At 44.6% G+C, this 141,108-nt stretch overlaps 4 protein-coding genes and 2 non-coding genes across 6 annotated transcripts; 1 reads left to right on the top strand and 5 right to left on the bottom strand.

Moving 5' to 3' along the window:
• Positions 1-3,586: 3,586 nt before the first annotated feature.
• Positions 3,587-3,658, bottom strand: TRNAP-AGG (transfer RNA proline (anticodon AGG)). The gene has a single exon. It is a non-coding gene; the product is annotated as a tRNA-Pro (tRNA).
• Positions 3,659-6,321: 2,663 nt separating this feature from the next.
• LOC125995822 (U6 spliceosomal RNA) lies at positions 6,322-6,428 on the bottom strand. Its single transcript, XR_007491172.1, has one exon. It is a non-coding gene; the product is annotated as a U6 spliceosomal RNA (small nuclear RNA).
• A 13,087-nt stretch (positions 6,429-19,515) lies between these two features.
• Positions 19,516-22,609, top strand: OPN1SW (opsin 1, short wave sensitive). Its single transcript, XM_049775184.1, has 5 exons — positions 19,516-19,861; positions 20,112-20,280; positions 20,744-20,909; positions 21,269-21,508; positions 22,490-22,609. Exons 1-5 carry the CDS (start codon positions 19,516-19,518, stop codon positions 22,607-22,609), a joined length of 1,041 nt encoding a protein of 346 aa, XP_049631141.1.
• Positions 22,610-26,045: 3,436 nt separating this feature from the next.
• CALU (calumenin) lies at positions 26,046-62,862 on the bottom strand. The gene is made up of 7 exons (XM_049775249.1): positions 62,829-62,862; positions 45,220-45,451; positions 37,838-38,031; positions 29,928-30,094; positions 28,859-28,919; positions 28,211-28,410; positions 26,046-26,932 (listed from the first exon to the last, which is right to left on the bottom strand). Exons 2-7 carry the CDS (start codon positions 45,438-45,440, stop codon positions 26,828-26,830), a joined length of 948 nt encoding a protein of 315 aa, XP_049631206.1. The 5' UTR covers positions 45,441-45,451; positions 62,829-62,862; the 3' UTR covers positions 26,046-26,827.
• A 9,859-nt stretch (positions 62,863-72,721) lies between these two features.
• On the bottom strand, positions 72,722-92,994 carry GARIN1B (golgi associated RAB2 interactor 1B). The gene is made up of 7 exons (XM_049781228.1): positions 92,746-92,994; positions 91,683-91,867; positions 88,911-89,163; positions 83,016-83,137; positions 78,325-78,368; positions 73,092-73,265; positions 72,722-72,750 (listed from the first exon to the last, which is right to left on the bottom strand). The coding sequence occupies exons 1-7, from the start codon at positions 92,992-92,994 to the stop codon at positions 72,722-72,724; spliced, it is 1,056 nt and encodes a 351-aa protein (XP_049637185.1).
• Positions 92,995-111,576: 18,582 nt separating this feature from the next.
• GARIN1A (golgi associated RAB2 interactor 1A) lies at positions 111,577-128,841 on the bottom strand. The gene is made up of 5 exons (XM_049775470.1): positions 128,689-128,841; positions 122,946-123,130; positions 120,719-120,965; positions 113,542-113,660; positions 111,577-111,775 (listed from the first exon to the last, which is right to left on the bottom strand). Exons 1-5 carry the CDS (start codon positions 128,839-128,841, stop codon positions 111,577-111,579), a joined length of 903 nt encoding a protein of 300 aa, XP_049631427.1.
• Positions 128,842-141,108: the final 12,267 nt, after the last annotated feature.

Here is a 141,108-nt window from a genome sequence, read left to right as displayed (position 1 = left end):
AATCCCAGGGTTAGCACACCAATCCCTTCTCTTGCTTGGTAGCTTGCAAGGTCATAGGCATACATTGCCCTCCTCCACACCCCTCCCAACCAACACACACAGACTCCCGGGTTCAAGCCTCCTTCATCCCCAATATTCTTCAGCAAAGGAGCCTGTGTTTGCCTGGATATCTACTTATCCTTTCAGTTGGAAACCACTTCCAGGCAACCTTCTGAAAAGTCCCGTGCCCACTCCATTATGGGGTCCTGCTCTGCTCCATCCTTTCCTGCTTCCCTCCCTGAGCTATTAAACTCAGGGTTCCACTTTCCCCTCTGCCAAATCTCTAGAAGGTTGGGGGAGATTTCGGTCGCATATCTAGCCCCAGTAGCCCACAAGCTGCCTGGCGCACACAGAAGAAATGTCTCCAATAATTTTTCCAAACCCTCAGTGTTGTCTGTGTATTTGACATGGGATCTGCAGGCTGTAGGGTGGGAGGCAGGGCTATTGCCTGGGCTAGCAGACAGAGTTGGTGGAAGTTCACTTAATCAAGCGTACAGAGACAGATTTCTCAGGAAAACAAAGAGGTTTTATTTATAGTTGTTGGCCAGGCTGGGGAGCTCAGCTAGACAAAGCACCTGAAGGTGCTAGGGATCAGGGGTTCTAAGATCACTTTTTTTTTTTTTGCCACACCCGGTGACGCTCAGGGGTTACTCTTGGTTCTGAGCCCAGAAATAGAGGACCATATGGGACTCAGGGTGGTCGAACCGCTGCACCATGGTTCCAGCCCCATCTAAGAGCACTTCTACAAAGTATCTGCAGGCATATAACTTCTTCTCTAGCTGAGATAGCACAGTCACTGGAATTACAATAGGACATTGAGTAGGATTCAACTTGTGCAATATCATAAGATGATAATGGTTACATCAAGGGACTTTGGGTAAGGTCATTAATGGAAAGAAAAAAAGAAAAAAAGAAGTTTCCAGGCTCCACAGTAGTAGGGCAGACCGAGGACTGACCCATGATGAACCTTGGTTTGATCCCCAGCATCCCATATAGTCCCCGAGCCTGCCAGGAGTGATTTCTGAGCGCAGACCCAGGAGTAACCCCTGAGCACTGCTGAGTATAGTTCCTCCCCAAATGAAACAAAAAAAAAAAAATGGAGTTCCCCTGAAATCAGGGGGTCTTGTGGTTTTGAAGTTAACAAAACCACAAGGCTGGGGTGAGAGTTGGGAGAATGACAGCACCTAATCCCATTGACCTTGGGGCTCTTCATCTTGGGGGTCTTCTGCAGCTCCAGTTGACTTTGGTCAGTCAGCAATGGTCCTGACTGCTGCTTTCTGAGCAGGGAGGGACTGAACACCTCCACTGTGGCACACAGGCTCTCTTCAGAGAGCTCTGATTCAGAGGCTTTGAACTAAAGTCTCTGAGGGCACAGCTCACTCTACAGTCTTGCTTTGCTAAACACTCAAGGGAGACCTAAACCCGTTTAATCTCAGGACCCAAACATGGGCAAAAACTGGTATGACCAGATCTAAATTGAGGATGGAGTGAAGTGAGGGGGCAGGAGGAAAAGGCTTCGCAGATGTGGGGTAGACAAGAAATAGGGGGATCTAGAATGCATTACTAGAGGCCAGGGGGAGGGAGGACAGCCAAGTGCTCATTTTAGGGGGATGATCTGAGCTAATCCCCATCATCTCTAGACTCAGGACTTTACCTCCCCCTTAATCCCATTCCTTCAGCTCATCCTCTCTAAGGACTAATACAGCCAAGCCACCCCCTACTTATCTTAGCTCTAAATGCCCAAATCCTTTCATCAGAAGAAAAACAAATGCAAATTTTTAAATGTGCAGGAAAGCGCAGAAGGGTTGAATCGCATAGCAAATACCCACGTACACCCTCTGAAATCCAACAACTGTTCATTTCTTGCTTCGTTTAATTCAGAGCCTTCTGTTTATGACTGTAGTTTTGACTTTACATGGACATATTTGCAAGCAATAGAGAATATTGGTTTGTGTGCTTTAAGTAGCTCTGGAAGGGGGCCAGAAAGATAGTACAGGAGTTAAAATACTTGCCCTATATCTAATAAGTCCTGGTTCATTTCCCAACATCACATGTTCTCCAGGCCCTACTAGGAGCAACACCAGAGCACTTCTAGGTGTGGCCCTAATAAACCTCCCCAAAGGTAATGAAAAGAATCTGTCAAAGAGTCCCAGGACTATGGGTCAGTGATAGAGTCCTGCCTTGCAGTCAACAGATTAAATTTGATCTCTAGTCCTAGCCCACATGCTGAAGGTGATTCTGGGGCTTGGGATCCCCAACACCACAACTAAAGAGTGCATCTCTGGCAAACACTACAACTGACTGTTTAGACACTGCAACCAGGTGTGTGCGATCTCTCTGCTCCTCACAGCAACAAGAAGGGAAGGGATGGGGCTGGAGCAGTAGTACATCAGGTAGGGCATTTGCTTTGCACATGTCAGACCTGAGTTTGATCTTCAAAATTCTATATGGTCCCCCGAGCCTGCCAGGAGAGATTTCTTTTTTCTTTTCTTTTCTTTTATTTTGGTTTTGGGGTCACACCCAGTAGCGCTCAGGGGTTACTCCTGGCTCTACGCTCAGAAATCGCTCCTGGCAGGCTCGGGGAACCATATGGGTTGCTGGAATTCGAACCACTGAACTTCTGCATGCAAGACAAACGTCTTACCTCTATGCTATCTCTCTGGCCCCCAGGAGAGATTCCTAAGTGCAGAGCCAGGAGTAAGCTCTGAGCACTGCTGTGTATGGCTCCCCCAAAATAAAAAAGAAGGGAAGGGAAAGTATCTAGGAAGGTGTTAAATTCTACAGAATCTTCTGGATTTCTTACCTTAACATTGTTATTGTTTATGTATATAGATATGTGTATATATTTTTATATATACATATATATCTCCATATTGTTTTCTTTGGCTCCAGTTCATTAATTCAATTTTTTAATTTGTTTATTTATTGGGAGGCAGGTTAGATCATATATGTGATTCTCAAGGGTTATTCTTGGCTCTATGCTCAGGAATGTTCTTTGATGGTTTTTAGGGGATCATATATAGTGGCAGGGATTCAAACTAAGGTTACGAAAATACTGCAAGAAACTATCTCTCCAGCTCCTTATGAATTTTTTTTTTTTTTGGTTTTTCGGGCCACACCTGTTTGATGCTCAGGGGTTATTCCTGGCTACATGCTCAGAAATTGCCCCTGGCTTGGGGGGACCATATGGGACGCCGGGGGATTGAACTGTGGTCCTTTCCTTGGCTAGCGCTTGCAAGGCAGACACCTTACCTCTAGAGCCACCTCGCCGGCCCCTAGCTCCTTATGAATTTTAACTGATGAATACCATTTTGTTTCTTGAAAAGCCATCGTTTTATCTGCTCTGTTCATGGGCATTTAGACTAGCAAATTTTCAATGGGTCTTAAGAGGTATATACAGGCCATCCCAAGTTGGAAGGCTGGTAGCTTGTCATTGTGGCTCCTCATACACTTGCCACTGGAACATTTTCACTCTTCTGCTCTAGAAAGGAAAGATGGTGTATATGAGTCTGTGAGAGAGGGAGGAAGAAAAAAGGGGAAAAAAACTGGGCTCGTCCGGGATTTGAACCCGGGACCTCTCGCACCCTAAGCGAGAATCATACCCCTAGACCAACGAGCCACAGATGCTTATTACTGCCCAGATGTGCCCTTCTTGCCACTTCAACAGCAGTAAAGTCTGTGGCTTCACCAGGCAGCCTCTGTTCTCCTTCCAGGCTGGCTCCCTGCCCAGTCTCCAGGCTGCACTCCAGCCGGCCTCGCCTCTGACTGCTCGCTGTGGAATTACAGACACAGGCAGGTTCCCTCTGCCCATTCCCTTCCCATCTATGATTCTCCCTAGAAGAGTTGCCAAGCAGAATTGAAGGTGTGGCTGAGGAACCACAGAGGTTTGCTCTATCAATCTCCTCTTTCTGGGCTTTTCAGGGCTGAGTGGGATTGCTTGGAATCTCCTATAAAATAATATATATTTATATATCATATGTAAAATAATATATATATATATTTTGGTTTTTGGACCACACCTCGTGACTCTCAGGGTACACTCAGAAATCGCTTCTGGCTTGGGGATCATATGGGATTCCAGGGGATCAAACTGTGGTCTGTCCTAGGTCAGACACATCCAAGCAAATGCCCTACACTGCGCCACTGCTCTGGCAAAACAATATATAATCTCTGGTAAAATGCCCCCCTTCTTTCTTTTTGCTCACTGTAAAATTTTACTTATGGGGGCCAGAGAGATATACAGAGGGTAGGGCACATGTCTTGCATGCAGTTGACTCAGATTCAATTCTAAGCACCTCATGTGATCCCTGAACAACTAAGTGCAGAACTAGGAGTAAGCCTTGAGTACCACCTGGTACAAACCTTCCAAAAACAAACAAACAAACAAAATAAAATGTATACATTTAAATGTATGGAACAGGGAAAAAACTCAAAGGGTCAGAATACAAGTTCTACAGGCAGGTGACTCAGGGTCATTTCCTGGCAGTGACCTATAAGCTCTACAGGCAGGTGACTCAGGGTCATTTCCTGGCAGTGACCTATAAGCACCAAGCTAAATGTAGATCGTGGGGCCTGTACAGTGGGTAGGGTATTTCCTTCCATGCAGTCAACCATCACCAGCATCCTATATGGTCCTCTAATCACTGCCAGGAGTGGAAAACCAAGAGTAAGCCCTGAGCATCATTGCATCATTGGGTGTAGTCCAAAGCAATATATACATATATATATATATACATACATATACATACATATACATACATACATACATACATACATACATACATACATACATACATACATACATATTGTCTCAACTCAGCTTGGGAGCAAATGAGTCTCTAGGAGAGGAACAAGGGGCTGTTGCTGAAATTCCCTGGATTGGAGTGTCCCAATGAGGGAAAAGGTGGAGGAAATGGAGACTTGGAAACAGAAGCCTTATAGGAAATGCAGGAGGTCTGCAGGGCTTTCCCCATTTGTGCTTCAACTTACTGCATTCTCCACCCCCACTGAGACTTTGTGATTTCCAGAGGAGCTGCCCTCTTCAAGAGTGAACACACCAGGGGTCAGAGACTCATTTAATTCCTCTTTGAGTGCAGCTCCGACCCCAGATTTGGCAATTTTGCTGACATTGGGGTGACTCCCCAGCATGCACTGTAGCAGCCACATCCTCCTGGCACCAGCTCATGAGGCTATGGAATGTGGTTTGAGGTCTCCAGGCCGCTGGTATAAAAAAGGAAAAGAAAGGTTGGCAACTGCTCTGGGAGATCTCCCAACGTTGGTGATCTAACTGTGAAAGTGTGAAGGAGTAAAAGAAGGCCAGGAGCGTGTGTTAAGAAATTAGTAGCAGTAACAGATTTTGGGGGAATCCTCTTCTGTGGTTCTAGGTAGGAATGAGAATAAGCCTGGGGTCAGAGAGATAGTACAGTGGGTAGGACACTTGCCTTACATGCATCTGGGTTCAATCTCCAGCATCACATGAGCAGGCCAGGAGTGAGTAATCCCTGAGTATAGAGCCAGGAGTAAGATCTGAGCACTAATGGGTGTGGCCTCCCAATTTTTTTTTTTGGGGGGGGGAACACAACCTGCAGTGCTCAGGGGTTACTCTTAGCTCTGTATTCAGAAATCACTCCTGGCAGGCTTGGGGGACCATTTGGGATACCAGGAATCGAACCCAGGTCCATCCTGGGTTGGTTGAGTGCTTATGTCCTACCTCTATGCTATTCTCTCCAGCCCACACCCCCAAATTAATACAAAATAATAATAAACCAATCAAAACCCACCCCTGAAAAATAAAAGCAAAGCAAAAAATGAAACAGAATGTTAGATTTCCTGTTTGTTTCTGGGCTTTAGGGCCCCATCTCAGTGTTCAGGAGATCCACCCAGCTCTGTTCTTGTGGGGCCACTGCTGGAGGTACTTGGGCAGTCCAGATGGAACTTGGGCCTCTCACATGTAAGGCAAACATTCCAGTCCTTCAAGTCATCTCCCCAGCTCGTATAAGCATAATAAACATAATAAATCAAATTATATCTGAATTAACCCTCCCTCCCTGCTTCCTTTGATGCGGGCCACCTAATGAATTCATCTCTCTCAGACAGGCTGGTGGTAGGGTTCCTGCTTCAGAGAATGGCCTTCAGAGTTGTGCCCAGGGAAGAAAGTTCATCACGTCCATCCAAGAGTGTCCAGCCCCGACACCTGACTCGGGTAATTGGTTATGGCCAGAGACCAAGGCTATTATTCATCAATTTAATAGCAAAAGGATTTTCTTTTTTTTTTTTTTTTTTAAAAATATGGAATGCTTCACGAATTTGCGTGTCATCCTTGCGCAGGGGCCATGCTAATCTTCTCTGTATCGTTCCAATTTTAGTATATGTGCTGCCGAAGCGAGCACACAAAAGGATTTTCTTAAGTAGTTGGTCCCCAGCTTTTTTTTAGGTGGAATGAACATGCCCAGCAATGCTAGGAGAATATCCCAGCTCTGTGCTCAGGGGAATTCTCTCAGAAGTGCTCAGAGGACTGTGTAGTGCCAGGAGCTGAACCTAGGCCCCCCCACATGCAAAGCCTGTGCTCAGCAGATGGGGTTCTCTCTCCTGCTCCTATTGCCCAGTTTTATTATTATTTGGATAGGGCACACTTCGCAGTGTTCAGGAGCGATTCCTGGCTCTGTGTTCAGGTGTGACTTCTGGTGGTACTTGAGGAACCAAACTAGCATCAGCTATATGCAAGGCAAGAACCTGCACAATCTTCTGCTCTATAGCCTTAAAGTGATGAATAAATAAGTTCCCTATTCCACCTTTCCCTAAAGTGATTCTTGTGGCAGTATAGCAGGAAGTAAAGTGGCTCTCATGGAGGGTTCCTTGGGTGGCTGTGCTGAAAATGGTTCAGGACTGAGAGAAAATTGGGCCCAGCCTGTGCTTTTTTTGAGTATTCTGTTGGAAATGTGTGGGGTGTGTGGAGGGTGCTCATAGCTGTGTTCAGGGTTTACTCCTGACTCTCTGTTTGGGAGTGACCACTGGAGGTGCTGGGGGACCATATGTGGTGCCCAGGATCAAAGCAGGTACAATCATGTACAAGGCAACACTTTTTATTTGTTTTGGGGTCATACAGTCAGTATTCAGAGTTCAGTGCTGAGCTTACTCTTGACTCTGTACACAGGGATCACTTTTAAAAAAAAAGTGGGCCTGGAGAGATAGCACAGCGGTGTTTGCCTTGCAAGCAGCCGATCCAGGACCAAAGGTGGTTGGTTCAAATCCCGGTGTCCCATATGGTCCCCGGTGCCTGCCAGGAGCAACCCCTGAGCACCACCGGGTGTGACCCAAAAACCAAAAAAAAATAAAAAATAAAATAAAATAAAATAAATAAAGTATCTTTATTTAAACACCATGATTATAAACATGTTATCAGTTGAGTTTCAGTCATAAAAAGAACATCCCCCTTCACCAGTGCAACATTTCCACCACCGATGCCCCCCATCTTTTCCTCCCTAACCCCTTGCCTGTATTTGAGACAGACATTCTACTTCTCTCACTCAGTACCATTGTCATGAAAGTTATTGCTTGTGGTAAGCTTCATATCATGGGCTGGTCCTTTTAGCCCTCATCTCTAGTCTCTTTGGGTATTATTACTGTCTTTTTTTTTTTTTTTTTTAGTTTTTGGGTCACACCCAGCCAGCACTCAGGGGTTTACTCCTGGCTCTATGCTCAAAAATTGCTCCTGGCAGCCTCGAGGACCATATGGGATGCCAGGATTCGAACCACTCACCTTCTGCATGAAAGGCAAATGCCTTACCTCCATGCTATCTCTTCGGCCCCATTATTACTGTCTTTTATTTTTCTTAAATTTCACAGATGAGTGAGACTATTCTGTGTCTATCAGGGATCACTCTTGTGAGCTTAGAGGACTTCATGGGATTTTGAAGATTGAGCTTGGGTCAGCCATATGCAAGGCAACACCTTACCTACTGTATTAGCTCTAGGACTCCCTCTGTGCTGTCTCCCTAGTCTATGCTGTTAAGAGATTGAGTCAGGATCATTTCTCCATGTATCTGTCTGCAGTAATGTCTGGGCCACCTGCAGTTCCTTCTTCTTCACCCTTGTGTCTGCCATTATATCCATGTGCATGCACACACACACACAAGCTCAAACACACATATCCACATATGCCACCTTCACTCTCAGTGCATCCAGATGGTGGCCATCTGGGAGAAGCTCATTCCCGTGTAAGTCCACCCATTTACATCCCTTTCCCTTCCAGCTTCCATGCCTGCTGCTTTTTGCAGCAATCAGCACCTTAGACCATTTGCCTTGCTTTTGTCTCCTTGTTTAAGAGGCAGCCTGTGGAATTCTGTAGGGAGAATTGTGGCCCCAGTCTCCTGGCACTGTCTCCCTTTTTCCAGGATGTTCATTTTTCACCAGCTTGTAGTCCTTGCCTTTATCTCATCCTTTAGGTGGCATTTATCAGACACCACTGTCACAACACTTCCTCTCAAGCTCATTGTCACCTCCAATGTATCAAAAACAACAGCCCAAAGTGCAAACTTATAGCCTCTGGAGAGGGGAACTGGGCGGGGGTGTTGGGTGCCTGGGAAAAAAAAACAGTTTTCAAGGGTGTCCTTGACATTTTTTATTTTGTGTTGTTTTGTTTTGTTTTGGCCACAGTCGGCAGTGCTCAAGAATTACTCCTGACTCTACGCTCAAAAATCACTCCTGCCTGGCTCCGGGAACCATATGGAATACCGGGATTCAAACCACCATCCATCCTGGGTTGGCTGTGTGGAAGGCAAATACCCTACAACTGCGGATATCTCTCCGGCCCATTGACATTTTTTTAAATTTAGTGTCCTGGTCCATTGTATAAGGTACCATACTCAAATCCAGTAGGTGAGTGGTCTTCACCCATAGTCCATGGATGTGCCAGTGCATAGGGTAGAAAGACTCCAAACCACTGGCCAACTGCCTAGTTAGAAGTGGTCCCTTAACCAAAAAAAAAAAAAAAAAAAAGGGCCCGGAGAGATAGCACAGCGGTGTTTGCCTTGCAAGCAGCCAATCCAGGACCTAAGGTGGTTGGTTCGAATCCTGGTGTCCCATATGGTCCCCCGTGCCTGCCAGGAGCTATTTCTGAGCAGACAGCCAGGAGTAACCCCTGAGCACCGCCGGGTGTGGCCCAAAAACCAAAAACCAAAAAAAAAAAAAAAAAAAAAAAAAGTGGTCCCTTGGGGGTGAAGAGCAGAGCAATAGCATAGACGCAGTGGTCGGCAACATGCGGCTCGCGAGCCACATGTGGCTCTTAACACTTTTAATTTGGCTCTTCTGTGTGCCAGGGGGCCGCTCCAGGAGTCAGGACTCTGCTTTTAGCCTCTGTCAGTGCGCACCCTGTGTAGCTCTCAAAATAAATTTCAATCGTGGTTTTGGCGAGACTTGGCTCAGTTGGAAAAAAAAAAAGGTTGCCGACTACTATTTGCTTTGCTTGCAGCCGACTAGGGATGAACCGGGTTCAATTTCCAGCATCCCATATGGTCCCCCAAGACTGCCAGAAGCAATTTCTGAGAGTAGTGCCAGAAGTAACCCCTAAGTGTTTCCAGATGTGGCCCCAAAACCAATGAAGTGGTCCCTAGATGGCACGAAGGACGGGTGCCAAGCACAGGTAAAAGGGGTTGAGAGACGTTGCAGCAGATCATCAAAGACAGAACAGAAAAGAAAGTGCCAGGTTAGGGAGTCCAGCATTTCAAGCTCTGCCATGAACTCTTTCCCTCTGTACATGGGCGCCTCCCGAGTGGGGCCGGCTCCCAGTCTGGTACCTACCTCTACTTTCTATTCTGGGAATTTTTCCAGACAGTTTCAGGGATGGGAGTGGGTGGGTTGTGTGAGTCCCTCACCCAGGAGTCAGCAGGAACAGTTGTGAGGCTGTGAAACTGGCTGCTATGTTGACCTAGGAATGGTGTTGAGGACATCATTTATGACATCACACCATGGAAAGCATTCTTGCCTGTCATAACCTTGGAACAGCTGGTTTTCATTTCTTTCCTTGACCCCACCTCCATACAAAGAACCTGCTGGAACACTCTGATATGTGACCTGGGGAGTATTCAGAGGGTCAGATTTCAGTCTCACCCACTTACTATCCCCTGTCCCTGGTGTTTCTTCTTCTGCTTCTTTTTTTTTTTTTTTTAGTTGGGTCCTACTCAGTTCTTTCAATAGTTTCTAGGGAAAATAGAAGGGCAGAAACAAAGACACTGTCAAGGGGGAAGAAAAAAGCCCTGAAACTATTTTGAAAATATCTTCTTCTCTCTAAAACTTTTCTTTCTCAGCACACTTCTATCAACTGGAGGCATAAATGCCCTAGTGCCTGTTCCTCAGAGGGCTCTGGACATTTTTCTTTTGGGAGGAGGGTTCACACCCAGTGATGCTCAGGGGTTACTCCTGGCTCTGTGCTCAGAAATCATCCCTGGCAGGCTCAGGGGACCATATGAGATGCAGGGAATCGAACCACAATCTGTTCTAGGTTGGCTGTGTGCAAGGCAAAATGTCCTACCGCTGTGCTATCTCTCCAGCCTCGGCTCTGGACACTTTTAAGTCTAAACTGGAATCATTAATTTGCCAATGATGAATAGGGGAACAGGGAGTGGTTTGGCCTCTTGAGAAATATTTTGTGTCAGGGTTATTGGACTAAGGGGGATGGCCATATTATTGGCATCTAGAAAGCAGAAGCTCGGAGTGTGACCAAATAGCCTATAATGGCTAAGGCAGCAAAGGGATGACGTGATCCAAGATATCATAGTGCCAAGGTAGAGAACTTGGGTCTGGCATACTGGGCATATTCTTATGTAAGTCTAAATGGTCTTTGTTCATTTATTGTTTGGGTTGGGGGGGGGGTCATACCTGGTGGTGCTCAGGGGCTTTTCCAGGTTCTGTGCTCAGGAGTGATTCCTCGTGATGCTTGGGGGACACTACGTAATGTCAGGGATTTGACCCAAGGTTGGATGCCTGTAGACCAGGGGTCTCAAACTCAATTTACCTGGGGGCCGCAGGAGGCAAAGTTGGGGTGATCCTTGAGTGCAAAGTCAGTAGTAAGCCTTGAACATTGGGGGTGTGACCCAAACAACTAAAACAAAACAAAACAAAAAAAGATTCCTCTAGGGCAGGGCCACAAAATGTTGTACGGAGGGCCCAAACGGCCCGCGGGCTGTGAGTTTGAGACTCCTGCTGTAGACTTTCTCTCAAACGTGTTTGATAGGGTTCCTATATTCATAAAGTGACTATAAGACTCAAATGGGCACTATACACATCTAATGCTCTTCAATGCTCCAGGGTATTTTGTTTGTTTTTGCATCATATCTAGTGGCACTCAGGGGTTATTCCTGGCTCTGGACTCAGGAATTATTCCTAGGGGGCTCAGGACCACATAGGATGCTGGAGATCTAACTCAGATCTGCCACATGCAAAGTAAGCAAGTGCCCTACCTGTTGTGCTCTCTCTCTCTCTGGCGCCCCCATCCAATTTTTTTTAACCATTTCCCCTGCCACTTTCCTCCCCAACTCGCCTCAGCATCATCTATTACCCTTCTAACTACTTTGTATCTCTGCTTGTCTTTTGTCATTAACTTAGGGACCCAACTTCTGCTCAGATCAAGGTCTGTTTGGCCTCAGTCTCCCATTGTCCCACCCATGGGGGAGTCAGACACAAAAATCAGACATTGCAGCCACCAAGATTCCTTTCTGCTCACAGTCCTCAGCTGCCTTCTTTCTCAGGGATTCTGAGAGCGCCCTTCTGCCTCCATCAGCAGCCAGCCTAGTTTTAGGCTTTCAAGAAATAAGCCTCAGTACTCAGATTCCAGCCTCTTTTTGAGCTGCTGAAGGCTGGGACTTCCTGAGTCCCAGCTGCCACTGGCATGCCATTTAGAAGGGACATGGCTCTCTGAAAGAGTCATCCAAGCTGAGTTCCTTTCCCTTCCTGCTGGTTTCTGTTTTGTTTTTGTTTATGGTGACACCCAGCAGTGCTCAGGGCTTACTCCTGGTTTTGTACTCTTGAATCACTCCTTGATGGCTCTGGGGATCAACCCTGGGTGGGTTGTGTGCTGTACTATCACTCTGGCCCTCCTGCTGGCTTTTGGACACTTAACAGTGCTTCCAAATTATTGTTTGTTTTTGTTTGCAAGTTGTACCTGGTGGTGCTCAAGGGTTACTCTTGGTTTGATATTGGGAGGTGGAGGTTGTTTTTGGTGGGGCTTGGGGACCATGAAGTGCTGGGATCAGACTATGCAAAACATGGACTCCTATCCATTGAGATCAGCTTCTCTTTGGTATTTATTATTATTATTATTATTATTATTATTATTATTATTATTATTATTATTATTATTATTGGTTTTTGAGTCACACCCGGCAGTGCTCAGGGGTTGCTCCTGGCTCTATGCTCAGAAATAAATCCCGGTAGGCACAGAGGACCATATGGGATGCCGGGATTTGAACCAACGACTTTCTGCATGAAAGGCAAATGCCTTACCTTCATGCTATCTCTCCAGTCCCGGTATTTATCATTTTAAAATTTTATTAAAGCACTGTGGTTTACAAAGTTATTCATAGTTGATTTTAAAATTTTTATTTATTGGGACTGGAGAGATAGCACAGCGGTAAGGCGTTTGCCTTGCATGCGGTATGACAGTGGTTCGAATCCCGGCATCTCATATGGTTCCCCGAGCCTGCCGGGGGCGTTGTCTGAGCGTTGAGCCAGGAATAACCCCTGAGCATTGCCGGATGTGACCCAAAGGAAAAAAATTTTTATTTATTTGGGTCCGGAGAGATAGCATGGAGGTAAGGCGTTTGCCTTTCATGTAAAAGGTCATTGGTTCGAATCCCAGCATCCCATATGGTCCCCCGTGCCTGCCAGGAGTGATTTTTGAGCGTGAAGCCAGGAATGACCCCTGAGCGCTGCCAGGTGTGACCCAAAAACCAAAAAAAAAAAAAAAAAGTTTTTTTTATTTATTTGGGGCATACCTGGCAGGGCTCAGGGGTTACTCCTAGTTCTGTTGCTCAGAAATCACTCCTGGCAGGCTTGGAGGATCATATGCTGCTGAGGATCAAACCCTGGTTGGCCGCATGTCCCTTCCTACCTGTTGTGCTATCACTCCAGCACCATAGTTGAATTTTAGACATTGTTCCAGCACCAATCCCATCACCAGTGTGTTTTCCCTCCAATGTTCCCAAGTTCCCTTCCATATACCCCTTCCCTTCAGCCTGCCATCTCTCAATAGGCATCTTATTCTTTTTTTAGCTAATTTTTGTTTTGGGGCTACACACAGCAATGCTCAGAGGTTTATTTCTGGCTCTGTCCTCAGGAATCACTTCTGATGGAGCTTGGGAAACCAAACGGGGTGCAGGGATTGAATGTGGGTTGGCCACAATCAGGGCAAAAACTCTACCCACTGTACTTTGGTCCAGCCTCACAGGCATTTTTTTTCAGTTCAGTTGTTAAAGTTTGATTCTTATGATTTCAATATTGTTGACTCTGGTTGGGTATTTAGCTCTGTCATTCCTTAACACCACTCATGTACCTGAATCTTTGACCTTTGCCTCCTATTGCTTTTCATCTGTCTCTTCTTTCCCTCCCTCACTTGATTTCTCTCTTTTTCCTATACTCAGAATGAAGGGTCATCTCGGCATCTCCCTTTCAAACTATAGCATTATCTCATCCAGTTATTCTAAATACCACAGAAAAGTTATCTCCTGTGTTTATCTTCCTTCTTCTGGCTTATTTCATTTAGCATATTTTCCAGTTCATCCGTGTTGCAACAAATTTCATACTTTCATCACTTCATACAGCAGAATATGTAAGAAACTGTATTGTGTATATATACCTATATATGGATACCAATATATTCCATACCACAACTTGATCCATTCATTGTCATCGTGTCTAGATCGATTCTGAATTTCAACTAAGTGCTGCAATGAATAGTGGTATTCACATGTTCTTTTGAGTGAATATTTTCTGTTGTGGGGATATGTTCCTAAAAGTGGATTTGCTGGTCATTTGGCAGCTCACTTCTGAGTTAACTGGAAACACTCCCACCAGGAGTGAATGAGAGTTGCTTTTTCACCACATTCCCACCAATACAGATTGATATATGCAATTCTTATTAGTCTAAGATAATATCTTATTGTTGTCTTAACTTGGATGAGTTTTTTGTTTTTGTTTCTGTTTTGTTGTTGTTGTTTTTGGGCCATACCCGGCGGTGCTCAGGGGTTACTCCTGGCTATCTGCTCAGAAATAGCTCCTGGCTGGGGCTGGAGAGATAGCATGGAGGTAAAGCGTTTGCCTTTCATGCAAGAGGTCATCGGTTCGAATCCCAGCGTCCCATATGGTCCCCTGTGCCTGCCAGGAGCAATTTCTGAGCATGGAGCCAGGAGTAACCCCTGAGCACTGCCGGGTGTGACCCAAAAACCACAAAAAAAAAAAAAAAAAAAAAAAAGAAATAGCTCCTGGCAGGCACAGGGGACCATATGGGACACCAGGATTCGAACCAACCACCTTAGGTCCTGGATCAGCTGCTTGCAAGGCAAACACTGCTGTGGTATCTCTCTGGCCCCTGGATGAGTTTCTAATGATAAGTGATGAGCATTTTTTCCATGTGCCTTTTGGCCATCCATTGATCTTCCTCAGAGAAGTGTCTATTCATTTCCGTTCACCATTTTTTTTTAAATTTAAACTCCATGGTTACAAGGTTGTTCATACTATAGGTTTTTTCACAGATAAAATTGTTCATGATTGAGTTACAGTCATACAATATATAACAACCTTCACCAGGTGCATTTCCTGCCAACAACAGCAGTTTTCTTCTCATCCTCCCTGATGCTCTCTTCCCTCCCACCCACCCCACCTTCCTCTTGGGCAGGCATTTTTACTTCTCTCTCTCTCTCTCTTAATTGACATTGTGGTTTGCACTACTGCTAATAAAGGGGTGCCACCAATATTCCTTTCACATTAGACACTTCTCTACTCTAACTGCACTCTCTGCTCTTTGTGACAAGCTTCCCACCATGGTTGCTCCTCCTAATCCTCATCTCTATTGTCTCTGTATATCATTCCCACACTGTCTTTTTACTTTCCTTATAACCCACAGATAAATAATTTTTATTTTAATTGTAGTGGCTTACATATCGTTCACAGTAATATTCCAGTTACATATTTAACTTGAATCAGGGGAATTCCCACCACCAAATTGTCCTCGCACAACCGCTCCCATCCTGCCTCCCATATCCTCCACTGTAACCCCCAGAGGCTGCTAGAATGCATGGTCCTCTCTGTGTCTAGTTAATTACTTAGTGGGCTTATAACTGTTTGGTCTTGGTGCCTCCATTATTGCCCCCTCTATTTGGGTCCACAGTAAAACTCCTAGAAATAACTAACCAATACAGCAAAGTGGCTGGCTACAAAGTGAATACACAAAAGACAGTAGCATTTCTCTACACAGATAATGAAGTAGAAGAGAGAGAGATTAAGAATTCAATTCCATGGGCCCGGAGAGATAGCGGTGTTTGCCTTGCAAGCAGCCGATCCAGGACCAAAGGTGGTTGGTTCGAATCCCGGTGTCCCATATGGTCCCCCGTGCCTGCCAGGAGCTATTTCTGAGCAGACAGCCAGGAGTAACCCCTGAGCACTGCCGGGTGTGACCAAAAAACCAAAAAAAAAAAAAAAAAGAATTCAATTCCATTTAAAACAGTAACAAAAAATATTAAATACCTAGGGATCAACCTTACAAGGGAAGTGAAGAACTTATACCAGGGAAACTTCAAAACACTTCAGAAAGAAATTGGAGAGGATCTAAGGAAATGGAAGAACATCCCATGCTCATGGGTAGGTAGAATCAATATAGTCAAAATGACCATCCTACCTAAACTCCTATATAGATTTAATGCAATCCCCATCCAAATTCAGACATCATTCTTTAAAGACTTAGAACAATCAATCATAAAATTCATCTGGAACCACAAAAGACCCAGGATAGCCAAACACATACTAAAAAACAAGAAGCTGGGTGGCATCTCGCTACCTAACCGGAAGCTATACTATAAAGCCATAGTGATCAAAACGGCATGGTACTGGTACAAAGACAGAGCCTCAGACCAGTGGGTTACAACAGATTTCCAGACATAAGCCCCCAGACATATAGTCAACTAATAAATGAGAGTTATTCTATATTTATCCATCTCCTTCTGACTCATTTCACTCAGCATAATACTCTCCATGTCCATCCATGCATAAGCATTTTCCTAATGGCTGCATAACATTCCATTGTATAGATTTTCCACAGTTACTTTATTCACTCATCTGTTGTTGGGCACCTGGGTTACTTCCAGATTCTGGAGTGTTTTATCTATGTTTTCTTCTTTGTACCTTATGGTTTCCAGTCTGATATTAAGGTCTTTAATCCATTTTGATTTGACCTTAGTGCATGGTGTTAAATAGAGGTCTGAGTTCATCTTTTTACATGTAAATAGTGCTGCAATGAACATAGGAGTGCAGAAGGCATCTTTGTAATGTGTTTTTTGTGTGTTCCTAGGGTCTATCCCTAAGAGTGGTATTGCTGGATCATAAGGAAGGTCAATTTCCAGGTTTTTTTTTTTTTTTTTTTTTTTTTTTTTTTGTCTTTCTGGCTTTTGGGTCACACCTGGCAGTGCTCATGTCTCTCCTGGTCCCACCCCCAGGCAACACCTTTATTCTTTTTTTGTTTGTTTTTTTGTTTTTTTTGGTTTTTGGGCCACACCTGTTTGACACTCAGGGGTTACTCCTGGCTATGCGCTCAGAAATTGCCCCTGGTTTGGGGGGGACCATATGGGACGCTGGGGGATCGAACCGCGGTCCGTCCTACACTAGTGCTTGCAAGGCAGACACCTTACCTCTAGCGCCACCTTCCCGGCCCCCACCTTTATTCTTTATTCCCAAGGCAGACCCCTCCTCGCAGTGGGTGGGTCTGACCATACAAGTGATATTAGCACATGGAATTGGGGGCGGGGTAACATTCTCTCTCTTTTTTTTTTTTTTGGTTTTTGGGCCACACCCGGTAACGCTCAGGGGTTACTCCTGGCTATGTGCTCAGAAGTTGCTCCTGGCTTGGGGGACCATATGGGACACCAGGGGATCGAACCACGGTCCGTCCAAGGCTAGCGCAGCCAAGGCAGGCACCTTACCTTTAGCGCCACCGCCCGGCCCCTAACATTCTCATCTCTTCTAGACTAGAGTCTTCTGGGCTGTCCATTCCATTGTTGTTGTTTTTTTAAGTTCTTTTGTAACATTTCCTCTCTAAACTCCTGATAAGAGATATTATGTAGGTGACAGGTTTCGGGTCAGTCTCCAGAACTAGCATCTTCAGTCACAAGGTGTGGTGGGGTTCTGTGTAGATTTTCCAATGTGAACATTAATTTTATTATTATCATTATTATTATTATTATTATTATTATTTTGGTTTTTGGGCCACACCCAGTGACACTCAGGAGTTACTCCTGGCTATGCGCTAAGAAATCACCCCTGGCTTGGGGGAACATATGGGACACTGGGGGATCAAACCACAGTCCGTCTTAGGTTAGCACAGTGGTTCTCAAAGAGTGGGGCGCGCCCCCCAGGGGGGCACGAGGCTCCGTTAAGGGGGGCGCATTTGACCTCGGCAAACACTGTCATAACAAGTTAAGCCCCGTGTTTATGTCTCTGTATGTCTCTGGAGCTGAGAGTTGCTGTGTCCTGCTTCAAACCCCGCTTCGAAAAGCTATAGCATTGCAAAACGTGCTCATTGTAGCCATTAATCCAGACATCACCTCTGATTAAAAAATCAGCTCAAATTATTTTACATATTTTTGTTTTGCAGGTTAAAGTTTTTTTTTTTTATAAAGATACTATTTACAGTCGCGTGGGGGGGCACGAAAAATGTTTTCTTCTTCTTAGGGGGCATGACAGAAAATAATTGAGAAGCACTGGCGTTAGCACATGCAAGGCAAATGCTCTACTGCCTGTGCCACCACTTGGGCCCCTTAATGTGAACATTATTAAGCATTGTTGTGCAGCTCTATTACTGGAAGAAATGTACAGCCATGGAGTGAAGGCAAACACAGCTGTGCTAATCTCTCTGGGCCCCCTATTCTGTTTTCTTTTTTTGGTTTTTGGGCCACACCCGTTTGAAGCTCAGGGGTTACTCCTGGCTATGCGCTCAGAAATCACCCCTGGCTTGGGGGGACCATATGGGACACCGGGGGATCGAACCGCGGTCCATCCGCTTGCAAGGCAGACACCTAACCTGTAGCGCCACCTTCCTGGCCCCCCTATCCTGTTTTCTTACAGAGGGAATTCATCTGATACTGCAACTCTGCTGTCATTAATGCATTGGCTCTCTTGAATAGATCTTCTCCACCCCAGCTGACAAAGAAGAGATAAAATGTCTCACTGTAGGACCTGAGACAGTACAGAGATAAGATGATTGTCTTTCTTGAGGCTGATCTCGATTAAATCCCTGGAACTACATCTGGTTCACACAAACACCACCAGGAGTGACCCCTAAGCACAGAGCTAGGATTAGCTTCTAAACCATGTGCCCCTCACCCCCATCCCCACCCCCTAAAAAAAAAACCAAACAAATTAAAAAAGCAAGGGGACTCAATTTAAATACCTATAAGGGAAAAGGGATAGGAAGACCCAGTGATGCGGAGTGGATGTTTAGGTCTTTGCAAGACAGGTGTGAGAGTTGGCAGCATACACTGGGCAGAAGAAGCAGGATGAGTGGCTTAGATGCAATTGTGCTGTCGACAGGGGCAGGTGTGAATGTGGAGTGAGGCTGAGGAATCAAAGAGACCTTACACTGCCTGAGATGACACAAGAGAAAAGGACACCCTGGGTAGCTTTGGCCTTTAGAAGGCTTCATGTTGGCCTGCCCAGGGGCCTTTGCTCCTATGAGGTGCTTTCCCAGGGTGTTCCCTAGCCATTCCTAAATACCTGTCCTTTCCTATTGTTTTGGCTGGAAGACCAAGATCTTTAGAAAAAAAACCTCAGAAGGTAATTTCCATAGAAGGGTGAATGGAGTGCAGAAACCCATAGGAATGTAGTATGGCCAGGAGGGAGATTGAGAAGGGGAGAAGGGTGCCCCTGATCATTCCACTCAAACAGCCAAAGTTGTAGGAGCATTTTTATCCACAAAGGCCAGCAGGAAGCCCAGAGACTCACTTCACTTATCCCAGTGCCCAGAATGACATGCCCAAGCTTTTATTCCCTGAGGAACACAATCAGCTTGGGAGCCACAGAGGGAGATTTAGCTGGGACTATGGCATCTCTAATCCCCAGCATTGTCCTTAGGAAGCTTAGGGTCAGTACTGATCCTTCAGGGAGACTGAAAGTAGCTTTGAAGGAGGAGTTCTTAAAGGAGGGGGAAAAGTAGGGGGTGTGGGGCTAATCTATAAGAGGAACTAGAAGGGTGGGAGGGGGGAGCATCGCTAGAGCAATATGTCAGGGGAGGAAGAGTTTTATCTGTTCAAGAACATCTCCAGCATAGGGCCATGGGATGGACCTCAGTACCACATTGCACCTGTCTGGGCCTTCCACCTTCAGGCAGCCTTTATGGGTTTTGTCTTCTTTGCAGGGACACCCCTCAATGCCACAGTACTAGTAGCCACACTGCGCTACAGAAAGCTACGGCAGCCCCTCAACTATATTCTGGTCAATGTGTCCCTTGGGGGCTTCCTCTTCTGTGTCTTCTCTGTCTTCACCGTCTTCATTGCCAGCTGTAAGGGATACTTCCTCTTTGGTCGCCATGTTTGTGCTTTGGAGGCCTTCCTGGGCTCGGCAGCAGGTACTGTGGAGTGTGGGGGTTCCTAGGGAGAGGCCAATAATCTGGCTCCATTACTAGAAATAGGGAGCAGGCTGGATCAGAGTAGGCCCCCTAAAAAGGAAGCTGCTTTGTGCTCTTTGGAAACTGAACTAGGAAGCAATCTAGACTAGATTGGGCCAAAACCCAAACTCTCCTCCAAATCTTGGCCAATGCTTGTTTACCATCTGTATTTCTCCCTGTCTGCTACAATGAGCCTCATGTTTCACCACAGGTCTAGTGACTGGCTGGTCTCTCGCCTTCCTGGCCTTTGAACGCTACATTATCATCTGTAAGCCCTTTGGCAACTTCCGCTTCAGTTCCAAACATGCCCTACTGGTGGTCCTGGCCACCTGGATCATTGGCATTGGCGTCTCCATCCCACCCTTCTTTGGCTGGAGCCGGTGAGTGTGAAGGGCTGGGATACTGGCTGAGCCAAGAAGGCACTCAGAGTGGCATAGATGGAGCTGGGCATAGCCTTTGTGTGTTTTGCAGGATTTGGGGGTTTTGGGTCATAACCAATGGCACTTGGATTTTTATTCCTGGCTCTGTGCTCGGGACTCAGCCCTGGTATAGGTGGGAGGCCATATACAGTATACCTCCCAACTCTCTCTCCAGCTCTGACTGCTACTTTTAAATAGCAGGTAGAGTAGGTGAAGGAAAAGGACAATGGGAGACAGATGCTAGATTATGCCTGCTTGAAACTGTTATAGCCTGTTTGTGACAACAGAAAATCCCCCTGGCTTGAAGTCTGGGCATTTAGGTTCTAAGTGAACATGATCCAGGAATCTCAGCTTCTACTGTGTTACGGAGTCTTCTAAGAGTCCAGAATGGTGCTTGTGTAGCGAATGTTTGGTCTGTTTGCAGGTTCATCCCTGAGGGCCTGCAGTGCTCCTGCGGCCCTGACTGGTACACTGTGGGCACCAAGTATCGCAGCGAGTACTATACCTGGTTCCTCTTCATCTTCTGCTTCATCATGCCTCTCTCCCTCATCTGTTTCTCCTATTCTCAGCTGCTGGGGGCTCTCCGAGCAGTGAGTGGCTTTCTCGAGGGCCAGGGAGGAGGGACTGGGAGCTCCAGGTGAAGGAGTACTCTAGAGCAGGGCATCTGGAAATGCCCACAGCCTGGTGGAGGGCCTAGTGGGAAGAGAGGAAAGGGGTGGCAGATAGGATGAATAAGATGGACACAGCACCACACAGACATGTCCAGAAATGCATGTGACCCCAGTGGCCTTTCAGCTTGCTTTCCAGGAAGGAGAGCCAGAGAGATGAGGCTGGGCAGGCGAGACCTCAGGAGCAGTTGGTCCTTTACCCTCCCACCCCACCCAGCAGCAGAGTGAGGCAGGTCTGAGTAGAGGGTCCTGGACATGTGACTTTTCTCTGCTCTGCCCAGGTAGCAGCTCAGCAGCAAGAATCGGCGTCCACACAGAAGGCTGAGCGGGAGGTGAGCCGCATGGTGGTGGTGATGGTGGGGTCCTTTTGCCTCTGTTACGTGCCCTATGCTGCTCTGGCCATGTATATGGTTAACAACCGGGACCATGGACTCGATCTACGACTCGTCACCATTCCTGCCTTCTTCTCCAAGAGTGCTTGTGTGTACAATCCCATTATCTACTGCTTCATGAATAAGCAGGTAAACCTCTCTCCCTTTATTCCCCCTGAGAATCAAGTCCAATTAAGTAACTAGAAACTAGAAATTCATGCATAACTAGTGCATAATTCATGCATAGCTTGAGTTCCTGGGATGAGTCCAGAGAAGGCAACAGGAATCAGGAAGAGTTGTTCCAATGTTCAGAAAGAGTTAGCAAATTTATCAAAGCAAACAAAAACTATCAATACGGTGGAGCTGCCCTAAATCCCAAGGCCATTTCACAAGTTCCCAATCCTTTCCCTTTCAACATCTAGTCTGCCAGAGCATGTGAAACAGAGCACATGAACCCAGCTCAAACAGCTTCTCATCTAAAGGTACCAGCTGGCCTCCTGTCCCAATTCCCAAACCTAGCTAACAGCTTAAACTCAGATAAATTTAGGATTGCGCCTCCTTGTAAGGCCAACATCCCGCTGATTGTTTCTTCGATCCCAGAGATAGAGTGAGGTGGGAAATGTGGAAGCAGAACTGGAAGCCCTTTCCTGGCTGAGAAGACCTCCCAGCAAACACCAGGGCACAGGTGGATGAGATAACAAGGCTCTGCTCTCATGAGACAGGCCATGTGTGAGCTTTGCCAATAGCAAGGCCTCTGTTTGCTGGAGCTGGTAGGAAGGATTTCTTTCGTTATCTAAATTTCCTGTCACACCTGTTGGTGCTCAGGGGAACTGTATATAGTTGAGGTCTTGAACCAAGGTCAGCGGTACGGAAGGCCAGTGCCTTAGTACCCAATACTATCTCTCTGGTCCTGGCAAGGATTATCGTAGCCCCACAAGTATCAAGTAATTGCAGACTGTAAGCCAGCTAGTGCTCAAGTTGTGGCAGATCTACTCAAAATGACCTGAAATCTTGGCTATCATACCAAGGCATCATACAGAGCTTGGGAAACACATGGCATTTCTCTTCCCATGCTTCCTGTTGTTTTCTGATACATGTTAGTCTGCCAATGATTTTGCCCTTTCCCTTCAGTTCCGAGCTTGCATTATGATGATGCTGTGTGGGAAGTCCATGACAGAGGAGACTGACTTGTCCAATTCTCAAAAAACTGAAGTTTCAACTCTCTCTTCCAGCCAAGTTGGACCCAACTAAAGGAGCTATTATCAGGCCATCAGCAGCAACCAAGATTTCACATTTAAAGAAATTTCTGTCAAAAACTATGCAGAAAATAGATGGTTAAGGCAATTTGGGGGAATCAACTGTCACTTCCTCTCTACTTCCATAGCTACTATTCCAGCTGGGTCTACCTTAAACCAGTTCTTAAAGCCATTTCAACTATCATTTTTTTTTTTTAAATCTTTGGCTTTTGGCAACATTCAGCGATGCTCAAGGATTACTCCTGGCTCTGCACTGAAGAATTACTCTTGGTGGTGCTTGGGGGAACATATGGGATACCAGGGATCAAGCCTGGGTTGGCCATGTGCAAAGCAAGCATCCTACTTGCTATACTTTCACTCCAGCAATAAAAAACTATCACCCATGTCTGCGTCTGTGTGTGTTTTTGGCAGCTACACCTGGTGGTACTCCAGGCTGTGCTCAGGGATCACTTCTGACAGGGTTCAGGGGACCATCTGGGTGCCAAGGATTAAATCTGGGTCCGCAGGGTCCAAGAGCCCTACACGCTGTACTATTACTCTGGCCCGTTAGCACCAATTTCTAAGAGGCATCACTCAGCTCTTGGAGAACCAAATCCTACATATTCTACATAGAGGCAGCAATAAAGGAACATGGCAGACTTTCAATTGTATCAATATTTTGTTCTTACTGGGAACCCACGGAGACAATACATTCTGAATTCAAACTTAATACCTTAGATATATGAGACAAAGAAACAAAACATGTAAGGCCCTCTACTTCAATTTGAAGACTTTTTATGTTTTATTTAGTAATTCCTATAGCTTTGGCAGAACCAGCTCCAAAAGCCCTGATGCCAGGGTGGTTTGTTGTAGGCAAATATCCCCCATGTCCACTTTGTGATTAAACCTATTCATTGCATTAAGCAGTTCACTAAAGTTGATAATTTTGTAATTCCCTTCCTATTCTTGATATTCTAAAATATTGGGAAAAAGTTTATACTTCTACCTTCTTCTCACTCCTAAGTTTTTGTTTCTGGGTCACACCTGGGATGTTTGAGGCTTATTCCTGGCTCTGCTCAGGGACCACTCCTGGCACTGCTTGGGGGACTATATGTAGTGCTGAGTTATGGTAAACCTAGGTCAGTTGTATGCAAGGCAAACAAGTGGCCTCCCCACTGTATTGCTCCAGTTGCCTTTTTTGAAATAAAACTAAAGAATGCATGTTGGGGAATGTATTCCATTTGGCACATAATGAGCAGCTGGGTTTCTCTGGGTTCCATGGCCCTCAGGCAAGAAAATACCAGTGCAGTACCAGTGAGGTTAGATTTTAGAAACAGGAAGGGATAACCAAGATAGCAAAAAGCAGTTGAGCTGGAGAAGGATCACTCCTTGCAGGGTTTAGGGGACCATCTGGGGTGCAGTGGACAGTTAGGTAGGAAAGTATATAACACCCATTAAGTTTTTCTTTGAATGTTGGTGATGTTGAGGATTTACTCCTGATTCTGTGCTCAGGGATTACTTCTGGAAGTGCTTAGGATCATGTGGTGATAGTTTCAAACCACCATCCTTCTGCATGCAAGGCAAATGCACTACCTCCATACTCTCTCTCCAACCCCAGGATTTTCACTCGAGTTACACCTGCTGTGCTTAGGGACCACTCCTGGCAGGCTCAAGAACCATATGAGGTGCTGGGATCAAACCCAAACTGGCCATGTGCAAGGAAGCATACTGCCTGGATCTATTTCTCTAGTCTTTTTTTTTTTTTTATTTACATTTTTTACCATATGGGATGCTGGGATTTGAAGCACCATCCTTCTGCATGCAAGGCAAACGTCCTCCCTCCATGCTATCTCTCCGGCCCCCGATTTCATCATCTTGACCATTTTGTACATGTATGTTTGGGTCACTTCTGATTAGGCTTAGGAATTACTTCTGCTTGTGCTCGAGCTTTGTGTCGGGGACATGTAAGGCAAGTACTCTGCCATTTCTCCAGTTCATTTTCATTTAAAAGAATACAAGACAACCGCAGCTCACAATGAATGTAAACAGTTTTATTTAGAAACAGGCACTTGTTTGCATTATAGAATATAAAACTTGGTTTACACTCCATAAAAAATAACCAATACCCAAATTCAAAAGAGCTGGTCTTCACAGGACACATTGTGGGTGTGTGGCTACTGTCAACCATTTCAGGCTTGACTGAACCCAAGCACCACATCTAGGGGCACCAGTAGAGATTAGTTCACATCACTTGCTGCTGTGCACCCCACATCCAGAAGCTGCCATCTCCACAGATGAAGATGAAGGTTTGCTTTCTAAGTGTGTGACTTTAACACAGGGCCTGGCTTCTCTGCATAAACTACCAAATGGAAAAACTCTCCAGCCATACAGCCATGAGCCCTGTCAATGCTGGTGGCATTAGTTCTTAATGGTCTTCTTAACAGTAGAGAGGGCAGAGTCGTTCCATTACCTTCTCTATACTGGAGTTAAACTGGTAAAGAGTATATTCACTCTCAAGAGCTCAGAACAAAGGCTAGGGTGAGTTTCATGATTATCTGGCTTTCACCAGGCTGATACCCCACCCACCTCCACAATTGCAGAAGACCAGAGGGTAGACTTAGGTTTAGATTATAATAACCACCAAGCACCACTAGAATGTGTTAACTAAAAAGATAAATGAAATCATAAAGGTTAGATACACATATAATTATTTTAGTAACCTGATGGCTAAAAACTTAGAATACAATAATTCTTCTCAAAAAATAAGCTAGGGGACCAAAAAAGAGTTTGTGTTCTGTCAAATCCAGGCAATATGAAATTGAGATCAGAGGGAGGAGTTTTCTGTCTACTCCATGGTGCTTCTGCTGTTTGACAAGAACTGAGAAGCTGTTGATCCATGAAAATAATTTTTTTTTTGGCAGTGGGAAGAGTGATGGGTCAAAGGCAGGAAGAATGAGCCATGGTCCTCAAAACCAGCTCTCTCATCTTTGACTTTGAGCTCAAGTGCTCCAGCTGACATAATATATTGTGCCTGGTAGTAAGTGGTTAGCTTTCTGAGGTATGAGGATTCCCAGTAAACTTGTAGGATATCCTACAAGGTAAGAACACTGCAAACAAGGTCCTAATTAATACTGCCATTTTACCACTGCCTGACAGAAGAAAAAAAAAATATCCCCACAACATTGGAAAGAGCTAAGCTCTTATGGAAGGTGATACAAATCATCTTTACTTTATCTTTGTGTTTCTTAAAAGTCCTCACACAGGAATCATTACTTTTGCTAAAGACACTTTCAAAGACATAATTAGAAAGGATATATTTCAACTGCAGTGGAAGAGGACTAAATCCTCTGTACTCCAGGAAATACAGCAGCCAATGGGGTACTTTGTGATTCAAGAAGCGAGACAGACGAGCACATCGAGATGTACACCCCCCACAAATGTGTGCGCCCTGAAGTTTTCCAGCTGTTTCTATGTATAACTCTGTAAAGAGATTACACTCACAACTTGATTGGTTTTCAAGTCACTGATCCTAACTTTTCCCACTGCAGCTGTGCCTGGCAAAATTAGTAAATAGCTAGTCAGTTCTATAAGGGAATGAAAAATGACAACAAAAGAATGAATGACAAGTTGAGCCAGGCTTCCTACTAGAGCTTTGTCATTGCCCAGGTAACTCCAGGACTAGTTACTGGATATGGAGCTACTGAATGAAATACATGACCCTGAATACTCTTGAAAAATACTTTTCAAGAGGCAAGATTAAGCTCATCTCTCTAAATATAAAGTATTGGGTATTTCCCTTTTCTTTCTCCTGAATAGTTTTTATTGATCTCAGGCTTACAAAATTAGTTGTCAGAATTGCAAACGTACTACGGGAAGGGGTGAAAAAGAGTGAAGGTCTAGTGTTGCTTAAAAGTGTTAAATCAAGGATTTTGATCCTTCATGTCATGCTCCCAATCAGAGAACAAATACAAAAATAAACACGCCATGTAATATATGATACAAAGAACAAACCTACAAACACAAGTATACTAATTAGAGTTGTTCTCAGAAGCTCAAGTTTCCCCGACAGTCCCTCAGAAAGAAGGAATGGGGCTGGGATGGTTTTCGTTACGCCTTTCCATGTCTTAAAAAAAAGTTTGTAATAACAGTCTCAGTAGCGCAAACAATTTCATGTGAAACCAGAAGCTGTAAAAATAAATTATTTTTGAAGAAGTGTAGGATCCTCTACTACAGCTCAAAATTCATCGTGTCGTACTAAGGCCTCCCCAAAATCGGTGGCCTGGCTGCCCACAAATAAATCATACTTGTCAACAATCTCCTCCTTGGTGAGCTTGCCATCCTGAAATCAAAGAAAACAGTAACTTGAAGTATAATGTATTTCTCATCTCAAATTAGAAACACTGCCCAAATATAGACTAGGAATTAGTTAAGATTTAAGATTCCAAGAAAGGGGGCCGGAGAGATAGCATGGAGGTAAGGCGTTTGCCTTTCATGCAGGAGGTCATCGGTTCGAATCCCGGCGCCCCATATGGTCCCTCGCGCCTGCCAGGAGCAATTTCTGAGCCTGGAGCCAGGAATAACCCCTGAGCACTGCCGGGTGTGACCCAAAAACCACAAAAAAAAAAAAAAAAAAAAAAAAAAAAAGAGAAGATTTAAGATTCCAGGGGGCTGGAGTGATAGCACAGTGGGTTAAGGTATTCGCCTTGCACGCGCTAACCTAGGATGGACCTCTGTTCGCAGAGTCCCAATTCAGGAGCAATTTCTGAGCGCATAGCCAGGAGTAACCCATGAGCGTCACCGGGTATGGCCCAAATAACAAAAAACAAAAAAAAAATTTTTTTTTAATCATTAGGCTAATTTTCAGCTTACTCCAAATGAAGCATTCAAATGTCAGAAAAGGTAACAAGGGAGCTGGAGAAATAGCATGAGGTAAAATGTTTGCCTTTCATGCAGAAAGTCATTGGTTCAAATCCTGGCATCCCATATGACCCCCCCCCCCCCCCCCCCCGTGCCTGCCAGGAGCAATTTCTGAGAATGGAGCCAGGAGTAACCCCTGAGCACTGCTGGGTGTGACCCAAAAACCAAAAACTGGAAAAAAAAAAAAAAAAAAGAAAGAAAGGAAAGGTAACAAGGCCTGATGATAACACTACTTAAAATGTCTTAGATTAACTGACCAAAGATAATTTTTACAGGTTTCAGAGAATAGTTATTTATAACTTATTTTTAAAGGACTCATAATTTCAACATTGTTGACTCTGTGGTTTGAACGAAGGATTTTTTAAAAAGCATTAAGGAGGGAGCAATCAGCTTTTTAGGCAAAATAGGTCCATGATAAGTAAAAGAATGGGGGGAAAAGCAAAGAAAATTTCTGGAGGATACAAAGGTGATGATACATGCTGGGCCCAGGTGATACAGGAGACTCTGTTCTGAAAGTCTAAATTCCTCCATGCTGTGGACACTGCCCAAAGGGTTTCTAAACTGAGATCAGAAATTTGGCACTGCCCTAAAGATTTCCAGCTGCAACAGACTGACAACAGACCTTAGTGCTCTGTGGACCAGCAATACCTTGGAAACAGACTCCCATCCCTCCTTCTAGGTTGGGCTGGTCCCGACATACCTTATTTTGGTCTGATTCATAGACTAGATGTCTGGCTTCTGCCTCAGCATGATCATAGTCTGAGGGGAGGATCCAGTCTTTGGTTTCTTCCTTGTCCATCTTTCCATCACGATTCTTATCCCGAAATTCAACAAACTGTTCTCGCTCTGTCTTTACCCATTCTGGCTCATCAACGTTTCCATCATGGCTGTACATGTCACCTGTGTGCAAAATAGAAGCACACAAGACACGTTCGGCTTCTTCCAAGGACAATTGTGACCTTATTCCTCTGTTTGAAAACGAATAGCAGGCACAAGAGCTTTTTTTAGGTCAGAGAGACCTGAGATATCAAGGCTTTTCCTGAGGCTTCATGTTTTATCTTGTTACAGAAACTTTCCAATTGATTTAGAATGAAATGAGAGCAAAGAGAAGCTTTATCCCTTAAAAAACTGCAGAAATTGGGCTGGAGAGATAGCATGGAGGTAGGGCATTTGTCTTGCAAGCAGAAGAATGGTGGTTTGAATCCTGGCATCCCATATGGTCCCCCGAGCCTGCCAGGAGCGATTTCTGAGCATAGAGCCAGGAGTAACCCCTGAGCGCTGTCGGGTGTGATCCCCCCCCCCCCCAAAAAAAAAACCCTGCAGAATTAGGTACTAGAAAATGACTTACCAATATACTCCTCAAGATCAATGAAGCCATCAGAATTCTTATCTATATCTTCCATTGTTTCCTACACAAAAGAGATTATTAATTTGTAGACGAATTAAAAGCAATTATTTCTAATTAAGATAAATATAAAAGACTGGAGATATAATACAAAGCTTAAAATGCTAGCCTGGTATATAGCCGTTCCCAGTTTGACACCTATAAGGTCTCCTGAAGACTATTGAGTGAACCCTGAGCAAGGGTCAGGAATAAGTCTTGAGCACAACTGGGTTATGGCCCAACACGCCCACCCCATCAAAAACGCAATGGTGGTTTGAATCCCGGCATCCCATATGACTGTGCCTGGCAGGAGTGATTTCTTAGCACAGAACCAGGAGTAACCCAAGAACTGCTAGGTATGGCCCAAAAACAAAAAATAACAAACAAACAAAAAAGAAAGTATGACTTTAGCATTACCAATGCCAGGGGTCACTCTTGAGCATTAAGATAGGAACAGTTCTTGAGCACTATTGGCTGTAGTCCACCTTACTATCTCCCCACAAAATATAAAGAACATGTGCACATACGTATTTTTAAACCAGAACAACTTTTCTACCTGAAAAGCTACACTTCATCTAAAATAGTGCATGTTTTCTCGGAGAAATATGTACAACTTAGTGATAAAATTATCCCACCAAGCTCTGGATGACCTTGGACTCCAAGTCACACTAAAAGTCCGATTATAGCAACAGTTTGTGTTACAGGCTACACTCTTCCATAAGAATTCTTTTTTTTTTTTTTTTTTTTGGGTTTTGGGGCCACACCCGGCGATGCTCTGGGGCTACTCCTGGCTGTCTGCTCAGAAATAGCTCCTGGCAGGCACGGGGGACCATATGGGACACCGGGATTCGAACCAACCACCTTTGGTCCTGGATCGGCTGCTTGCAAGGCAAACGCCACTGTGCTATCTCTCCGGGCCCTCCATAAGAATTCTTAACCATTCTTGCAACTACTAAAACTACTAAAACTGAAAGACAACTAAGAAGCAAAAAGGGGGATAAAGTCAGCAAGGGGCATCTTTGTTTTCACCCACCTGTACCACTATATCTTTCATGTAATCATACTCCTCAGGGTGCAGGAAAGCCGTGAACTCCTCTTTTGTGGCAATGAGGTCTCCGTCCTTGTCTGCCATTTTAAATCTCCGTTCATCCCTAACCATCATCTGTTTATAATTAAATCCATCATCAGGATCTGGATCATCTAGAAAACAAAAATTTTGATCAAATCTTGACTTTCTAAAAATGTACAGGTTAGGGAATTCCTGAGAAGATAAACCAAGTAATAAAGAAATAACTGTTGATTGAGTACTCAGTTCTTGAATCTTGAATAATTAAAGAGCTCAAAATCATGTCCCACTTGAAAGCAAGTATTTGCCGTTCAGCATGGAATAGAAATCTGGCTTCTAGAACCCTATAACTCATTACACAATATTACCCTGTTGGGATGTAAGGTTACTAAAAAGGATTGCTTTTTTCAGTTATAGCTGTGGGCAGTGGTGGAACTAGTCATACTTTCTGGGTTTAAATCATGAATTTAACATTTGCTAGCTGAATGACCCTAGGTAAAGAACCTAACTTTAATCTCATCAATAAAATGAAGATAATAAAAGCCAGCCACATTAAGAGTGCTAGAGGTTTTGAGGTGCAAAAAAAACTTAAGTGATTAATTAGTGTAGCACCTGGCATAACATGAACTCTAAACTCTTAAGTACTGCTATTTTTAAATTAAACATTAGACTTTCATAAAAAGGTCAGATATCCAAAACAAAACAAAACAAAACAAAAGGGGGGGGCGGAGAGACACCATGGAGGTAAGGCGTTTGCCTTTCATGCAGAAGGTCATTGGCTGGTCCCCCGAACCTGCCAGGAGCGGTTTCTGAGTCTGGAGCCAAGAGTAGTAACCCCTGAGTGCTGCTGGGTGTGACCCAAAAACCAAAAAAAAAGTCAGATATCAAAAGGCTTTTGGGGGCTGGAGAGAGATAGTACAGAGGACAGGGCACTTGCATTCTATGTGGGCAACTTGGGTTCAATCCCCAGCATCCCATATGGTCCCCTGAGCACGTCCAGGAATGACTCCTGAGTGCAGATCCAGGAACAACCCCTGATATCTGCCAGGTGTGTCCTCAAAGGAAATAAAATTATTTAAAAGGAAAAAAAAGGTTTTCCAACCTAGTGTAGACTGGATTTAAAAAATCACCACTATTTTGAAATGCCAGATTTTCTTTTGCTTTTTTGTAGTCAATCTCAGAAGTCTACCATGAGTTATATGCATTTTTTAAAAATATTTAGGTTTTGGTCCACACCCAGTGGCACGCTCAGGGGTTACTCCTGGCTCTGTGCTAAGAAATTGCTCTTGGCAGGCTTGGGAGACTATGTAAGATGCCGGGAATTGAACCCGAATCCATCCCGGGTCAGCCACGTGCAAGGCAACCACCCTACCACTGTGCTATTGCTTCTGTCCCTACCATGTACTACCATATGTACTGTTCATCTATGTAAAATTCTAGAAAATGTTGGTAAGTCTTGAATTACAGAAAACAAATTAGTGGCTGCCTATGATGAGAATGAGAAAGGTAAGAGTTTATAAAGGAATCGGAAGAAACATTGGGATTGATGGATATGTTCATTTATCTGGATTATAGTGATGGGTTCATGGCATATGCACATGCCAAAAATTCATCAATTTTGCATTTTAAATACATTCAGTGTACTTTATGTCAATTGAATCTGACTAAAGCTGTTATCAAGTAAACATTAGGGCAAACATTACAAAGTGAAAATAAATACCAACCTACTCATTTACTAAAATACTACATTGTATAAGCAGTAGTTTCTAGATTTTTATTTCTTTGAACTTAAAAATGCCAAGGTTAATTGCAGAAAATAAAAATAAAAATCGTCCTAGTGCAAAAAAACATTTAAAGATGTTTAAAAAGTAAAAGATATTGAGGCTGGAGCAATAGCACAGCAGTAAGGCGTTTGCCTTGCACAAGGCCAACCCAGGACGACCCTGGTTCAATCTCCGGCATCCCATATGGTCCCCTGAGCCTGCCAGGAGAGATTTCTGAGCGCAGAGCTAGTACTAACCCAAGTGCTGCTGGATGTGACCCAACCCCCCCCCAGAAGTAAAAGCTATTAAGAGATTAAATGAGATAAGTTTCTGCAAACCAAAAAGAACACAGCACTAATTTTATAGAGATCAATAGAGCCCCATTATCAAGACATCATACACCTGACTTTTAATCTGCAGTTCAATTTTTCCATATTAAACATGGCTTAAGGGCTGCAGTGATAGTACAGCATTAAGGTGTGTGCCTTGCACGCGGCCAACACAGGATGGAGGGTGGTTCGAATCCTGGCATCCCATATGGTCCTGAGTCTGTCATGAGTGACTTCTGAGCAGAGTCAGGAGTAATCCCTGAGCGCCACAGGGTGTGACACCCAATCCCCCCCCACCAAAAAAAAAACAAGACAAAAAAAAATGGCCTAAGGAAAAAAAGTAAAGCAAGGAGTCGCAGTGATAGTACAGCAGATAAAGCACTTACCTTACATACAGCTGACCTGGGTTTGATCCCTGAGTGCAGAGCTAGGAGTACCACTGCTGAATGTGGCCCCCAGACCAAAACCAACCAGAAAGAAGGTGCTGCTGGGACAGACACAGCACAGAGACTAAAGCACTACTTGCTCTGGACACAGCTGACCTAGGTTCAATCTCCAGCTCCCCATACAAGTCCTCCTAGCCCTACCTGCAGTAACTGCTGAGTGTAGAGCCAGGAATTAGTCCTAAGCACCACTGGAGTGGCTTTAAAACAAAACAGAAAGAAAAGCTATTGCTCTTTAAGATCTAAGAAACAAGGTTTATGGGGAAGGAAATAGAGTATAGTGGGTAAAGTGTTTGCCTTGCATATGGCAGATCCAGGCTTGATTCTCAGGATCCCATATGCTCCCTGAGCAGTACCAGATGTGTCTTCTGAATGCAAAGCCAGGAGTAAGCCCTGAACTCTGCCAAGGATGACCCCCAAACAAACAAAATGCAGTAAGATAGCTGACTGTACTGTTGCGCTCTGGAGCCTTACAATGGTATACCAAAGCCAAAATATTTTATTTTTTTCCATGGGGGATGGGGTGCTACACTTGACGTTAGTGTCACTGGTGGTTCCTGGGATTGTTGGAAAGTGGGCATTGTTTCGAGGGCTCAAACCCAGGACTTTTTTTTTTTGGGCCACACCCATTTGATGCTCAGGGATTACTCCTGGCTATGTGCTCAGAAATCGCCTCTGACTTGGGGGGACCATATGGGACGCCGGGGATCGAACCACGGTCCGTCCTATGCTAGCGCTTGCAAGGCAGACACCTTACCTCTATCGCCACCTTCCCGGCCCCAAACCCAGGACTTTTGTATGCAAAGTTCATTAAGTCATTTCTGATTCCATAGAGGTTAGAGAAGAATAATTAAGAAAAATACCACTTTTCTCAGACACTAATAAAGTTAAGAGTACCAACTACAGAACTTCTGTTAAAAAGACAGCCACTTATGGGGCCAGAGCGATAGAGAAGTGGTAGAGCATTTGCTGACCCAGGACGGACCTCGGTTTGATCCCTGGCTTCCCATATGGTCCCCTAAGCCAAGAGCGATTTCTGAGTGCATAGCCAGAAATAACCCGAGTGTCACTGGGTGTGCCTCCCCCAAAAAAAAGATAGTCACTTAAACATTCCAACTACTTTGTTTTGGTTTTGGGGTCACATCCAGTGGAACTTAGGGATTTCTCTTTACAGTGCTCAGAAACCATATGTAATATTGGGGTCAAACTAGGGTCAGCTGTAAGGCAAGTGCCTTAACAAATATATGATCTCTCTGGCCCACATAACTAAATTTCTTTTATTTTTGGCAGGGATGGTATATGGCTTGGCCATAACCAGTAGTGCATGGGGGGGGGCGGGGGGAATCATATGAAATGGAAATTGACCTGATTCAGCTACATGCAAGGCAAATGCCTCCTGGGCTCTACAACTAGATTCTCCCATCACTACCCAACTGGGGATCAGGAGGTCCAGGGACCCCATCCACAATTCTCAGCCAGATACTCAAGTCAACTAGGTTGTTGGTTCAGCATAAGAGCCCCAAGTGCCAGGGATACCTGGGCCACCCCAGGCATACTCAGGGGCCTCCAGGGCTGCCCTGGCAGTACTCAGAGGGCCATGTGGTGCTAGAAATTGAATTTAGGTCAGGCAGTCACCAGGCGAGGTTCCAGGCCCACAACTAGATTCTTTTTTTTTTTTTGGTCACACCCGGTGGTGCTCAGGGGTTACTCCTGGCTGTCTGCTCAGAAATAGCTCCTGGCAGGCACAGGGGACCATATGGGACACCGGGATTCGAACCAACCACCTTTGGTCCTGGATTGGCTGCTTGCAAGGCAAACGCCACTGTGCTATCTCTCCCGGGTCCACAACTAAGAAGAATTCTTTCCTCTTTTGGGGTAGTGGTAACTGGAATCCAGTAGCACAAGAGCAACAGGCACAGGCATAAGGAGGAAAAAGAGATAAAGCCGTATTTTTTAAATACTGAATTTAGGTGCCTATTGTCATCTGCCCCAAGAGCTGCATCTAACCTTAGCACCAATTTACTGAGCTGTCTCAAAAGTCTGTATGTACAGCCTTGGACAGGCTTTTGATCTAATTTTGGCAGTTGGCAGTACAAGATGGGCAGATCTCAGTACTTCATATTTTATTTGGGGGACAGAAAGTGTCAATGTTTCTTTGGTGGAAAATATACATTTTGATTAAACCCTACCAAAATTTATTCCTGGATGCAAAACTGAGTCAAGATCACTCAAAACAAGCCAAAGCAGCGGCAAGGAGCGGTATGCCGTCTGCCTTGCCAGCACTAGCCTAGGACGAACCGTGGGGTTAGGTTCCCTGGTGTCCCATATGTTCCCCTACGCCAGGAGCAATTTCTGAGTGCATAGCCAGGAGTAGCTCCTGAGCATCACTGGTGAGGCCCAAAAAACAAAACAAAACAAAAAAAATCACTCTAAAGGGGCCGGAGAGACAGCATATTCAGTAGGCTGCTTGCCTTGCATGCAGCTGATCCAGAACCAACAATGGTTCAAATCTCAATATGATTCCCAGAACCCTGCCAGGAACAATTTCTGAGTGCAGAGCCAGGAATAATCCCCGAGCACCACCGGGTAAGACCCAACCACTCGCCCCCGCCCCCATCACTAAAAAAACCACACACACACACACACACTCCTCAGCATTTCTCAAAGACATTACTGCAGATCTCTGTGCACCCACATGCCTCAAGTGAAAGATGCCTTATAAAGACATATATATATACTGCATTTTCAGCCAATGTTTTAACTCATGCAGAACAAATAACCATTACATTGAATCATCTGCCTTGTGAGATATAGAACTCTCAGTAGATTTTTTTTTTTGGTTTTTGGGCCACACCCAGTGGTGCTCAGGGGTTACTCCTGGCTGTCTGCTCAGAAATAGCTCCTGGCAGGCACGGGGGACCATATGGGACACCGGGATTCCAACCAACCATCTTTGGTCCTGGATCGGCTGCTTGCAAGGCAAACACCGCTGTGCTATCTCTCCGGGCCCTCTCAATAGATTTTTATGCACATATTCATACAGTTTAATATTCATTCTGTATTCTGTGCAGAATGTGAGTGCCTAGGTCTGAGTTGAGACTTTTTGGTGAAGGGGAGGGGTGCAAAGCTGGCAGTATTCAGGCAATTGAACTTCATGTCAGGGACAAAACTCATGTCAGTAGCATGCAAGTCAAGCATTCTAACCCATGTATTAGCTCTCTGATCCTGAGCTATTATCAATACATTCAACTATTTGGATCATGATCCCCCTATAATTCATTGTATAATTAATTCCAAATAAATCAGGAGGCTACATTATATCTCAGCCAAAAGAGCAAGAAGCAAAAATGTCTCTCCATCTGCACTGACTTTTAATACATAAAATTTTTTTTTTTTTTGTGGTTTTTGGGTCACACCCGGCAGTGCTCAGGGGTTACTCCTGGCTCCACGCTCAGAAATTGTTCCTGGCAGGCACGGGGGACCATATGGGACGCTGGGATTCGAACCAATGACCTCCTGCATGAAAGGCAAACGCCTTACCTCCATGCTATCTCTCCAGCCCCATAATACATGCTTTTTTTTTTTTTTTTTTTTTTTTTTTGGTTTTTGGGCCACACCCAGCGGTGCTCAGGGGTTACTCCTGGCTATCTGCTCAGAATAACTCCTGGCAGGCAAGAGGAACCATATGGGACACTGGGATTCGAACCAAGAACCTTAGGTACTGGATTGGCTGCTTGCAAGGCAAACACCACTGTGCTATCTCTCCGGCCCCAATACACGAATTCTTAATTAGGTGAAGGATTTGTCTGACTTGGCCAAGCATCAGAGAAAAGCTGCCACTTTGTAAGAAAGAGAACACACCTGACACAGAAATAAACATCTCTTAGCCTGCAGTTCTGTAATTAACTTGGACAGCTGGCCAACCGGTAGGGAAAGACAACGGCACACTCAGTGCCTGATAGTCAAAGGTGAATGCTGTTTTAACCTAAAAAGTCTGCCTAATTTCCCAGATAAAGAAAATAGAATCTCTCTTGTTCCAGATTGTAACCATGTACACAGAGGGAACAAAAAATGGTAAGTCATCCACTCAAATGGCCACCTAGAATACACTAGGGGACAAAGTTTAATAAGGAAAAAATTGCTAACACGTGATTTGAGCATAAGAGCCACTGAATCAACAGAAAGCAGTAAGTCAATTTGCAGTGGTACATTTGTAAAGTAGGCTAATAAATTCATGTGCGAGGGAAAAAAAGGGAAATTTCTATTCAAAAATTCAGTAAGCAGAGACACTGAAAACTTGTCAGGAAAAGCCATTATAATGAATCTTTAATAATTTTTACACCTATTCTCATCAGTTATTGTTGTTCTGGGGTCACACCCAATGGTGCTCAGGGATTACTCCTGGCTCTGCACTCAGGAAATCACTACTGACTGGCTTGGGGAACCATATGGGATGCTGGAGATCAAATCTAGATCAGCTACATACAAGGCAAATGTCCTACCTGCAGTAGGATCGCTTTGGTCCTGATTTTCACCAGTTATAAAGAAACCTAAATTGGCGCAAATTTCAGATCCAGCATATTTAATGTGACCATTAGGAGAGACATGTTAATACAGCCTTTTAAGAGAGATCCACTCTCAAAATGGTCCTTGGGAGATGGTGGAGAGGAAAAAAAAAGGGTAAAACACAGCTAAAATGCTTAAGATGTAAAAGATGCCAGACTCCAGAAAGTCAAAATCAAATAAAAATTAAAAACACATAAAATATTAGGGCTGGAGAGAAAGCACAGTGGGTAGGGCATCTGCCTTGCATATGAGCCGCCTTGGGTTCTATTCTGGCATCCCACATGCTCCCCCAAGCTTGACAGGAGTTATTTCTCAGTGTAGAGCCAGGGGTAACCTGAGCACTTCTCAGTGTGGCCCAAAAACAAAAAAACAAAACCCAACTATAGAACGCTTAAATAAGGAGAAATTGTTCATCATTGAAGTACTTAGGGTAAACAAAATTTCCTTTCTGTATGACCCATTTGTTTCTTTGACCATGGTCTCTGTCAGGCTGACAACTTGCCCCTTACCCAGGTAAGTGCCATAAGTCACGTTTCTGTACTCATCCCAGGAGATTAAGCCGTCTTGATTCATATCAAACTCCTGCCACTGGTTTTCAACATTGTCATATATGTATTTCTTCTGGGCTTGCTTAATCCAGGCTTTCAGCTCCCCCTCCGTCACAAACCCATCTTTATCCGTGTCTATTTTATCTACAATCATTCTACAAAACAAAATAGTTACGTTTCAAGGTGACGGCTCCACAAGGCTTTTTCCCCCAGATAGTAGGGACCTACCTAAAACGTAGCCGTAGGTGGCATTTTTATACTCCTCCCAGGAAACGAGGCCGTCCTCATTGAGGTCATGCCCCTTCCACTGTCGCTCTACATCCTCGTATATCCAGCGCTTTTGTGCAAATTTAATCCAGTCTTTGAGTTCATCCACAGTGACAAACCCGTCCTTGTCGCCATCTATCTTACTTACAATCTTTCTGTAGAAAACGCAGAGAAATCCAGCAAAAGGTTAAAAGGACACAAGGTCCTGGACTTAGCCAGGGCTAGTATGTGACGTGACCATAGGTGCTGCCCATGGCTAAAACATAAAGAGTTGCAAAAACAAAAACGTCACACAACTGATAATTTCTTCTTGTACGGCAGGCACATTGCTAGTCTGTAAAGGCATTTGGTTAAGGCACACAGATCATGGCAGATGCATTTGGATCCAGGAGCAAACCCACTTATTCACTCAGAGATAGGTTTCTGACTATAGTCAGAATCAAAAGTGAACATCTACTCACACTGGGTTCTCCATTCTTTGTAAGAAACAAGTAAATTTGTTATTATTTTCCCTTATTGCTTTTAGAAGAATTTCAGTTTCTGGGTAAATAAGCACAATCACTAATGTAGTTTTTAAAGATGTAAATGTTGAAACCTGACTTTAAAAAAATCCAGCAGTGGGCCCGGAGAGATAGCACAGCGGCGTTTGCCTTGTAAGCAGCCAATCCAGGACCAAAGGTTGGTTCGAATCCCGGTGTACCATATGGTCCCCCGTGCCTGCCAGGAGCTATTTCTGAGCAGACAGCCAGGAGTAACCCCTGAGCACCGCTGGGTGTGGCCCAAAATCAAAAAAAAAAAAAAAATCCAGCAGTTTTGGGCCCGACGTTTGCCTTGCCAGCAGCCGATCCAGGACCAAAGGTGGTTGGTTCAAATCCTGGTGTCTCATATGGTCCCCAGTGCCTGCCAGGAGCTATTTCTGAGCAGACAGCCAGGAGTAACCCCTGAGCACCACCAGGTGTGGCCCAAAAACAAAAACAAAACTCCAGCAGTTTTAAGAAGAATTGTTGGGGCTGGAGAGATAGCATGGAGGTAAGGCGTTTGCCTTTCATGCAAGAGGTCATCGGTTCGAATCCCAGCGTCCCATATGGTCCCCCGTGCCTGCCAGGAGCAATTTCTGAGCATGGAGCCAGGAGTAACCCCTGAGCACTGCCGGGTGTGACCCAAAAACCACAAAAAAAAAAAAAAAAAAAAAAAAAGAAGAATTGTTAAAATAATTATAAAATAACATGTGGCTCCCAAATAGTTCTCGGATATGTATTCAAGATTTAAAAATTAAAAAACAGGCTGGAGAGTACACGAGGGATAGGGTGACTATCTTATATGCAGCAACGCAAGTGTGATCCCTAGCACCCCATATAGTCCTGCCAGCCTGCCAGGAATAAGCCCTGAGCATTGCTGGGTGTGGCCAAACCTGACCCCCAAAAGATTAAAACAAAAAAAGGGACTTGAGAGATATACAGCGGGTAAGGCCTTTTGCAAGTGACTGGGGTTTGATCCTTGGTACCCCAGGAGTGATCCCTGAGCATCATGAGGAGTGGTCCTCCCCTGCCAAAACAAAAAGGACAATAAACAAAAAAACAAAGCAAAATGGACCAGGGAGATAATTCATCGGGCTAAAGTGTGTGCCTCACATGTAGAAACCCCAGGGTCCTGTGCTGATAAGCTCAAGCCTCTCTGAACTGAGAATCACTGAGAGTGAATTCTCAGGACTCTGTGAGCACTATTTAGGGGCATCTCCCCTACACACAACAGACACACACACACACACACACAAAAAAAAAACCCACAATTTAGGTATACAAAGATAACAGCTTATCACATTCCATGCTGAATTGAATTTTTAGACAAAACCATGAAAAACAATTCTAAGAAAGCAATGTGGTAGAATGTATTATCTTTAAGCAAATGTTAATAAGCTGAGAGTTAGAATGCATGATAAAGCAAAACCATAGAGCTAAATATACTTTTGACTTTCATATGTTTTTTTAGTCTGCATCAGTTATCTAAATCTGATGAAACTAAAACGTGGAAATTACTAAAGATGTAATCCCTTAGAGAGAAGACAACTACCTATATAAGGATACACAAGTTAAGTGGCCCACTTTGGAATAAAAACTTTAAATGAACACTTCCAACAGAATCGAAATCTTGGCATGCTCCTATGTTCCATTATTTTCTGGACTGAAAATGACTATTACTGGTAGTAAATAATATTTTCCCCCAGCTTGAATTCATTTCATATATACATTAGAATGTAATTACAATCACAGGGTATTCCTGCCACTGTGAAGAGATCCATCTTGTCAGTGATATGGTATGAGTTAAAATTCTGTTACTTAAACCCTATCAACAACAAATGTGTAGCCTTGTAGTTTTTGTTCTAAAATGTCAAAGAAAGAGTAAAGTGTTAAGAAGTTATTTCTTTGAAATTGCCCATCTACATGAGGGGAAACTTTGCAACTATAACCCAGTAGTCTCAATAGTATTAACAGATCAAGTTATACTAATATTGAAAACTTTATTTATGATAGGTATCCAGTTTGTGTCGAGAGAGGCAACCAGGGACTCAAAGAGTTGGGTGTAGACTCTAAGTACTGTTTAGGTGTGGCCCCAAAACAAAAATTAACCACCTAAACCCCAAAATTAACAATGTCATTGTAACATTAAGAAAAAACAGGGGCTGGAGAGATAGCACAGCGGTGTGGTGTTTGCCTCGCAAGTGGTGGACCCGGGAGGCACCTGGTTCGATTGCCTGCATCCCATATGGTCCCCTAGCCTTCCAGGGGCGATTCCTGAGTATAGAGCCAGGAGTAAATCCTGACCACTGCCAGGTGTGGTCTAAAAACCAACCAACCAATCAATAAATGAAGTTAAAAAAAAATGGATATGGCTTAGAATTCCTCCCCACCCACCCCCCAAAATTGTAAATAACCTAAAGGCTCTGCCAAAAAAAAAATAAATAAATAAAAAAGCCTATGGTTACTCAAGATGAGCTTTTCTTAATAAAACTGGCTGAGTGCCATTCTATTTATTCCAAAAGAAATATCACAAATGGCTTAAGCAAGAAGTTGCCAAACCTTTTTTTTTTCCTTTTCTGTAAAGGAGAGAAGTAAATATTTTTGACATATGGGTCCCAATAAAGTTGCATCAATTCTTTAAAAAAATTGTTTTACAACCATTAAGAAGTACAAAAGGCATTATTCTTTTGCTAGGCTTCCAGCCTGCAGGCAGCTTGAAAATGTACTATAAAGTAGAGAGTTCTATTTTAAGCATGAAGGTCTGGACTTTGACCTGAAAGACCAAAACTTTATGCTAATGTCATATTCCTATGCCTTGGGAGAACCCTGCATTTCTTTTTTTTTTTTTTTTTTTTTTTTTGTGGTTTTTGGGTCACACCCGGCAGTGCTCAGGGGTTACTCCTGGCTCCATGCTCAGAAATTGCTCCTGGCAGGCACGGGGGACCATATGGGATGCCGGGATTCGAACTGATGACCTCCTGCATGAAAGGCAAACACCTTACCTCCATGCTATCTCTCCGGCCCCATCTTTTATGGTGCCACTAAATAAGCATTTATCTCAGGACATTTAATTAACCTTACATTATTCTTAAGAGGTAACATATGCCTTTACCCTTCAAGATACATAAAAACAAATGCTTGTTTGCTTTTTGAGCCACAGCGTGTGTGCATGTTGGCTAATAATCATAGCTTTGTATTAGATTTACTCTTGATAGTGCTCAGAAGACCATGTTAAGCTAGGATTTAAAACCAGGCCTTCTGCATGAAAAGTATGAGCTCAGCCCAGTGAACTTCCCCTCCATCTCCTAAAACAAAGTTTAAAAAGTTAAAATCTTGGGGCCAGAGCAGTGGTGCAAGCGGTAAGCTTGCCCATGCTTTGATTGGACTACGGTTCAATCCCTGGCGTCCTATACAGTTCCCAAGCCAGGAGCAATTTCTGAGTGAATAGCCAGGAGTAACCCCTGAATACCACCAGGTGTTACCCCCCCCCCCAAAATTTAAAGCCTGGGTCACAGAGGACTAATTTTCTGGAAATTTCAGTATAAAGCCAGATATATGCTTATGTGAATATTACTGAAGGAGGGTTCATAGCTCCCCATCAGACTCCCCAAAAGGGATGGAGTCTGACCCAACAAATATGAGGGTTGGGGGCCAGTGAGGTGGCACTAGAGATAAGGTGTCTGCCTTGCAAGCGCTAGCCAAGGAAGGACTGCGGTTCGATCCTCATGCGTCCCATATGGTTCCCCAAGCCAGGGGCAATTTCTGAGCTCTTAGCCCCTGAGCATCAAACAGGTGTGGCCCAAAAAAACAAAAACAAAAACAAAAAAAATATGAGGGTTGGAGCAACAGTTCAATTAGAAGGGCACTTGCCTTGCACACAGCTGACCTGAGTTCAATCTATGGAATCCCATATAGTCCCCCGAATCTAGCCTGGGGTGATTACTGCCAGATGTGACCCAAATACCCTACCTTCCCTACCCCCCCAAAAAAAGATTATGAACTGCTATTGTTTCTATCGCAAATATCTCAAGGCTGAGAACTTCTTCATATTAAGGGCCACCACTTCAATTCCTAGCAGCCTCCATATGATCTCCTGAGACCTGCCAGGAGTAAACTTAAGAGAACAGAGGTAGGAGTAAGTCCTAAGCACCAACAAGTGTCCAAAAACTCAAACCAAACCAGTCTGAGTCTGAGAGGACTGCATGCAAGGAAAGTGCCTTACTTGCTGTACTCTACATTCTAAAACTTGACTTTTAACCAATGTATTCAAATAAAATATATTCAAATGTATTCAAATCAAATATAGTTTCAATAAGCTTCTAGTATTTATTGACAACAAATCAGTATATTTTGTCTACTAAACATTGCTAATAGAGCTGTTCCACTACCTGTAAAGAGCAAGAATATCCTGCCTGACACCATTCTAGAGTCTTTACTTAAAATTCTGAGATATATGCAGATGAAAATATGGGTCAGACATGCAAGTTATTAACAGACAAGACAAGGAGATAAGCACATTATATATGCATCCTTATTTTCAGCGCAGAATATTAATGGTTATAAGAATGAAGTAAAAGTGAATATGGCCTCTCAAAGTTAGAAAAGTCACTTAAGAAGAATGAACTGTTAATATATTCATTTCTGTTGTCTCTTTACAAATGCTTTAAAATAGCTGCTCATTCTACATAACAATATCATTTTTTATTTTTGGGTCCCACACAGCCATGCCCAGGGGTTAACTTAACCCTGGTGGTGCTTGGGGGATGTGATGCCAGGGAGTGAACCCAGTTTGGACACATGAAATGCATGTACTGTATATATCTCTCTGGCTCCAATTATCCTTTAATAATTTCTTTCCATTTTGGAAAAAATTACTTAATGACACTCCAATGGAAGAACCAAATTTATTTTCAAGCAAATTCCAAAATAAACCCAATTATGTTTTCATCTCATAGCAGTTTCCACGATAGGAAAAATATTTTTAGGAATACTGTTAAGTAATAGAAGTGCAGCAATAGTAGTGTTCACTAAAAAGAAAATTATACTAAATTAACCCCCATGTCCTTAAAAAAGTAAAACAGGATGAGTCAAAAAAAAATTTTTTTTTCAAAAGACATTCTCAGGATTCAGGTTAGAAATAATCAGCGGGGATACTACCAGATCAATTCTTTTTTTCTTTTTCTTTTTTTTTTTTTTTGTTTGTTTTTTTGGGCCACACCTGTTTGACGCTCAGGGGTTACTCCTGGCTATGCGCTCAGAAATTGCTCCTGGCTTGCGGGGACCATATGGGATGCCGGGGGATCCAACCACAGTCCGTCCTAAGCTAGCGCTTGCAAGGCAGACACCTTACCTCTAGCGCCACCTTCCCGGCCCCCAAATGAATTCTTTTGGGTAAAAAGATCCGCAGAGATCTACTACAAAACTTGATTGTAGCCAGCTGTTAGTGAAACAGCAACTGGGTCTGGGAAGATAGCCATAAGGGCTGGAGCACAGACCCTGTGTGTGGTGGCCTTGTGGTTGATTGCTGGCACCACATAGCCAACAAATGCACAAGCACTTTGAGGGAGCACCCCCCTCTCCCTTATAAATTTAAAATAACTATATAAAGCAGAAACGCATACACTGATTATTAAGACCACTACTGCTACAATTCTCTAAAAGCTTGTTTTTAATTAAACATCTGAGAATGTACACAAGGATGAAAGGCATTCTGGAAAATAAAAAAATTTTGCTGTCCAATTTGCAGTTTATCATAACCCAAAGGTTAGACAACAATGAATATGTCATAAGTAGTTTTTAAAAATTAAAATGAGCAAATATGAGGAGCTATTTCACCCAAGTTATATTTCTTAGGGTCTAAATGGATTTTTTTAAATTTTTGGGCCATACCCAGCAGTTCTGGGGTTCTGCACTCAGAAATTGCTCCTGGCTGGGGCCGGAGAGATAGCATGGAGGTAAGGTGTTTGGCTTTCATGCAGAAGGTCGGTAGTTTGAATCCTGGCATCCCATATGGTCCCCTGAGCCTGCCAGGAGCGATTTCTGAGCATAGAGCCAGGAGTAACCCCTGAGCACTGCTGGGTGTGACCAAAAAAGAAAGAAAGGAAGGAAGGAAGGAAGGAAGGAAGGAAGGAAGGAAGGAAGGAAGGAAGGAAGGAAGGAAGGAAGGAAGGAAGGAAGGAAGGAAGGAAGGAAGGAAGGAGGGAGGGAAGGAGGGAGGGAGGGAGGGAGGGAGGGAGGGAGGGAGGGAGGGAGGGAGGGAGGGAGGAAGGAAGGAAGGAGGGAGGAAGGAAGGAAGGAAGGAAGGAAGGAAGGAAGGAAGGAAGGAAGGAAGGAAGGAGGGAAGGAGGGAGGGAGGGAGGGAGGGAGGGAAGGAAGGAAGGAAGGAAGGAAGGAAGGAAGGAAGGAAGGAAGGAAGGAAGGAAGGAAGGAAGGAAGGAAGGAAGGAAGGAAGGAAGGAAGATTGCTCCAGACAAGTGGAAGAGAACATATGGAGTACCAGGAACACACCACCTGGCTGGGTTGGCTGTGTGCAAGGCAAGTGCATGATCTGTTGTTCTCTTTCTCTCTGGCCCAAGATGATAGTTTATAGTGAGTCCCTCCTTAGTATTTGGTACTTTTTTGCAAAAGTGACTTTGCTTTGTAGAATGAGGTATAAACTGTTAACGGAGAGAGTGAATTTTAGTGCCGGTCATTCTGTGGTTAGCGTTTAGAAAAGTAGTTCAATACAACTTAACTCAATGATTGAGTTATGAATGTAAAGAAAGAATGTGCTGACTTATAGACATATCTTTACCCCCCACGGAGCCCCCTGAGTTGGAACCTTACCCAAGTCTTGCCTTGCTCTCTTCCGGTGTCAGCTGATCAAAAGTCTTTGCTTCTTCAGCACCCAAGAAGGCATCATGGTCATAATCAAAACTCTCAGCATCATTGTGAGTCTTATCACTAAGCTGAGGCTCATGATGCACACGGTCTTTCTTTTCTGTGGGCTTGCTCGAGGCAAAGGCTGTGCACAGGGACAAGCACATAAGAAACTGTCGCAAATCCATGACGACTAGATCTTAAGGAAAAAAGAAAGGTAATCAAGTTAATCCAGGGAGCAGAAAACTTAACAAATTCAAAGAAAAAAAATCAAATATATCCAATTTGATTAACAAGAGATCTATATTAATTGTTTATATTGTTCTTTGGTTTGTTTTTTGGGGTACACCTAGTGGTGCTTAGGGTTCCTTGCAATCAGAGGTAACAGCCGGGGGATTCAGAGAACCTAGTGGGATACTGAGGATCAACCTTGGATGAACCTCATGCAAAGCAATTGCTACACTCACTATACTGTCTATCAAATATTATTTCTTTATCTATAAAATAAGTATGACAGAACAGTACTTTCCAGCTATATGGTGATGTTTTCATCAGTTTCTTCAATCTGATTGTAGAATATAAAATTATAGTTAAAAGACTCTACTTTGAGGTTGGAGAGAGAGTAGTGTGTACACTTGCTTGCACTCTGCGGGTCAACCCTTGCAGGGTTCTCGATCCCAGGCAGCTGCACGCCCCTCCTGCCGCACTGCCTGGAGTGATCATGAGCACAGAATCCTGAACAGAGCAGGCTGGCCCTCCAACCTCATTCGTGGGCTTCCTAAGGAAAACAGCAGAGAAGCCAGAGTGATAGCACAATGGGTCGGAGGAAAGGAGGATAGGGAGAGAAAAGAAAACCGGAGTAGAACTTCAATTCTTTTTCCCACATACTTTTCAAGTATCAGCAATATGGTCTTCAAACCCTAGTTATCAGAATCACCTAGAATGTTTTAACAAGCCTCACGAAGAGGTGACTATTATTTTTTAAATTTTTACTTTTTTGGTTTTGGAGCCACACCCAGTAGTGTGCAGAGATTATTCCTGGCAGGCTGTGAATGGGGAGCACAGGGGATGCTGGGGTTCCAACCTGGGTCAGCCGTGTGCAAGGCAAACACCACTATGCCCTACCTGTTGTACTATTGCCCAGCCCCAGGTGATTATTACCAGACAATAGATTTGTTGGGGTTGAACTTATCTCCCCAACAGTCATGAAGTTCTTATTCCCTACTATCTGTAAAAGTGACCTTATTTGGAAAGAGGATTTTTTTGTTGATATATCAAGTTAAAATGAGGTCAGATTGAATTAGGTGAGTTCTAAGGACTAATGTCCTTATAATAGGAGAGGAATTTGGACACAGAAACAGAGAACAGGTCTAAGTTATAAAAGAGAGAGATCCGGCTGGAGACATAGCAAGGAGGTAGGGCGTTTGCCTTGCATACAGAAGGACAGTGCTTCAAATCCTGGCATCCCATATGGTCCCCCAAGCGTGCCAGGAGTGGTTTCTGAGCGTAGAACCAGGAGGAACCCCTGAGCACTGCTGGTGTGATCCAAAAACAGAGGGGGGGAAGAGAGAGGGGGGGGAGAAGGAAAGGAGAGGAGAGAGAAGAGAAGAGAAGAGAAGAGAAGAGAAGAGAAGAGAAGAGAAGAGAAGAGAAGAGAAGAGAAGAGAAGAGAGAAGAGAAGAGAAGAGAAGAGAAGAGAAGAGAAGAGAAGAGAAGAGAAGAGAAGAGAAGAGAAGAGAAGAGAAGAGAAGAGAAGAGAAGAGAGATCCATCAACAAGACAAGGAAGCAAGCCCAGGACAGATGGCAACCACCAGAGACTTGAAAAATCCTCCCCGAGTAGCTTCAGAGGCAGGCTTGGCTCCACAAAGTCTGATCTCAAACTTTATTTATTTATTTATTTATTTATTTATTTATTTATTTTGGTTTTTGGGCCACACCCGGCGGTGCTTAGGGGTTACTTCTGGCTGTCTGCTCAGAAATAGCTCCTGGCAGGCACGGGGGACCATATGGGTCACCGGGATTCGAACCAACCACCTTTGGTCCTAGATCGGCTGCTTGCAAGGCAAATGCCGCTGTGCTATCTCTCCAGGCCCTGATCTCAAACTTTCGATCTCCAGAACTAGGAGAGTAAATTTCTTTATCTGGACGTTTTGGGGAAACACCTGAGTGCTCAGGAGTGACCCCTAGTAAGTGCTAAGGGGACTATAGTTAAAATCAGGGTTGTGGCTGAAGCAGCCTCATGGAAGGTAAGTACTATATTTCCTGTACTGTCTTTCTAGTGCTAAATTTTTTTTTATACTGGGGTTAAACCTGGTGGTTCTCAGGTCCTACTCTTGGCTCTGTACTCATGGATCACTCCTTGCAGGGCTTGGAGGACCATATGGGACACAAGGTACAACCCTGGGTTGACAGCATGCAGAGCAAACACCCTACCCCAGGGGTTCTCAAACTATGGTCTGCGGCCACAAGTCACAAGTGGCCCACCGAGGACTTTTTTCTGGGCTGCTAGTGTTTTAGCCATTGCTGCCTATCCTGCTTATCAATCAACGCAGCCCGGGCCCAAAGTGCACATGTGTAGGATGTAAGGCTGCACTTTTCAACTCCACTCCTTCTGTCTCTTGACTCCTCTCAGTCTCAGGCAGGGATCCTCAATCTACAGCCTGTGGGCCAGTACTGTTCAGTTTTTTTTTAAACTCTCCAACAGTCTGAGGAATAAACTGGTTCCAATGATAAAGTTTGAGGAGCCCTGTTTTATCCAGTGTTCTATCTCTCCGGCCCCTATTTTTTTCTATCTTACTTATTTTTAGGTTTCAATTATTTTGTTTTGTCTATAATATGGATGGGGAGCTTGAGTACCTCAAGGGCCAAAGAGATTGTACAGCAGGTAGAATGTTGGCCTTGCAATTGGCCAACCCAGTTTGGTTCCCAGCAGCCCATATGGTCCTCTGAACACTTCAGGAATAATTCTTCAATACAGAGCCAGGAGTAACCCTGAACTCTGCAGGTGTGGCCCCAAACCAAAATGAACACACCTCAAATAATCATGTTCTTAATGCAGATTTCTTTCTGTAGTTACATTCTGGCGTTGCTTCCTAAGTATAAGCACTATACTAAATATATATATACTAAATAGTATAGACTATTTTTTGAAGTCTATAAATGGGCCTTGTCTTGAAAAATATGTAACACTTAATATTTAATAATATTTAACTCTGGTCATTTTTCTTGCCAGAACCAATATTCAATTTCTTTTTTAAGCCACCCTGTTTGTGGTTACAGCAGTCCCTGGAAACTAGTATTAGGCTACCTACAGCAGAGAGGGACAGTGCCATTAGAAAAAGTTAAATATAATATCCTGTCCTAATTTGAGAACTAAACCATTCACACCGCCCCCATATTATTATTGTGGAGCTTATATAAAGGTTCATGTTCTATATGTAAATACTTTCAAATACTTTTAAACACAAAAACTTTTTCAGCATAGTTTTTATCTAGTTCTGTGGTTTTCAATGTAAACTGCTCCCTAGAACCTTTTCCATATGAGTTGTTAGAAAATATGACCACTGGGGCCGGAGAGATAGCATAAAAGGCATTTATTTGCCTTGTGTGCAGAAGGTTGGTGGTTCGAATCCCGGCATCCCATATGGTCCCCGGAGCCTGCCAGGAGCCATTTCTGAGCATAGAGCCAGGAGTAACCCGAGTGCTCACTCCTAGTGGTACTATGCTGTGCTAAGGAGAAACCAGAGTTGGTGGTGTGAAAGGCACTTTATTTTATTTTTTTTTGTTTTTTTTTTGGGGGGGGGGGGGGCCCACACCCGGTAACGCTCAGGGATTACTCCTGGCTATGCGCTCAGAAATTGCTCCTGACTTGGGGGACCATATGGGATGCCGGGGGATCAAACCGTGGTCCGTCCAAGGCTAGTGCAGGCAAAGCAGACACCTTAACTCTAGCGCCACTGCCCGACCCAAAAGGCACTTTATTAACCCCTGTATTTCAAGTAGTCAGTCAAGCCCCTTCCCTAAACAAGATCTTTGTCGTGTAGGCGCCCCCCCCCCCCTTTTCCCAAACAAGACTGACTCTGACTCAACTCCTTTAGAGTCAGAGAAACAGCTGGAGGTGAACTAATCCTGTATCTATAAATAGGGAAAGTCACCTTGGAGTTCATGCTGAAGACACTTCCCTTGCAGCATGTCCTGCTTTCCAATGGGTTTGGGGCAATTTTGTGAGTAATCTGGGAGCAGGAACAGTTTTGGACTTTTTACCCAAATAAGTGATCTGATTCATCTATATGTGGCACAAAGCCCCAAGAGGAAAATTCTGATCTAGGAGATACTAACTCTACTATCTTCTAAGAACTGGAATGTTGAAGCCAGATTAGAGTCTGCAACAGAAACCATTGTTCAGACCTGGTTTAACTAGCTTACAAATAGAACAATTTAAATCCTATCTGGAGATCAGAGCAATGTGTGACCTACCAATTTCAGGCTGACTTGTCTCTTTAGTAAGTGGGAGTTCTTCCTGCCCTGTAACCCCGAGAAAAACCCTTTGGGAGACAATGTTGAGTATTTCATGTAGGCTGTGCTGTTTGACATGTGCTACATGCTACTATTTGAAGTTTGGAGAGTCCTCCACCTCACTTGTCTTTTAGCTTTATGCCTTATAGAGGTCTAGGCTGTCTTTTTTTGTAACTTAGAAAGCTAAAAGTGGCAGGTATTATTAGTAGTTATTATGGCAGTTCCAGGCTCCAGAAGTTCAAGGTTTGGCCTAGCTAAAGTTATTAAAACATTGATACCTTTCTTTTGTCCTGTAATATGGTGAGTTAACTCTGATCTGAACAAATAAACAGAAAAAAATTTAGCTTGCTAGATCACAATTAATTTGAAGAGGTCATGCCTTAGAACCTGGGGGAAAAAACTGAAGTTTCAAATCTAAATTTCTGGGGCCGGAGAGATAGCACAGTGGTAAGGCATTTGCCTTGCACGCAGCTGATCCAGGATGGCTGGTGGTTTGAATCCTGGCATCCCATGTCCATCCGTCCCCGTCCCCTGTCCCCCCAACCGGTGCCTGCCAGGAGCGATTTCTGAGAACAGAGCCATGAGTAACCCCTGAACATTGCCGGTTATGACCCAAAAACAATAAAGAAAAAAAAATCTAATTTCTTACTGGTAAAGGTAAAATAAATAAATAAATAAATAAATAAATAAATACAAACAATGGAATACTGTAGCTAGCAGTAATACTTTGTTTTGGAAACCATATGCAGAGGTGCTCAGAGATGGCAGCATGCAAGACAAATAAATGCCTTAACCAATTTGTACTATCTTCCTGGCCCCAAAGTACTTTTTTTTTTTTTTTTTTTAAATATCATACCTTAAGAGTTCCAGTGACAACCATAAACTCCTCAGTTTCAAAAACCATACTGGGCTTGGAGAGGTAATACAGAAGTTGTTTGACCCCTGTCACCGCCAATACAAAGGAATAGATTCTATGGCCCCTGATTAGCCATAAGAGGGACCTATCCCTTCAAGGGTTAAGATGCCAGTTAGAAGAGGCTCTTTGTAACTGGGTAGTGGGATGGGTCTGCACCTGCCAGATTGCTCCTGCAGACTCTTAAATGTCAATGTATTTTATTATTTTTTTAAATTCTTTTTTAATATTTTATTGAAAGTATTGTGATTTACAAAGTCCTTCATAGTTGGGTTTCAAACAATGAATCAGGGCCAATCCCACCTCCAGTGTCCACCTCCTTCCACCAAGGTTCCAAATTGCGTAATACTCCACCTCCATGCCAGTATTAACAGGCCCATTTTAAGTTTTAATTGTTAAAGTATGGGTCTCATGATTCCACTGTTGTTGCCTTTGGCTTGGATATTTAATTCTGTACTTTTCTTTTTAACACAACCAGCACATCTGAGATCACTTGGCCCCTGCCCATCCTTTCGTATTTGTGTTTCTCCTCTTTCACTCTTTGCTTTTCATCGCTATACTCTGGAGCCACAAAGTGAGTATTTTAATACAAAATGAAACTTCTGAATTCTTTTAGACAAAAACTCAAGAGAAGGACATTATTCTGATATTCTGTGATATGTCCAAACTAAGTATTACATTAGAGATTTAAAAATAATCAAGTAAACTTGAGAGTCACTGCAAGAGGATTTTCCTTATTATTAATATAGTATCATGGGGCCGGAGAGATAGCACAGTGGCATTTGCCTTGCAAGCAGCCGATCCAGGACCAAAGGTGGTTGGTTCGAATCCCGGCGTCCCATATGGTCCCCCGTGCCTGCCAGGAGCTATTTCTGAGTAGATAGACAGGAGTAACCCCTGAGCACCGCCGGGTGTGGCCCAAAAACCAAATATATATATATATAGTATCACATTTAGTATACTTTTAAACAGAATTCTAACTCTTACAAACTATACATTTATATATATAAAACCTACAGAAATATGAGTCACTGGGATCCCTGAATGTAGGGTTTGAGCAATAGCAGGTTTGGCTCCAAAACCAAAACCAATCAACCAAAGGTAATAATTCCAGAGTAAAAGCCAAGCAATTTAATTTAATCACTTAGCCATGTCCCTCCTTCCTGTTGCTCTCAGATAAAATGTTTTGGGGTCACACCTAGCTGAGATCAGGGGTTACTCCTGGTTCTGCACTCAGGCATCACTCCTCTATATGGGATGCTGGGGACTGAGTTCCGTTTGGCCATGTGCAAGGCAAGCACCGTGCTATTGCTCCAGCCTTATAGGTCCATTCTCAAACCCACCTTTTCCATCAAAAAGTCTGTCCTTGGGGCCAGAGAGGTCGTACACAATAAGGCATCTGTCTGCCTTGCATGTGGCAGACCTAGGAGGGACCTGGTTCAATTCCAGGCTTCCCATATGATATCCCAGCCTGCCAAGGGCGATTTCTGAGCCAGGAGTAACCTGAGCGTCTCTGGGTGTGGCCCAAAAACAATCAATCAAAGTTTTTTTTTTTTTTAATCTGTCCTTGAATACATACTTAGGTCATCACAATATAAAATCACTCTCCCTAGACTTCCACTACTCCTTCAAGTTTGCTTTGTTCTTTCCTTTTCCTATATGATTTCTAGTTGGTCGCACTGTTTCTGCTTCCTTGCCATGGATCATCCAGGAATTTGGCCTTTAATATACACTAACATGACACTAACCAACTGTAAGATAGAACCAATTTTCCTAATAACTTATTTTATTTATTTATTTTTGGTTTTTGAGCCACATCCGGTGATGCTCTGGGGTTACTTCTGGCTACAAGCTAAGAAATCGCTCCTGGTTTGGGGGACCATATGGGACTCCGGGGATCGAACCGAGGTCTGCCCTGGATCAGCCGCATGCAACACAAGTGTCCTACCACTGCACTACCGCTCTGGCCCCTCCTAATTTTTTTTTTTTTTTTTAGTTTTTGGGTCACATCCGGCAGCGCTCTGGGGTTACTCCTGGCTCTATGCTCAGAAATCGCTCCTGGCAGGCTCAGGGGACCATATGGGATGCCGGGATTCGAACCACTGTCCTTCTGCATGCAAGGCAAACACCTTACCTCTATGCTATCTCTCTGGACCCCTCCTAATAGCTTCTAATTTTTCTGCAATGGGTAGTAAAAACCTGTGCTTTGTATCCAGGAAAATTGCTCAACTGAGAGTACATATCTAGCATGTCTGAGGCTGTGAGTTGGGTTCCTGGTACTGCGTGTTGTCTTCTTGTTGCTGGCTGTAGTTCTGTTGATTCCCCCTCTCGAATGGGAAGCAAGAAACTCTCTTGGGCCAGGTATCTTAGTGCCTTGCTGGGGCTAGCCTAGGACCACAGTTCGATCCCCCAAGCCAGGATCGATTTCTGAGCTTATAGCCAGGAGTAATCCCTGAGTGTCACCGGGTGTGGCCCAAAAAACAAACAAAAACAAAACAACAAAAAAAAGAGAAATTCTAGGTACAAACAACGGCCAGAGTAGCTGACAGGCACCATCTGATGACTCGATAAGCCTAGCTGGCTGAAGTCAAGTTTGGATTGCATTCTTCAGAACAGACCCTAGAGAAATTTTCTGCAAATTCTACACAACCCACAAATACTAGGTGAGGGCTGAGAGACAATCAAGACTGTTTTCTCCTAGCAAGCAATTAGAACCAGCCCTTGTCTCCCAAACAAACTGAAGCCAATGTAAAAATTATGTAGGACAGTATTAAGGAGAACATTTTCAGGCCAGAGCACCACCAGGAGGGTGTTTGCCTTGCACGAAGCCAACTAGGGTTCGATTCCTGGTATCCCATATGGTCCCCCAAGACTGTCAGGAATAATCCCTGAGCACCACCAGCTGTGCCTCCCATCCCCCAAGGGCAATATTTTCAACATAGGGTTTGACAAAAAATGAAAAGGGGACAGAAATTTTTTTAGAAATATTATCAAGAACTTCCAAAGTCAAGAATGGAGTGTGACACACAGAAGCTCAATGAATCCCAAACAAAAATGCAGGTAGACCTAAACCAAGACATTAAATTAGAATGATAGACTGGAGAGATAGCATGGAGGTAAGGCATTTGCCTTTCATGCAGATGGTCAGTGGTTCGAATCCTGGCATCCCATATGGTCCCCTGAGCCTGGCAGGAGTGATTTCTGAGCATAGAGCAAGGAGTAACTCCTGAGCGTGGCCGGGTGGGACCCAAAAACAAAAATCAAAACAAATTAGGATGATAGGGGCCGGGCGGTGGCGCTGGAGGTAAGGTGCCTGCCTTGCCTGCGCTAGCCTAGGACGGACCGAGGTTCGATCCCCCGGCGTCCCATATGGTCCCCCAAGCCAGGAGCGACTTCTGAGCGCATAGCCAGGAGTAACCCCTGAGCGTCACCGGGTGTGGCCCAAAAACAAAAACAAAACAAAACAAAAAAAAACAAATTAGGATGATAAAAAACCAAGATGGAAAAAAAAAAAAAAAAACCCCAAGATGGGTGAGAGATACTCAAAGGGCTGACTGTGCATGTGGCAGGCTCGGGTTCAATTGCTAACACTGCAGTCTGAATAGCTCCTGAGTATCACTGGTGTGAAGGTGGAAGAGAATAGAGAAAATAAAAAGAATCCTAAAAGCATCAGAAGAAAAAGTTACATATAAAGACACACACACAAAACTAAGCAGACTTGGGGCGCTAGAGGTATGGCATCTATTTTGCAAGCGCTAGCCTAGGACGGACTGTGGTTCGATCCCCCAGCTCCCCGCCCCAACCAGGCATGATTTCTGAGTACATAGCCAGGAGTAACCCCTGAGCATAACCCCTGAGGCCCCCCCCCCCAAAAAAAAAAAACAAACCTAAGCAGACTTCTCAACAGATACTCTACTGATCAAAAGAAGGAGAGCATAGGGTAATCAGTGACTTTCAACCTCTTTGTTTGTTTTTTTTAGGTCACACCCGGCAGCGACTGGGGTTTACTCCAGGCTCTATGCTCAGAAGTCGCTCTCCTGGCAGGCTTGGGGACCATATGGGATGCTGGGATTCAAACCACCATCTGTCCTAGATCAGCTGCCTGCAAGGCAAACACTCTACCACTGTGCTGTCTCTCAGCCCCCCCCCCCCCCACTTTCAAACTTTTTTTTTTTTTTTTTTTTTTTTTGTGGTTTTTGGGTCACACCCGGCAGTGCTCAGGGTTACTCCTGGCTCCATGCTCAGAAATTGCTCCTGGCAGGCACGGGGGACCATATGGGACGCTGGGATTCGAACCGATGACCTCTTGCATGAAAGGCAAACGCCTTACCTCCATGCTATCTCTCCAGCCCCTTTTCTTTTTTTTTTTTTTTTTTTTTTTTTGACTTTCAAACTTTTATACCTGCTGACCAATGACTGAAAATCACTAAGGTATACAATGGAAGAACTTGTCAATCAAGAACATTATTAACTGGGCTATCTATCCCACATGTGGAGAAAAGAACAGATAAACAGTTAAAGGAATGTATCACCATTAAACCAGCCCTTCAAGAAATACTTAAATTCTAGGAAAGGAAAACAAACTACTTAGAAATAGAAAGATAGCTGTAAAAAAAAAAAAAAAAAGAGGACTGGAGACCTTTCAAGTTTATAAATTCATTCCTAATTATTTTTAAGTGCAGAGAATTAAATTTTCAGACACTATACTTTTAAATAGAACACCACACTCAAAGGTAGGGGAGGGGAAAAGTGCTGAGGATTGGACTCAGGCCTCCAACTCCACCATTCACCTGACTATCTCCTTGGCCCCAGAGTTTGCATTTATATATATATATTTTTTGGGGGGGGGGCACACCCGTTTGATGCTCAGGGGTTACTTCTGGCTAAGCACTCAGAAATTGCCCCTGGCTTTGGGGGACCATATGGGACGCCAGGGGATCAAACCGCAGTCCTTCCTAGGCTAGCGCTTGCAAGGCAGACACCTTACCTCTAGCGCCACCTCTCCGGCCCCTGCATTTATATGATTCTTTTTTTTTTTTTTTTGGGCCACACCCAGTGATGCTCAGGGTTTACTCCTGGCCGTCTGCTCAGAAATAGCTCCTGGCAGGCACGGGGGACCATGTGGGACACCGGGATTCGAACCAACCACCCTTGGTCCTGGATCGGCTGCTTGCAAGGCAAACACCGCTGTGCTATCTCTCCGGGCCCTATATTTGATTCTTTTGAAATCTTAGTTCTTTGTTGAGATACCATGTACAATCACTTAGTGGCATATTTTCCATTTCATCAGAGTATAATTATAATAGATGTTTGATAATATTCAATGAGAAGTTTGGCACGTTAGGGCTGGTCATATTGATTTCCTTTGTGAATAGGCCATGCTTTCCTAATTATTTTGCTGAATGATTTTGGATTGTATTCCAGATTATCTTATATTCTAAACCTCTTGGTTATATTTTATTCCTCTAGGGGTGGGAATGCAATTTTTTCCACTCTTCTTTTTTTTTTCTTTTTGGGGGGCCACACCCATTTGATCAGCTCAGGGGTTACTCCTGGCTAAATGCTCAGAAATTGCCCCTGGCTTGGGGGACCACATGGGATGCCCCGGGATCGAACCGTGGTCCTTCCTTGGCTAGCGCTTGCGCGCTTGCAAGGCCTCTAGAGCCACCTCTCCGACCCCATTTTTTTCCACTCTTCAAAGTTGACAATTGTTGTCTCAACAATGTTATTTTATGCTGAAATACAGGATGACATACATTCTCTATAGAAAAAATAAACTGCGGGGCCGGGCGGTGGCGCTGGAGGTAAGGTGCCTGCCTTACAAGCGCTAGCCAAGGAACGGACAGCGGTTCGATCCCCCGGCGTCCCATATGGTTCCCCCAAGCCAGGGGCGATTTCTGAGCGCATAGCCAGGAGTAACCCCTGAGCATCAAACGGGTGTGGCCCAAAAACCAAAAAAAAAAAAAAAAAAAAAAACTGCAAAGTGCCTTCTCTTTTAGAGGGTAAATCAATAATTGTGGAAAAAAATGTCCTCTATTCCATTTCAACATGGCAGTAATCAGGGATTACACCTGTTTTAGGAATCAATCCTAGTGGTGTTTGGGGAACCACATGGAATGCCAAGGATTGAACCTGGTCAGCTATGGCTGCATGCAAGGCAAAAATGCCCTACCTCGCTGTGCTATTGCTCTGGCAACAACCTATTATATATATTTTTTGGTTTTGGTCCACACCCAATGGTACTCTGGGGTTACTCCTGGCAGGCTCGGGAGACATATGGGATGTCATCCACATTGTTCTGTACAGTACATCACATACACCACTAAGTATTTGAAATATTAGTGTGAATTAAGATGTGGTATATTATACTTAATATCAAAAGAATGGTATTTTCAGGGTGGGAGTGATAGTACAAGGGGTAGGGTGTTGCCTTGCATGTGCCCAACCTGGGTCTGATATCCCGGCCAGGCCATAAAGTCCCCAGAGCCCCGTAGGAGTGACCCAAGGAGTATGTTCTGAGCACTGACAAATGTGTGTGTGTGGGGGGGGTGAACGAGCATCTTGAATGTCTTGGATTAAATGACTGGAATTAATTTCACCTGTTGTTAATTTTACTTTCACCTGTTTTTGTTTTTTTTTTGGTTTTTGGGCCACACCCGGTGACGCTCAGGGGTTACTCCTGGCTATGTGCTCAGAAGTCACTCCTGGCTTGGGGGACCATATGGGACGCCGGGGGATCGAACCTCGGTCCGTCCTAGGCTAGCGTAGGCAAGGCAGGCACCTTACCTCTAGCGCCACCGCCCGGCCCCGTTTCACCTGTTTTAAATTACCCACTTGGTTTTATATTTCTTCGAAATGTCAAGAGATACAACTAGAGTAGTTCAGAATATCATTATCCTTATTAGTATCAATAATTATTTTCAGCGGTTATTTTCATTAATTAGTCCAATACTCTGTAAGCAGTTAAAGAGTAATGATAAACTTTCATTCGGTGTCCGTAAAAAATGAGTTAATGCTGTGGGAGGCAAGAGGGGGGAAAATGTGTTAAGGCAATAAAAATTTCCTTGAAAGGCTTAATTATTGCAACTCCCTTTTCTTCCTAGAAATTTGTTGGAAAAACCCATGGGTCATACACGGATCATTTAAGTGGTTTCAGGAAATTAATGTCTTGATTAAATTTCAAGAATATTAATACGAAGTGATCTCACAATTACTCTGGTTGACCAAAGAACCATTGCTCAATGTTAACAAGTGGGAGTAATGGGTGTGGTGGTAAAATTCCAGTTCTCTGAGCTGGATATCCAAGCATTCCTCTATAATGCAGCAAAAGCAAGATCTCACTGTCTACAACAATTGAGACGGAGGGGGAGAAAGCCTGTTAACAATTCTAACTGCTTGTAAAATCTAAAAAGTAAATCTATGCAGCTGGTTATCTACCTTAGCATTTCTCAACCAGGGGCCAAATGAATATAGACCTCTATATTTCAAGACAGCCAAAGGTGAAAATCATGCATGTGGGAGGTAAAGGTTAAATAGAGAGGTCAACTAGTGGACAGGGGGGATGCAGGAAGGAAAAAGGTTGAAAGTGGGCTATAATCAGAAAAAGATTGAACAACATTTATCTACCTATTTGTCACTTATAGATTTTAATACAAACACCACCAATGGACTGTCAGGTTAAAGGAATGTCATCCTTCAAAATTTAATAAAAGTTATGACAAATTTTTAATGCTTCCCTATTGGGTTTTTTTTTTAAATTTTCTGTTAGTCAAATTTGGGAGTGAGCAGGAGACAATGTTAAACAGCTTAACAATAACACACAACCCTCAGACCAACTTTCCCTATTGTTAAAGCAAATTAAGACATTTAAAATTAAGACTTATTAAGTTCATTACGACATCTTAATTGGGCCCAGAGAGACAGCATAGAGGTAAGGCATTTGCCTTGCATGCAGAAGGACGGTGGTTCAAATCCCGACATCCCATATGGTCTCCAAGCCTGCCAGGACGGATTTCTGAGCATAGAGCCAGGAGTAACCTCTGAGCGCTGCCAGGTATGACTCAAAAAAACAAAAACAAAAACAAAACAAAAAACAAAACAAACAAAAAAAAAACCTTAATTATTTGTGTGACTAAAACATACATCCTAAGTTACCTGACTATACAAAAATGAAAAATTATTCATTATTTTGTAGGGCTGGAGAGAGCATGGAGGTAAGGCGTTTGCCTTGCATGCAGAAGGACAGTGGTTTGAATCCTGGCATCCCATATGGTCCCTCGTGCCCGCCAGGAGCGATTTCTGAGGATAGAGTCAGGAGTAATCCCTGAGCGTTGCCGGGTGTGACCCAAAAAGCCAAAAGCCAATGGGGCTGGAGAGATAGCACAGGGCATTTGCTTGCAAGCAGCCGATCTAGGACCTAAGGTGATTGGTCCCATATGGTCCCCCATGCCTGCCAGGAGCTATTTCTGAGCAGATAACCAGGAGTCCCTGAGCACTGCCGGGTGTGGCCCAAAACCAAAAAAAAAAAAAAAAAGTATTTTGTGATTCCTAAAGCAAAACTTTGTTATTTGTGCCACAACTGAAGGTGCTCAGGGATCACTCCTGGTAGTGAAACGGACAGTGCTGGATATAACATGGCATGAAAAAAGGCACTTTGGTTCTTTGATATTTCTCTCTGGCTCAGAAATATAAAATTTGTTTAAAAATGATAGTACAGTGAATAGTATGCTTGCCTTCCATGCGACTGACCCAGTGGCCTTGTTCCCTGACATCACCAGAAATGATTCCTGCATGCGGAGCCAGGAGTAACCTCTGAGCACAACTGGATGTGACCTTAAAAAAAAAAATCTGGGGCCCGGAGAGACAGCACAGTGGCGTTTGCCTTGCAAGCAGCCGATCCAGGACCTAAGGTGGTTGGTTCGAATCCCGGTGTCCCATATGGTCCCCCATGCCTGCCAGGAGCTATTTCTGAGCAGACAGCCAGGAGTAACCCCTGAGCACCGCCGGGTGTGGCCCAAACCCCCCCCCCCAAAATCTGTGGAAAAGCTTTGAGGAAGACAAAATATCACTCAGGTTTTTAAGTTTTATAATCAAAGCAACCTAATTAATACAAACTTTATAAACTGTCTCTGGGTCCAGGACACTAGCTCAAAGGGCTGACAGTATAACAAGCTTTGCATGTATGAAACCTGGATTCCATCCCGTGTCCCCTGAGCATCACACTGCCGCAGGAGTGATGGGTGTGGCCCCAAACATCAAAAATAAAGATGAAAATATTTTTCAAAAAAATTTCCTTTTGGAGGCCGGAGAGATAGCATGGGGGTAGGACGTTTGCCTTGCATGCAGAAAGATGGTAGTTTGAATCCCAGCATCCCATATGGTCCCCTGAGCCTGCTAGGAGCAATTTCTGAATGTAGAACCAGGAGTAACTTCTGAGCACTGCTGGGTGTGATCCAAAAACCAACAAAAAAAATTCTTTTTCTTTTTATCACAAAAATGTTATGCTAAATGTTGGAACAGGAACTTTATATTAGCTTGAATTTTGCTATGTGTAACATACATAAAACTTTTGTTTTGTGGGCCACACCCAGCTGTGCTCAATACTTACTTACTCTTGCTCTGCCTTCAGGGACCATATGGGGTGCCAGAGATTGAGCCTGGGTCAGCCCCATTCAAGGCAAGAGCCCTGTCTGCTATACTATCAAGCCTCAAAGTTCTAAAGATTTTGGTACTTATTTTCCCCCAACTCCCTACCAAGTATCTATGAATCATTTAAAAAAAGATTAAAAGGAATCTTATGATCACTGCAGGTGGAAGTGATCTATACAAATTGCTCCAGCATTTCCCAGTGGATGATGCCATACCATAGGGGCAGGCACACCCGCTTGAATAATCCAGAGAGACCAGTGGTGGTAGCCTGAAGGAAGTGAGGAGTTTTCTGGTTTATCACTCATAGGAAATAGATTTCCAGGGGATTTTTTTTAATTCTAAAAAGGAGGCGGCACCATGTAAATTTGGAGACCTCTGCACTGTTACAAAATTTGTTTGTACCACTCCATTTTGTTTAAGTTGTTTCCTTAGGTCTTCAACAGTTTACATTTTATATTAACATCAGTTAATATAAATTAATAATTAAATCTTACTACAGTCCCTAGTACAATGTCTTAGACTTTTTACATACCAATATATTTTAATGGATTTGCTGGCTAGTATTCCTGCCTGCTCCAGTTCTGCAACCCTCAATTCCTCTTAACAGGATACATCTGGCCATCAGCCAGGAAACAGCACAATGTTATTGCAGCTGTTTCTACTCTTAATAAATTTCAGCATCAACAACATGCATACTTAAAAGTTCTTAAGCAGTATTTCCCAAAGTACTAAATTCGGGGCCGGCGAGGTGGAGCTAGAGGTAAGGTGTCTCTGCCTTGCAAGCACTAGCTAAGGAAGGACCGCGGTTCGATCCCCCTGCGTCCCATATGGTCCCCAAGCCAGGGGCAATTTCTGAGCGCTTAACCAGGAGTAACCCCTGAGCATCAAACGGGTGTGGTCCGAAAAACCAAAAAAACAAACAAAAAAAAGATACTAAATTCATGGACCCTTCCCAGAAGGGGTGCAGTGCCAGGACCACCAGAAGGGTGGTAGTATCATCAGGTAAAGGGAGGACCATCTTTCTGCTTGCACACGAAAAGAAGGTAGGAGATTTCCAAGAGGAATGATAGGCCAAAAAATTTGAGAACCTTTGGGTTCAGAGAATCTAGGAATTTACAGCCTACATCTACAGTGGCTCTCTCCAACGGTCCTGGAGCACCAGGTTAGGGAAAATCCTCTTGATACCAATATGCGGTTTTTTCCATAAAGGCACAATATATATACGTACCACATAAAGTTCTGGTTCTTTTGATACATTTCTGTATCAATTGCAAACTTTTTAAAGTGAGAGAAGAGTTGGTTTCAAAGCCAACTTTGAGTGTCATGCCCTAGTGCTTATACTCAACTATTGTCAGCTCACTCTCTCCAACTTGTGATCCTCAGAAGAATCCAACCCGAGAGCCCTTAATCACTGAGACTTAGTTTAGAAAAGGCAGTTCCTCCTGCCTCCACGTAAGTACCCTTTGTAGGTTATGTCTCCAGCTTCCCTTGTGCCACACTACACATTCTTCCAGTACAAACAGGATCAAATTCCATTCTGTGGCAAAGGACAGCTTATCAGTGATTACAAGAGTCTCCTCCAAAACTACAAAAAAAAGAAACAAATCAGAGGCGACCTTGTTCCAAAATTCACTAATGATGAAGCTGTGGCTCGGGACTGAAGTCAATGCTATTAATTCTCAAAGAAACTTTTCGAAGACTGCCAGGTAACTTAATTTAGCAATCAGATCAATGGCCCTCAAGTTTTAGCAGGAAACAAGGGGGGGGGTGTTTCGGGTTTTTTTTGTTGTTGTTTGGTTTGTTGTTCTTGCAAAAGCAGCCTTTCAAAACTGCAACCGGACTCTTAAAACAGAGAAACTGCGGGCAAGCAACGAAGTGTACTCCTGAATGCTGCTTGCCAAAATAAATAAATAAATAAATAAATACATAAATGAATAAATAAAATAATCCGGGCGAGGGGCTGGGGCTCTGTGTTTTCAATAAAATAAACACACAATTCCTTAATAAAGCTGGAGAGATAAAAAAAATACCACCAAACCTGTTTTTCGGCGCTGACAGATGAGTCAGGGACTGTCTTTTAACATTATACGAAGCGGGGAGGAAAACACACACACCTCAACAAATCGTGCCTGGATGCTTCGCCCACCCCGTTTCCTGCAAGCACCCCAGTGGACGAGACTCTCGATCTAGCAGGGCAGAGAGATGCCCACCCCAGCCCACCCCAGGGAAGAGGCTGCAGCCCAGCCTGGCAGCGCGGTTGGAGGCTGCAAAAGCAAGCCGGGCAGCTGCTGCCTCCACTAGGGCCTCGCACGCGCGCTCCGACCTCCCGAAGGCCATCGACGGAGAGCACGGCGGCCTCGAGCCCCAGGCTACTACATCCGCGCGCCCAGGGCCCCGGGGAGGGCGTCTCGCGGGTCGAAACCCCCGGCCCGATCGCCCGGAAAGAAGCCCTTCCCTACCTGCGCGGTGGGAAGAGAGGCCGAGCGACGCGGCACTTACCTGCCCACCTGGCGCCCCAGCACAGACAGCCGCGGCCGCCGCTCGCCCAGCCACAGCCTCTCGCCGCACGCGCGCCTGCACCACCCAACCGGAAGCGCCCCGTGGCGCCGCCCCCTTCCGCCTCTGCCGCGGCGGCTCGACCAATCGCCGACGAGCGCGCCGCTGACGCTCGGCTCTTCCGGACGGCCATTGGTCCGCCGGGCTCGTCGCGGGGATTGGCTGGAAAGCGCCACGTCCCCGCGTGCGCGCCGAGCTGCGTGGCCCGGATTCCCGCCCAAAAGCTCTCCCAGGTCCTGGGCGTGCTGCGTTGGTGGGCGGCTCCCGCTCTTTTTTTTTTTTTTACTGCTGGGGCGTGTGGGTGCGGCTCTTCGGGGACCGCCACGTCGCCGTTTGCAACGTGTGGCTCGATTTTCTCAGAGTTTAGCTGATTGATTTTTTTTGTTTGTTTCTTTTGGGGTCACACCCGGCGCTCAGGGGTTACAGTTTCCACCCCGTGTCTTGGAGATCAGTTACCTTCAATTCGCCCTCACATTTTTTTGTTTCTTTGTTTGACCTTTCCTAAAGCGACCTCCAGCTCCTTGAAAATTAATACATTTAGCCCAGATTATCTGTCTATCTGCCTGGGGTGCCTCTAGAAATTCTGGTGTAGAGAAATCCTGTTCAGATGTTATCTGAAAAAGCATTTTTCAACCCTGCTAGGCCTAATTAATTCCTTTTACTGCATTTGTTTTCCCAGTGGGCAACAAGCCAAAAAACAACAAAAACACCTTATGACCTCAGTCTAGGAGGATTAAAGATTTTCTTTAATGAAAAATTGTAATTTCTTAAGCAGATTTGAATCGTTTAAGTCCTCTTAGAGACATGGATACTGATAAAATGTGTTGATTTAAGTGCAAGTCTAAATTTTCCATTTTAAAAAGTAGAAAGTTTTGTTTCTTTTAGGGGGTGAGTCTTGGAGTACACCCTGCGATACTCGGGGATTTCTTTTGGCTCTGCACTCAGGAACTATTCCTAGCACAGTGCTGTGCTCGGCGTACTAAATGCAATGCCGAGATTGAACCTTGATCTGTCATGTGCAAGGCAAACTCCCCGCAATACTGTCTCTCCAGTCCCAGTCTTAAAGATTTGTAAGCTATGAAATTTCTAGTTGTAGTGGTCTGCTGGCCGCTTATTGGCGGTTAAAATTTGATTTTATGGGAGAGCTTTAAGGCCTTATTCATTCTTGCATCAATAACCCCACGTTTATTGAATAGGTCAAAAAAAAGGGGGGGGGGGCCAGGCGGTGGCGCTAAAGGTAAGGTGCCTACCTTCCCTGCGCTAGCCTTGGACGGACCGCGGTTCGATCCCCCGGTGTCCCATATGGTCCCCCAAGCCAGGAGCAACTTCTGAGCGCATAGCCAGGAGTAACCCCTGAGCGTTACCGGGTGTGGCCCAAAAAAAAATCAAAAAAAAAAAAAAAAAAAAGAGGGGCCAGTGAGGTGGCGCTAGAGTTAAGGTGTCTGCCTTGCAAGAGCTAGCCAAGGAAGGACCATGGTTCGATCCCCCGGCGTCCCATATGGTCCCCTCAAGCCAGGGGCAATTTCTGAGCATCAAACGGGTGTGGCCGGGGGGGGGGGGGGGAAGGAGCCAGAGAGAGTATGGAGGTAAGGCTTTACATGCAGAAGGACAGTGGTTCTAATCCCGACATCCCATATGGTCCCCCGTGCCTGCCAGGGGCGATTTTCTGAGCAGAGAGCCAGGAATAACCCTGAGCGCTGCCGGGTGTGACCCAAAAACCAAAAAAAAAAAAAAAAAATTGCTTACTAATGTAGGATTCATTGCATGTCTTTGACTTAATATGAGCCAGGAAATCACTTAGCTTCATGCTGTGACTTTTTATTGTTTTCTTGGGAGCCACACCCTGCAGTACTCAGGGCTTACTTTTGGTTCTGAGCTCAGGGATCAGTCCTGGACAGGCTGAGGGAGGGGACCAGTGTGGTTGGAACCAAGGTCATTTGTATGCAAGATATTACCTTACCTACAATACGAGATCTCACCAATTGAATCATGAAGTTTTAAATATATATATATTTAACTTTATTATTTTTAAATATATATAAGTATATATATATTTAATTTTATTATTTTGACTACACTCCCTGTACTCAGGTTAGTTATGTGCTAGGGATCACTCTTGGCAGGACTCAGGGCAAAATGACCTGACTCAGGTCAGCCACGTGAAAGCAAACAACCTTCCTATTGTACTATTGCTTTGGCCCCTACATTTTTTTTTGTTTGTTTTTTGGGCCACACCTGGTGACGCTCAGGGGTTACTCCTGGCTATGTGTTCAGAAGTCGCTCCTGGCTTGGGGGACCATATGGGACGCTGGGGGAATCCAACCGCGATCCGTCCTAGTCTAGCAGGCAAGGCAGGCACCTTACCTCCAGCGCCACTGCACCAGCCCATGGCCCCTACATTTTAAAGACTGTTGAGACCTCCTAAGTCTGGAATATAACTCCTGTGTTCTCAGCATGTAAAGCCTCTATACTTGAAAATCCTGTAGGGGTATTAGGTTCATGAAAGTTCCTTTTAAGCACCAGGAAGACTGACATCTAAGGCTTCTAGAATTAGATGGAGTAACAATAATCTTAGGTGGTGCCAGAAAGGACTTACTAAGATGTGACTCAGGCTGCACTCAGGAGATACTAAATCCATTATTTCATGGCAGAGAAAAGGAACAAGGGGTTGATAGTGTTAGGGTAGAGGATGAGGAAGGTTGAATAATAAGTGGTATGTGAAGGGAAAACTTAATTGGTTGTTTCTTGAGGTAGTGGAGGATCTTAATCCGGGGAACCTGAACTAAAAGTAGTGGGGACTATGAGTGGTCTTCTAAAGGTTTCTAGACTTGGCGCCAGGGAGCTAGTACCACTGGAAACAACCCCTGAGCTTCCAGCCAGCATTAAATTTAAGCACCTGCCTGGTGTGGCCTAAAAAGGAAAACAAGATATTTAAGCTTGTCCTTCAGGGGGAGGTGGAAATGAGATGGAAAGTTCTTTCAGGTGTTACGGATAGAAGAGGTGCTCCTCATTGAAGTTAGGCACTGTGCTAACCAACAACGATGCCTAACCAGGAAGAATTGGTTCTTCCCCTCTGGTACCTGCAGTCCTGTGGGAGAGTAAACTTGCCTGGAAAGTCTTAGAGCAGGATTTTTTCCACCCATGCCCCCTTTTGCTGTGAGAAATATAACATAGAAAAGTATTGCCATGAACACAGAATTCATGATGGTTGATGTGGTTTTTGTTTGTTTGTTTGTTTAATTTTTTGGGTCACATCTGGATGCATTCAGAGGTTACTTCTGGCATGTTCAGGGGACCATATGGAATGCCAGAAATCGAACCTTAGTCCACCCAGGGTTGCCTGCATGGAAGGTAAATGCCCTACCGCTATGCTATTGCTCTGGCCCTACACAGTTGATTTTGAATTGATGCTTGGTCCTTGTGCACTCCAAAAACTTTCACTGTAGCCAAAATTTTTGTAACACTCCCCCCAACACACACACACACACACACACACACACACACACACACACACACACACACACACTTACAACTTAGTTACAGGAACTCTTGGTCCACAGTTTAAGTAGTTAATCCTTAGAAAAGATCGGAAAAGTAAAACGAACTCCAAGAACAGGAAACATGAAAATAAACACTTAAATATGACTATTTCGACATGTGAAAGGAAATACTAGACTTAGTGACTTCTTAGATAAAGCAGCACTTAAAAGTCTACCTTTTGTTGCCAGAGCAATAGCTCAAGGGATAGGGCATTTCACTTGCATGTGGCCGACATGGGTTCGGTCCTAGGCATCCCATATAGTTCCTCAAGCCTGCCAGGAGTGATTTCTGAGCATAGAGCCAAGAGGAATGCCTGAGCATTGATGGCTATTGCCCCAAAACAAAGAGTATATGTTCTTATTTGTTTGTTTGTTTGTTTTTTATTTTTGGGCCACACCCGGTAATGCTCAGGGGTTACTCCTGGCTATGTGCTCAGAAGTTGCTCCTGGCTCGGGGGACCATATGGGACACCGGGGGATCGAACCGCGGTCCATCCAAGGCTAGCGCAGGCAAGGCAGGCACCTTACCTTTAGCGCCACCGCCCGGCCCCAAGAGTATATGTTTTTAATCAGAGAAAACTGGAAGAGTGAGCTAGATGAGCAGGAGAAGAAATATATTTAACACAGTAAGTCTAAGGCAGGGGTCTCAAACTCGCGACCCGCAGGCCATTTGTGGCCCTCCGTACAACATTTTGTGGCCCGCGGCCGGCCTTCAAATATCGCATTCACGATTATTTGCTTACAGAATAATTGCAATAAAAATTGCATTAATAAGAAAAAAATCGCATTAAACATTCGCATACCCCGAGCAGTTCCATTCGGGGTATGCAAATGTTTAATGCGATTTTTTTTTTACTAATGCGATTTTTTGGGGGGGGCACACCCGGTAACGCTCAAGGGTTACTCCTGGCTATGCGCTCAGAAGTTGCTCCTGGCTTGGGGGACCATATGGGACGCCAGGGGATCGAACCGAGGTCCATCCAAGGTTGATGCAGGCAAGGCAGGCACCTTACCTCTAGCGACACCGCCCGGCCCCCTAATATGACTTTTTATTGCAAATATTCGGTAAGTGAAATCCCTTATGCGGCCCTGCCTCACCCCGACTTTGCCTCCTGCGGCCCCCAGGTAAATTGAGTTTGAGACCCCTGGTCTAAGGTAATGGAAGAACTTCTAAAGAAAAAACCAATAATCTGGGATTATTGGTCAGGTGGCCACTGATGGAATGACTTAGAGCTAAAGGCAGGTAGAAGGACTTGAAGGGTTACACACAACAAACCTCAGATACCCCATGCCCTTATAGCTTGTGGCTTTCTGAGCAACACAAAAGGACCCTTTGTTGTGGAAGGTATGATGTCAGCCTCAAAAGGGGATGTTCTTAAAGCATCTCAGCAATGTACATTTGGAGATATTATGTGCCAGACATTCTTCCAGATACTAACAGTGGACAAAATGGACCAAATTCTCTCATGGTGCTTTTATTTTGGTAGCTAGCCAACAAACACAAGCAACTGCATGACACAAGGGGTGGAAAAGCTTTAAGGAAGAAGAGATGGAAGGTCTGGGAGGTGGTGCCTTTCAGGAATAGCACTGCAATCTTCAGAGGTCATTGGTAAGGAGAAGATGACTAATGAGGAAACATTGGAAAGTGGTAAAAAAAAAAAAAAACTTCAAGAAAAAGGAATAGCATGGGAAAAGGCCCTGAGCTGAAGCAGGATTCAGTATTTGAGGAGCAGCACGAATACAGATCAAACTGGTAGGATCAAAGGCGCATGGTGAACTTGAGCCATTTTTTGATTGAGAGGGGTGCAGATTAGACTGACCAAACTACCAATAATTTCTTTACTCTGTTAACACAGCTGGACTACATTTCCCAAAACCCATGCAGTACAATCCTATAACTGAATCCTGGTCCAAGGAAACTGAAGCAGAAATGAAGTCTACTACTTCCTCAAAAAAAAAAAATAATGGGGAAGGCAGTGGTGATGCAAGTGGTAAGGCATCTGCCCTTGTGCGTGCTAGCCTAGGATGGACCGCGGTTTGATCCCCCAGCATCCCAAGCCAGGAATGATATCTGAGCACAAAGCCAGAGCGTCACCGGGTGTGACCGAAAACAAAAGCAAACAAAAAAAATGAAGTCTACTACTTCCAGCACTGTCCACACAAATCTGTTATATCTGATTCTTTCTATTTCTCTGTCTCTCTGTCTGTCTCTGTCTCCTTGTCTGTCTGTCTGTCTGTCTGTCTGTCTGTCTGTCTCTTTCTCTCAATACTTCAATGCTCAGTGAAAATGGCAGCATCACAGGATGGAATAAAACCAAGTTCATTTCAACTCACCAAGCAGGAAGACTTTATTTGGACTTTTTGTGAGGATTGGAGAGATAGCACAGTGGTAGGGCATTTGCTTCTCATGCAGCTGATCCAGGACAGCCAGTGGTTCGAATCCCAGCATCCCATATGGTCCCCTGGGCTAGATAGGGGCTATTTTTGAGCACAGAACCAGGAGTAACCCCTGAGTACTCTGGGTGTGACCCAAAAACCAAAAGAAAAAAAAACCTTTTTGTGAGAAATAATTTTTTATTGGTTATTTTATGTAATAGATATATTGGGAATTCATCCTACAGTTAGCATTACCCTAAACACCATAGATGAGAAGCTTGGAGTTCAATTGTTGCCAGAAATGGATCATCAGCAGGCACTGGGGGTTTGAGAGAGGAGGGAGGAGGTAATGGTTTGAAAGAGCCATTCAACAAGGAGGAAAGGAAAATAAACATAGAAGGATGGTGGTTCGAATCCCGGCATCCCATATGGTTCCCGAGCCTGCCAAGAGTGATTTCTGAGCATGGAGCCAGGAGTAACCCCTGAGCATTGCCGGGTGTGACCCCCCAAAAATCAAAAACAAACAAACAAAAAAGAATAACCCCAGGCAACACTAGTGACCTTCAGATTTGTGATTGTGACTTTGAGGCAAGATGTGGTATTCTTCAGGTATATGTGGTAGCATGATGCAAGCACAGTATGAAAGCTAGCCAAATGAATCAAGTAGAAGAGACACATAGGGGCTAGGGTGTGTGTAACGGTGTGATAATGATCTCAAAATCTAGGTTGGAGGGGAGAGAGGATGACATGGGGCCACTTTTGGCAATGCTCATCCTACCAGCAGGTTCACTCAGTGTTGCTGTGCACTAAGCCCTTTGAGCTGTCCCCTTGATCCTAAACTATTGTTATATTTTGGGATATCAAGAGTATCAGGGGGCCATATGGAATGCTGGGTAGCATGTAAGGTAAGAAAGATCAGCAGCATGCGAGGTAAGAAAGATCTTTGCCCCCTACAGTTGTTCTATTGAATGTAAAATAGTAAAATAGTGTGTATCTGGGGCCGGGCGGTGGTGCTGGAGGTAAGGTGCCTGCCTTGCCTGTGCTAGCCTAGGATGGACCACGGTTCGATCCCCCGGCGTCCCATATGGTCCCCCAAGAAGCCAGGAGCAACTTCTGAGCGCATAGCCAGGAGTAACCCCTGAGCGTCACAGGGTGTGGCCCAAAAACCAAAAAAAAAAAAAAAAATAGTGTGTATCTTAAACAAAGAAACTGATTAATGAACATTTGATAATCTAATTTCTCAGTATCTGAATATCAACCAACAATATATGAATCTCTGATTCTACCTCTACTTAGCCTAGAATCTCTGATTTACCTGTGATTTGAATTTGCATTTTCTCTTTGTGTTTATAAGGCTGGAACATTAGCAAACTAAGAGAAATGTTCCCCTGACCTTACATAGCACACCTTGCCTCATTACCTTCCATAGGACTTTTCTTTTTTTTTATTTATTTATTTTGGTTTATGGTTTTTGGCTCACACCAGGCAGCACTCAGAGGTTACTCCTGGCTCTACCTACACTCAGAAATTGCTCCTGGCAGGCTCGGGGGACCATATGGGATGCCGGGATTCAAACCACCATCCTTCTACATGCAAGGCAAATGCCCTATCCTCATGCTATCTCTCTAGCCCCTCCACAGGACTTCTAACAGCCTTAACCCCAAGCCTTTTATATAGAAATTCTGAGGGTGAGGGTGGTCAGAGCACTTGCCTTGCATGCAGCCAACCCTGGTTCAATCCTTGAAACCCCAATATGGTCTCCCCAAATTTCCTCAGAAGTGATTACTGAGCTTAGAGTCAGTATAAATCCTCAGGATAAAATCCTGAGCACTGTCAGGTTTTCTTCCCACAACCCTCACCCCCAAAATAAAAAAGAAAGCCCAGGTAGGGGCTAAAAAAACCCCATTAGGGAATGGAGTAAAGGTACAAGCTTGAATCAGAAAAGAGGAACTAACAAGAAAAAATTGGAAAAAGGAGAAATTTAAGTAGAGGTCTACATAGGAATTCATTTCATACTAGTCCAGAGCTGTAGAGAAGAAAACAAATGTCTTTTTTGGTATATGGCCTTATTGTCAAGTTTGTTTTTTGCTTTTTTTTTTTTTTTTTTGGTTTTTGGCCCACATCTTGTGACACTCAGGGGTTACTCCTGGCTATGCGCTCAGAAATCGCTCCTGGTTTAGGGGACCATATGGGATGCCAGGGGATTGAACCGAGGTCCGTCCTAGGCTAATACAGGTAAGGCAGATGCCTTATGGCTTGTGCCACCGCTCTGGCCCCTTACTGTCAAGTTTTAAATGAGATAAATAGAAGCTTGGTGAGGCATGGTTTAGCAAGTTTCTCCTCATGTCCTATTTAAGTTTCTCTCCAGATATTCTTCTGATTCCTTCTCTTAGCACCTCTGTGCATGTCTCTCCTCTTTGGCTTCCTCCACCTTCTTCTTCACCTGTTTTGCTTTTTTCTGCCACTTCTTTCTGCTCCGTTTTCCTTCCTTCCTTTCTCCCATCTCCCAGTCCTGGTCTTCTTGTGCTTGGTGGTAAGGTGAAGGGGAAGTGTGGTAGCATGTGGTGGAGAGAACACAAAGTCACATCTAGGAATTCTGTTGATTTAATGTTTCTCATCTGGAGTCATAAGCCCGAATAGTTTTCCAAGAAAGGACAATGCTATCAGTATGATATAATTTGAGTTTCATCTTCACTGCAGCTCTCTCCACCTCTGCTGCTTCATCTGAGTCCCTCAGAAAGTTGAATGCTGAAGCATGGCATAGGTGAGGGCTATATAGATTCTTTCCAGTATAACTCTTCCCAGGCAACTCAAATAGAATTTCCTGGTGGCATAGGAGAGAAAAGTGTCCTATAGGTCCATCAATAGTTTCAAAAGTTCTTCTGTGAACACATTGATAAGTTAATTTTTTAAACTGTCAACTATTAATAATCTTATAAAAATTCATGATTAATAATATTTGCTTTAGAAAACACATCATTCATAACTTATTTTTTCATTTTTTTCTGAAACTTTATTATTCATTTTTCTTTTTTTCAAAGGCAAGAAGTTTGGGTTACAGTCAGCAGTGCTTAAATGCCATTTCTTAGATCTGTGCTCGGAAGTGACTCATTAAATACTTGGGGGGCCATATGCAATCTAGGGATTTAAAATGGGGTCTGGGGCCAGAGAGATAGAATAGCAGTAGGGTGTTTGCCTTGCATGTGGCCTTCTTGCGACTGACCCTGGTTCAATCCTTAGCATCCCATATGGTACCCTGAGCCTACCAGGAGCAATTTCTGAGCACAGAGCAAAGAGTAACCCCTGAATGCCACTGGGTGTGGCCCCAAAGCAAAAAATAAACAAAAGTAAACTAGGGTCAGTCACATGCAAAGCAAGCAACTTATCTCTCATACTATATCTCTTATATATCTTTTATATTTATATATAAATAAAATATTTTTGAGGTCTCATAATTTACAATATAATTGAAGTTGTTTTAGTTTCAGAGATATTACACAAATTTCTTCACTATGTCAAGATCTCTCTCACATTAACCCCTGTCTTTCAGTCCTTTCCCTCCCACCAATACTCCCACCTCAATCTTTTTTATTCCAGTTCTATTAACCATGTCTCATGGTTTGTTTTTATTGAGAATAGTCTAATTTCTTTGTGTTTTTTGGACGTATACAGAAATGGCTTAGCACATGTTTGACATGTGCATAAAAGGGTAGTGAACATATATGGGTAGATCAGTAGGTAGATGGGTGGATGGATAAATGGATGGATGGTTGGGCATATGAATGGATGGATGGATGAATAGATAGATGATGGGCCTATGGATTGATAGATGGATCTATGGGCTTTGGAGCAGGAAGGATAAGGACCAGGCTCCAGAGAAGCTTGACCTCCTCAACCCTCTTTGAGCATAGCTCTTATTCTTTAGAAGGAGGCTGGGGCTCCCAAGAACCCTAAAAAGGAGAAGAGAAAACATTCTCTCTGCCTCCTCAAAGGATAAACACAAAGGGGTTTTGGCACAACCTCTGCTGACTAGTCAGCAGAGAAGACAGCTCTCACATAGCTGCAAGGTCTTTCTAGATCAATCCCTCAAGTCACTTGCAGAATCTTCTGGCTCCTATGGAACCAGACATGGAAGTGAGACACTTAGGTTTTACTCAACCCAAATGGAAACGAGCTGGTCAAACAGTAGAAGAGGTTGAGGGTTGGCTGTGCCTGTTCCCTTCTCCACTCCCTCCTCTACATGAGACGGGGAGCGCCAAGTCTGGTCTGATGAACCCCATCCTCACCGTACCTATGAGTGGAGCCAGCTGTGGCCCTGTGAAGGTTGCCAGAGTACTGAGGAGGGAGAGGGATTGTAGCCCAGAGGGGTTCTCTCTTTCCCACTCTCCGTAGGTGAACGAATCCCTCCAGCTCAGGTCATGGATGCAAGGGATGCTATCTTCATCAGAACCATCTTTCTTAGGACCTACAAAGAAAGGCATTTGCACTTTCATTCACAGATCCCTCAGATGACAGCCAACACAGATCTGGCTGCCTGTTAGGTGTTAGGCATGGTTCCAAAGAGTTACATGCAGTTTTTCTCTTTTCCCTGGCATGACCTTGCTCCCAATATTCCAAGAGGTAAAGTTACTTACCACTGATCAGCTGACAAGGAGGCAATGCAAGATTTCTGAGCCAGTAGCCTGGCCTTGTTACCACCACAACTGCATCCACAGCTATTGCCAGGAAATGGGGGCACCATGAGGCAGAGAGTGAACCAATACAGCTTGGAGAGGGATGGTGTATGACTTTACTAAAATGATTCTGCTAATTAAGCTACAATTGTCTCGAACCTAGATGACTTGAAGCCAGAGTTATTCTAAGTCTATTTCACTTTAGTGATTCCATATCTCAGTCTCACATGAGAACCTCTAAGACATTGTCTGGGGAAATGTCAGAAACACATTTCTGACCAACTAGACACACTGAGTCAGAAGTTGCTTTTTAACCTTTTTAACAAGATCCCATGGGGACTGTGGGCACATAAGGGACATAAAGGATTAATAAGTGCTGCAAAAGGACACTCTGTACACACCAAAGGGGAGGAGCAGAAGTGTCAACCAAGAGGGAAGCTTTGGGATGTGATTTTTTTTTTTTTTTTGGTTTTTGGGCCACTCCCGGCAATGCTCAGGGTTTACTCCTGGCTATCTGCTCAGAAATAGCCCCTGGCAGGCATGGGGAGACCATATGGGACGCCAGGATTAGAACCAACCACCTTAGGTCCTGGGTCAGCTGCTTGCAAGGCAAAACCAGGATGTGGTTTTTGATAAATGTAGTTCTCTCTCAATGAGAGAAGTTTGCTGAACTCTGGAGAAATAGCAGAGCTGGGAGACATAGTCCAAGATGACATACTGATGTAGCAATGTAGGGGCAGCTTTAGTGGAGGAGGTGTATGTAGTTCCTTTCATTCCAAATGTCTTGCAAGTCTTCTAAAATACTAGTTGTCCCTCACATGTGCTAAAATAAATTTTAATTTGTCTTTATTTTTATTAAGCCCTCACCTTATGGGGAATGGTATACATTGTGTGTGTTTGAATGTGTAGAAATAGAAATAAATTAGGGCCAGATAATACAGTCACTTGTCTTGCACACAGCCCACTGGGTTCGATCTCCAGTATTACCTAAAGTCCCCTGAGCTTTTCCAAGAGTGATCTCTGAGTGAAAGCCAGGAATAAGCTTAGCAGAGTCAGATGTGCCCCCCCCCCCAAAATGAAGAGAAATCACCTTTGCAATATTTGGTAACATAACACAACCAAGCATTGGTATAATAAATATGACTCAGCATCAAACCTATCATCTCAACCAGAGTTGAGAACTGGTAGGTGCCACGCTGAGATTGGTCTAGAGATTTGTTTGTCCATTAATATTGGCCTATACTGGGGCCGGGCGGTGGCGCTGGAGGTAAGGTGCCTGCTTTGCCTGCGCTAGCCTAGGACGGACCGCGGTTCGATCCCCCGGCGTCCCATATGGTCCCCCAAGAAGCCAGGAGCAACTTCTGAGCGCATAGCCAGGAGTAACCCCTGAGCGTCACAGGGTGTGGCCCAAAAAACCAAAAAAAAAAAAAAAAAAAAAAAAAAAATATTGGCCTATACTGAGATTCCAATTATTTAAATGGAGCAAATGGTTTTTGTTTTTGTTTTTGGGTCACACCCCTTTGACGCTCAGAGGTTACTCCTGGCGTTGTGCTCAGAAATTGCTCCTGGCTTGGGGGACCATATGGGAAGGGGGGGCTGGGGGTCGAACTGTGGTCCGTCCTATGCTAGCGCTTGCACCTAACCTCTAGCGCCACCTCTTAAATGGAGCAAATGGTATGTCACATGACCATCCAGACTTTTAGCTTCTACAGAAAAATCAGAGCAAGCAACACCTGACCTGTGTTCCATCAGGGCAACAATTAAATGAAGCCTCAGTGGAAACCTTGATTTTCTCCTTGATACTATTCTTATCTCTCCCTTCTGTCTCTCAGTGCTAAAAAATGTCAGCTCAGATGTTATTTTACTTACAATAAAGTTGAAAGAAAAGTTAATCATTTTTTTAATCTCTGTGATTAATCTCAGGTGCTTTACCTACTTGTAACCCTTGTAGAAAATTGAGTCCCTAGGTATCCCTGATTGGATCAAATTGGCAGAATCCCTCCAGGGATTTATATAACTCCTTTCTTTTTTTTTCTATATAACTCCTTTTGATGTGTAACACAACAGAATATTTTGGCTTTGTTATGAACCAATGTAGAGGAACAATTTATTAGTGGTGCAGTGCAATCGATCTCCTAAAGAATCCTTACATTGAATTTTGCTGCTATAAATAACTCTGAGGGATAACAATTAGAATTGTTTGAAGAAATAAATGTCAAAGTCAAACGAGAGAGGAGATGGGGGGGTTGTGACTAAGGAAGGTGTCTGTCACCTAGAAAGTGTTGGAAAGTGTCTCTGGATAGAAAGGTGCATCTTGAGTGGAAGGAACATTGGGGAAGAGTGGGGGGGACTCCCAAAGTATGTTTCCCTTGCTTAGGTTTGACTGCAGCAGCAGAGCCTGAGAAGATGAGGTATATGGGGATGCTCATATAGGGTCATGCATATCAAACTGAATGGATTGAGATATATTAGAACCTGCCCTCGAATCTGTTCCTTGAATCTGCTGTTCTTCGAATCTGCCCCCTCATCCCCGCTTCCCTGTATCCTCACCAAAGTTTCTGCCTCATTGCCTTTGGCCAAGCCATTTGCCTTCATCCTCCATGACTGCACACCCTACCCCCAGGATGTGCCCACCTGACCACTCTGAGTTATAAACCCTCCAAATGATGCAGGTCTTACTTTGGAGTGGTTCCAAAACTCACAACAGTGTTTGGCTTTTCCTACCAAGTGGTCTATTCTTGCTTTGAATGAATTAACCAACCAGAGGAAGAGCATTGTGATTATCCAAGCAAAAGGTGATGAGGGGGTCTTGGCAAAAAGAGCATTTATGGGAGTGAAAATTAAATCAAAGAAGAAACATTTCTTCTCTCTCTGTCTCTCTGTCTCTGTCTGTCTCTGTCTCTGTCTCTGTCTCTCTGTCTCTGTCTCTCTGTCTCTGTCTCTGTCTCTCTCTGTCTCTCTGTCTCTGTCTCTGTGTCTCTCTCTCTCTCTCTCTCTCTCTCTCTCTCTCTCTCTCTCTCTCTCTCTCTCCTCATACCTTACTCCTGGCTCTATGCTCAGGGATCATTCTGGCAGTGCTCTGCAGTGCTGGAGATTTATGCAGTATTGGCCACATGCATGAAAAACACCAATACTATCTTTTAGACTCAGGAGAAACAACATTTCAAAGAAAGAAATGGGCAGATGGGCCCTACAGAAAACACAACAGTAGGACATTTGCCTTGCATGTGGCTGACCCAAGGAGGCCCTGCTCCTGAATATGGTCCCCTGAGCCAGGAGCAATTTATGAGCACATAGCCAGGAGTAACCCCTGAGCATCACCAGGTGTGGCCTAAAAACCAAATAAATAAATAGGGTAGATTATAGAGCTGGAGAGATAGTACAGTGGTTAGGGTATATGCTTTGATGTGGCCAACCTGGGTTTAATCCCTGGTGTCATGTATGGTACCCCAAGCACAGTAATTACTGAGCACAGAGCTCAGAGTAAGGCCTGAACACAGTTGGCAGAAAAGAGTGAGAGATAAAGGAGAAAGAAAAGAAGAAGAGAGGAGAGGCAAGGGGAGGGGAGGGGAGGGGGGAGGAGAGAAGAGAGGCGAGTGGAGGGGAGGGGAGGGGAGAGGAGAGGAGAGGAGAAGAGAAGAGGAGAGGATAGGATAGGAAGAGGGAGAGGAGAGGAGAGGGGAAGAGAGGAGAGGGAGAGGAGAAGAGAGGGAAAGGGAGAGGAGAGGTGAGGAGAGACAGAGGAGAAGAGAGGGAGAGGAGAGGAGAGGACAGGGAGAGGAGAGGAGAGGTGAGGCAGAGGAGAGGAGAGGGAGAGGAGAGGAGAGGAGAGGCAGAATAGAGGAGAGGCAGAGGAGAGGAGAGGGAGAGGAGAGGAGAGGAGAGGAGAGGCAGAATAGAGGAGAGGCAGAGGAGAGGAGAGGGAGAGGAGAGGAGGTGAGGCAAAGGAGAGGAGAGGCAGAGGAGAGGAGAGGAGAGGAGAGGAGAGGAGAGGAGAGGAGAGGAGAGGAGAGGAGAGGAGAGGAGAGGAGAGGAGAGGAGAGGAGAGGAGAGGAGAGGAGAGGAGAGGAGAGGAGAGGGAGAGGGAGAGGAGAGGGAGAGGAGGGGCCAGAGCGATAGCACAGCAGTAAGCGACTTCTAAATATAGACCCAGGAGTAACCCCTGAGTGCAGCTGAGTGTGACCCGTAAACTCCCCCCCCCCCCAAAAAAAAAAGAAGGAAGGAAGGAAACAAGAAATAATGAAAGAAAATAGAAAAAAAAAAAAGAAGGTAATAGAGGAAGTTATAGGTTAGCTTGACGTTGGTGCCAAATTAACTGTTGTGATTCAGCAGTATAGAGAAAAATTTAAAACCAAAGCAGGAAAGCAGAATGTTAAGACTGATCAGAGAAAGTCGGGATTGGGAGCTGGGGTGTGGGGTGGTGGTGGTGGGTGGGTGGGTGAGTGGGTGAGCTTGCCTTAGTCCTCTACTTAGTTTCTCTGCAGAACAGAATTTTCTCTGCCACCTTTGGGCCTTGTCAGGATTGGGAGGTGATGTGTGTGTGTGTGTGTGTGTGTGTGTGTGTGTGTGTGTGTGTGTGTGTATGTGTGTATGTGTGTGAGGGTCGGGGGCTATATACTTAATTTCTCTGCAGAACAGAATTTTCTCTGTCACCTTTGGGCCCTGTCAGGATTGGGAGGTGGTGTGTGTGTGTGTGTGTGTGTGTGTGTGTGTGTGTGTGTGTGTGTGTGTGTGTGTGTGTGTGTGTGTGTGTGTGAGGGTCGGGGGGGGGTATGCTTGCCTTAGTCCTCTACTTAGTTTCTCTGCAAAACAGAATTTTCTCTGCCCCCTGGGGCCCTGTGCCTTCCTTACCTGGTCTGTCCTTTTCAGTCTTGGTCTTTTTGTGACTCCTGGAGCTCCAAGCCATTTCAGAATCAAGGAAATGAAAGACAAAAGGAAAAGAGTACAGCATGAAACTCATTGCCAATCTTCTCTCCACTTACAATTTCTCCAGACACCAAAACTTTAGAGTTATATATAAATATGAATGAAGCCAGCTGTGGCGCTATTAAGAGGATATGATGAATATTAAAGTACCACAGGAAAAAGAAACAGGACAGACGGAAGTTGGATGGGGATTGCAGAACCCAGGTGGTCCATTTTGCTGAGAAGTGGGTAGGGTCCTATTTATTTGTGCCTCTGCTTCAGCCACTTATTTGCTGTGAGTTGTATGTTGCTATTAGTCTGCAAAAACAGATATGAACACCACCAGAAAGAGAACTGGCCTAAGTGAGGAGAAAATGCATCATTCAGGGCTTCATATGGGGAAATTGAAGAGACGAGACTAAAAATACTCTAAATACTCTAAAAGTCTCTGCAAGGCAATTACCGAGACATCAGTGTGGCAGAAATTTCCATTTCCTGCATCCTTCTGATCTCTTGTTCTGTGACAGCCCAGACATGGTTGCCATAGATTCCTGCTGGTCTTTCCACACCTACTCTCCCTTGCTTCCAATCAGCTGTCACTGTTACAGTCAGTGTGACCTTTGCAAAGTGTAAATTGGGTCATGCCCCTTTACTATTTAAAATTCTGCTATGTCTCCCATTATACTTAAAATCTAAATCCCTTCACCTGGTTGCCCAGGCCCTGCCTGCCATGGCCTATGCCATAAGTAGACTCTGCTCATATACTTCTTCCACCAACCCCTCTTCCCTTTCTCTTCCCTTTCTTCCCTTTCTCTTGACTGATCAGGGTGATGTTAGTCCTTCTTTGGGTAGGGGTGAACTGTGTTCAGGGCTACTCCTAGCTAGGATAGTATGTGGGGACCATGCAGTGCTGGAGATTAGACCTGGGCCCCCTGCATGCAAATCATGCACTCATCCAGTTGATTTCTCTTTCCTGTCCTGAGGCCTAAGTCTTTGCCTTATGTTTCTTGGCCTACACGAATTTCCTCCCCCTTTATCTGGCTACTGCTGGCTTCTCTTCCAGACTGTTCTCCAGCCTCTGAAAATGTTCCAAGTTTGCAAAAGTTACAAAATCTATTTTAGAGATTACCAGCAGGACTCTAGTATCCTTTTCTTTCCTCTGCATGGAATAGTTATTGCACTTCCCAGACTTTCTTGCAATAAGATATGGTCATATGACTAAACTATGTCTAGTGAACATAAAATAAAGTCTTGAAATAGCTAAAGAGTACAATTTTTTTTCTTTTTGGGTCAAACCTAGTGACACTCAGGGGTTACTCCTGGCTATGCACTCAGAAATCTCTCCTGGCTTAGGGGACCAAATGGGACACCAGAGGATCAAACCGCAGTCCATCATAGGTTAGCGGGTGCAAGGCAAACACTTGTGCCACTACTCTGGCCCCTGGGAGTACAAGTTTTTTTGTTTTATTTTTGTTGTTGTTGTTGTTGTTGTTGTTTTGGTTTGGTTTGGTTTTGGTTTTTGGTTTTTGGGCCACACCCAGCGGTGCTCAGGGGTTACTCCTGGCTTCTGCTCAGACATAGCTCCTGGCAGGCACGGGGGACCATATGGGACACCGGGATTCGAACCAACCACCTTAGGTCCTGGATCGGCTGCTTGCAAGGCAAACGCCGCTGTACTATCTCTCTGGGCCCATGAGTACAAGTTTTAACGCAAAACTTTACTTCATAATATTTGACTATTGAGGCTAGAGAGATAATACAGCAGGTAGGGTGTTTGCCTTATATGTGGCCAACCTGGGTTCTATTCCCAGCATCCCAGATGGTCCCCGAAGCACCACCAGTAGTGATTCCTGAGTGCAGAGCCAGGAGTAATTACTAAGCATAGCAAAATGTTGCTCCACTCCAAGCAAACAAACACTTGACTTTTAAGAATTAAATTCTGTTTTTTTGGGGGGACAACATAAAAAGAGTCCAGGTTCTCTTTCATTTAGCTATGTGACTTCTTACCCAGAAATTTCCTCATTACAAATCTCTGTGACATACTGAATGACAACCCCAGTATACATTCTTTAACATCAAGAAGCCATAAGCAGAGCCCGGAGAGATAGCATAGCGGCGTTTGCCTTGCAAGCAGCCGATCCAGGACCAAAGGTGGTTGGTTTGAATCCCGGTGTCCCATATGGTCCCCTGTGCCTGCCAGGAGCTATTTCTGAGCAGACAGCCAGAAGTAACCCCTGAGCAATGCCGGGTGTGGCCCAAAAACAAACAAAAAAAAAAGATATTATAAGCATATTTCTTTTGTTAAAACTTTTGTTCTGGGCAGGTGGGGCAAAGCAATAGTACAGAAAGTAGGACAATTGCCTTGCACACAGCTGACCTGATTTTTATCTTCGGCATTCCATATGGTTCCCCCAAGTCAGCCAGGAGTAATTCCTGAGTAAGGAGCCAGGAATAACCACTGAGCATTGCCAGGTGTGCCTCCCAACCCCTATTTGAAACAAGCAAAGAAATCTTTTGTACTGAGCTCAGAGAAATAGTACAGTGGGTAGGATGCTTGATTTATATGCAACCCACTGGGTTTGATCCCCAGCACTCCATATAGTTCCCTGAACTCACCAAAATTGATTTGTGAGTGCATAGCTAGGAGTAAGCCTGAACACTGCTAGGTGTGGGTGAAAAAGAAAGAGAACAAGCCAACTTTTGTATTTGCTGCCCAAATTTTCATTAATATTAGCTAACATTTATTTTTTGTTTTGTTTTGTTTTGTTTTTAGTTGGGTTCAGGGGACCATGTGGGATGCTGGGTTTGCTGCTTGTAAGATAGTACCTACTGTACTGCCTCTCTGACCCCTAGAGTTAGTATTTGGGGAGTATTTCCTTATCCAATCTATTAAAAATCATCGAGGGTAGCAGATGCACACAAGCTTCCATCTAATCTTGATACTTTCTGGATATGTTTAGCACTATCATAATTTCTAGCTCAGACCACTGAAAATGGGAATTCAGAAAATCTAAGCAACTGTTGGCACAGTGACTTGGACCTGATTCTACATGATTCTTCTACCCCCACCCCACCCTACCTGTTTTTTGCTGGTTCTGAATAAGAGAAAATTTCATTTATTACTGTTCTCTCTCTCTCTCTCTCTGAGAACTGTTGGCTCCCATTGGAACAAAAATCTTTGGCATCTTGCTTCCATCATCTGGTGACAAATATTAATTGATTTGCGTTCTTGCTTTTCTTTTTCTTTTTTTTCTTTTCTTTTTAAACTACAAATCAAGTTCACTATGACCCAGTCCTGCTTTATTGTTGCTCTCTGGTTAGTCTTACCCTAGTTTAAGTGCTCTCAACTGTTATTATCTCATCAGTCAGTCTTAAAACTTACCCCTAACCTATTTATATTGGTATGGACAGTTTCTTAGACATGCAGAAGAAAGGCCTGTTCATGGATCTTTCTAGAATAGACGAAAACCATCACCACTAATACCACTACTAGCACCTCCACACTAGGCCAGAATATTAGCAAAGCAGGTAAGATTCTTGCTTTGCATGCAGCCAACCTGGGTTCAGTTACCAGCATCCCATATGGCCAAGAATAACCTCTAAGCATTGTTGAGTGTTCTGTAAAAGCAAAAACAAGTCCTAAAGCCACATACAGGCCAAACAGAAGCCAGTTGAACAGGTTTTTTTTTTTTTTTTTTTTTTTTTTTTTTTTTTGTGTGTGGTTTTTGGATCACACCCGGCAGAGCTCAGGGGTTATTCCTGGCTCCATGCTCAGAAATTGCTCCTGGAAGGCATGGGGGACCATATGGGATGCAGGGATTTGAACTGATGACCTTCTGCATGAAAGGCAAACGCCTTACCTCCATGCTATCTCTCCGGCCCCTGTTGAACAGGTTTTTAGAGTCAAAGAGTATACAATATTTGCTATTATGTTTTAGTGATTTCCCTGCAGGACTAGAGAACTGATTTGGGTTCAAAAGTGGGTTCACTTTCCCATCAATGTTAACTAACTTTTGATTAAAGTTACTTTGAATATTTTGTTTGTTTTTGGACAGTACTAAGAGGTGCTCAGGGCTTCCTCCTGGCTCTGTACTCAGGAATCACTCCTGGTGGTGTTTAGAAATTATATGGGATGAAACCCAGGTTTGCCATCATGCAAAGCCAACACTCTACCTATTGTACTATTGCTTTAGCCGCCCCCCCCCAATTAAAAAAATTTATGGTTTTTGGGTCACACCCGGTAGTGCTCAGGAGTTACTACTGGCTCTACACTCAGAAATCGCCCCTGGCAGACTCGGGAGATCATATGGGATGCAAGGATTTGAACCACCAACCTTCTGCATGCAAGGCAAGAGTCTTACCTCTATGCTATCTCTCTGCCCCACCCCCATTTAAATTTTTAAATGAAATTTGTTTCCAGAGACAAGTCTGGTATGCTTATCTGCAGAGGAGAACAGGGCAAAGAAATTATGAAAATATGGCCCTGACCTTGATCCTTGGATCAAGACTGGATACTGAGTGGCAGTATTTTCTTTAATCGGTATTTGATAAATAGATTCATTCATCAAGTGACTTCATTTTGATCTCATAGGTCAAGACATCCGGGTTACATAGAAGGATTGATGTAAGTCATATACCTGAGCTGGTTCTGCTGGTGTAAATTGGCACAAATCTGAGAGATGGCCTCACTTTTCCCCTTAGCCATCAGCTCCATGAAGCACTTTCTAGGTTGGGAGGCTTGAAACTTCTTTTGTACTAACTAGATGGAGAGAAAAAGCAAACCAGGTGGTTGGAGCCTTCAGGTCTTCTGCATTTTTCTAATATTCTAGTCAAGATCCTATAAAGTGTTGAAACTCTAACTGCATTGGACAGCCATGCTAATTGCTCTAAGAGACCATTTGGAGATTATATTTATGTTTTTATTATCAAAAACATCCATTGATGCCCTAAGGATAATATTGGCATGGAATACTTGAGGCATAGAATGCTCATTCTTACCAATAGGTAAGACCAATAGGTCTTAATATGTTCTTTTGTTTTGTTTTTGGTTTTGTGTCACACCCAGCAGCGCTCAGGGGTTACTCCTCAGCTCTACACTCAGAAATTGCTCCTGGGAGGCTTGGGGGACCATATGGGATGCCAGGATTCTAACCATCATCCTTCTGCATCCAAGGCAAATGCCCTACCTCCATGCTATCTCTCCAGCCCCTTAATATGTTGTTGAATAGCCTCTTTTTAAAAAAAATTTTTTTTACTTTGGGGCTGGAGTGATAGCATAGCATTAGGGTGATTGCCTTGCATGCACTTGACCCAGGACTAACCTGGGTTCTATCCCCAGTATGCCAGGAGCGATTTCCGAGTGCATAGCCAGGAGTAATCCCTCAGCATCACCAGGTGTGGCCCCCAAACCAAAAATAAATAAATAATTTAAAATTTACTTTATTTAAACCATATGGTTTACAATGCCGTTCATAATAGTTGCTTTCTTCCACAGTTACTAAGTTATTTATGTTAAGTTTCCATCATATAGTGTACAACACCCTTCACAGTGCACATTTCCCACGACCAATGTCCCCCAGTTTCCCTCCAACCCTTCCCCTGCCCTCTCTCCTACCTGCAGACATTTCCCTTTTCTCTCTAACTTTATTCCCCTTTAGACACTATGGTGTGCAATATTGTTACTGAAGGGATATCATGTAAAACACTTTAATCTACTACACTTCCCCCTTTGTGGCAAGCTTCTGACTATGGACTGGTCCTCCTGGCCCTCATCTCTACAATATCTGAATATTATTACCATACTATCTTTTATTATATTCTACAACTTTGTACTCATTCTATGTCTGCAAATAGCCTCTTTTTGTTTGTTATTTTGCTTTTGTTTTGGGACCACACCCTGTGACGCTCAGGGGTTACTCTTGGATATGCATTCAGAAATTGCTCCTGGCTTGGGGGACCATATGGGACGCCAGGGAATTGAACTGTGGTCCGTCCTAGGCTAGCACAAGCAAGGCAGACGCCTTGTGCCACCACTCCAGCCCCTGCAATAGCCTCTTAACAAAGCCTATACAGCTTGTCTTTAAACATAAATGTAAGGGTGGATGCTACAGTTATTGTAGAGATATAATGAATGTATGAAAGAGTCATTCTTTGGGCATGGGGATGTAGATCAATGGTAGAGTTGCCTGCCTTGCATGCATGAGGCTTCAATCCCCAGCATGGTTCCACCTCGTGAAGGGAGATTCCTGGGTCTGGTGATGTGAACTCGGTGCCGGAACCCGCTGTGCCAATCTTATCACACTGTAACAAAGACAAGAGAGGGAAGAGAAAGAAAAAAGTCATTCCGATAAGAAAATTAAAAAAAAAATGCATTTTGTGGAAGGGCCACACTCAGCAGTGCTCACGAGTTACTCCTGGTTCTGTGCTCAGAAATCGATCCTGACAGGCTCGGGAGACCATATGGGATGCCAGGAATTGAACCCAGATCTGTCCCGGGTCGTCTGCGTGCAAGATAAATGTCCTACCAGTGTGCTATTGCTCTGGCCCCACTTTTTTTGGAGTCCAAACTCAGGTTTACTTCTGGCTCTGTGCTCAAAAATTACTCCTGACAGGCTCAGAGACCATATGAGATGCCAGGCACCTGCTATGCTATTGCTATTGCTCTGACCCAAAAAAATGCCTTTTTGTTTGTTTGTTTGTTTTTGGGTTTGGGGCCACACCCGGCTGTACTCAGGAGTTATTTTTGGCTCTGTGCTCAGAAATAGCTCCTGGCAGGCTCAGAGAAGCATATGGGATGCCAGGGATCGAATCACCCTGTCACTGTGTTATTACTCTGGCCCCAGAAAACGCATTTTCTTAATCTCTTTATGACTGATTTATAGACCTGGGTTACAATTACATTCTTGGGGCTGAAGAAACAGCTCAGCAGGCAGTGAGATATGCTTGGCCTGTTCCAGGAAGTTTGATCCCCAACGTTAACAAGGCTGCCAGTGCTGTTAGGAGTAGATATGGAGGCCCCAGCACCCCTGGGAGTGGCTCCTGAGCTGCCTCCTAAACACTTCTTGGGAGAATCCCCCAAATTATTTTTTCCTTTGACATGTGATGCCCAAAGATGTTCCAGTTCTGTGTGCTATTCATATTTATTCATACACTCATTCATTCCTTCACTTGCTCAAATGATACAGCAGTGAAGATAATAGCTCGATTCCTGCCTGTCTAGGCTCTACAGTGTAGGTTAGTTTCACAATAGTCAAATTCTAGCTTGGTATAAAAAGGCCCAAGTGGCTTCACTAGAAAATTATCCCAAATATGTCAAGAAATGGTAATAACATTCTTTATGAATTGACAAAACAGAGGAGATAACACTACTTTAATCATCCAGTGAAGTTAACACTATGGATTCCTAAGCCAGGATATTATAAAGTTATCACAAGAAAAACTTGGGTCTGGAGAGATAGCACAGCGGCATTTGCCTTGCAAGCAGCTGGTCCAGGACCAAAGGTGGTTGGTTTGAATCCCGGTGTCCCATATGGTCCCCCGTGCCTGCCAGGAGCTATTTCTGAGCAGACAGCCAGGAGAAACCCCTGAGCACCGCCAGGTGTGGCCCAAAAACCAAAAAAAAAAAAAAAAAAAAAGAAAGAAAGAAAGAAAGAAAGAAAGAAAAGAGAAAGAAAGAAAGAAGAAAGAAAGAAAGAAAGAAAGAAAGAAGAAAGAAAGAAAGAAAGAAGAAAGAAAGAAAGAAAGAAAGAAAGAAAGAAAGAAAGAAAGAAGAAAGAAAGAAAGAAAGAAAGAAAGAAGAAAGAAAGAAAGAAAGAAAGAAAGAAAGAAAGAAAGAAGAAAGAAAGAAAGAAAGAAAGAAGAAAGAAAGAAAGAAAGAAAGAAAGAAAGAAAGAAAGAAGAAGAAAGAAAGAAGAAAGAAAGAAAGAAGAAAGAAAGAGAAAGAAAAAGAAAAGAAGAAAGAAAGAAAGAAGAAAAGAAAGAAAGAAAGAAAAACTACAGACTAGGGGCCCGAGTGACAGTACAGTAGGTAGGGCTTTTGTCTTGATAAAACTCAGGTTTGATCCCCAACATCCGATACAGTCTTCTGAGCACTGCCAGGAGTGATTTCTGAGTGCAGAGCCAGGGGTAACCCCTGAGCACCATCAAGTGTAGCCAAATATAAATAAATAAAAATAAAAAGAAAGAAAAAAATTATAAAAGGCATCTACAAGTATTCCATCAGACTCAATAAAAGGCTATTTTTTTCTAAGATTGAGAACATGGCAAGGTTGTATGTTTGCCATATCTATTAAACATTTTATTAAAGATTCTAGTCAATGAGAAAGGTTATAAAGAATGGTTTAGAGGGATACTACAGCAGGTAGGGTACTTGCCTTGCATGTGGCCAAAATGGGTTTATTCACCTGTGTACGACCTAGAGTCCCCCCAAGGACTGTTTGCAGGGCCTGAGGTAAGCGCTAAACACAGCAGGGTATGGCCCCCAAACAAAGCCAAAGCAAATAGATCCAGATGAAAATAGAGTAAAATTATCTTTACTGATAAATTTGGTCATGTATGTAGGAAAAATCCCAATGAATCTATAAAACAGACAAGCTTAATATAACAATATTTAAACTATCAAATATATAAATATGAAGTTAAGAAAATGCAGTTGCATTTACTATTGTATCAACAATAAAATATTTAGAAATAGGTTTAGTCTTCAAGTTCATGTTCTTCCTTGAACACATACTACTGTCTCTTTCATCTCATATCTTTCTAAGTTTCAATAAAAACTATCTTGCTCCACATACTAACTATATTTATATATACATGTATATATATATATATACAATTTAACAAAATAAGTACAGAACTTATATACAGTACTGTAATTATATAATTTTGCTATGGGATTTTTTTTTGGGGGGGTCACACTCGGTGGCACTCAGGAGTTACTCCTGGCAGGCTCGGGGGACCATATGGGATGCTGGGATTTGAACCACCATCCATCTTAAATAGGCTGAGTGGAAGGCAAAATGCCCTACCGATGTACTATCTCTCCGGCCCCAAGGGAATATTTTAAAAGATCTAGATATTTGGAGATACTCTGTTAAACAAAACTACATTATTGCTCAGATAGCACAGTGGTAGGGCATTTGCCTTGCATGTGGCTGACCTAGGACAAACCTGGGTTCGATCCCCAGTATGATATGGTCCCCAGAGCCAGGAGCGATTTCTGAGTGCATGGCCAAGAGCATCATCAGGGGTGGCCCAAAAACCAAAAACCAAAATAGGAAAAAACCCACACCCCCCCCCCAAATCCTACATTATCAAAATGGCCAATATTTCCAAATAGATGTATACATTTTCTTATGGGGGACCTTGGGGTAGAGATACACTTTGCAATGATCAGGGCTTACTCTTGTCTTTATTCTGGGGCTGGGGAGGTGGTACAAAAGGTATAGTTCTTGCCTTGCAGTTGACGCAGGTTCAATTCCTGGCATCCCATATGCTACCTTGTGTACCACCAGGAATGATTTCTAGTGCAGAGCCAGGAGTATCTCCTGAGCACTACTAGGTATGAACCACCCACAAAACCACAACAACAATAACAACAAAGCAAGTGCTTTAATATTTGGTTACATCTGTTACTAGTCCCAATCACATATTTTCATAGCTAAATAATATTCTACTATCACCATGAACATACTACATTTTGTTAATCATTCAATTGCTGGGCATTGAGACTATTTCCAGTTTGGAATTTTTTTTTTTTTTTTTTGGTTTTTGGGCCACACCTGGCATTGCTCAGGGGTTACTCCTGGCTGTCTGCTCAGAAATAGCTCCTGGCAGGCACAGGGGACCATATGGGACACCGGGATTCAAACCAACCACCTTAGGTCCTGGATCGGCTGCTTGCAAGGCAAACGCCACTGTGCTATCTCTCCGGGCCTCCAGTTTGGAATTCTTATGAATAATGATACTGCTATGAATTTGTCTACACGTTTTTGCATAGACAATTCTTTTATTTGCCTGGGCACATTCAGGAATGCAATTGATGGGTCATTCCAAAGCTTATCAGAAACTGGCAAACTTTTCCAAAGTAGCTACATAGTTTAACTTCCCCCAGGGGATCCATTCTCTGTATGTCCTCACCAACATTATTATTGTCTGTCTTGATAAAAACTATTTTAGGGCCAAAGAGATCGTATGGGAGGTAAGATAGTTGGCTTGCATGCTGCTTGCACTTTTTTGAGTTCCTAGCCCCTGGGCATCACCAGGGGCTGCTCCTAGGTAGAGGACCAGAAATAGCCTTAGAGCACCACCCGTATGCCCCTCCCCACAAAAACTTCCCAAACTAAATTGTGATAAATGCATGGCTCTCCACACTTCCTGACTATGCTGAGCACAGAATGGGCACATGTTCCCCAACCTCAGTAAAACTGACTAGGGCTAGGAACCCTTCTCCATGTGGCCACATACCAACTCACCCAGATCCCAAACAGCTCAGCTCTGGCCTTTGGCTGGATGTGGTCATCCTGCCCACTTACCTGTGAGACTCCCGAAGGGCTACAGCTATTCCTGGGTACCAGACAGTGAGTGACAAGAATACTCGGATCTTTGGTGGTGATAGACAGACCCTGATGCAGAATCTGCACCAGGCGGTTCCAGAAGTGGAAGACGGCATCAGGATGGTCTGGGTGCAACTTCAAGTAGTAGATCTTCTCGGTGATGGTTCTCAGCTGCAGGACACGGTGCAACCGGTCACACACCTGAAGCTCCACAAACTTCAGTGGGAGAATTCTGCAGGCAGAATGGGACAACAATGACAGCCAAGATTCTCAGCCCACCTCCCCCAGGGTGCTGAAATTGGTATTTCCTTCAGATCTGAGGCTTTGGGCATTGGGAAACAGGATTTACCCAGGGAGTTTGTTTCAATTACAGATCCCACTGCTGGATCTGGAACTGGATCTGGATCTGGGCTGGAGGGAACATTTAGCTGGCTGAAACACATGCTTTGCATGTTGGGTACCCTAGATTTTTAGACCTTGGCATTGCATGACTCTGAGAATGAAATAAAATGCAGACACCTGGAGACATCTGTGTCCCCCTAAACCCAGATTTGTAAGTTTGGGAAATATGCCCAAATTAATTTTTTGGGGTAAGTGTTGGGATATATGGGGTTGAGGCCACTTCAAAAGAGCTCAGGGAGCTACTCTTTTTTTTTTAATTTTTTTAATTATCTTTATTGAAACACCGTGATTACAAATATAATTGTACTTGTATGATTACAGTCATGTAAAGAACACCCCCCTTCACCAGTGCAGGATTCCCACCACCAATTTCCCAAATCTACCTACTCCCCCACCAAAAAAAACCTGTACTAGAGACAGGCTTTCTTTTTCCCTCATTCATTCACATTGTTATGATAGTTTTCAGTGTAGTTATTTCTCTTTATTTTTTTATTTTTTTTGGTTTTTGGGCCACACCCATTTGACGCTCAGGGGTTACTCCTGGTTATGCGCTCAGAAATCGCCCCTGGCTTGGGGGGACCATATGGGACACCGGGGGATCGAACCGCGGTCCCGTTGGTCCTACGCTAGCGCTTGCAAGGCAGACACCTTACCTCTAGCACCACCTTCCTGGCCCCAATAGTTATTTCTCTAACTGCACTTAACATTCTATGTGGTGAGCTTCATGTCATTAGCTGCACCTACATGGGAGGATGGGGGGAAGTAAGGGTAGGGACTGAGGCAGTAAAATATTAGAAATGAGCTTTGTAGGGCAGTATCAAGGTCCCAATACAAGATGGATATTATGGATATACAGAATATATGCACACAATACTATCAATATGAAAACAAAGAGAAAAAATTTCCACTGACTGTCCCAACATAAACCAGTGCTAGAACAGCCTGCCCTCCTCCCAGAGCGCATTCCCATTAGTGTAGGGAGAGATAGGGGGAAAGCCTGTTGACCCCTATAGAGTCCACCTAGACCAGTGCCCAGGGAAAGACTGAAGTCCAGGGGAGAAAAACCCTATACCTGGCAAGAGCTGGTCTCCAGAATCAAGGACGAAATCGGAAGCCAGATGTCTGCCCGCCCTCCTCCCCATGCACCTCCCCCCTGGAGTACGGAGGGAGGGGATAACCTGAGGACCACTAAGTGTCTACCTGAACCCACTTCTGGCCATCTGAGCTGACACGCAGGGAAGGCCTAGAGTCAGGGGAAAAAGACAAGGACGGCTGGGGGCCTACCAAGCCTCCCAGCACTCCCCAGGGTAGGGAGAAAAGCTCTGATACGGGGCTTTCCCAAACCCTATACCTGGCAAGAGCTGGTCAGGGAGCTACTCTTAACTCTACTCAGGGTTCACTCCAGCAGTATTCCAGCCAACATGTGGTTTGAACCAGGGATCGAATTGGAGTTGGTTCAAGGCAAGTGCCATAAGCCCTGGAATTCTCAATTCTGGAATCTTCATTTTCACCCTCATCTATCCTGCCTGGATTCTCCTGTTGGTTTTACCTGAATCCTGCTGCAAGGTAAGGTTCACAAAGTTTTTCCTTTTCTTTCAGGAAAACACAAAGGGACAACCCCTATCCTGCCTCAATTAGCTGGTCCATCCCTTCACTTTGCTGCCTCAGTTCCTCTTCTTAAAGGGCATCCATAGGAGGAGTTAGCTTTGGGGTTGACTGTTTGGCCCCAAACAGCCAGGCTGGGCTCTCATGTTGTATGTTGTCTTGGTACATAATGACAAGGTCCATCCTCAAGGACACAGAAAAATGATGGCTTTCCTAATGTTGGGGCTTATCTAGAGATTATTTAGTGAGCCAAGAAATGGGTAGCATTTAACTTGGGAACCAAAGAAGAGCAGGGCTGGAGTGATAGTACACCAGGTAGGGTGCTTGCCCTGCACACAGCTGATCTGGATTTTATTCCCAGCATCCTATATAGTCCACCACCACCACCACCACCCTTAAGCACATAACGATGATAACTATGATTTCAGGAGTAAGAACCAGGAGTGAGCCCTGAGCATGAGTATTTCTGGATGTGGGCCTCCCACCAAAAAGAAATAAAGAGAAAAATATCTTTATCTAGCTAGTTGCATACTAAGGAGAACAGACTTCTTCCAATCCTCACTCTGCCTGAAAGCTTCCAGCACCTCCTCCACCCCATCTTGTGTTAAGTAGCAGCTCTAGTGTCTTGGTCAATGATGACTCTCTGCTTCCCTCCACCAAGTTTAGACACTGAGTTTAGACACCGAGTTCAGCTTTGCTTCCTTCCTCACCCTTTGTTCTTTGTCCCCATGTGCATGGCTTTACCTCTTCAGGATGATTTTTGGGGCAGTCGATGGTCTGTTCCAAGTCTGGCTCTGCCCCTGGGGCCATCTGACACTAGCCATAAGGAGGATGTTGGGCAGGGGCAGGCAGGGCACAGAGGAAGTCACCCCAAGAGCCAGGGTATAGGAGGCTTTGTAGATGTCAATCCAGTTGTTGCTTTTTTTCACCTGTAAAACAGCAAATGGACACAGGGAGAAACCCCCCCCCCCACAAGCTTGTTTTGATAAGGGGGAATTTCTCCACTTATTGCAAACTGGGTGGTTCTTGGTTGAAGAGAAAGGAGCTGCCAGTGAATTGAGGGGAACCATTTGCAATCCCCCAATCCCACTCTGACAACCAAAATATCCCTCAGGGATTGCACAATAGTCCCCCTGGATTGAGGGAGCAAAGCTATCATTTGTTGGGAACTGCTTTCTGAAGCTATATGAATGGAGTGATGGTGCTGATGATGAGAAGGCCCATTTTTATCCCTTCTGGTATTAGGCACTGCAATACAGGAGCTCCCCTGGCTTTATCAGGACCCTTCCACATCCCAAGTTCTGTGTCTTTTAGGTGCCCTTTGTCCCCAGGCAAGTCGGGCAAGGAACTCAAAATGCATGAAGCCTGTCCTACCGTCAGCATTAGTATGTGACCCTCCAGTTACCTCAGTCCCCTTTTCTCATTCCAGGACCCAGGGTGCCTTGGCATGTGCATCAGAAAGTGGAGGATGCCCTGTAAACCCTGGCCTCTTCCCACCACATTCACTCCAGTCCTTTGACCAACCAGCATTGCCCTTCCTAACCCCCCAAAGACCTACTTCCTTATTGCTTCTAGTGGGTTGGAGCCTGAACACGAGAATTTGGAATACTCAAGCCCTTCACTCTGAGCTGAGTATCCCAACCTCTGTGCCACTGTGGGGGTGGGAAGTCACGAGTCTGTGCAGTCAGGAGCTGGCAAAAGGCGGAGTAGATGGGCCCAGGCCCAGAATGAACAGGCACTATCACATCTTGGGAGCAGAGTTAGAAGGACTATGAAGGAGTTCCCTTCTGAATAAAGACTAGGCTACCTGGACAAAGTTGCTTTCGAACACCACTGAGTCAGGAAATAGGTTGAATTCTGGTGAGTGCAGTATCTGGCAGAGCAGTCCTTCCTCCACACCCAGGCTTACTCCAGGGTTTGGCTCCCCATCTGCAGATAAGAGGCTCCTGAATTCTTCCCAGGCATTCAGGGAAGGGAAGATTGGATAGGATCTTGTGACTTTCACTGTCTTCTTCAATTTCAGCCACGTCTGTCTTGGTGGAACTGATGATAACATGTCTGCACATACTCAGGGGCCGACTGCAGCTTTTGTCCTGGGATCTCTCTCTTCCCTTCTGACCCTGGGCAAGTTGGCCAAGACCTGGTACTGCCAATCAGCTCACAATGATGAATGGATGACATCACGAAAACCCAGGGCAGGCTTGCAAGAAGGGGAATGCACCTGGGTCTCCTTTTGCCTCTAGAAAACTTGGAATAAATTCGCTGACACCTCCCATCCCCTCTCTGAACCCGAGGACACTGCTCCCAGAAAGTGGTGATATTGTGTGATTCAAGCTGGAAGGCACGAAAGGAAGTTCCTACTGCCACGAGGAAGTAAAGAGTCTTCTCCCTCCCAGGCTGCCCGGACGCGGGAGCGAAGAGGCTGAGAGCGAAGAAGTCGGGAGACAGGAGACATCTATCCGCTTCCATCCCGTCGCGCAGACCCTCTGGAGCCGGCCGCCGCTCTGGAGGATCGGGAGGATCTGGCGTACAGGCGAACTCGGCCGAACAGGCCCGAGCACTACGACGAAATAGTGGAATCAATGAAGAAAGTAGCAGGAATGGATATAGAGTTGACAGTTAAAGGAAACCTCTTATCCAATCAAAACTACTATGAGGCTACTACACTCACGCCACAGAGCTTGGCACACATCCACAAAGAGCTGAGAACAAGCAGTGCTGAGGGGATGTGGAGCGAAAGGAATCTTATCCACTGCTGGTGGGAATGCCGTCTGGTTCAACCACTTGTGGAAAGCGATATGGAGATTCCTCCAGAAACAGGAATCGACGCTCCTATACGATCCCAGCTATACCCCCTCTAGGAATAACCCGAGGAACACAAAAATACAATACAAAAATCCCTTTCTCACACCTATATTCATTGCAGCGCTATTTATAATAGCCAGACTCTGGAAACAACCAAGATGCACCTAAAAGGCTAAAGAAACTGTGGTACATATACACAATGGAATATGATACAGGTATCAGGAGAGATAAAGTCATGAAATTTTCCCATACATGGATGTACGTGGAATCTATCATGCTGAGTGAAATAAGTCAGAGGGAGAGAGAAAGACGCAGAATGGTCTCACTCATCTATGGGTTTTAAGAAAAATGAAAGACATTTTTGCAATAATTCTCAGAGACAAAAGGGATGAGGGCTGGAAGATTCAGCTCATGATATGAAGCTCACCACATAGAGTGATGATTGCAGTTAGAGAAATAACTAAATTGAGAACTATCCTAACAATGTGAATGAATGAGGGAATTAGAAAGCCTGTCTCGAGTACAGGTGTGGGAGTGGTAGGGAGGAGGGAGATTTGGGACATTGGTGGTGGGAATGTCTGCCACTGGTGAAGGGGGGTGCTCTTTATATGACTGAAATCATACAACTACAATCATATTTGTAATCACGGTGTTTAAATATAGTTTAAAAAAGACTCTCGTACAGCATTAGGAAATGACCCATAACACACATTGTGCAAAAAACCCAAAAGATAAAAACCATATAAAATTGAGAGACACCAAACAGTCATATGAACATTGAGTAGAAATTAAAAATGATCAGACTTAGGTACCAAATCCAAAGCCAACGACAAAGGATTGATACCCAATCTACAACAAGCTAGACGCAGCAAGGGACCACTCCTTTCTAGCAGCCCGGGGAGCAAAGGAAGAGGATATGGGATGCATGATGGGGAACGGGTGGGGGGGGGGGGGAGGGAAGACAACATTGGTGGTGGAAATCCCCTTTATTTAATGTCACTATATACCTAAAATTTTACTGTGAAACAGCCTCCCCTGGAGAGATAGCACAGCGGCCTTTGCCTTTCAAGCAGCCGATCAGGACCTAAGGTGGTTGGTTCAAATCCCGGTGTCTCATATGGTCCCCCATGCCTGCCAGGAGCTATTTCTGAGGCAGACAGCAGGAGTAACCCCTGAGCACCGCCGGGTGTGGGCCCAAAAAACCAAAAAAAAAAATTTACTGTGATGATTTGTAATACACTTTGGTCAAATAAAATTATTATAAAAATTGGAAAAAAAAAGAAACCTCTTATCCTTTGCATATAAAAATGTGATTGGATCTAAAAGAGCTTCCTGGAGAATAATCAGCAGCATTGAACAGAAAGAAGAAAATAAGGGAGGAGAAGACAAACTAATAATGATCCGAGAATACCGACAAATGGTTGAAACTGAACTAAAGTTAATCTGTTGTGACATACTGGATGTACTGGACAAACACCTCATTCCAGCAGCTAACACTGGTGAGTTAAGGTTTTCTATTATAAAATGAAAGGGGACTACCACAGGTATCTGGCTGAATTTGCCACAGGGAACAACAGGCAGGAAGCTACAGAGAATAACTTAGTGGCTTATAAAGCTGCTACTGATATTGCAATGACAGAATTTCCACCAATGCATCCCATTCGCTCGGGTCTTGCTCTCAATTTTTCTGTATTCTTTCTTTTTTTGGGGGGGCACACCCATTTGATGCTCAGGGGTTACTCCTGGCTAAGTGCTCAGAAATTGCCCCTGGCTTGGGGGGACCATATGGGACACCGCGGGATCGAACCACGGTCCTTCCTTGGCTAGCGCTTGCAAGGCAGACACCTTACCTCAAGTGCCACCTCACCGGCCCCAATTTTTCTGTATTCTACTATGAAATTCTTAATTCCCCTGACCGCGCCTGCATGTTGGCAAAAGCAGCTTTTGATGATGCAATTGCAGAACTGGATACACTTAGTGAAGAAAGCTATAAGGATTCTACATTTATCATGCAGTTGTTACGTGATAATCTGACACTATGGACTTCAGACATGCAGGGTGATGGTGAAGAGCAGAATAAAGAAGCGTTGCAGGATGTGGAAGATGAAAATCAGTGAGACCTAAAAAAGCCAACAAGAGAAACCATCTCTGACTACCCCACTCCTTCCCATCCCATCCCCTTTGGAAAGTCCCCCCCATTGTCACTGAGAATCCACCTAACTCTGACTTTTTACATTGGTTCCTGCCCTATTTTTTTTTTTTGTGTGTGTGTGGTTTTTGGGTCACACCTGGCAGTGTTCAGGGGTTACTCCTGGCTGTATGCTCAGAAATTGCTCCTGGCAGGCATGAGGGACCATGTGAGATGCCGGGATTCGAACCGATGACCTTCTGCATAAACGCCTTACCTCCATGTTATCCTCTCCAGCCCCGCTGTTGGTTTTTCTTTAAAAACAGTTTTCAAAAGTTCTTAAAAGGCAAGAGTGAATTTCTGTGAATTTTACTGGGTCCCAGCTTTTAGGTTCTTTAAGACATTAACAGGACTGCATAGAGGCCTTTTTCAGCATTACTGTATTGTCTCCTGCCAGATGTGGCAAGATCACTGTTAGATGGAAAATTGCATTTGGAAGCCATTAGATATCCTAGTGATACAAACACCTAAGCGAGGTTAATCACACTATAGAGGCATATGTGGTATTTCATTTTTCTTGTTCTAATTGTTTAAAGTTGATGTTTATACCATGTTAAAATTAATTGAGTGTTAGCTTGAAGTGGTTAAAGGTTGGAGGTTTGTTGTGATGGTTTTCCTGTAAAAGTGTTTCAAACTCTGCTGAAATGTTGCTGAAAAGCATGGTGGGTGCTGGTAACAGTTCAACAATCCGTGCTGCTCATTTCTTGCCTACATTTATTCTCTCTCCCTCTGAAGCAGGTTAGCATTGCAGGTGGTATGGAAAAGCCTGCATGCGTGTTCGTTCTTTGTTTCAGAACCTTCCCTCCCCGAGGCCCCCCTTTCCTGATCCTTCGCTGATCCTTCCTGATCCTCGCTCAACCTCTTTTGTTCAGTATGTGTAACTTAAAAGCTAATTTTGTACTACTGGATATCTGACTGGAGCCACAGATACAGAATCTGTATTGTTCTTACTGAAGAATGAAATTAACATTAAACTTAAATAAAAAACAAACCTAAATTAAAAATGCTAAATACTATTGTGCCTCCATCCTTTTTATCCTTCTAAAATAAAATCTTTTTTGTTTTTGTTTTTGTTTTTTGGGCCACACCCAGCTGTGCTCAGGGGTTACTCCTGGCTGTCTGCTCAGAAATAGCTCCTGGCAGGCTCGGGGAACCATCTGGGACACCGGGATTCGAACAACCACCTTTGGCCCTGGATCGGCTGCTTGCAAGGCAAACACCGCTGTGCTATCTCTCCGGGCCCTAAAATAAAATCTTTAATAAAAAAAAAGAAAGAGTCTTCCTCCCACCCTGGGCACCATTTCAAGCCTTCTCACTCTTAGCAACAGTGCTCACCTTGCATATGAGGCCCTGGGTTCAATTCCCAGCGTTACAAAATAGTAAAAATAAATAACAATAGGAAATAAAAAAATATCCCTTTTTTGGGGGGGGACTCACCCTCCACTGCTCAGGGGCTCACTGTTGGGCTGTTCCCTTGGTGCTGGGAGATCATGTGGTCCTTAAACTTGAACGTGGGCCCCAGTATTCAAAACTATGCACTCCACCTCCTCCCCCCCCCCCCCCCCCCCCCCCCCCCCCCCCCCCCCATCTTTACCTTCAGTCTTTGGGCCCATACTTAGCAGTGCTCAGGGGTTTATTCCTGACTTTGTGTTCCTAGGGTCACTCATGGGCCAGTACTCTGGGGGGACTGTGTTGGTTGCATGTAGTACTATCTTTTTTGTTTGTTTGTTTGTTTGTTTGTCTGTCTTTGGGTCACACCAGCAGCACTCAGGAGTTATCCTGTCTCTACGCTCAGAAATTGCTACTGGCAGGTTTGCGGGACATATGGAATGCCTGGACTCAAACCCACCATCTTGGGCCCAGAGAGATAGCACACAGTGGCGTTTGCCTTGCAAAGCAGCCAATCCAGAACCAAAGGTGGTTGGTTCAAATCCCGGTTCCCATATGGTCCCCCTGCGCCTGCTAGGAGCTATTTCTGAGCAGATAGCCAGGAGTAACCCCTGAGCACCGCCAGGTGTGACCCAAAAACCAAAAAAACCAAAAACCAAAAACAAAAACAAAAAACAAAAACAAAACCCACCATCTTTCTGCATGCAAGGCAAATGCCCTACCTCCATGCTCTCTCTCCCGCCCACCCCTGTATTATCTTTCCAGTCCCTGTACTTCAGTTCTTTGAGATATCTACTCTTTGGTCCCATACCCCCCTCAATTTTTGCAGCCAGTACAAAAAGTTTTAGGGGCTATGTTCTGCTAGAAATCCTGCCTTCCTGAGCTCTGAAGGGAAGAGCACAGGTTCCCACTGCTCCTCTGTAGCAGTCCTTTCTGCTTAGGGATGGAGCTGCAGGGCAGTAAGAAAACTTCTTCAACTGGCCAGTTACAGCCTTCTTTCTGGGTTGCAGCCTTACTTTCCTTATTACAAGGTCAACGGAAGGACCAGTTGGAACCAATTATTTCTTATCCAGTTACTGGTGTAGTGAGTTGGCTTTGTCCTGCCAGCTGGAAGACTATGCTCCAATCAGCAGCTCTGTTTAACAAGCTGGGCCCCTGTCAGGGGCAGACAAGGTCCCTCCTCCCTGAGTCAGAGGAAGCAAGAACCCAAGCCTTAGTCAGCCTGTTAGATTCTTGGCCTTTGAGCCAGACACCCCAGGTCTAGCTCAGAGGCCAAGAATCTAGCAGGCTGACTAAGTCTATTTCAGAATGTATTCCAATCTAAACATAATAATTTCAGAATATCTTTTATAAACTATCAAAGATCAGGGTCAAGAGTGGCACATTTTCAAAAGGTATCTACATGGGCAACATATGACTTGGAGGTTTAATTTAGTTTTGTGGTTTTATTATCAGGTCAGAGAGAGGGTGGAAGGTTGTTCTTGGCCCATCCCACTATCTTCTGCTCCTGTTCAGCCTCAGTTGCAGTTCTATGGAGGAGTAAAGTAACTTCTTTTTAGTTTAGTTTTGTTTTAGGGCCACATCTAGTGGCACTTAGGGCTTTCTCCTGGCTCTGAGCTCAGAAATCATTCCTGGTAGGCTTGGGGGACCATATGGAATGCCAGGGATCCAACCAAGATCAGCTTCATGCAAGGCAAACATGCCCTACCCACTATGCTATCCACTTTAGCCATTAAGTAATTTCTTTTTAAAAAATAATTTTAATTGAATTGCACAAGATAAAGAGCAATGTACAACTGAGTAAGGTGCTTGCACACACCCACCTGGCCTTTTTTTTTTATTTTTTTTTGGTTTTTGGGCCATACCCTTTGATGCTCAGGGTTTTACTCCTAGCTATGCACTCAGAAATCGCGCCCTGGCTTGGAGGAGCATATAGGATGCAGGATTGAACTGAGGTGTGTCTGGGTCAGCAGGCGTCAAAGCAACGCTGTCCCCTACACCTGTGCTACCACTCCCGGCCCTCCCCCACCTGGTCTTGATATCTGGACTTCCCATATGTTCTCAACTCTTGCTCAGGGGTGATTGCTCAATGCAGAGCCAGGATTAACCCATGAGCACCTCTGGGTGTTGTCCATAAACAAACAAGCCAAAGGTTAAGTTTCAAAGAATATTCCAACATCCACCCCTTCACCAGTGTTCATTTCCTGCCAGTAATGTCCCCAATTTCCCCCCTCCCATCACCCTCCCCCAACCTGATTCTATGGTCCTTTTCTACACACACTGGCCCCTTTTTTTCCTTTTAGGCACTGTGGGTTGCAATACTGTTACTGCAGGGTCTCATACAAAAGCAATTTACCTCCTTTAAGCACCTACTTCTCATCCAGAGTGATCATTTTCAATTATCATGTAAAGCAACTTTTGAGTTCATAGCCCACATTTCCTCTTGTTATCAAATGGGGGAAAGTTCCTCCTGGGTCACATTTTCTGCCCCCAGTAAGGGAATGTTGAGTGATTAAGAAAATGATCAGTTGGGGTTGGAGAGATAGCATGGAGGTAGGGTGTTTGCCTTGCATGCAGAAGGATGGTGGTTTGAATCCCGGCATCCCATGTGGTCTCCCGAGTCTTCCAGGAGTAATTTCTGAGCTTAGAAGTCAGGAGTAACCCCTGAGCTTCACTGGATGTGCCCACACCTTCAAAAAATTATCAGCAATGACAAAAATGTTACTTTGAGAACCTGCTTTCTTCCATCTGTCCCACCAAGCCTCAAAAATGAACACTCATGGGGCCAGAAAGATAGCGCAGTGGTAGGGCATTTGCCTTGCATGTCTGACCCAGGATGGACCTGGGTTCTATCCCCAGCATCCCATATGGTCCTCCAAAGCAGGAACTATTTCTAAGCATATAGCCAGGAGTAATCCCTGAGTAACTGGGTATGGCCCACAAACAAACAAAAAAATCAACACTCAGGGCCAGAGCCACAGCATATGGTGCTTGGTGCTTGTCTTGCATGCGGTTGACCTGGATTCAAACTTGGCACCCCAAATGGTCCCCCAAGCACTGCTAGGAGTGACCTCTGAGTGCAAAGCCAGGAGCAAGCCCCGAGCCTTGCCAGGTGGAGCCCCACCAAAACAAAAATTAAATAGATAAAGAAATTTAAAAATCAACACAATCCTGTGTGCCCCAGAGTGATAGCACAGTGGTTAGGTTGTTTGCCCTTTCATGCAGCTGACCCCGGTTTGAGCCCTGGCAACCCATATGGACCCCCAAAGCCTGTCAGGGAGTGATTTTTGAACGAAGAGCAAAGAATAACCCTGAGCACTGCTTGGTGTGGCCCAAGATAAAAATAAATCAACAGAATGTATTTTGTTTGGTTGCGCTATTTGAAATTTTTGATCATACTAATGGTTCTTGGGGCTCACTCTCCTGTTTCTGTATTCAGGAATCTCTCCTGACAGCTAGAATTCAAACTGGGGCTCTACTGCATGCAAGGCAAAGTACTATAAACCTTGTACTATCTCTCTGAATCATTTTTCTAATAAAACATTATGAAGGGGACAGAAAAATAGCTGAATGGGTTGGAGTACATGGTTTGCATACAGGGGACCTGGGTTTGATTTTTGCCACCATATGGCTTTCTGAATACTAAGTCAGGAGTCGCTCCTGATGCTGCTTTGGTGGTGTTTCAAAGACAAACTACAACAGCAACAGTAACAGTTGTCTTAGTTGCCTATTCCCAGTATTCATTCTTTCCTGTAGTGTTAGAATGTCTGCTTGTTTTCTCAGACACACGTTTCTGGACTGAAGTAGTTAGGTAAAAGCCCAAGGACTTTGTTCTGGCAAATAGTTGCTCAAGAGATCTAGGTAAAAGTTTTATCAAGTATCATTGTAAGAGTCGTTCTATTGTTCATGCTTGTATTTTACCTTGGATTAGAAATATAGACTCGAGGGCGCCAGAGCGATCGCATGAAGGTAAGGCTTTTGCCTTGCATGCAGAAGGACGGTGGTTCGATATCCCGGCATCCCCATATGGTCCCCCGAGCCTGCCCAGGAGCGATTTCTGAGTTTAGAGCAGTAGTATCCCCTGTGCGCTGCGGGTGTGACCCAAAAACAAACAAAAAACAAAACAAAAAAAAAAAAAAGAATATAGATTTGATGACTGGAGTTTAAACAGCTCCATTGGGCAATGAAGTGGGTTGCTTAGAATGGCTACCTGGCAAGATTCAAAAGAATTTCTCTAGAGCTATGGACATAGCTTAGTGGAACTCATATTCTGCATGCAAGAGTTCTGGGTTTGAGCCTCACATTGCTTGGTCAATGATAAGTCTCCCATCATTGTTGTGATATACCTAAGCACCTTTAAAAAGAGTTTCTTAAAAAAAAAAAAAAAAGAGTTTCTTGATGATTATAAAACTAGTCCTGAGCTGGGTATATTCAGGCTTCTTTTAGATAAGAAACAAATAAATTTAGGGTTTTTTTGCTATTTGGAGTCAGACTTTAAAGCCCCTGATACAATTTTATAAAATGTCTAGCTACATTCCTAGACTGATTTACTGTTTACTAATTTCTTTGAGCAATGGAGAAAATAACATAAAACTTCAAAAATCTTAATGACAAGTGTTGTAAATAAATGTCATATTCATTCTAGGAAGCTCCTGCCTTCTTGACTTTGACAGAAAAAATCTCCTCGACTGTCTTCTGAGGCCAATGTTAGCTTGGTAGCTAGTGTCCATATCAAACTTGTTTGAAGAGCTGACCTTGTTTCAGAATGCTTTCTAAATCTTGCTGAGGATGGACCAGGGAATTCAGGTCAAGCTAGATCCAATGCTGTGGTGTGTAGTTGCACCTTGCGTGCATGCGTGCGTGCATGGTGTGTGTGTGTGTGTGTGTGTGTGTGTGTGTGTGTGTGTGTGTTTCCTTTGGTAGGAGCATGAAGCTGGCCCATTGGTGCTCAGGGTCTACTCTGGCTCTGTTCTCAGGAATAACCCCTGACAGTCGCTCATATTTAGTGCTAGGGATTAACACTGGAGCTCAGAAGCATGGCATGGAAAGCACTTTGCCTCCCTGTGGCTATTTCCTCCAGTTTCTAGACACAGGTTCTGGAAGGCTAAAAAGTATGTGATTTTGGACTCTCAAAAAAAGAATGACTGGAGGAAGTGGGGAATGTTGATCGGTGGGTAGTATTTTAACTTGGGAATATGCTCAGGTGCTGAGATCGACTGTGGTAAGCTGTGCTAGAAGCCACCAATGGCTTCCAAACAGCATCATTTGTTATATATGTTTCATTGCATTGAAGAAATGGAAGAACACAGAAAAGGAAAAGTCCCACAAAAATAAGCCGCAAAATTAGCTTCATGGCAAATGTCCATTTAAATCTGTGTCATGACTATAAAAAGAAAAAAGGGTTGTGATGTAAGCAGAACATGTGCTTGCAGAGCAATAGAAAATTTAGAGAAGTTTAAAAAAAAACAGCCAATGCAATCTCCCAGAGAACATCTTTGCATCAACTCTGGCTGTGTGTATATAAATATTCTCAAAATGCACTCATGACCTTTCTCTTAACCTGCTCTATTTAGCCAGCCACCTCTGCCTTGTGAGGTGTCAGTCGCACTTTCATCAATTCTCAGGCCTAAGGAAAATGTCTCCAATTAACTCCAAATATTCTCACAGCATGTGAGTCAAGTCAGTATCTGATCAACTCCCTTTCCTCTAGCTGCCCCCTTGTGCAGACAGTTAGTAGTGAAATCAAAAGAGTTGGTGGTCCCAAAGAATATAATCCATTTTGGATTTGTCTTGTTTCCTTCCTTGATGTAGCTTATTCTTCTCACTACTCTAGTTATTGTGAAACAGAAGTACCATCTAACTGGGTTGGTTTGTTTTGTGTGTGTATGGTGTGCATGTGTGTGTGTGTGTGTGTGTGTGTGTGTGTGTGTGAAATTATACCAGAGTGTAATCAAGACCTACTCCTATGGTCAGGACTCATTTTTGACAGAGTTGGTGGAGTATTTATGGCTCTAGAGATTGAATCTGGGTTGGCTGAATGCAAGGCAAGTACCTTAACCACTGCACAATCTCTCTGGCCCTCATCTAACTTTGGGGAATTTAGCTAAGCATTTAAAAACATTTAAAGGGTTTCCCTTGTCTTGGTAAAGAGCTCTCCTAGATCCATATAAGACACAACTTTCGTCTTCTAAACACCATCAATGGGAGGAATATATATAAGAGAACAGCAATAATTTTAAGTACTAGAATCACATCTCTGGCAAGTATCTCAGCATGCTCAGGGAAAATATAAGGCACTGAAGTGCCAAGTTCCTTGGCTAGGCTGTTTGCCTTATACATGGTCAACCTAGATTCAATCCCCAGCATCCCTATGGTCCCCCAAGCCTGTGAGGAATTATCCCTGAACTCAGAGTCAGGACTATTTCCTGGGCACTGAAGACTATTGTCCCACACAGAAGGCAAAACCAATGAAATGAAAAAAAAGAGAACAAAATAAAACTGAAATAAAATAAAATGAAACTGAAAGAAAACAAAATAGGGCAGTGATGTGGCTCAACAGTCGAGCCCTTGTGTTGTATGTATGAGGACTTAATGAAAATAATTTTATTTATATTTTAATTAAAATAATTGAAAAAAGCTGAAAAAGGGGCTGGGCGGTGGCGCTAAAGGTAAGGTGCCTGCCTTGCCTGCGCTAGCCTTGGACGGACCGCGGTTCGATCCCCCGGTGTCCCATATGGTCCCCCAAGCCAGGAGCAACTTCTGAGCACATAGCCAGGAGTAACCCCTGAGCGTTACCAGGTGTGCCCCCCCCCAAAAAAAAAAAAAGAAAAAAAGAAAAAAGCTGAAAAAAATATAATTAGTCAAAGTTCTTCCAAAATAGTGTTGTAAACAAAATAGAATTTTTTTTTCCTTTGGTTTTTGGGCCACACCAGGTGACGCTCAGGGGTTACTCTTGGCTATGCGCGCAGAAGTTGCTCCTGGCTTGGAGGACCATATGGGACACCAGGGGATCGAACCACGGTCCGTCCAAGGCTAGCGCAGGCAAGGCAGGCACCTTACCTTTAGCGCCACCACCCGGCCCCTAACAAAATAGAATTTTAATTCTCTCAGTAGTCCAAAGGATAAGCAGTCCAAAGTTGAATGAGAATCTCTGCCATTCTCAAAGGTGACTTCCATTTCAAGGTACGTTGCTTCAGCTCTTGCCCCATCCTGTTTGCATTCCTTACCAGTGAGAAGGGGCAACAAAAGAATGGACATTTATTCCTTGTAGGGCTATGATGACATAATCACTTGGCTCACACCTCATTGTTCGAAATTCTATCCATGGACCACATCCAGGCACTAGAAAAACTGGGAAATGGGCGTTTTTTCAGTTCGATGGCATGAAAACATCTAGAAACTGAGGACTATTATGTAATAATTAAGAATGAAGGATGGGGCCCGGAGATACAGCAGGGAGGTAAGGCACTTTGCCTTTCATTGCAGGAGGTCACTCGGTTCAAATCCCGGATGTCCCATATGGTCCCCCGTGTCTGCCCAGGAGCGATTTCTGGCCTGGAGCCAGGAATAACCCCTGAGCACTGCCGGGTGTGCACCCAAAAAAAACCACAAAAAAAAAAAAAAAAAAAAAAAAGAATGAAGGATGTTGGGGCCGGAGAGATAGCATGGAGGTAGGGTGTTTGCCTTGAATGCAGAAGGACGGTGGTTCGAATCCCGGCACCCCATATGGTCCCCCGAGCCTGCCAGGAACGATCTCTGAGTGTAGGGCCAGGAGTAACCTCTGAGCACTGCTGGGTGTGACCCCAAAACCAAAACTAAATAAATAAATAAATAAAATAAAATAATGAAGGATGGGGCCGGAGAGATAGCATGGAGGTAAGGCATTTGTCTTGCATGCTGAAGGACAGCGGTTCAAATCCCGGCATCCCATATGGTCCCCAGTGCCTGCCAGGAGCGATTTCTGAGCATAGAGCCAAGAATAACTCCTGAGTACTGCCGGGTGGGTCACAAAAATCAAAATAATAATAATAATAATAATAATAATAACAATAAATAATAATAATAACAATAATAATGAAGGTTGTCACTGGACAGGAGCCTCTACAAAGAAGCCATATCACAGAATTTGTTTTCTGACATACACAGTAATTACATAATAATTTTTCCAATAACAAAAATTTAACCAGTAACAGCCGAACAAGAAAAAAGGAAAATGGTGATCAAAGAATATGACAGAAATTCTGGATATGGGGGCCGGAGCGATAGCACAGTGGTAGGGCATTTGACTTGCATGCAGCCAATCCTCGGCATCCCATATGGTCCCCTGAGCCTGCCAGGAGCAATTTCTGAGCACAGAGCCAGGAGTAACCCCTGAGCGCTGCTGAGTTTGACCCAAAACCCTAAAATAAAATAAAGAAATTCTGAATATGTTCTGATAATGGAGAGGAAGTTAGTTAATATCTTCAGATGTGTTCTCACTACTTCCCTTTCATCAATTTAAAAGAGATGTGCGGGCTAGAGAGACAGCATGGAGGTAAGGCATTTGCCTTTCATGCAGAAGGTTGGTGGTTCGAATCCCGGCATCCCATGTGGTCCCCTGAGCCTGCCAGGAGCGATTTCTGAGCTAGAAGTAAGGTGCCTGCCTTGCCTGCGCTAGCCTTGGACGGACCGCGGTTCGATCCCCCTGCATCCCATATGGTCCCCCAAGCCAGGAGCGATTTCTGAGCACATAGCCAGGAGTAACCCCTGAGCGTCACCGGGTGTGGCCTCAAAACAACAACAACACCACCAACAACAAAAGTTTATATACTTTGCCAACTGTCCTAAAAAAGTAAAAATGTAGGGCCGGAGAGATAGCATGGAGATAAGGCGTTTGCCTTGCATGCAGAAGGTTGGTGGTTCGAATCCCGGTATCCCATATGGTCCCCCGAGCCTGCCAGGAGCAATTTCTGAGTGTGGAGCCAGGAGTGACCCCTGAGCGCTGCCAGGTGTGAACCAAAAAACAAACAAAACAAAACAAACAAAAACATAATAAAGTAATATATGACTGGAAAGGCAGCTCAGAGGGCTGGAGCATATATTTGTGAGCAAGAGCCCAAATTCAATCCCAGCTCATGATCTTCAGTACCAAATCCCAATGGAAATAATTTTCTCTTCCAGTATGTGTACCATTTCAAAATGAAATTATAATTAGCAGCTTATACCTAGTATGCTGAAGTGTCCTATACAGAATAGGGTACGGATTGACAAGTGGGATTCCCAAAAGTCCATCATGGGGCTGAAGAAATGGCACAGCAGTAGGGCATTTGCCTTGCACATGGCCTACCCAGGATGGAAGATGGTTCAATTCCCAGCATCCCATATGGTCCCCTGAACCTGCCAGGAGCGATTTCTGAGAGCAGAGCCAGGAGTACCCCTGTGTGCTACGGAGTGTGACCCAAAAACTAAAACCAAAACCAAAATAAACCCAAGAGTCCATCAAGGTGGGTTGGTATTATGGTAAAGTAAAAAATACCTGGGATTGGGGGCCGGAAGAAAGCCCAGCCCAGTCCAGCCTCTATTGTTGTCAAATAAAATGCCAGCCAGATGAGTGTGAACATCATAGAAAAGGGTGTGAATCCTCCAGGAGCCTCACAATTAAAATGATGTGTGAGTGGCATAGCCAGCAGTGAGTCGAGAGAAACCCTTGTGTATGAACCAAAGTGACCTCCCATGGAGAACTACAACCATAATGTGCACGAACAATACAACTGACTGTGACTCCTGATGAAAATCACAAAAAAATTGGAAGCGCCACAGCCCTGGGTCACATAACATCAGTAACAAAGGAAAGGGGGTGATTTTTTTATTTTTATTTTTTAAATGCCTGGAGTCATCCTGCTCAACCTAGGGGCAGACTCAGTTCACTGGGGATCTCAGCTGCAGTGTGGCGCCACCTAATGGCGCTTAGTTTATAGAGGTGTATCTTGGAGCTGACTGGGCAAATTGACTTAGTTACTCAACTGGGGAGTCATTGTTCTAGTGCCCTCTGGATTTGGACTATTAGTAGCTGCCCAAAGCATATGCCAGTTGGTGCAGGCTTTACTTTTCTTCATTATGGAGTGTATAGTTCATAACAACACTTCTCTTGGGCCCGGAGAGATAGCACAGCGGTGTTTGCCTTGCAAGCAGCCGATCCAGGACCTAAGGTGGTTGGTTCGAATCCCGGTGTCCCATATGGTCCCCCGTGCCTGCCAGGAGCTATTTCTGAGCAGACAGCCAGGAGTGACCCCTGAGCACTGCCGGTGTGGCCCAAAAACCAAAAAAAAAAAAAAAAAAAAAAAAAAAAACCAAAAAAAACCAAAAAACCTCTCTTGCCCATTTATGAGAAACACATTAAATTGCAGATGTGTAGAGCCTTTAAAAATGCAAAGCATTTAAAATGTGTGTGTGTGACAATACCATAGCGCTAGTTGCCACATTCTTCTTTCATCTAGATAGGGCCCTTGAATGGTAGGAAGGAGAGGGATGAATGTGAAAGAAATTCCTTTTCCTTTTCGGGCAAGGCAATGTAGCATAACTGGATGGTGACTTTTGGGGGTTATAAAACCAATTTGGAGTAAACATTTGTGAGTCTCTCTCTGCATGCCATGAGCATATCATGTGTGTTGAGGTTACTATTGCAACATTATATATTCAAAAACAGCACTTTATTTATACATAGTTTAAAATATTGCTGATATTTTAATTTTAGAAAATTATCCATGTCCCTCAACAGGGTGATTGATTGCTTTCCCTCAGGAAGAAATTTGATAAGAGCAAAACCCAGAGCTGCTCTTTCAGAGCCTCTGTAAGTGCCTCAGCTTTAATACTGCCAATGTTCATTTTAAAATGCCTTTTGAGGGCTTGAGAGATAGTACGAAGATTAAGGCACTTACTAGAATGTGGGCAGCAGTGATTCTGCTTTGAATTCCGGCACCATGTATGGTCTCGCAACACCACCAGTTGTCCCGAGAGTCCACCAGTTTTGGACTCCAAACAGAAAAAAGCCATTTTAGGTTGAGGATGTGGTTCAGCACTAGAACACTTGCCTTGCATGTGTGAGGCCCTGGGTTTGATCCCTGGAACAGAAGAAGAGGAGCGGGAGGAGAATAGGAAGGAAATGAGAGAAGGAATTAAGAAAGAAGGGAGATAGGAAGAAAGAAGGAAGGAAAGAAGGAAAGAAGGAAAAAAGAAAGGAATTAAGGAAAAGGGAAGGGAAGAAAAGAAGAGTGAATATTGATGTTTTGTGAGATTTTTGTTTGTCTTATTTTCAAGCATTGTAAGGAAGACATTTAGATTTAAACATTATCAACTATCCTATCCTAGGAATGGGGACTCAGCAGTGGAATTCTGTGGTGGGGAGAAAGAAGCTCAACCCCAAATTCAGTGTGGAAAAGTGGGGATTTATGAGGACAGGGTGAGGTTGGGACTTATCTGCTAGAGGGGCAAGAGGAGAGGTTGCAGAACTAGAAGTGGCTAGAAGTGGCTATCAGAGGCCCCTTGGATGATTACTGTACCAGGGACAGAATCCTGGTGTTGATCCCAGTCCTGCCCCTTTTTCCTCTGGGCTCTCTCTCTGACTCCCAGGAAATAAGAGTTGACTAATGGGTTTTTGATGGGCCTGTTCAGACAGATCAGCTTGGAGAATAGCAAGATCCAAAGGAGTTCTGGAGCTGAGAGTGGGAGAGAAGGAAAAGGAGAGGAGGGAAAGAATGAATGGAAATGTGGGGGAAAGATTTCATTGAATGTTAAATAGAAAAGCACATGGTGGAGACCTATTTCTGTTAGAATCAGTGTCTAGATGAGAACAAAGTGTGAGCCCAGGATCTATCCCATATTTTGCATGCAAGAGATTCAGGCTTAATCCCCAGAGCAGTGCCCCCAGCACAGAGCCAGAGGTAGCCCCTGAACACTAAGAGTAATGGCCTCAAGAGAAAACAACACAGGGGCTGGAGCGATAGTGAAGCACAGTAGGGCATTTGCCTTGCACGTGGCTGATCCAGGACGGACCTCGGTTCGATCCCCTGCATCCCATATGATCCCCCAAGCCAGGAGCGATTTCTGAGCGCACAGCTGGGAGTAACCCCTGAACATCACCGGGTATGGCTCCCCCCCCCCAAAAAAAAATCCCACACAAATTAAAAGAGCAAGCTATATAGATGAATTCTACAGCTGACCCTTTGGCACAGGGATGCAGTGCAATTTCCCATAGGAACCTGGTCAGCCTGTCAAGGTGGGCCCCTGCCATGCATTTGGAGGGCTTCTTGGATCCCTGAAAGTGGACCGGAAGTAGGCCTGGAGGAACTCGTCCTCACTGCAGTGACTTGCACCAGATGCATAGGCTCTAGGAACGGGCATCCTGGTCCAGAAGTAGGTGATACCACCCCGTACCACCCAGTAGAATCATGGAAAAGTCAGAGGTAAAGCTGCACCCATGGGACTCAATAATCCTATGAAAGAGAAAGTCATACACTAAGGTATCAGCTCAGCTCAGTGACCCAATCTAGCCCAAAATCTATCCCATTTGTCCCTCAGATCACCTACATGTCTCAGAGTCAGAACTATGCCAGCACTTATTTACAGATTGAGCAGCTCGGACATCTCATCAGCATTAGTGGCCTTTCTGTCTCCATAGCAGAGAATCTGTCAGCCCAAGTCCTTCCTAAAGGCAGGTTCATCTTTCTTGTCTTCTCTGACACACCAAGGGCTGGTTGCTGTGTGTGGCACCTGGTTGGACTTCGATCAACATTTACTGGATACTATGTTAGTATTTGCCAAGCTAAACATTCCCTGTTTGTCCATATATTGGCTAAAGAGGATAATGACCTGTCCCTGTGTACACGGGCTCATCTTCTAGTTTGCTTTGATTAAGTCCAGGGAATGGTGTCATTTCTGTTCTCCTAAAATGGGAATAGTCCAAGGGAGTTGCTGCCATTTTTCTGATGATAAGCCATGCCTTCATTAGAACCAAAGTTGGCATAACCCAGGCTGAGCCTACATAGCTTTATACTAACACTGGGAGTGGGACAGAAAAAAATCCAAATTTGTTTATTGTTTGTTTGTTTGCAGAGTTGGGGGTGGGGGGGAGGAAAGTGTTTTTCACATCCAGAGGTGCTTGGGGTGTATTCCTGACTCTGTGATCAGGGGTCACTCTAGATAGTGCTTAAGGGAATCAAGCCTGAATCAGCCACATACAGGCTAGTGCACTAACCACTGTGCCCTCACTCCAGCCCCAAGAGCCAAGCTCTTGTTTTGTTTTGTTTTGTTTTTGTTCTGTCTTGTCAGTTTTGTTTTGTTTTGAGGCAACACCTGCAATGCTCAGGGCTTACCCCTAGGGCCTAGGCTCTGTGCTAAGGGATCACACCTGGCAGGGCTCTGGAGACCATATATAGTGGGGGGCAGGGATTGAACCTGGGCCAACTGGGTACAGGCCTATGCACTAACCCCTCTCCAGCCCTTGCTCTTGCAGAACTCATAAACACCTTTACACACCACTGTTTGCTTAGCTTTGATTGTGGCTTAGTTACCACAAATTACAGGTGTCTTAAGTAAATGGGGCAAGAACACAAAGGCACTTCCTGGTTGGTGGCCATTATCCTCTGGGTTCTTTCACTCTGAACTCTGTAACTGCCCTGCCTCAGTTTACTCCCTCCCTCCAGAAAGAGAACATTGGCTCCCCACCTTTCTTCATCCCCAGCCCTTTCCTCTGAATTTGGTTTTCTTGGTCCTGCTTGGCCATTTTGCTGGGGTTTTTTTGTTTGTTTTTGTTTTTGGGCCACACCCAGCAGTGCTGAGGGGGAGGGTACTCCTGGCTCTGCACTCAGAAATCGCTCCTGGCAGGCTTGGGGGACCATAGGAGATGGAGGGGATCTAAACCGGGTTCATTCCGGTTGGCCACGTGCAAGGCAAACACCCTACCTCTGTGCTATCACTCCGGTCCCTGCAGCCACTTTGGGGGTCTAAACTGAGCACTGTGTTCCTGCTGATTTTCTCCAGGCGTGAACTCCTTTTCCCAATCCATCTTCTCCCAGCCCAGAGCCCAGACAGAACACAAACCCACAACACTGAGGAATTCATTTGAAGGTTTATTGGTGGAAGCACACAGCACCTTGTTATAAAAACCATCCTAGGGCTGCCATGGTGATCAGGCCCCTGAGCAGGAAGTCAGCATCAGAGGAGGAGATCGCTTGCCTATGTTAATAATGCCAAGGAGGACCCCCGTGTTTCTGCTAGGCATCAGGGTCCCAAAAAGTTCTGTCCAAGGGCGCTGGCGACAGGTGCCTGTATGAAGTGCTCGTCTGAGTTCTCTTGTTCCCAGAGGCTGTGGCTCAAGGTGGTTCTCATAGTTACTTTCAAATTGGTGGGAGACTCCTCCCGGATGGGCAGCAAATATTGGCTATGCAAACCAGTCAGGTTAATGGTAATGTCGGTGTTCCTGCTAGAAGTCGTGGAAAACCGAAAGGAAAGAGAATAAGATTTTAATAAGAATAAGATTTTCAGGGGGCTAGTGAGATGGCACTAGAGGTAAGGTGTCTGCCTTGCAAGTGCTAGCCAAGGAAGGACCACGGTTCGATCCCCCGGCATCCCATATGGTCCCCTCAAGCCAGGGGCAATTTCTGAGCGCTTAGCCAGGAGTAACCATCAAACGGGTGTGCCCCCCCCCCAAAAAAAAAGAATAAGATTTTCAGGGGCCGGAGAGATAGCATGGAGGTAAGGCATTTGCCTTGCATGCAGAAGGACGTTGGTTCAAATCCCAGCATCCCATATGATCCCCCGAGCCTGCCAGGAGTGATTTCTAAGCGTAGAACCAGGAGTAACCCCTGAGTGTCACCCAAAAACCATAAAAAAAGAAAAGAATAAGATTTTTAGAATAAGATTTTAAAGGCCCGAAGAGATAGCACAGCGGCATTTGCCTTGCAAGCAGCCAATCCAGGACCAAAGGTGGTTGGTTCGAATTCCGGTGTCCCATATGGTCCCTCGTGCCTGCCAGGAGCTATTTCTGAGCAGACAGCCAGGAATAACCCCTGAGCAACGCTGGGTGTGGCCCAAAAACCAAAAAAAAAAAAAAAAAAAAAAAGATTTTAAAACTCCGTGCCATTCGGCTTTTCTAGCATGAATGCCTTGAATAGGTGTGTGAATTGAAAATCCTTGAATGTGGGCATGGGTTATGAACTATGTAATATGATCTAAGAGCCTGGAGCAGTTTGCCCTTACTTACTCAAGGGCAACAATCACTCTCACAAATGTTACTCATTGCTTTTCAGCTTTTAAGTTGAAAACCAAATCTTTGGGGCCAGAAAAGTATAGCAGTATACAGGGGTGATAGTACAGGATGAAGGTGCTTCCTGTGTATGTGCTGGTTTCTGTTCTATTTCTACCACCAAAAATAGTTTTCCTAAGAACCACCAGGAGTGATCCCTGAACCAATGTGAGGGCCAGAGAGATAGTCCAGTAGGTAGGACACTTGTAGGACACTATTTATGGCCTTCTAAGCATCACCAGGAGTGATCCCTGAGCACAGAAACTAGTCAGTCCTGAGCACTACAGGATGCCCTTCCCCCTAAAGCAAGGAAAATCTGAACCCCCCAGGGATGTTATCTATAACCTTTTCACTATAACTACAAAGAAAACCTTAAAGCAGTTCTTCAAAAACAACCTGTGGAGTCAGGGAATCACAACTCAATTTAGAAAAACTATGGCTAAAATTTTTGGAGGGCTGGAGAGATAGCACAGCAGATAGGGCTCCTGCCAGGAGCAATTTTTTTTTGTTTTGTTTTTTGTTTTGGCTTGGTTTTGGTTTGGTTTGGTTTTGGGTCACACCAAGCAGCTCTCAAGGGTTACTCCTGGCTCTGTGCTCAGAAATCGCTCCTGCCAGGCTCGGGGGACCATATGAAATGCTGAAAATTGAACCCGGGTCTGTCCCAGGTCATTTGTGTGCAAGGTAAACATCCTACTGTTGTGCTATCACTCTGGCCCCTGCTTGTTTCTCTTATAGAGTATTTTCTAAGTAACAACACTGGGATTTTCTGAGGAAAACTAATTTTCAATGACAGATTCATGGTGAAATTGAGGAGAAAGCCACATGTGTAAATGTGGAGAAAGTAGAGGTCAGAGATTGGTTGGTGCCAAGGGTGTATCAGGGTCTCCTTCCTGGGCTCAGGGTAGCAGGGAGGGACCTGCTGGCACATATGAAAAACATACCTGTCTTGTGTGAGAATGGACTTTTTGGAGAGATCTGAAAAACTCTCATAGCTCTGCTCAGCGGCCAGCAGCATGGAGCTCTCACTGGGCTGGGAGGATGACACGGGGCTGCTTTCTGGCTGCAGAGGAGAGATTGCCAGTTAGATGGATCCTCAGAGTTCTTGGTCTCCTTTGACCAGAATCTGACAGAAGTGAGTCTTATGACCCAGCCCTGGGAGTTTGTGGCCCCTGGTGGGGCAAAGGGTCCTGTGACTGGAAAGCAGTGTTAAGAACCAGGGCACCTGAGCTTTATTGCAGAGCTGACTTAGCAACTGGCCAGAGCTTGCCTAAAACTTTCTATGCCTTAAACAAGAGGAAGAAAGCAGTTAGATTCAGAAGTCTGGAGGAGCTGGGCCATCCAAATCTATCCTGCATTTACTTCCTTCCTTTCTTCCTTCCCAGCCCTTTTCCTTACTCCCACTCTCCCTCTTCCCTTCCTTCCCTCCATACCTCCTTCTTCCTTGTCTCCATTCCTCCTCTTCCTCCCCCTTTTTCCTCCCTCCCCTCATTCCTTCCTTCCCTCTCTCTTCCCTCCCTTCCTCTTACTTTCCTTACCTTTATTTCTCCTTCCTCTCTCTTCCTTTCCTTCCTTTTCCTTCCTTCCCTCCCTCCTTCCTTCCTCCCTCTCTCTCTTTACCATCCCTCCTTCCCTTCTTTCCTCCGTTTGCTTCTTCCCTTTCTTCTTCCCTTCCACCCAAGCAGGATCTAGGAAAGTCTTCAGTGAATCAAAAGGGGGAAATATCTTAAATAAAAGGGAAGAGGAGATTGGAAAATATTTGAAAAATCTTCTGGTGGAAAAGTTAGGGTTTTTGGTGTCTAAAAAACCCTTAATTAATTAATTTATTTATTTATTGAGCATTGTCACTCGATAAGCTTTATTGGGGAAGGGCAGGTACTGGTTGAATTCACTCATCTGTGGTATCTCAGGAAACAAATTAAATGTACAGATATTCTCTATTGACAATAAAGCTTGGGCAATGGATTATAGAACTGAGACTAATAGATTAGTGGGTGGGTGTGGGGGGGAGGATGAGATGGACTAGAAGTAACAAGGCACTGGGGAACTTGAACACTTAGCTGGTGCTAAGATGAGGTAACTGAAAACACCAACACCAGGAATATCAACACTATTACTAACAACCTAAATTATAATGTTTTTTTCAGACCAGGGTGGGGAGTATTGTAGACACCAAAACTAGAAATGTTAGTACTATCATAAATGTAAAACCTAAAGTTAAAATTAAAATATTAAAATAAAAAACCATGGGGCTGGAGCACCCTTGCATGTAGACAAACTGGGTTCTATTCCCAGCATTCCATATAGTCCCCAGAATCTTCAAGGAGCAAAAATTTTTGAGTTGCAGAGCTAGAAATAATCCCTGAATGCCACTGGGTGTGGCTCCACCAAAAGAGCATAGGATAGTGAATAGAGCACTTACCTTACATGTGGCCTATTTGGGTTTCATCCTGAATCCCATAGACTACCCTAAGCCCCACCAGGAGTGATCCCTCAGTACAGAGCTAGAAGTAAGCCCTAAACAACACCAAATGTGACTCAACAAAACAAACAAAGACCATTCCTGAGGGTTGTAGGTACTTTGCTAGCCATGCTACTATGTTGTATATCAGAATTAAAAACATAGTAACCGGGCCGGGCGGTGGCGCTGGAGGTAAGGTGCCTGCCTTACCTGCGCTAGCCTAGGAGACGGACCGCGGTTCGATCCCCCGGCGTCCCATATGGTCCCCCAAGCCAGGAGCGACTTCTGAGCGCATAGCCAGGAGTAACCCCTGAGCGTTACTGGGTGTGGCCCAAAAACCAAAAAAAAAAAAAAAACAAAAAACATAGTAACCAGGCCCGGAGAGATAGCATAGTGGCGTTTGCCTTGCAAGCAGCCGATCCAGGACCAAAGGTGATTGGTTCGAATCCCAGTGTCCCATATGGTCCCCCGTGCCTGCCAGGAGCTATTTCTTTTTTTTGGGGGGGGCCACACCCGGCGGTGCTCAGGGGTTACACCTGGCTGTCTGCTCAGAAATAGCTCCTGGCAGGCACGGGGGACCATATGGGACACCGGGATTCGAACCAACCCAGGAGCTATTTCTAAGCAGACAGCCAGGAGTAACCCCTGAGCACCGCTGGGTGTGGCCCAAAAACCAACCAACAAACAAACAAACAAAAAAACATAGTAATCTTACAACTATGTCATCCAAAATATTTTTATTTATTTAATTTTTAGGTTTTGGGTCACACCTGGTGGTGCTCAGGGGTTACTCCCGTCTCTGTGCTCAGGAATCAACTCCTGTCAGTGCTCAGGTGATCATATGGGATACCAAGGATTGAACCTGGATTAGTTGTGTGCAAGACAAATGCTATACCTGCTGTATTGCCCTACCCCCCCCCAAAATATTTTTAGATACTTTACTTTACAAATTAGTTTAAAAGAAGCACAAGACTACATAAAAGGATAAAATAAAAGGAATAAAAGAATAAAAGGAAACTATGGGCACTCTGTTTTAGTGAAAAACAGAGGGGCTACTTCTCTTACCTGTCACCCCAGAAAATGTTCTTTTTTTTTTTTTTTTTTTTTTTTTTTTTGGTTTTGGTTTTTATTTTTTTGGGCCACATCGGCAGTGCTCGGGGATTAATCTTGGCTCTGTGATCAGAAATTGCCACTGGCTGGCTCGGAAGACCATATAGGATGTTGGGACTCGAACCTAGATTGGCTGCATGCAAGGCAAAAGCCCTACTGATGTGCTATTACTCCAGCCCCCAGAAAATGTATTAACATTTATATTTCTCAACTGTGACCCAAGTACCCTTATGTCACTTGAAAGTGTATGTTGGTATTAACATTTTTATTTTTGGTTTTTGGGTCACACCTGGGATGCTCAGAGGTTACTCCAGGCTCTGTGCTCAGAAATCGCTCCTGACTGGCTCAGGGAAACATATGGGGTGCTGGGATTCAAACCACCATCCATCCTGGGTTGGCTGCGTGCAAGGCAAAAGCCCTACCACTGTGCTGTCTGGACCCATGGTATCAACTTTGTGAAAAAAAAAATCATCTGGCAATTTAAGTTTCAAGAATTGGAAAAAGGGGCGGGAGAGACAGCACAACGGTAGGGTGTTTGCCTTGCATGCGGCCAATCTAGGATGAATCTGGGTTCGAATCTAATATCCCATATAGTCCCCTGACCCAGGAGCGATTTCTGACCACAGAGCCAGGAGAAGCCCCTGAGTGCAGCCAGGTGTGGCCCAAAAACCAAAATCAAAACCAAAATAAACGAACAAAAAAGAATTGGAAAATAATGTTGAGACCCTTTGAATCTCCTAAAAATCTACTCTGAGTAAACACCTAGAAATGCAAACAGTACAATTAAATATGTGTTTCAATGGTATCTGCAATAATAACATGAAATGGTCAAAATGAAGAATAGGGGAAGCTTTTAATAGACATGGGGGTCTAGATGATGCTACAGTGGGTAGGGTGCTTGCCTTTTGTGCAGCAAGGAGGGCTTTTGCCTTGTACACAGACAATTTGAGTTCGATCCCTGGCATCCCATTAAGGCCCCCTGAGCCCAGTCAGGAGTGCTCCCTGAGCACAGAACCAATAGTAAATACTGAGCACCACCAGATGTGGCACAAAAGCAAACAACAGAGAAACTTACAAAATAATAATTAATAATAATAGATACCGTCATTATGAAATCATCTAAGTTTTTTTTTAAAGAAACACCCAGGACTGTATTAGTATTTAATGTCCTCCAATATATAGAATGAAAAATTTATTAAAAATGAAAGTCTAGGGGGCCGGAGAGATAGCATGGAGGTAAGCTATTTGCTTTTCATGCAGAAGGATGGTGGTTCGAATCCTGGCATCCCATATGGTTCCCTGTGCCTGCCAGGGGTGATTTCTGAGCGTAGAACCAGGAGTAACCCCTGAGTGCTGCTGGGTATGACCCAAAAACCAAAAAAATAAAAAAATAAAAAATAAAATGAAAGTCTAGGGATCTGAGAGGTAAGGCATCTGTCTTGCAAGCAATAGCCTAGGATGGACCGCAGTTCAATCCCCCAGCGTCCCATATAGTCCCCCCAAGCCAGGAGCGATTTCTGAGTGCATAGCCAGGAGTAACCCCTGAGCGTCAATGGTGTGGCACAAAAAACAAAACAAAACAAAAAAATAATGAAAATCTAGGGGCTGGAGCCATATAGCAGTAGGGCATTTCACTGGAATAGACCCAGGATAGACATGAGTTTGATTCCCAGCATTCCATATGGTTCCCAGAACCTACCAGGAGCGATTTCTGAGTGCAGAGCTAGGAGTAATCCCTGAGCGATGCCAGGTGTGACCCAAAAACAAAACAATAAAAATGAAAGTCTCAAATCAAAAAAATAAAATAAAATAAAAATTAAAGTCTAGAAGAAAGTTGGAGAAGAGTTCCCTCTGGTCCCCTGGGGTTTGAGTGGGGTGATTTTCCTGTTCATTTCAGATTTTTTTCTGTGTGCATCATTCCTAAATACTACTGAAGACAAAACAAACAAAAATCAGAACACCAGCCCCAGACTACAAAACTAAGCATTCCAAGTAAGGTAGGGGAATGAAGAAATGCCCAGAATTAATAGGGAGGCATCAATGGAAGGAGGGCTAGAGGGAGGTAACTATGTACATCAAAATGATAGATCATATTCACACTGTAGGGTCGAAGAGATAGCATGGAGGTAGGGCGTTTGCCTTGCATGCAGAAGGACGAATCCCGGTATCCCATATGGTCCCCCGAGCCTGCCAGGAGTGATTTCTGAGCGTAGAAGTAACCCCTGAGCACTGCCGGGTGTGACCCAAAAACCAAAAACCAAAAAAAAAACAAAACATATTCATAGTTTTAAACATGAGGCCCAAACTAAATGAAAGAAAAAGAAAGTAGCAAGAAGTCATTTTTAGGGCCCGGAGAGATAGCACAGGGCGTTTGCCTTGCAAGCAGCCGATCCAGGACCAAAGGTGGTTGGTTCGAATCCCGGTGTCCCATATGGTCCCCCATGCCTGCCAGGAGCTATTTCTGAGCAGACAGCCAGGAGTAACCCCAGAGCACCACTGGGTGTGACCCCCCCCCAAAAAAAAAAAAAAAAAGAAGTCTTTTTTTTTTTTTTTTTTGGGCCACACCCGGCTCTGCACTCTTAAAAATGACTTCTTGGGCCCGGAAAGATAGCACAGTGGCGTTTGCCTTGCAAGCAGCCGATCCAGGACCAAAAGGTGGTTGGTTCGAATCCCGGTGTCCCATATGGTCCCCCATGCCTGCCAGGAGCTATTTCTGAGCAGACAGCCAGGAGTAACCCCTGAGCACCACTGGGTGTGACCCCCCCCCCAAAAAAAAAAAAAAAAAAAGAAGTCTTTTTTTTTTTTTTTTGGGCCACACCCGGCGTTGCTCAGGGGTTATTCCTGGCTATCTGCTCAGAAATAGCTCCTGGCAGGCACGGGGGCCATATGGGACACCGGGATTCGAACCAACCACCTTTTGGTCCTGGATCGGCTGCTTGCAAGGCAAACGCCACTGTGCTATCTTTCCGGGCCCAAGAAGTCATTTTTTTTTTTTTTTTTTTTTTTTTTTGGTTTTTGGGTCTCACCCGGCAGTGCTCAGGAGTTACTCCTGGCTCCATGCTCAGAAGTCGCTCCTGGCGAGCACGGGGGACCATATGGGACGCCGGGATTCGAACCGATGACCTTTTGCATGAGAGGCAAACGCCTTACCTCCATGCTATCTCTCCGGCCCCCAAGAAGTCATTTTTAAGAGTGCAGAGCCAGCAATAACTCCTGAGCACCGCTGGGTGTGGGCCAAAAAAAAAACAAAAACAAAAACAAAAAAAAAAAAAGGGGGTCAGAGAGATAGAACAGTGGTAGGGCATTTGCCTTGCACACAGTGACCTAGGATGAATGGTGGTTCGAAACCCAGCATCCCATATGGTCCCTTGTGACTACTAGGGTAACTTCTGAGCACAGAGCCAGGAATAATCCCTGAGCACAGCTGGGTGTGACCCAAAAAACAAAACAAACAAACAAACAAACAAACAAAAGAGTGCTAAGTCCGGGGCGGGCGGTGGCGCTGGAGGTAAGGTGCCTGCCTTGCCTGCGCTAGCCTAGGACGGACCGCGGTTCGATCCCCCGGCGTCCCATATGGTCCCCCAAGAAGCCAGGAGCAACTTCTGAGCGCATAGCCAGGAGTAACCCCTGAGCGTCACAGGGTGTGGCCCAAAAAAAAAAAAAAAAAAAGAGTGCTAAGTCCTTTGTAGCTGTTTTAAGAAAAACAACATAATTTGCTTTTTCTGTTTGCAGAACCCAGTCCAGCATGAGCATCTTCTGGCCTAATGCTGAAGACAGGCTTTCAACTCCACAAAAGGTCTTACTCCTCCCAACGTCCTAACAACTACCTAAGGTCTCTACTTAATGCTATTATTGACTATTATCACTCACTGTTGTGTGTTTTTGTTTTTGGTTTTTTTTTTTTTTTTTTTTTGGTTTTTTGGCCTCACCCGTTGACGCTCAGGGGTTACTCCTGGCTATGCGCTCAGAAGTCGCTCCTGGCTTGGGGGACCATATGGGACACGGGGGGATCGAACCGCGGTCCGTCCTAGGCTAGCGCTGGCAAGGCAGACACCTTACCTCTAGCGCCACCGCCCGGCCCCGGTTTTGGTTTTTTTTTAAGGTCTCTTTTTTTTTAGACTAACGCAAACGCCCTACTGCTGTGCTATCTCTCCGGCTCCCTCACTCACTGTTACTATCACTGTTGATACTTGGCAGTTACTACTACTGATTGTTAATTTGTTTTGTTTTTTTTTTTTTGTTTTGTTTTGTTTTATAAAATCTTTAAGCACCATGATTACAAGCACGATTATAGTTGGGATACAGTCATATATATAATTTCTTTCTTTTGGTTTTGGTTTTGGTTTTGGTTTTTGGGCCATACCCGTTTGACGCTCAGGGGTTACTCCTGGCTATGCACTCAGAAATCGCTCCTGGCTTGGGGGACCATATGGGACGCCGGGGGATCGAACCGAGGTCCGTCCTATGCTAGCGCTTGAAGGCAGATACCTTACCTCTAGCACCACCTTCCCGGCCCCTAATTTCTTATATAGTAGGTTACAATCACTTACTGTTGGGTCACAGTTTTGGGCTATCTTGGGGACCAGGCAGTGAGTAAGCTGGATTCTTGGGTCTTTGGTGGTGATGGACAGGCCTTTCTTCAGAATTTTGACTAAGCGGATCCAGAACTGAAACACGGCCTCAGGGTGTTTTTCATGGAGTCTCAGGTAGTAGATCTTTTCCGTCACTGTTCTCAATCGCAGGATTCGCTGGAGCCGGTCATAGATCTGTAGCTCCACATACCTCAGGGGAAGGATCCTGGACATGATCAGCAAATTCCCATAGCAAAGGGGCCAGTGACTGAACTAACCATGGGAGGTTTCCTGTCTCCCACCTCAGTCTGAAGAGGCCCAAAGGTGAGACATGGCACTGAAGCATGGAAGTGGGATGGAGGGGGGAAGATGGACTCCAGACTCTTCTTTGATGTCTTGGGCCTCAGTTATCAGAGGACCTAATACCCCAACAGACCTGCTGGGAATTGGTGCAGAGCTTCTCTCTGAAGCCTCATATAACCTTGGAGGAAATCTATTTGTTGGATTTAGAAAGTGAGACTTATAGAAGTTTAGTAGCTTATAGAAACTTAAACTCAAGTTTAATTTTTTTTCATTATTATAATTGGTTTTTGTTTTAGAGCCACCCTTGGCAGTGCTTAGGGTTTACTCCTGGCTCTGAACTCAGGGCTCAGTTCTGGTGTTGTTCAGGGGATCATACCAGATGTAGAGGATTAAAATGTGGGTTGGCCACATACAAGGTTAGTTCCCTACCTGTTGTACTATAGCTCAGGTCCTTCAATTTTCAATGGGTTTTCTTTGGGGTGACCTGAGATGGTGGTTGGGGTCACAACCAGCAGTACTCAGTGCTTACTACTGGCTCTGTGTTGAGGGATCACTCCTGGCAGGGCTCATGAGACCATATGTAGTATCAGTAATTATCAGTGTACAAGGCAAGCACCATCTCTGCTGTACCATCTCTCCAGTCCTTAATTTGTTTGTTTTGTTTCTGTTTTTGTTTTTTTTGGTTTTGGTTTTTGGGTTACACCAGCAGCGCTCAGGGGTTACTCCTGGCTCTGCACTCAGAAATCGCTCCTAGCAGGCTCAGGGGACCATATGGGATGCCGGGATTCGAACCACTGTCCTGCATGAAAGGCAAATGCCCTACCTTCATGCTATCTCTCTAGCCCCTCTCCAGTCCTTAATTTTATTTATTATAGTTAACATCACTTGTTTATAATAGTGCTGGTATTTATGGTCTATGGGTACACGGTTACCTCACTACCATCAAAATGCTGGACTTTTTGTTTGTTTGAGTTTGAGATGGGTCACTTCTAGAGGGGACCATATGTGAGACAGGGACCAAACTTGGTAAGACACATGAAGGTGAGTGCCTTACTCCTGTACTTTCAGAGTGGCCAGAACCCAAAACCAATTCAAAACAAAAAAAATTGTAATACTTAAAAAAAAACAAACAAGACTAAAATGTTCACATAGGAGCCAGAGGGATAGCACAACAGGTAGGCACTTACCTTGCATGTGGCAGGCAGACCCAGGTTTGATACCCCCAGCATTCCTTATGGTTCTCTGAACCCTATGAGAAGTAATTCTTGAGTGCAGAACACGTAGTAATCACTGAGTGTGACCTCAGAATCAAACTAAATAAATAAATAATTTTAAAAGTGTCTACATATATGCAAATTGGCGGGAGTCATGCCAGGCTTGTTGGAGATACAAAATGCTTCATGTTAGGAAGCTTGAGCATGGGGCCGGGAAGGTGGCGCTAGAGAGGTAAGGTGTCTGCCTTGCAAGCGCTAGCATAGAACGGACTGCGGTTCGATCCCCTGGCGTCCCATATGGTTCCCCCAAGCCAGGGGCGATTTCTGAGCGCATGGCCAGGAGTAACCCCTGAGCGTCAAATGGGTGTGGCCCAAAAACCAAAAAAAAAAAAAAAAAGGAAGCCTGAGCTATAGCACAGCAACAGGTTATTTGCCTTGCACGCGGCTGACCCGGGATGAACCCAGGTTTGATCCCTAGCATCCTATATGGCCCCCAAGCTTGCCAAGAGCAAATTCTGAATGCAAAGCCAGGAGTAAACCTGAGCACCGCTGGGTGTGACCCTCCTCCCCAAAATAAAGCTACATGTCAAATGACTGAGCAAACCCTGGACCATCAGTCTTTCTGTCTAAACCCAACTGCTAACAACCCCCAACATCCCAGGCTCAGGTCCACCTTGCCCACTTTGTACCTGCTGAGAGTGATGGCGGGAGTGCCGACAGGCTTGTTCCAGGTGGACAACTGACCGTGGGGCCAGGTGACATTCGCCATGAGGAGGATATTGGGAAGTGGCAAGGCGGCCACTGACGAGGTCACTCCCAGGATGACTGTGGTAGACCTGTCATAGACATCCAGCCAGTTTCCAGGCTTCGTGACCTAGAAACCGCCCATCACAAGAGTCAGAGACCAGTAGGTAAGGGTGGAAGGACACAGGTACAACTGCACAACAGGCTCTCTGGGTCTTGCAGGCCCAGGCCCCACCTCGACCCTTTTTGCGGGGGTTCCCCAAATAACTGGCAGCTGTGGAAACCCTTTCTCTGTGTCCTCTGCATTATCTGCTTTCCAGGGAGATGCTAGAAAGGAAAAGTTGCATGGTGATGATGTTTAATTTCTTCTCTTGTGTGGGAGAAATAGCACAGCAGTAGGGCATTTGCCTTGCATGCAGCTGACCCAGAAGGGACCCAGTTTAATTCCTGCTATCCCATATGGTCCCCCAGCCTGCCAAGGGGTGATTTCTGAGTGCAGAGCTAGGAGTGACCCCTGAGCACCACTGGGTGTGGCCCAAAATCCAATCAATCAATAAAGTTAAAAAATTTTTTTTTCTCTTCTCCTACTGTAGTTGTGTATGTGTGTGTGTATGTGTGTGTGTATGTGTGTGTGTGTGTGTGTTTTGTTTTTTGGGTCACACCTGGTGACGCTCAGAAGTTACTCCTGACTATATGCTCAGAAATCGCTCCTGGTATGCTCGGGGGACCATATGGAACACTGGGGATCGAACCCATGTTCATCCTACATCAGCTGCGTGCAAGACAAATGCCCTACTGCTGTGCTATTGCTCCGGCCCCTCTCCTATAGATTTTCTTACCATCCAAAGGAGTCACTGTAGGGCTGGAGAGATAGTACAGTGGTAGGGCGTTTGCCTTGCATGCTGCTGACCCGGGACAAACTTGGGTTCAATTCCCGGCATTCCACATGGTCCACTGAGCCTGCCAGGAGCGATTTCTGAGTGCAGAGCCAGGAGTAACCCATGAACATTACTGGTATGACCCTAAAACAAAAACAAAACACAAAAAAGGAGACAATGTGAGGGAGTAAGGAAACAGTTGTGGGACATGAATGGCCCTAGAAGCTCAACTTGGATGTTTGTTTTGGGGGCCCGTCCAGTGGGTAGGGTTCTTGATTTGCACACAGCTGATGCAGGTTTAATCCATGACATCCCATATGGTCCCCTGGGCCCTGCCAGGAGTGATCCCTGAGCACAGAGCTAAGAGTAATTCCTCAATGCCACCAGACCTGGTCTCAAAACCAAGAAGAGAAAAAGAAAAGGAGAAGGTTTGGAAGCTTTTTCCCGGATTGTGATAAGAGGTTTGATGTTGTGGCAGGATTCTGATTTGATCTCTTTTTAGGGGGTGTTTAGTGTGCCTAGGGGCCCTTCTCACGATACTCAGTATCTGGGCTACTGCAGTCAGAGTCCATACATAGATGCAGCTTGGGTTCTTGATGTGCTGGAGATTGACAGGGTCTCCCCAGCAGTGTTTGGAGGGTCCTGGGATCAGACCTAGTGGTGTCAAGGGGCCTAACAGCATGAGCCCTGACATGTCTCCCTGCCACTAAGACTTCTTTTTATTTTTTTCTTTTTGAGTCTTATTGGCGGTGCTCAGGGCTTACTCCTGACTCTGCATTCAGGGATTACTTCTGGTGGTGGGTGTGGCACCATATGGAATGCCAAGGATCTAACCTAGGCCAGCCATAAGCAAGGCAGTGCCTTACAGGCTGTACTATCACTCCAACCCCATTGATATTTTCCCTTTGGTTTATGGGCTATACTGATGATATTCCAGGCTTACTTCTAGCTGTACTTGGGATTTCTCCTAGCAGGCACGTTACATGGTGCCAGAGATTGAACTAGGGCACCATTAAATGAAAGGTCAACATCAGAGGACATACAATAACCAGCACCTGGTCACATCTGTAGAGTGACTCCTATGTTCCAGAGACCAACATTCTCCGAATGTTCTGGGTTTTGCAGTAAGACTACAAGGACCTTTGGGGCTTGAGTGATAGGACAGCTAGTAGGACATTTGCCTCACACATAGCTGACCTGGGCTCAATCTCTGGCATCCCATATGGTCCTCTAAGACCACCAGAAGTGACCTCTGAGTTCAGAACCAGGAATTGGCCCTGAGCAACACTTGGTGTGGCCCCAGAGAAAGAAAAACTCACAGGGACCCTTTTAGAATCTTTTCAGGATACTGGGAAGAGGAGAAGCCTTGGGAGTGATTGACATTTAAGACTTCACACTGTGGGCCAGAGAGATATACAGTGGTAGTGCATTTGCCTTGCATGCAGCTGAGCCAAATGGATGGTGGTTCAAATCCGGCATCCCATATGGTTCTCCAAGCCTGCCAATAGCAATTTCTTTTTCTTTTTCTTCCTTCCTTTCTTCCTTCCTTCCCTCCCTCCCTCTCTCTTTCTTTCTCTTTCTTTTTTCTTTCTCTTTCTTTCTTTCTCTCTCTTTTCTTTCTCTTCTTTTCTTTCTCTCTCTCTTCTTTCTTTCTTTCTTTCTTTCTTTCTTTCTCTTTTCTTTCTTTCTTTCTTCCTTTTTCTTTCTCTCTCTTTCTCTCTTTCTTTCTTTCTCTCTCTCTCTTTCTTTCTTTCTTTCTTTCTTTCTTTCTTTCTTTCTTTCTTTCTTTCTTTCTTTCTTTCTTCTTTCTTTCTTCTTTTCTTTCTCTTCTTTCTTTCTTCTCTTCTTTTCTTCTTTCTTCTTTCTTTCTTTCTTTTCTTTCTTTCTTTCTTTTTCTTTCTTCTTTCTTTTTCTTTCTTTTCTTCTTTCTTTCTTTCTTTTTTGATTTTTGGGTCACACCCAGCAGTGCTCAGGATTCGAACCACTGTCTTTCCACATGCAAGGCAAATGACTTACCGCTGTGCTATCTCTCCGGCCCCTCAGGAGCAATTTCTAAGTGCAGAGACAGAAGTAATCCCTGAGCGCCGCTAGGTGTGGCCCCAAGCCCCCCAAAAAAGACCCTTCACACTATGACTAGGTGGTGATGCAAAAAAGGTGAATTTCTAGGGGTTGAGAGATAGTGTAGTGGGTAGAGCACATGCCTGACATGCACAGAATAGCCTTCTGAGGACTACAGGTTAAGCTTTAGGTCTCATAACTAGGACCCAGAACCTGAGCACTACCAGGAAGAACCTCTCCTTCCCCACCCCAAAAAAAGAAAGTGAAATCTAGTGTTTGTTATTTATTTAGCGTGAATGGCTACTTAACCATTCAAGTGTGGGGCCCAAACCCAGGCTCCTGCACACCAACTGTGCCCTCTAGTCTGCTGTACTTTCTATGGCCTCAAAATTAAAAAAGTGATTATTTTTTTATGGTGATTCATTTGAAAAATGAAATAAAGGTAAATTTTGATTAACCCAGAGATTCCTTAAAGCCCTGCTTGTGGAGCAGAATTCAGAGCCATGGGAAACAGGAAGCTGAAACACAGATGCTGAATTTGGCAGTGATGACAAGGGAAGTGGGTTCAAGGAACTGTGAACTCTGCAGCGTGGGGCACAATCACTCAGGCTGCCTGCCCCCTCTCACTGTCTGAGTAACCCTCAGATTCTCATACAGTTTTCATAGTCAGCCAAAGACAACATGTTAAGAGAGTAGGGACCAGAGAGATACTACAGTGGGTAGGATGCTTGCTGTTCACACAGCTGACCTTGGTCCAATCCCCTGCACCTCATATGGTCCCCCACTCTCACTCCCAGTTTGGTCAGGAATGATCCCTAAAATCAGGGCCAGGATTAAGTAAACTCTGAGGGGCCGGAACGATAGCATAGTGGTAGGGCATTTGCCTTGCACGCAGCTGATCAGGGAAGGACCAGTTTGATATCTGGCAGCCCATGTGGTCCAAGCCTGCCAGGGGCAATTTCTGATCGTAGAGGCAGGTAACCCCTGCATGTCACTGGGTGTAGCCCAAAAGAACAAAACAAAACAAAAAAGTAAACTCTGAGTTCCACTGGGTGTGGCCTCCCCAAAACAAGAAAACAAACCACCAAAAAAGAATATAAACCTCTAAGCCCAAACATCAGACCCCAGGAGAAATGACTTGGGTGGAATCCTGAGTTCTGGATGGCCCAAGACGCCTTCCCTCCAGCCCAGAGCAAATGATCATGTTTTATCCACCAGGCGGCGCTCTCGGTCACCTAGTTACTTCAGGGATTCCAAAGAGGTCTGCAAGGACATCCCGGAACCGGCAAATGGTTCCCACCAGCTTTCTCAGAAGCTTTCTCTCTGCTTATCTCCTGCTCCAGATAAATTCTGGCATGCATATTCCCCCTTTTCCTTTGCTTTTGGCCACTGGTGTGGCCAAGAGTGAGCTCTAGGACCAAGTGTTGTGTGACCCCCCAATGATCAAGGACTCTTTTTTTTGGGGGGGGTTGGTTTTTGAGTTTTGGGTCACACCCGGCATCACTTAGGAGTTACTCCTGGCTCTACACTCAGAAATCGCTCCATGGGCCGGGCGGTGGCGCTAAAGGTAAGGTGCCTGCCTTGCCTGCGCTAGCCTTGGACGGACCGCAGTTCGATCCCCCGGTGTCCCATATGGTCCCCCAAGCCAGGAGCAACTTCTGAGTGCATAGCCAGGAGTAACCCCTGAGCGTTACTGGGTGTGGCCCAAAAACCAAAAAAAAAAAAAAAAAAAATCGCTCCTGGCAGGCTCGAGGGACTTATGTGGGATGCTGGGATTCGAACCACCGTCCTGCATGCAAGGCAAACACCCTACCTCCATGCTACCTCTCCAGCCCCTCAAAGGGACTCTTGACTGCATTCACAAAACACTGGAAGCCCCCTCTCTGCAGTGTCCTCCTGTCCTGCCTCTGACCAATGTCTTGGCTGCACTGGGACTCCTCCCTCGATGGTGTGCCCAGAAAGAGCTCTGGCACTCCCTTTCTCCCTGGGGATCAACCAGCCAGGGCAGAGCATCTGACACAGAAACTTTCTTCACAGTCATTTCAGAACAGGCCTTTTTACCTACAAATGTGGCCATGTCTTAGCTCTTTTTCTGTTCCTCCTGTTCTGCACATAATAGGTATGAGCTTTCATCAATGACACCATTCCTACTAATGACACCATTCCTACCCACGCAGCAAAGCCAGACACCCATGGGATAGTAAGCTGCACCCACAGTGAGATGAGAAATGCACAGTCCCCAGGGCTTCCCTGACCAAAGGCTCACTTTCCTGGGCCTCTCTTACCAAACAATTTCTTTTCTTTTCTTTCTTTTTTTTTGTGGGGGAGGGGGGCACACTTGGTAGCGCTCAGAAGTTACTCCTGGCTTTGCACTCAAAATCTCTCCTGGCACGTTCAGGGACCATATGGGATGCCAGGAATCACTATCACTCCATATGCTATCACTCCAGCCCCTGGAACAATTTCTGAGTGCAAAATCAGGAGTAATCCTTCACTGTGGGTGTGGGTGTGGCCCCCTCCAAAAAAAAAAAAAAAAGTAAGCCTGGAGTAAATCCTGAGCATCTCTGGGTGTGGCCCCCAAATTAAAAAAAAAAAAAAACAAAAAAACAGGCCTGGAGGGAGTGCTCTGATCCTGCCTTCTGGTTTATAGCTCTGAGTGACTCTTTTCCTCCCTGACCCTTGTGGGGAGCAACTTGAGTAGAGGGGGGACTCCAGCCTTGGAAAGAGAAAGAGCCACCCTAAATTGATGTACCTGTGTAAAGTTGCTTTCAAACACCGCAGAGTCGGAGAACAAATTGAATTCTGGAGAATGAATCAACTGACAAAGAAGGCCATCTTCCACCCCAAGTTCCACTCCTGGTTCTGGTTCCCTGACCTCGGGAGGAAGGCCCCGAATTTTACTCATTGGTTCTTTTTTTTCTTTTTCCCCCTCATTGGTTCTTGGAAAGAAGGAACTGGGGAACATCTCTGGGGCTCCACACAGAATCAGCCCGACTCCAAGGTGTTGGGATGACCACTGCTGCTTCCTTCTATAGGCCAACCTCACCTCCTCACTGACATGCTCTCTACCCTGCCTCGGTGCTCACCAGCTCACAATGGAGGAATGACATCAAGAAATGGGAGGGATGGTAACAGGGAAGGAAAGAAGAGGCATGTGGGACAGGCATTGACTGGGGCAAGCTGGTTTATTTCTGCCCTGGCCAAACTAGCAAGAAAGGAGCCATTTCCAGGTACCTCCAGCACCCCTCAGCAGGAGGAGGAGACCTAGCAGCCAGTAGACCAGAGAGAAGGGAAATTCTCCAGCCCTCTTCAGCAAAAATCTCATATACAAACACAGCCTCTGGTATGACTGATTCATTTAGGGTCAGCATCTTGCCTGTCCAGAGGAGTTCAGGAAGGGAACAGGAGTGCACCCCCATCTTCCTGACCCCATCTCATTGGATAAGAGATTTCTTTTCTAAACACCAGGCTTTTCAAGTAAAAAGGCTTAACTTCTTTGGAACAGCTGGAAAAGAAAGACAGATGGCAGAGGAGGAGCCAAGAGAAATGTCCAGAAATTTGCTGAGCCAGTTGTACATTTATTAAAATGCCATGTGTCAACTTACAATCAGATTCAAATTATTTTTTTAAAAAAAAGGTAATAAAAAGGGGGCCGGAGAGATAGCATGGAGGTAAGGCGTTTGCCTTTCATGCAGGAGGTCATCGGTTCGAATCCCGGCGCCCCATATGGTCCCCTGTGCCTGCCAGGAGCAATTTCTGAGCCTGGAGCCAGGAATAACCCCTGAGCACTGCCGGGTGTGACCCAAAAACCAAAAAAAAAAAAAAAAGGTAATAAAAAGCCCAAGCTCTTCCTGTTTACATTGTTAAGTGCTTTTACTAGTCTCTGAATCCTTGAAATGATTTGCTTCTTATGTATCTATGGGGTAGAAATAGCACATACAACTACTACATAATACACTATATATTAACACTGAATACACTGGTATAATCTACTTTGTAATCATAGTAGTCTACTAAATAACACATTATATCTATATGATACTGCTGTGCAATCCACTCTATCCTGTATGTTACTATGTAATGCACCATCTGCTATATAATACTGCTGTGTGATACATTAAGCTATATAATGCTACTATGGAATACACTGTTTACTTCATACACTACCACCGAGCTTCTCAAACTGTTTAGGAATTTCCGGTGTGTAAATACCTTAAAATCAATTATGCTGGGAATTCTCTACACCACAGAAAACAGCAAAAGCTACAAATCAGAATGGATACCCAGTCTATATCAAGCTGTACAAGGGGGGAACAGTTGCACTAGCAATACAGGGACAGGGGGGAAAAGGAGGGAGATGTGGGATGCATGCTGGGAACAGGACCTAGGTTCCATCCCTGGCATCCCATATATGATCCTCCAAGCCTACCAGGAGTGATTTCTGAGCATAGAGCTAGAAGTAGCCTCAGAGTACAGCCGGGTGTGGCCCCAAACCAAACCAAAACAAAAGTTCTTTCATAATTGATTGTTTAAAATGGTGAGAGTAATATGCAATAGGTTCAGAACATATGTAAAATTCATGACAAGAAAATCACGATAAGAGGAGAAATAAATGGGGCCGGAGAGATAGCATGGAGGTAAGGCATTTGCCTTTCATGCAGAAGGTCATCAGTTCGAATCCCGACGTCCCATATGGTCCCCCGTGCCTGCCAGGAGCAATTTCTGAGCATGGAGCCAGGAGTAACCCCTGAGAACTGCTGGGTGTAAACCACAAAAAAAAAAAAAAAAAAAAAAAAGAGGAGAAATAAAGATATTGCATAGTAGGGACCGGAGAGATAGCATGGAGGTGAGGCGTTGGCCTTGCGTGCAGAAGGTCAGTGGTTTGAATCCCCGCATCCCATATGGGTCCCGAGCCTGCCAGGAGCGATTTCTGAGCGTGGAGCCAGGAGTGAACCCTGAGCACTGCTGGGTGTGACTCAAAAAACCATTAAAAAAAAAAAAGATACTGCATAGTAGATATTATTCAGTAAGTGAGAAAATACTATTTGGCTACAGAGTGTAATGAGCTACGGGTCTATTGTAAACCCTACTGCATTACATACAACACAAATCAGAGCTCTAGCTAAACAATAATTAAAAGATAACACTGAAGAATTATCAGTTAATCCTAAGGGTGAATTCGGTCTTGAGTTCAAAGCCCTAGAGCAAACTCTAGACACTTCCAGGTGGGGCCCCAAGACAAAGAAAAGCAGGTAGAAATGACCTGGGGTAAAGAGCTTGTCTTATAGAGTGGGTGCACATCACTCCCCAGGTTTCATCCCACATTGTCCCATGAACATTGCTAGGAGTGAGCTCAGCATGAAGAGCCAAAAGTAAGTCCTGAGCACTGCTAGAAGTGGCCCCAAATGCAAGTAAAATAAAGCTTGTACAGAGCTGAACCTGATTCAGTCCCCGAGCATAGCCAGAAGTGATCTCTGTGCACTAAGCTAGGAATAAGTCTTACCATTATTTCCTTTTTGCAATATAGCCATTAGAATTTTGGGGGGGTTCTATGTATTTTGGTTTTCGGGGTACACCCAGCAATGGTCTATGCCCAGGGATCACTCCTGGCAATGCTCAGAGGAGCATATGTGGTGTCCAGGGATTGATTTGGGTTTTGTTTGTTTGGTTTTGGGCCACACCCTACTGCACTCAGGGGTTCTGTGCTTAGAAATCGCTCCTGGCAGTTTCAGGGAACCAGTTGGGAGGCTGGGGATCGAACCAGCATCCGTCCTAGGTCAGCTGCATGCAAGGCAAACGCCTTACCACTATACTATCACTCCAGCCCCAGGTTCTAGGGATTGAAGCCCACATAGCACATGCAAAGGAAGCATCTTAGCTCCCTGGACCCAATCTCCAGCACCGAATTTGTTTTTCATAGGTGAGGGTTTAGTCCAACCCCCACAGTGCTCAGGGGCCACACCATACCTGGGACACTGATGCTGCTGGAATCCAACCAGTATCACAGCCACAGTGACATTCCAGACCAGCACTTTAAGCTCTGCACTATCTCTCCAGTCCTAGAACCCTTGATAGCTGTGGCTTGCATTGTATTTTTATTGGTCAATGCTAGGCTAGATTAAATCTTTCAAACTTTAGCAGTCTGATTTTTATCTTACATTTTAAGGGGCCAACCCTTCAAAAGCAGAATACTAAACCGGAGTAATAGTCCAGGGGATGGGTGTTTGCCTTTAACCCCTGATAGCAATATGGTTCCCTAAACCCCCACCAGGAATGATCATTGATCATTGTGTTGTACTTGGACAACCCAGGATGGACCCAGGTTCATTCCTGGCATCCCATATGGTCCCCGGAGCCTGTCAGGGACTATTTCTGAGCACAGAGCCAGGAGTAACTTTTTTTTTTTTTTTTTTTTTTGGTTTTTGGGTCACACCCGGCAGCGCTGAGGGGTTACTCCTGGCTCTACGCTCAGAAACCCCCCCTGGCAAGCTCAGGGGACTCTATGGGATGCCGGAATTTGACCTTCTGCATGCAAGGCAAACGCCTTATCTCATGCTATCTCTCTGGCCCCAGGAGTAACTTCTGAGCATCACCAGGTGTGGCCCCAAAACCAAAGCTAAAACAAACAAACAAAAAACCAATGAAACAATAACACAAACACAAAACCCCCACAAAACCAGAATGCTGTTGTTACTAATATCAAGTAGTTCCTTCTTCCCTTTATCTGCTAGATGGCGCTAGAGAAGTCCTTTAGCATAGAATGTGATTTAGAATTTATACTGTGGGCCTGGCCCAGCCAGGTTCATTTCTAGGCCCTAGCTCACAATATTCTCTGTATTGGGAAACACTTCCCCCTCCCCGCACCTCCCATTCATTTTTTGTTTGTTTGGTTTTGGGCCACACCCAGCAGCACTCATAGGTTACTCCTGGTTCTGCACTCAGAAACCTCTCCTGGCAGGCTTGGGGGACCATATGAGATGCGGGAATCAAACCTGGGTTCATCCCTGGTCGGCCACGTGCAAGGCAAAAGCTCTCCCACTATGCTATCACTCTGGCCTCTGGCCCCTCGCTTTTTTTTTTTTTTAACTCACATTCTCTAAGAAGCTTTTCCTGAACACCTGTCTCCTGTCAGCAAGCATCTTTTGGCCCACTATTCTATACAGATATATTTTTTTAATTTTTATTTACTTTTGGGTCACACCCGCGGCGAGCGCTCAGGGGTTACTCCTGGCCCTGCGCTCAGGAATCACTCCTGGCAGGCTCAGGGGACCATATGGGATGCCGGGATTCGAACCATCATCTGTCCTGGATCGGCTGCTTGCAAGGCAAGCACCTCACCACTGTGCCATTTCTTCCAGCCACCAAATTTTTTTTTTTTTTTTTTTTGGTTTTTGGGCCACAACCGGCGGTGCTCAGGGATTCCTCCTGGCTATCTGCTCAGAAATAGCTCCTGGCAGGCACGGGGGACCATGTGGGACACTAGGATTCCAACCAACCACCTTAGGTCCTGGATCGGCTGCTTGCAAGGCAAACGACGCTGTGCTATTTTTCCATCACAGATTTCTTGTTTTGGTATTGGGGCCATACCTGGCTATTCTCGGGTTACTCCTGGCTCTGCACTCGAGAATTACTTCTAGTGCTGTTCGAGCGGAGGAACTATATGGGATTCCAGGGATGGAACCCAGGTTGGCCCGTACAGCTTACCCACTGTGCTATCTCGATGGCCCGTCTATACATTCTTGTATGAATGAGCACCCTCCTTGAAAAGCTGGTTACCTGACACCTTCCCCTATCAGATAGATGTGTGTAATCTGAGACAGGTAGAGGTGAGATCATAATTGATTCCTTGGCAGCCAGCAGGTGCTCTGAATAACGCATCAGCTAAGTGATGCTGAAGTAACAACCCTTCAGACCTCTGGGGTTCAAACAACAAAGGTTGATCTCTCACTTGGATCAGATGCTCATCAGGGGCTGTCAAGAAACTCTGCTCCCAGGCCTCTCACTCCCTGGATGAAGCTAGCAAGGCAATGCCTTTGGCTATTGGGAGCATCACTGGTCAGAGGTAGAAAGATAAAAAGGGCTCTGGATCAAAAAACTGAAAATTGAGCTCCCATATGATCCAGCTATACCACTCCTAGGGTTGTACCCTAAGAACACAAAAACAAATACAGGGGCCCAAGAGATAACACAGTGGTGGGATGTTTGCCTTGCATGCTGCCGTCTCAGGAAGGACGGGGTTCAATTCCTGGCACCCCATATGGTCCCCAGAGCCTGCCAGAAGCCACTTCTGAGCACAGAGCCAGGAGTAACCCCTGAGCGCCACCGGGTGTGGCCCAAAAACCAACCAATCAATAATAAATAAATAAAGTTTAGAAACAAAACAAAACAAAAAAAACAATACAAAAATGCCTTCCAGGGGCTGGAGAGATAGCATGAAGGTAGAGTGTTTGCCTTGCATGCAAAAAGACAGTGGTTCGAATCCTGGCATCCCATATGGTTCTCTGAGCCTGCCAGGACCGATTTCTGAGCAAAAAGTCAGCATAACCCTGAACGCTGCCGGGTATGACCCAAAAACAAAAATGCCTTCCACATACCTATATTCATTGCAGCACTATTTACAATAACCAGAATCTGGAAACAACCCATATGCCGACAACAGATGATTGTGTAATGAAACGGTGGTGCATCTACACAATGGCATATTATGCAGCCATCAAGAGAGATGAAGTCATGAAATTTTCCTATACATAAATGGACATGGAAACTATTAGGCTGAGTGAAATTAATCAGAGGGAAAGAGATAGACACAGAACAGTCTCATTCATCTGTGGGATTTAAGAAAAATAAAAGACAATATTGTAATAATATACCGAAACAATAGAGATGAGGGCTAGAAGGACTGGCCCACTATATGAAGCTTCCCACAAAGAGTGGGTGAGTGCATTTAGAGAAATAATTACACTAACAACTATCATAACAACGGTAATGAGTGAGAAAAGTAAAATGCCTGTCTCGAAGACAGGCCGAGGGTGGGGTGGAGGTAGATGTGGGGCATTGGTGGTGGAAAGGTTGCACTGGTGAAGGGGGATGTTCTATGACTGAAACCCAACTACAAACAAGTTTGTGATCATGGTGTTTAAATATATTATTTTAAAAAGTGGGGGCTCTGGAGATGTGTGCAACAAAGCTTCATGCTCCAACCTAGAAGAGACACGAATCATTCTAACTCATGACTCACATACCAGAGTCTGAGATGCTCTTCCCATTCCAGGAGCATTTGGAAGCAAAATTCTGTTCTGTATCTAGAAGGCAGTGACAGAAATATTGGGAGACCGCTAGTGACTGGCATTCAAGGTCCTGCCCTCAATCATCTCTCAGCACATTCCCACTACAAATATAGGTCCTCTACTGCTCTGCCTAGGAGATGGCCACCAATTCCATTAACCACCCTAACATTAACTAAACTTAAGAGTTCAAGGGGCTAGAGCAATAGTCTAGCAAGGAGGGTATTTGCCTTGAACACAGCTGACCCGGTTCCATCCCTGCCATCCAATATTGTCCCCTGAGCCTGCCAGGAATGATTTCTGAGCACAGAGCCAGGAAAAACCTTGAGCGCCTCTGGATATGGCCCCAAAACAAAATCAAAAACAAATAAACAGTTTTAGTGAGATACAATAACTCCCTCAACTGTTTTTTTTCCCCCTTTTTATTGTCATTTTTGCTTTTTGGGCCAACTCTGGCAATGCTCATGATCACTTATGGCAGGGTTTGAGGGACCATACAGGGTAACAGGGATGAACCTAGGTCAGCTGTGTGCAAGGCAAGTACCTTATCTGTTGTACTATCTCTCTAGTCCCTCGGACAGGACTGGAGACAAAAATCTGCCAATTAAAGTACTGTGTGCTAATCCCCATCCCCCAATTCACAATGGTGACTGGGGAACATGATCAATGCAATGTGAAGGGTGGAGGTTGGGAGGCAAAGCAATCAAAAGATAATGAAGGAGAGAGGGGGAGGAGGGAGTGAAAGAGAGAGAAGAGAGAGGTAAGAGAGGAGAGAGAAAGAAGAGATAGAGGAGAGCTCATCATCAGGGAGATCCAAATCAAGACAACAATGAGATACCACCTTACACCAGTGAGGATGGCCCACATCAAAAATAATGGAAACAACCTTTGTTGGCGGGGATGTGGTATGAAAGGAACTCTCATCCACTGCTGGTGGGAATGCCCCCTAGTCCAACACCTATGGAGGAAAGTCTGGAGAGTGCTCAAAGAACTCAGAATTGAGCTGCCATTTGACCCAGCAATTGCTCTCCTAGGCATATACCCACAAGACGGAAGGACATTCATTCCAAAATACGTATGCACCCCACTATTTATCGCAGCACTCAGTATAATAGCCAAATCTTGGAACCAACCTAGGTGTCCAACAACAGATGAATGGATCATTAAGATGTGGTACATATACACAATGGAATATTACATGGCAGTTAGAAATGATACAATCACAGACTTTGCAGCAACGTGGATGGACCTAGATCATGTTATGTTAAACGAAGTAAGCCAGAAGACAAAAGATAAACACAGAATGGTAGCACTATTCTGAAACACCTAGAACATATATTTTATACACAACTAATACCTAACAATCATATAACAGGGTTTAACAGGGTAGAAACTCCGAACACTGTAATAGTCAACATATATGTGGGAGCAGTGCCCAAAATACATGAAAAAGGAACAATGCAAACTCTTGACTGCACATTATACCACAAAGAAAACAGCAACAACAGAAACAGCAACATGGAGAGAACAGGTATGTATCCAGACTCCTACAACAAAGGCCCACAATAATCCCTTAGAGATCGTAAACAGGAACACAAGTATAGAACACCGCGGGAAATCATGTAATGCAATGGCAACATACCATAACACTACGTTTTAATCCCTTTACCTTACTATATTTTAAAAATAACCTCTCAGCTTTTCTGTCCACAGGCGCCCTTAGATACAAAGGGCGGACAAACTAAGATGGCAACTCGGGATACCACACGAGATACCATACCTTGCTTGCACTATGAGATGGCCACGAGAAAACTCTTTAACATACACTTTATCTCTAGGTTAAACCTTCTTTTAGGAATCAAAACATGTGACCAGTCAGACCACCAAAGCAGTACCTGCGACGTACAGACCTAAACTACAGGCTCTAGTCATCGAACACATTCAACCAAACCAGCATTCCCTTGCTATTCTCTCCTTTCTTCTCTCTACTTTTTTTTTCTCTTTTCTTTTTCTCTTCTATTCTTCTCTTTACTTTTTTCCCTTTCTCTTCTCCCTTTCTTTCTACGGTATTTTCTCTTTTCTCTGCCTTTATACCCCTCCCATATACCTTCCCCTTTCTCCCCCCCGGAAATCCAACTATCCCTTCACCCCTCAATCCCATCCAGATCTCCCACCATATTATAACTCTCCACCCTCAGTCCTTAATCTTTTAGGCATCAAGATCGACCTCCTACCCAATGAACCAGTACCCAGCACCCAGGCGAGGGGACACCCAACCGAACCCACACCTCGTCTCCTGCAAGAAAAGACAGCCAACTCCCCTGTGGACTCATGCTGCGAGACCCTCCCTACCAACTCCCCCTAACGTGGACTGTTTCTTGAAACTGGACTTAGGTCCAATAGTATCCCCAATGCAAGAACTCTTCCAAGACCTCCCTGCTGCAAATTTTTACCAATCTGAAGAGGGTCAGGGGGTGTGATTGGAAGATGCCTGGGAACCCACACACCACAAGTAAAATCCAAAAGACAATGGGAAAACTGTACTTCCAACATAGGTATAAGACCTGTAATACACCACCTCTTTACCTGTTCTCCCCCAAATGCAAAGTAGTCTTTTGCACCACTTTGGTCCTTTAAAAACTTCGCTAACTCATTTTATTTCTTTTTTTCTTTTAATTTATTTATTTATTTAAATGTTTGCCCTACATATACATTTGTGGGCACATACACTTTTATTTCCTTTTTTTTTTTTTAATCGTTTTTGGGTATGTGACCTATTTCTGTTATCCACTCTGTCCACCCCAAATACTCCGACATATAATGGAGCACCACTTCCCCCTGCAAAGGCACACTAAATAAAAGGGAAATCTTACATATTTTAAAAGAAAAAAAGAGCTCTTATCTACTAGAGATAGGAACTCATAGTTGTTTACAATACAGGGATATCTCCAACCTTGAAAATATGTCATGTGAAATCAACTTAGACCTCAGGTGATTAGATATCATCCATCCAGCCTTGAACCCTGGATCCCAGACATAGAAATGGCACAGCTCTTCACAACAGCTGCAAGAAACAAACTCCATCTGGGACAGCCTTAATACTGCAGGGTCAACAACAAGGGCCAGCTCTAACATGATATCCCGACAATGAGGAAAATGTGAACAACTTGACCTTAGAACAGTTTAGCCTACCTTACCAGCTAACGACAAGACAAAACCAGAAGACGTGGCACCCTTTGGTAGATACAAAAGCCAAGATCGTGATTTACAGAGGACTGGCTGCTAGAACCACGACCAGACCGTATACATCTTGGGACCAACATAAAAGCCCTAGTCTAGGGTTTGAACTAAGACCTGCACAATAAACATGATCCCCAGTTCCAAAGGTCCGGCAGAGACAATTGTAACGGAAAGGGGCTTCTGGAAGAACAAAGAAAGATGCTATCCTAGATGCCTTCCTAGGTTCAGCGCAAAGACCAAGATCACCAACCACAGAAGATGGATTAAAATGGCACTGAGGTAACAGAACCTCTAGATTCACAAAGACTGACTTCACCATAAGTCCCACCTCAGGATATGTACAGATACTGAGACCTCTAAACACAGAGCTCTGACTGTATCACACTGGACAGAGCAGAAGCCTTCCACACACCAAAAAAAAAAAAAAAAAAACCACAACCGGGAGAGTAATGATCCTGAGCAAAGACTAGAGCTGATCCCATGACAGTATACTCCAAGGACGGAGAAACCCCATATCTCATAGGGCAAGTGAATTCCTTTTCGAATGACCCCAATATTTACTGTGCCAGGGCAGGAGGGAAAAAAAATACAAAAAACACAAAACCTTGGTTATTTATATATATATCTTACCTTCATTTATTATTGTTATTATTATTTTTATTTACCTAGCTATTTTGGTCGATTTCTCAGTTTGGATGTGATTATTGAAATTGTTGTCCCCAATTATTCTTATTTTTTTTTCTCTTCCTTTCTTTTCTTTCATTATGTGCTACGCCATGTTTCTTATTTCAAGACCACGGCGTGTTTTTTGTTTGTGTTTGTTTTTTGTTTGTTTTGTTTTGTTTTGTTTTTTATCTGTTTTTTTTTTTGTGGTGCTTATCGTTATAGCTGGAGTCCTCACTGGATATTTGACACTTCTTTTGGTACTGGTGGAGTGTTTCAACTTCTTTTTCTCCTTCATTTCCCAAATCGATGATGAGAACCTCTAGAAGGATTCTGCCCATTTTCGGGGTATTAAACTCTTACCCCAGTTTATTTATTTTCTCTTTTTCAGGCAAAACCACGCAACTTGAACTAGCTACCCCTGCCCCTACTTAGAGGGGGAAATAAGGGAGGCATCAAGACCAAACTGATGCAAGACTACTAAGTAGTTGGTTAGAGACAGAGGGGACCACATATTCTAGCCGCCCTGGGGGTGAGGGAAGAGGAAAAGGGAGGTAAGACAAAAACGGAGGTGTAGGGAGGACAATTTGGGGATGGGAATCCCCCCTGATTTTATGTAAATATTTACCTAAAATATTATTGTCAACAATATGTAAGCCACTATGATCAAAATAAAAATTATATTAAAAAAAAAAAAAAAAGAAGAGATAGAGGAGAGGAGAATGAAGGAGGGGCCAGAGTGATAGCACAGTAGACAGTGGTACGGTGTTTGTCTTGCACATGGCTGACCCAGGATGGACCTGAGTTTGATCTCTGGCATCCCATATGGCCAGGAGCGATTTCTCAGTGCAGAACCAGGAGTAACCCCTGAGCGCTGCTGGGTGTGCCCCCAAAAACAAAATAAATAAAATAAAGGGAAGTGGTACATACGTAGTCTTTAATTAAACATCAGGGTCAAAGAGAAAACACAGGTGTTAAAGTGTTTGCTTGTCTTGAACATGGCCAACTCAGTTGGATTACAACACCACACACACTTCTGAGTTCTGCCAGGAGTATTACCTGAGCAGAGCCAGGTAACAGGTACCCTAAGTACCAGTAGATGTACTCAACAACAAAAATAATTAAAAAAATTTAAAACCACAGAGATAGTTCAGCAAGTAGAGTGCTTGCCTTGAACACAGAGAACCTGATTTTCATCCTGGCATCCTATATGGTTCCCCCAAGCTACTCCATAACTGATTCTTGAGTGCAGTCAGAAGTAAGCACTGAGTACTGCTGGGTGTGGCCTCAAACCAAAAACAAATATTATGCATGCCACGCTCGCGCGCGCATGCACACACACACACACACACACACACACACACACACACACACACACACACAGAAAACCAAAAAACAACCCTCTAAGATGTGTGATAATAACTTGAAGGGAAGACAAAAGATATTGTAGAAAATTACAAGGAAGTATAAGAATGACTATTTTATCTATTACCTCTAGAGGAAGCTAGAAGTAAGTGAAGAGGGGCCGGGCGGTGTGCGCGCGAGGTAAGGTGCCTGCCTTACCTGCGCTAGCCTAGGAGACGGACCGCGGTTCGATCCCCCGGCGTCCCATATGGTCCCCCAAGCCAGGAGCGACTTCTGAGCGCATAGCCAGGAGTAACCCCTGAGCGTCACCGGGTATGGCCCAAAAACCAAAAAAAAAAAAAAAAAAAAGAAGTAAGTGAAGAGTCTGAAAATAAAAATAGCAGCTTGAACTGTTTGGATGTGTTTTTTTGTTTTGTTTTAATTCGGGGTCACATATGGTAGGGTTACTGTTACTCCTGGCTCTGCAATCAGAAATTACTCCTTGCAAATTTGGAAGACCATATGGAATGCTGGGGATCTGAACCTGGGTCTATCCTGGGTTGGCCGCATGTAAGGCAAATGCCCAACTGCTGTGCTATCTCTCCAGCTCCTGGACTGTCAATTGTCACTGAAAAAGAAAA

Source organism: Suncus etruscus, chromosome 1, assembly GCF_024139225.1.
Source record: "Suncus etruscus isolate mSunEtr1 chromosome 1, mSunEtr1.pri.cur, whole genome shotgun sequence".
NCBI lineage: Eukaryota > Metazoa > Chordata > Mammalia > Eulipotyphla > Soricidae > Suncus > Suncus etruscus.
This window is presented reverse-complemented; position numbering and strand designations above follow the sequence as displayed.

Bases quoted from the DNA above. Each gene is read 5' to 3' on its own strand.
- OPN1SW (XM_049775184.1), top strand. From the start codon at position 19,516: ATGTCAGGGGAGGAAGAGTTTTATCTGTTCAAGAACATCTCCAGCATA. The intron at 20,281-20,743 runs GTGAGTGTGAAG...GTCTGTTTGCAG, and splicing joins CCCTTCTTTGGCTGGAGCCG to GTTCATCCCTGAGGGCCTGC. The intron at 21,509-22,489 runs GTAAACCTCTCT...CTTTCCCTTCAG, and splicing joins ACTGCTTCATGAATAAGCAG to TTCCGAGCTTGCATTATGAT.
- CALU (XM_049775249.1), bottom strand. From the start codon at position 45,440: ATGGATTTGCGACAGTTTCTTATGTGCTTGTCCCTGTGCACAGCCTTT. The intron at 28,411-28,858 runs GTAAGTCATTTT...TTTTGCACACAG, and splicing joins TGATCTTGAGGAGTATATTG to GTGACATGTACAGCCATGAT. The intron at 26,933-28,210 runs GTATGTCGGGAC...CTTTGATTTCAG, and splicing joins ATGAATCAGACCAAAATAAG to GATGGCAAGCTCACCAAGGA.
- GARIN1B (XM_049781228.1), bottom strand. From the start codon at position 92,994: ATGTTATCATCAGTTCCACCAAGACAGACGTGGCTGAAATTGAAGAAG. The intron at 73,266-78,324 runs GTAAGGAAGGCA...CTTTCTTTGTAG, and splicing joins GACTGAAAAGGACAGACCAG to GTCCTAAGAAAGATGGTTCT. The intron at 72,751-73,091 runs GTACGGTGAGGA...TCTCCTTTTTAG, and splicing joins ACAGCTGGCTCCACTCATAG to GGTTCTTGGGAGCCCCAGCC.
- GARIN1A (XM_049775470.1), bottom strand. From the start codon at position 128,841: ATGAGTAAAATTCGGGGCCTTCCTCCCGAGGTCAGGGAACCAGAACCA. The intron at 123,131-128,688 runs GTACATCAATTT...GGCGGTTTCTAG, and splicing joins TTGAAAGCAACTTTACACAG to GTCACGAAGCCTGGAAACTG. The intron at 111,776-113,541 runs GTATGTTTTTCA...GACTTCTAGCAG, and splicing joins TCCATTCTCACACAAGACAG to GAACACCGACATTACCATTA.